The following is a 144,179-nucleotide window of genomic DNA, read 5'->3' as shown; positions in this document are numbered from 1 at the left end:
CACTTCTTTATCCTCCTTCATCCACTCTTCCTTACCTCCTTTGCTGGCAGCTCATCCTCCACACCTTTGTGTGTGGGAACGCTCCAGCCCTCAATCCTCACACCTCTTCTCTTTTCTGTCATTCACTCCCTCGAGGAGCTCATCATGTCTTGGCTTTAAACACCACTTGCAACCAGAAATCACCACATTTGCATTTCCAGCTCTGACCTGTTCTTCTAGCCGTAGCTCAACACGTCGCCTTCAAGGTCTAATGGGAATCTTTAACTAAATACAACCAAAACTGAACGCTTGAGTTCCACCCTCTTCTCTCAGAAAAACTGCATCTCCCTCAGTCTTCCCATTCCAGGTCAAATCTCTGGAGTTCTTCTTGAGTTCTCTTTTCCTCTCATGCCAACATCCAACCAGTCAGCAAAGCTTGTGTTATCTCCACCTGAAAACTAAGACCCTAATTTATCACTCTCACCTCCTCCATTGCTCTCACCTTGGTCTAAGCCACCAGCTTCTCCCTCTGAGACTCTTGTATCTGCCTCCTAATCAATCTCCTTGCTCCCCTAAAATCAGAACCATCCTTTAAAACGTAAGCCAGATCACGGCCGTCATGGCTCAAAACCTCAGTGGTTTCCTGTGTCACTCAGAAATAAAATCTAAACTTTCTCCCATCACCCAGAAAAACCTTGGTGTAATCTGGGCCTTGCCTCTCTGGCCCTGCTTCCTACCATTTCTCCACCAGCTCACTCAGCTCTGGCCATGGTGGCCTTATTACTGTTCCTTGAATGTGCCAAAAACCATTCTCCCGCCTGCCGCTAAGGTCTTCTCTCAATCTGGACCATCTTTCTTCCTCATTGCAATACCTGCCTGACTTTTTTTTTTGAGACAGGATCTCACTCTGTTGCCCAGGCTGGAGTGCAGTGGTGCAGTCTTGGCTCACTGAAACCTCCACCTCCTGGATTCAAGCGATTCTCCCACCTCAGCCTCCCCAGTAGCTGGGACTATAGGCATATGCCACCACACCTGGCTAATTTTTGTATTTTTTGGTAGCAAATAGCAATGGAGTTTCACCATGTTGGCCATGCTGGTCTCAAACTCCTGATCTCAGGTAATCCACCTGCCTTGGCCTCCCAAAGTGCTGGGATTACAGGTGTGAGCCACCATGCCCAGCACCAGCTTGACTTTCTCCCTCACTTCAAACATTATGTCCTCAGAGGAGGCCTCTGCAGCACAGGTCCTTTTGCCTATTATATTTGAGGGTCCTGGCAAGAAATGGCTGGAACATTCAGCTATGATCTTTGGAGAGATCTTTCCATGAAGGATCTACTCAAGGAGGAAAGCAAGAAGAGATTTTGAGGCCCCGCAAAACTGGCCACACTAGGAAGCCAATACCATTGTTAGTCCTGCAAGAGGAGAAACTGGTGTTACCCAAGCCCCTCTGAGAGTCAGAGCCGTGGAAGTGGGGATGCTTGATGGCACTGTGGCCCAAGGAAAACAACCACTGCAGAACTGTGGCCAAGCAGAGAGCAAAGGAGCAAACACTTGGCTCTCTTCCCACCCTTGAGTCTCCTGATGATGCCTCCTTTTGGCCAAATATAACTGGAAATCAGAGGGCATGGAGCCCTGGTGATACAATCCATGGAGTTCAGGCTCAAGAGCACAGAGCAGAGCAGAGCAGACCTACAAGAACAGATCCCGGGCAAGCGGAGATTACTCAGCACATCAATATCTCTGGTTCCCTCTCTTCCAACATGAGTCATCACATTCGTCCTTCTGCCTGCTGTAACGACTGGTGACAGTCCAGAGGATGAGGACTTAGTCAGCCTGGATTGCAGAGTGAGAAAGATGCGGACTAGAGTCCCCTGCCCACCCCACAATGAACATGGAGCACGAGCAAAAAAATCGGCCCCTGAGATTTGGGGGTTGTTTGTTACTGCAGTTTCATCTAGCTTATCCTGACTGATGCACTTCCTCTGTCACCTTAACATGCCTTGTTTTCTTCATCAAGCTTATCACCACCCGATGAACTTTCAGACTTGTTAACTATCTGTCTCCTTCCTCTAGAATGTAAACTACAAGGACAGGACTTTGTTTTACTACTAATTCTCTACATCTAGAATGGGACCTGGAAAATAGGCGATGCTGTTCTTTGTTGAACAAATGGATGAATAAAGGAGCTAATGACATATATTATTATGTCCTAGGCACATTCTCAAACTGAAGCAGTGGAAGATTAAGCAACTCACTTAAGCTCACCAGGCTTAAACAATAGAGTTAAGTTATGAAGGTATTTTGATCCCAGAGCCCAAGCACTTGACCACCGTGCTACACCTCTTCCCAGTATCAACAGAGCTTCATGGAGAACTTCAACAGAGACCATTCCAGGCACGAACCAGAGGCTGGAGAGGGCCGAGGCCTCCTACATACTGTGAAGTATTAGTTATGACTAGAACCGAGAGAGACAACCAATAAACTGTACAAGGTAACAGTGAAAATTAGAAACTTTAACCACGTAAAAGTAACGCTAACTAGTCTTTTGTGTGGACTGCTTCCCACTGCTGCCTAATTAGTAGGCAGCACAACAATTAGGCAGATCTTTAACTGATGTCAACCGAACTTTGCTGTAAGTTTTATTTGATTATAACTGTTGAAGTTCAAAACAAGAGCTTAGGCCAGTAATGAGTTGGCTGTTCATGGAGACTGGTTCTCTGCCCAGAATTTAAAATTAGAGAAGAATTACCTGGTCCTTACCAGATACTGCCTGTATTATTAGTGATCTTCGAGGTATAAGAGCTTCATCTAGATTAGGAGCTCCTTGAAGCTGGGACTGTGTAGTTTTTCCTGATACCATTATTCCCTCCTCACCCAGAGTCCAGCTCAGCCCTGAATAGAGCGGGCGCCCCTTCGCCAGGGTTTATCTGTTGGTGCTCACTCTGTACAAAGATGGTCCCGGCTCATGTGTCTCTGAGTCTCTTCTCACTGCCTGGAGGCGGGGAACGTGGAAAGCCCATGAGTGTTTTGAAAGCATTGGCTGGAAGGTGCCACATCTACACCAGCTTGAACAATTCCAAGAGCCTTCCTGGAGACTTGCAAATGGCCTTCAGAAGAGTTGGGATGGCAGAGTGGGGGACTGCTTGGTGACCTAGAAGCTGAGCAGAACCCTTGAAATGTTAGAGAGGGCCAGCTGTCCCCTAATATCCATTCTTTCCTTCTAGAGTTAGAAATGTTTTAGCCAGGCACGTGGTAGCCTTGATGAAGACTATATTTCCAAGCTGCTTTGCAGTTAGATGTGGCCATTAGGGTAAGAGAGCAGAAGCAATGTATGCAAGGTCAAGACCACGCATTTAAAAGGAAAGAAGGGACCCTCCCTCTCCTCTTTCCCCTTTCCTTGGGCTAGGGTGCAGGCAGGAGTTAGAGCCTAGACAAGCCTCCTTGGACCCGGGATGGAATAAGGTGTTGAGATGCCAGAGCAGCAGGACCAAAGGAGACTGGATGGTCAGAACCCTGAGCTGCAGCCTCACCACGTAACAGAGCATTGCCCGGTGCAGACATGATACGCATGAACGCAACAGCATTGAGAAGAGTACAATGTAATCAAGGAGTTAGGAGGGGGGAGCTGTGAATATTCATTATCTTGTAATAAACATTCAGTTTTAAGTTTATAACATTTGGTTGTTAATGATGGCTCTGTGTAACAATCAGCTCCTAAGACTTCTGAAAATGTGTGGCAGCTCCACTTCGGGTCTTTGTCAGAATAGCAGAACCTGCATCCTTACTAATACAAAGCTGCTACAGGACGTGGGAGCATGCTGGGAGCGTGTTCTTGGGGGTGCATGATAGATCACTCAGCCCAAGGATGAGCCGGGGTCCCCTGAAAGTGATGGTGCCCCAGGGATAACTTTGAGCAAAAAATTCTCAAGCTTCTATTATGTTTTTAAAAGCAGAATACTTCTTGCAGCCTAACTGCAACATGAACAGCGCCCTCTCTGTGGAGAACTGCTGTTCCAGATGATGGTGAGGGTTCCTGCTGCAATGCCCAGGGTCCTTCATGACCCAACTGAGCATTTCTGCCTCTTTCCCACAGTGAGTCTCTTGAGACCTTCTCTTACCAGGTTACAGACAAAAAAGACATCTCTCTGGTGCGAGGCACAACCCCTACCCCAACCTCTCACTTTCACAAAGCACCGGATGAAAGGCAAGTAGGCAATTCATCCAATAAATGTGCATAGATTAACGGGAAAAATACAAGACTCTAAGTAATCACTTTGTTAAGAATTGCAAATAAGAGGCAAGAGAGAGGAGAAAAGAAAAAGAAAGGAAGGGTGAAAGGAAGGAGGAGAGAGAAGGAGGAATGGAAGGAAGAGAGAGAGAAAAGGAGGGAAGGAGGAAGGAAGGAAAGAATTTATATAGGCTCCTCTCTCTTTATTTATATTTATATGTATTTATATATTTATAAACACACACACAATAGTATATAAGAATTTGCATGGAGGCTGGGTGTGGAAGTGTGAGCCTATAGTCCCAGCTACATGGGAGGCTGAGGCAGAAAATCACTTGAGCCTAGGAGTTACAGCTGCAGGGAGCCATGATCATATCACTGCCCTCCAGCCTGGGCAATGAAGCAAGACCCTGTCTCTTTAAGAAAATGCATGGGGATAATAAACCTAAATTCACATTAAGGGCTATTTCTAGAGAGGGAGGACAATGAGATCCAAAGGGGCATCCAGTATCTTTCAGCTGATCTGCAACGTGTGTGTGTGTGTGTGTGTGTGTGTGTGCGTGTGTGTGTGTGTTCATTTAAAGCAAGTTTGGCAAATGTTTGGCAAGATCTGATAAGTTTGGTAATAGATATTCATTATAAAATCCTTTATATTGTCTATATGCTATAAAATAAAAAAATAGAAATGACCTCAATTTTTAAATTTCAAAAACTGTATTCACTAAAATGAATTCAACCCTAAAAAAATAAAATGTTCACATTATACATACCTCTATTAAAGTAAGCGTCTCATTGCATTGTCATTATGTAGTTGTACGCCCCTATCCCCTTTAGACTGTGAGTCCTTGAGGGCTGGATCTAAATCCTTTAATCTGTGAATCCCCAGTGCCTGACCTAAGCCTGGTTCAACATCTCCTGAACCCCTGTTATGTACCAAGTGTTCTCCTGGACTCCAGAGATACAAAAGGTAATTTAGATTCAGCCCCTGTTTTTTAAGAGTCTTACACAGAGTAGGAGAGACAGATGAATAAATAACTCATTATAATTCACTAGGTTTGCTCTGTGATAGACTCGTGGCCCTGGCAGTGCCTCTTCTGCTGATGGAAACAGTGGCAAACAGGCGTGGAGAGGCATCACATCAGGGTGGGGGCAGGGAACAGACTTCTGCTCACCTCCCAGCTGTACCACTCACATACATGAGACATTGAGGAAACACACAACTTCACTAATACTACTCATCCATAAATTATTTGCAGGACTGTCAGTATTCAATGAGATAATCTAATTGAAAGTGCCTGGTACCTTGCTGGGATGGTGAGTGCTCAATAACTTTTAGAAGACATGGAAAAACTGAGGATCAAAAAAGCTGAATGATTCACCCAAGATCAAGCTATCATGGGTAACAAATCCAGGATTCCCAACCAGCCGTGGGCTCCCCAGGGTACCTTGAACACAGTAAAAATCTTGAGTTTTCTGGGTCCTCAATAAACACCTGTTGAACTGAAACTTAATTTTGAATTTGAAACCCCATCTCTACCAAAAAAAATATAAAAATTAGCTGGGCATGGTGGTGTACTCCTGTAATCCCAGCTACCCAGGAGGCTGAAGTGAGAGAATCATTTGAACCAAGAAGGCAGAGGTTGCAGTGAGCCAAGGTTGCACCACTGCACTCCAGCCTGGGCAACAAAAGTGAGACTCTGTTTCAAAAAAAAAAAAAAAATTCAAGTTCAAATTGTTTGAGGCCTATACTCTGTGATGTTGGGTCTGAAGTCTGTGACCATGTGCCCAACCCTTTCCTTCTCATTTTCACCTGAAAAGTAACCACTGCCTCCATATGGCTCCACCTGCTAGGGATGGTATTGAGATTTATACTTCTTCAGGGCATTTTCCTCTATAGTCTCAAATGCCCCATAAAGTCCATCCTGTGGAGCTGGAGGCCATCAACCTTAGCAAACCAACACAGGAACAGAAAATTAAATGCCACATGTTCTCACTCATAAGTAGGAGCTAAATGATGAGAACACATTGACACATAGAGGAGAACACCACACACTGGGACCTATGAGAGGGTGGAAGGTGGGAGGAGGGAGAGGGTCGGGAAAAATAACCAATGGATACTAGGCTTAATATCTGGATGACGAAATAATCTGTACAACAAACCCCCGTGACAAAAGTTTACCATATGACAAACCTGCCCATGTACCCTGGAACTTAATAAAAGTAAAATTAAAAATAATAATAAATAGAAAATAGGATCCAAGATGGCCAAATAGGAACAGCTCTGGAGTGCAGTTCCCAGACAGAATAATGCAGAGAATGAGTAATCACCGCATTTCCAAACGAGTTTTTACTGCCCACAGACCAGGAGATTCCTGGGCTGAAAAGCATGACAAGTTTCCAGCAAGGCTGTTTCAGCCGGGGCAGTGGGTCTCTGCACAAAAATTCACACAAATCTGGGCAGCTGTTTCAACTGGCATCTGGAATGTCTGGGAGACAGACTGCCCGTTCAACTGAAAAAAAAAGGGGGCTGAAACAGGGATCCAGGTGATCTGGCTCAGCAGGTCCCACTCCCACAAAGGCCAGCAATCTGAAATGCTCTGGATTGAGAGTTTCACAGCAAGTGCAGCTGGACCCAGGAAGGTCCAGCTCTGTGGGGGGAAGGGTGTCTGCCACTACCGAGGCAGTCCGCCATTACTATACCTCTGAAAACAAAACTGCAAGGAAGTTCACACAGCAGCAGCTGGGCAGAGTCCACGGCAGCTCACTAATGCCTCTGATGGCAGACTGTGACTAAGCTACCTCCTCACTGGGCAGGGTATCTCTGAAAAAAGGCAGCAGCATGTCAGGAACTTATAAATAAAGCCCCACCTTCCCAGGACAGAGCACCTGGGAATAAAAGGTGGTTATGAGTTCCGCTGTAGCAGACTTAAACGTACCTGCCCAGCAGCTCTGGACAGAACAATGGAGCTCACAGCTCAGCACTTGAGCTCCTATAAGGGACAGACTGTCTCCTCAAACAGCCCCCCAACCCCTGTATATCCAAAGAGACACCTCATAAGGGAGAGCTCAGGCTGACATCTGGTGGGTATCCTTCTAGGATGAAGATAACAGAAGAAGAAACAGGCAGCAAGTCTTACTGTTTTGCAGCCACTGCAGGTGATCCCCAGGCAAGCAGGGTCTGGAGTGGGCCTCCAGCAGTCCTGCAGCAGAGGGGCCTGACTGTTAGAAGGAAAACTGAAAAACAGAAAGAAATAACTTCAACATCAACTAAAAGGACATCCACTCAGAGACCCCATCCAAAGGTCACCAACTACAAAGACCACAGGTAGAAAATCTACAAAGATGGGAAGAAACCAGCAAAAAAAAAAAAAAAAAAAAAGATGAAAACTCACAAAACCAGAACGCCTCTCCTCCTCCAAGGGATCACAACTCCTCACCAGCAAGGAAACAAAACTGGACAGAGAATGAGTCTGATGGATTGACAGAAACGGGCTTCAGCAGGTGGGTAATAACAAACTTCTCTGAGCTAAAAGATCATGTTCTAACCCAATGCAAAGAAACTAAGAACCTTGAAAAAAGGTTTGACAAAATGCTAATGAGAATAAACAGCTCAGAAAAGAGTATAAATGACTTGATGGAGCTGAAAAACACAACACGAGAACTTCGAGAAGCATACACAAGTTTCAAAAGCCGAATCGACCAAGCAGAAGGATATCAGAGATTGAAGATTAACTCAACGACATAAAACGAGAAGGCAAGATCAGAGAAAAAAGAGTCAAAAGAAATGAACAAAGCCTCCAAGAAATATGGGATTATGTGAAAAGACCTAATCTGTGTTTGATAGGTGTACCTGAATGTGACAGAGAGAATGAATCCAAGCTGGAAAACACTCTTCAGGTAATTATCCAGGAGAACTTCCCCAACCTAGCAAGGCAGGCCAACATTCAAGTCCAGGAAATACAGAGAACACCACAAAGATATTCCTCAAAAAGAGCAACCCCAAGGCATATATTCATCAGATTTACCAGGGTTGAAATGAAGGAAAAAATGCTAAGGACAGCCATAGACAAAGGTCGGATTACTCACAAAGGGAAGCCCATTAGATTCAAAGCGGATCTCTCAGCAGAAACCCTACAAGCCAGAAGAGAGTGGGGGCCAATATTCAACATCCTTAAAGAAAAGAACTTTCAACCTAGAATTTCATATCCAGACAAACTAAGCTTCATAAGCAAAGGAGAAATAAAATCCTTATGAACAAGCAATTGCTCAGAGATTTCGTCACCACCAGGCCTGCCTTACAAGAGCTCCTGAAAGCAGCATTAAACTTAGAAAGGAACAATCAGCACCAGCCACTCCAAAAACATACCAAATGGTAAAGAGCATCAACACAAAGAAGAAACTATGTCAACTAATGGGCAAAACAACCAGCCAGCTTCAAAATGGCAGGATCAAATCCACACATAATAATATTAACCTTAAATGTAAATGGGCTAAATGCTCCAATCAAAAGACACAGACTGGCAAATTGGATGAAAATTCAAAACCATCCATGTGCTATATCTAGGAAACCCATCTCACGTGCAAGGACACACATAAGTTCAAAATAAAGGGATGAAGTCTATAAATGTAATTCACCACATAAACAGAACCAAAGACAAAAACCACATGATTATCTCAATAGATGCAGAGAAGGCCTTCAACAAAATTCAACAGCGCTTTATGCTAAAAACTCTCAGAAAACTAGATATCAATGGAACGTATCACAAAATAATAAAAGCTATTTACCACAAACCCACAGGCAACATCATACTGAATGGGCAAAAACTAGAAGCATTCCCTTTGAAATCTGGCACTAGACAAGAGAGCTCACCACTCCTATTCAATATAGTATTGGAAGTTCTAGCCAGAGCAATCAGGCAAGAAAAACAAATAAAGGGTAGTCAATTAGGAAAGGAGGAAGTCAAATTGTCTCTATTTGCAGATGACATGATTGCATATTTACAAGACCCCAAAATCTCCTGAAACTGATTAGCAACTTCAGCAAACTCTCAGGATACAAAATCAATGTGCAGAAATCACAAGCATTTCTATACACCAATAACAGAGTAAAAGAGAGCCAAATCAAGACTGAACTGCCATTCACAATTGCTACAGAGAATAAAATACCTAGGAATACAATAACAAAGGATGTAAAGGACCTCTTCAAGGAAAACTACAAACCACTGCTCAAGGAAATAAGAGAGGACACAAACAGATGGAAAAACATTCCATGCTCATGGTTAAGAAGAATCAATATTGTCAAAATGGCCATACTGCCCAAAGTGATTTATAGATTTGATGCTATCCCCATCAAGCTACTTATAACCCTTTTCATGGAACTGGAAAAAAACCACCTTAAACTTCATATGGAGCCAAAAGAGAGCCCACATAGCCAAGACAATTCTAAGCAAAAAGAACAAAGCTGGAGGCATCACAGTACCTGACTTCAAACTATACTACAAGGCTACAGTAATCAAAATAGCATGGTACTGGTACCAAAACAGAGATATAGACCAGTGGACCAGAACAGAGTCCTTGGAGGCAATGCCACACATCTACAACCATTCGATCTTTGACAAACCTGACAAAAACAAGCAATGGGGAAAGGATTCCCTGTTTAATAAATGGTGTTGGGAAAACTGGCTAGCCATGTGCAGAAAGCAGAAACTCGACCGCTTCCTGACACCTTACACTAAAATTAACTCCAGATGGATTAAAGACTTAAACAGAAGACCTAACACCATAAAAACCCTAGAAGAAAGCCTAGGCAAAGCCATTCAGGACACAGGCATAGGCAAGGACTTCATGACAAAACACCAAAAGCAATGGCAACAAAAGCCAAAATAGATAAATGGGATCTAATTAAACTCCAGATCTTCTGTACAGCAAAAGAAACAATCATTAGAGTGAACTGGCAACCAACAGCATGGAAGAAAATTCTTGCAATCTACCCATCTGACAAAGGGCTAATATCCAGAATCTACAAAGAACTAAAACAGATTTACAAGAAAAAAAAAAACCCATTCAAAAGTGGGCAAAGGACATGAACAGACACTTTTCAAAAGAAGACATATATGAGGCCAACAAACATATGAAAAATTGCTCATCATCACTGGCCATTAGAGAAATGCAAATCAAAACCACATTGAAATACCATCTCACACCAGTTAGAATGGCGATCATTAAAAACTCTGGAGACAACAGATGCTATAGAGGATGTGGAGAAATAGGAACACTTTTACACTGTTGGTGGGAGTGTAAATTAGTTCAACCATTGTGGAAGACAGTGTGGCGATTCCTCAAGGACCTAGAAATAGAAATTCCATTTGATCCAGCAATCCCATTACTAGGTATATATCCAAAGGATTATAAATCATTCTATTATAAGGACACATGCACACCTATGTTCATTTTGGTACTGTTTACCTGGAACCAACCCAAATGCCCATCGATGATAGACTGGACAAGGAAAATGTGGCACATATACACCATGGAATACTATGCAGCCATAAAAAATGATGAGTTCATGTCCTTTGTAGGGACATGGATGAATCTGGAAACTATCATTCTCAGCAAACTGACACAAGAATGGAAAATCAAACACTGCATGTTCTCACTTATAGGCAGATGTTGAACAATGAGAACTTATGGACACAAGGAGGGCAGCATCACACACTGGGGTCTGTTGCGGGGGAGTAGGGGAGGGACAGTGGGGGGTAGGGAGTTGGGAAGGGATAACATGGGGAGAAATGCCAGATATAAGTGACGGGGATGGAGGCAGCAAACCACATTGCCATGTATGTACCTATGCACCAATCCTGCATGTTCTGCACATGTACCCCAGAACCTAAAGTGCAATAATATATATATTTATTTATACATACATACATATATATATACACACACACACACACACACACACATATATATATATGTGAAATAAATAAAGTCCATCCTGAAGATGAGTTTGGCAAGTATTTAGGCTGAAACTCCACCCTTCCTGGGTTTCCACTCCATTCCTGCAAGCAACCCATCACTCTGGTGTGTCACCTCCACCAACCTTATACTTCTAAAACCCTCCTCAGAGCCAGTCACTCATAGCCCACAGCCTCTCCTCTCTTGCAAAGTCTCAACCTTCAACAGGAAGGAGAGATGAGAACTCATAAGTCCTCAAGTCCTTCTATTTCCCACTCAAAACGTCAAAGTCTATAGACACATTCAAGGTTTGCATATTTTTTTCACCCCTGACTAGATGATTTTTCCTGTGTGAATCAGCAGAAGTGGGCAGTCATGGGAGATTTGAACAGGCACGCTTATCCCTGTCCATGTCAAATTAAGAGATGATGGAAATGAGTGCTTTGTAGGGGGTAGAGCACTAGTCAGATGTTAGATGGTGACAGTTGTTTGAGAGGAGCCATCCAAGAGGACAGCAGCCTGTCTGTTTAGTCCTGCCTAATCAGACACATTTGACCTCACACCCCAAGGCAAAGAGTCACCAATCCCCTACAACCCTGCCTCCAGGCAGCCCACCAGGATATCTCGTAACTTCCAGATAGCACCTGCAGACATAGTTCTGCTGGGAGAGCCTCTGTTCAGCCAGAGAAACAAAACTGCTCTTAGATGCACCGATTTGCCACTTCAAGGACCTTGGGTACCTGCCATGTCACCAACATCCTCCCCCAACCCATGACTGGTTAAAAGGCCAAGACTTTCCCTTGTCTTGCCCAATGACTCTGCTCCATGTGTTTGCAAAATAAAACACGCAGCTACCATTATTAACCAATTTATACATCTTATCCCATTCCATCCTTTCAACTATGTTTTGATATTTCCAACACATAGTATTTTGGAAAATCGAGACTAAGAGAGGCAACTAACTTCATCAGAGCCCCAAGCTAATCAGCAGGAAAGCTGGGATTTGAATCCATGGCTACATAGTGCAAAAGCCTACTCTCTCAATCATTTGGATAGCCACCCTCATCCTCATAACCTAAAAATAAAGAACATAAGTGTTTATAAGTAACTAAAAACTGAGGCCTTGCCTTTCATTCTTGGAGGGCTAGGTAAGGGGGCAAGCTGCCCTGCTCATAAACACTTCCTTCAAAAATCCCCCAAACTGGAAAGACATTCAAACAACAAACCCCTCTCAGGTAACTCACACAACATCTGGTGCTTCTCAGATTTTCCAGTGCTGAGTGATGAAGGAGGTAAACTTTGCTGATTGTTCTCATTTGCGCCCCCAAGTTCCTTCTCTACCTCTGTCCTGCTCTCACCTCAGAAGGTTGGCACCTATAGGCTGCTACACGGGGGGGCTCTTGCCCTCCAGTTTCTAGTTTAGCCAGTGCAAGGCACCAGCAGGTCAAAGGGTCGAAGGGACAGGTGCTGGGTGTTGATTCCTCTGCTCCTGCCATGCTTTGCCACAGTCTGAGCAGTGGTTGCATCTCTCTATGACTATAGCCTCTTCCCCTCTTCCCCTCTTCCCCTCTTCCAAGCTCCAGCTCCCCAGGGCTCCAGCACCATAGTCCCTTCCGTTGGCCCTGAGGCCTCCAGGTGGCCACAGCTTCCCACTCTTGCTCTTCCCGGGGGCATCGCTATTGCGCATGGGCGTCCCAAACCCTGACCACAGATAAACAGACCCCTCATTAGATTTTCTTCAGCTGAATCATCTGTCTTCCATTGGGAACTGAACTGATAGAGATGGCATGGTGGAAGGACAGTGAGAGGAAGGAGGAGGAAGTGGAGGTGGCCCAAGGCTCTCTGACCATCAGCTGAGACAGAACACTGGAGAGCACACGTCTGCCATGTGTTTTCACACACATACCGTTGGCTATCGGCTTCTCATCCTCCTTCAAAAACCTCTTTCTTCTGAAGTCACTAAAGCAGGTCTGGGTTTTGTCTGGAAAAATCTTCTCAGAGGTGGTAGGGGGCTTCTGAAAGAAAGAATCAAAGCAGTGAAATGGAAGTACACAGAGTCATGTTTCTCTGCCCCGTGGAGATTATCACCAAGGGCTGCTGTGCCAGTCACAGGAGGTACCTGTGTGGACAAACATTGCATCCCCTTCCCCTCCCAAATGGCTGAGAGTGTCCACTGGCCAGTCCAGCTCCTGGTCCACCCATGCCTCAGCCCTAGGGACAGTGGCAATGATTGACATTGGAGACGATTTATTCAAAGACGTTCACTCTAGGCAGGCCATGCCCGTTCGCACTTCCATCTTTCCCTGCCCTTTCCTTGCTCTGTTCTGTTCCACAGAAGACTCCTTTCCCAAGCTCCTTCTCCATCCAGTAGGTTCAACCAAAGTGGGATCAGGGTAGACTGGAGGAAAGATTAAGGGAGATGCCAGGGTATTTCTCTTCACCTCTCTCTCCCCCAATGACATCTCTCTGCTCTGTCTTCCCCATGACTCCAGCTCCTCCCCAGCTCCACAGTCCCGGCTCACACTGGGTAGTCCCTCCCACTGTAGGGCCTGGCTTCCCACCTCCCTCCGAATCCCTCTGTGCTGGGCCTGTGCTCTTGGCCCGGTTGGGCCCCTGTTTGTCTGCTCAGCTCTTCCATTGCCTGTGTAATTAAACACCCTCTGTGGAAAGACCCGGGCCTGTTTCTCTTTTCCTGACTGACAGAGTGACTTGTGCAAGATCACATGGCTGGTAAGTGGCAGAGCAGAATCAAACCAGTTCTCTTGACCCCGGAGCCCCCGCTCTCCCCAGTCATGCCACACTAACTGCCTCAGAGGACTCCAGGTCTTGGGATCTTACCAGAGCTTCTGCTGCCCACTGGGCCCTATGCCTGGGACTCAGGGTTTTCATATTTGGATTTGAAGGCCATCACACTGGTTACCTGATTTGCCTGGATCAGAGCTCGCTCGGGCCCTAAAACGTAGCAGACACCAGGCCTCGAAAGGCCGCTCTTTGCTTTTGTTTATTTCCTTCTTTATTTGTGTGCAAGAAAATCCCAAGTCAATTTAGGAACTCTCTCCACCCCATATACAAATACACCTCAAAATCTTCTGGGTTGGAAGAGAACTTACTTACCCAAGACTTCCAAGCAAGGAGAGCACACTGCCTTGGCAGAATACCTCTGGGACGCCGAGGTCCGCTTCACTCCACTGTCTCCTGAAATATTATGTAACAGCCCAGAGGGCCTGACCATAATTGGTTTGGGTGTAGCTCTGTCTTTCCAGTTCTCTTGCTGGGTGAAAATGATGAGAAACAGCATGTTCCCAGCTCCTCTCAGGTAGATCAACGTGAACCAGACCCGATGCGCACAGCACAGTGAAATGAGATTTCATCTAACAGAGAGGAGGTTACATAACTGGAAATCAGCCCATTAGCAATAACAAAACAATCAGGAGGGTCAGAAAGACAGACAGCTCCATTCTCAGCTGTGGGTCTGAGTTCTGATCGGGGCTGGGCTGGCAATTAACAGCAGGGCACAGTAGAGATACGATTCTAAGTAATTCAACGGGATAGTTCCCCTAGCAGCGCCAGGAGGCTGGAGGGCTCTGAGGACCAGCTTCTTTTCCTCCAGAAACCAGCCAGCCTTGCCTTTCCGCTTCCTGTCTGACCTCCTAGAACAGCTATTGTCAGTCCCACTGGCCCTCAAACATTTCTACCTGACTCAGAAAGGAATGTGGGAAATGGTCAGACAGGGCACGCCATTGCCATAACTACATTGCCGCATACCTGCTGCATACAGAGATGTGGGGAGAGAATGGGAAAGCTCTCTACTTGACAGTGACAGGCAGGAACAAATGATTGTTATTCACCCACCTGACAATGGAAAGAGCTTTGATACAAAAGGACCACTTCCAAACCAGTCGTTACAATAACTCTGCCAGAGCAAGTGGGTGACAAAGGATTATCCCCCACACATACACACACGCACTCTCCACAGACAAAAAAAAGTCAGAAAAGGCAACTCAGCATCAGCAGTGAGTTCCATAGCTAGTTATACATCAAAATCTCCCGGAGACCTTTGGTTATTATCTGAGATGGGGTCACACTGTATTGCCCAAATTGGTGTGCTGTTACTGTTCACAGACAGGATCATAGCACACTGCAGCCTTGACCTCTTGGGCTCAAGGGATCCTCCCTCCCCAGCCTCCTGAGTAGCTGGGATGGCAGGCATGTGCCACCACCCCCGGCTCAATGAGGGCCTTTTAAAAACTCATTCACTGTTCCCATCCCCAGAAACCAGATTCTGTGGTCTGAGGTGGAGTTTGGAGGCCACACGCTGGCAGCCTAGCAGCCTGACTCGGGGCTGAGCCTGGGTAACCACTGATGAACCCCCACAGAAGGCTTGCCTGGACTTCCTCTCTCCTTCATTCACACAAAAGGTGCGACCTTCGGTCTTCAGCTGCTCAGCTTCATTTCACCCAATCCAGGGTGGCTGCAAGAATGGAAAAAAAAACTTCATAAGATGAGAAGACATTAAGATTTCAAGCTCCATGTTTTTATAGGTATCAAACACCTATACAGTGCACCTGCACACTCAGCACTGTTGTAAACACTTTACAAAGAGCGATTCATCCCTTTTCCCCTCTAGCTCGAGTTCTTCCTGACCATCATGTGACCAGCAAAGAGAAACCAAAAAGGTTGCCAACCCGTCAGCTGACTCGACCCCAGTCCTGACCATGTGCCACGTCACTGCCCATCCTGCTTGGTAGTTGCCATCGTATCCAGCATTGAGCTGGTCCCCTGGTTGACCAGTGGGCTGATGGACTGAATTCAGTAGGTTATGTTCTGGGCTAGGGAATGCAGGTAAATACCCCATAAAGGGCAACCCTGACTTAGCACTTCACACAGCCTCCCATGAAGGGCAGTGTATGAGACTCCTGTGGATGCTGTGACAAATAAACCACATGGCTTAAAACCAGCACGCATTCATCCCACAGTTCCAGAGCAGTGGTTCCAACGCTGGCTGCACATGAGAATCACCTGGGGAGTTATAAAAACATCCTGCCCACTCCCAAACCTTCTGATTCTATTGTCTGAGGCATGGGTATTTTTAAACCTCCCAGGCGATTCTCATATATATAGGCGAGCTGGAGAAGCACAGCATAAAGTGCCTTGGGGAACCAGGAGGAGCTGCAGCATTCCCTTCAGCTGCTTGTAGCTCAGCCTCTCTTTCCTGACTAGTCAACCAACCCAGGAATCCCAGAGGCCTTCTTCTGACACCTGGAAATAAGATGAAGAGTCCAGGCTGACAGGCGGGGGCTGAGGGGAAGGGATCAGGCAAAGCTTGTTCTTTTCCTGTCTAGCTGCCTGGAGCTCCACACTTGCTCCCTCTTCCCCTAACTGGGCTGTAATCTTGATCGTCCCAGCACAGATCTAATTCCTGCACTTCCAGGTAAGAAAGGAATGAAAAGGCAATGAGGCGAGCAGGGGCCCTGGGCAGAGGAATTATTGAAGAGCACGACCATAATCCATATAAATATGGAATTGTCCCACCCCAGTCTCATTACACACACACACACACACACACACTCTTATACTGTGAAACACATGCACATACACACACAAATGCACATGTAAAGTCACTCTAGCTGCCTGTCAGGAGTTGGCACCCTAGCCCACCTCTGGGAAAACAGACGTACAAGAAATGGAGCTGGAGCAAAGAAAGGCACAAGCCAGTCGCTCTCGCCTGTGGCCGGTATACAAAGAGATGTTTCTTAGGCTCCAAGGGCAGGGCAATGCCAGTGCCTGGAACATAATCTAACTGCCTAAATAGGCTCAAATCCATGTCACAGTTTTCTGGGAACAGGACCAGTTTGGCATTGCAGAGCTCAAAAGTGACCTCTGGGGTTTGGCAGCAACGGGCTGCCATTTGGAGCCAGGAAGACCCTCACTGAAAGGTGGAGGGGTCACGCCGAGTCCTCCTCCTTCAATAAAGCTGTTTATACAGCCTCAGACTCCTCAGCGATGTGTGGAGAAACACCAAGAGGCAGCAGACTACGGAGGTTAGGAGCATGGCTATGGAGCACACCTGCCCTTGACCTTCACCCACATGCTCGGGGTCCCCATCAGCTCAGTGCATCCCTCTGGACTGCAAAAGAAGGCAGGTTGGTTTACAGGCAGGGGCAGGAAAGAGCCCTGGACCGGGAAACTGGACACTCCTCAACACAGCTGTCTGGCCTGCAACAAGTCACTTCACCTCTCTGGGACTCAGCATCTTCATCTGCAAGGTAGAGGGGTGGGCTCAGGAAGCTAAATCCCTTCCTGAGCTAAGGTTAGGTCAACCAGCTTTCTTACTTTTTTTTTTTTTCCTGTTTCTACATAATATATTTGGTTAGTTCTTCAGATTTCTGGTACTTTCCTAACTCTTAAAGTACCTCTGTATCTGTCAGCTATTATCAGCAGACTGCTGCTTAACCGCCACAAACCCCCAGTGGCATACAAAATTAAATAACGACAGCTCACATGCCTGCATGGAGCAGCTGATGTGGGCTAAGCTCGCTGTGGCATCTGTAGACCCGCCGGGGCTCTCTCCGGGCTGCTGAGCTGGGCCACCTCTGCCCCATGTCACTCATCTTCCCCGTCTCTGCAGCCAGCAGGTCAGCCCAGGCGCATTCCTTCCAGGGAGACAGCAAGACAGCAAGCAGAAACACGGAGGCCTTCAAGGTCCAGGTTGGAAGCCTCAGGCTCACTTCCACCTTATTCTATTGGCCGAAGCAGGTCACATAACTAATCCCAGATTCAAAACATAAGGAAATCAAATCCGCAAAGTCACACGGCAAAGGGCATGGATACAGAGAAGGGGAAGAATAGAGGCCATTAGTGCACTCTACCACACCCTCTCTGAGACAAGGAGAAGCAGCACCACCCGAGTCAGGCCAATGGTCCATCCTCCTGGGCCCGAAGGAGATTTTGGGGGAATCAGCCGCCTCCTACAAACGTGCAGGTTCCTCTTCCCAGTGATGCAGCCTGAAGAGAACTCTGGGCTCCAGAGACTGCTGTCTTGCTCCACTCCAAATGCCATAGGCTCTGGGTCTCCTAGGGTCCTGTGTCCAGGGTGAAAAGTGTCACCTCATGGGGTGACGGAGCAAAGCAGCAGAACCTGCCAGGCTTGGGCCTCAAAGGCTCTTGGTACCTGGATTTGACTGGAACCGAGAAGGAGGAGGCTCCTGAGAGGGGGTCGGAGAACCAGGCGGTAGGAGGTAGGCACAGTCTCCAGGGACCTGCGATGCTGACCAAACACCTGACCAGGGCTCGATCTCAGCATCAGAAAACCTGATTCGAGTCTTGGTTCTGCCCTGACTACCCGGGGGCCTCAGATAACTCATTCGACTCCTCATGGCTTATCTTCATATCTAAGAAACAGAGATGTGCGATGTTCCTTACAGGCTGGGATTAGGCTGTTTACATGAAATGGACTTTACCAAGTGCCACTAAATGTCCTTTGAAGTTGTGTGCCACCCTGCAGCCCCAGGCGTCTTTGCCCATCCTGCTCTGGGAAGGTAGGGGAGTGACATTTTCCATCCCCCTCCACCTCCCCAGATACTGCCCCATCTCCGAGCACTGCCAGTTCTCAGGGTGGGTTGTGGTACCCTCCACCCCCTTCCCTGGCTACTGCCTGGCTGGCTTTCCCACTGTGGCGCCCACTGTTGGCACGCCTCCACAAAAGCCCTCCCCACTCACTCGGCTCCTTCCTAATGTTCAATTGCTGGCTTCTGGGTTTGTTTTTTTTTTTTAATTTCCTGTTCTCTGGCTGCCCTTTCTATAGGCTATGCCCCTGGCCACTCCACCGTTGACTGATTTAGATTTGCCATCAGCATCTCTTGGCTTGATTCCTTTGGTCTGTCCCAGCAGGCTGGCCTCACACGCCCACATTAAAGGTCAACTCTTGGATGGTATTATAGACGAGCAGCTGGAAAAAGTCTCAGAAGCTGATTTCCCTTTTTCTAGCTACAAGATCATTCTTTTATCCACCAACTCCCAGGTGAGTCCCTGGGCCTCAAAATGGGCTGTTCCCTGTTGCCTCAAACAATGGCTTCTTTTAAAACCTTATCTGGGCTCATCTCCCTGAGTGATCTCCACCTCCCTTGAGAACACAAACCGCCAAATCTATTCCTTGGGCCTTGCTCAGTGGCAAATGCTCACCACTGGAGGCCTCAGGAAAAGACGGGGTTATGAGGGACAGGAGGGGGCCTCCCAGACCTCATTTTCCCAGCCATACAGGCAGTGCCCAGTGCTCACCAGCTCCCTGCTGCCCTTGTCAAAGCTGATGGGCAGGAGCCAGAGGGAAGGGCAAAGGGAATGCTTCCTGACTTCATGAGTATCTCCACAGGGCCCAGAGCGGAGGGAGAGAAGACCCTGTCCTGCCAGCCATGCCAGCTGATGGACTTCATCCAGAGATGGTCCCGCCCAGGCCTCTCAGATTCAGGTAAGCCTCTGACCACCAAACTCTGAGAGGTAGGTCCCAGTCTCTCCTCTACTCCAAGATCAACAGATTAGATGTTTCTGTCCTCCAGTTGCCAAATACATATTAAAGCCCTGCCATGTGACAAGTAGGGGTGGGGTTGGGGTAATGCCACGCTCAATAAAACAGACGGGGTCCCTGCCCTCGTAGAGCTTACATCTCATGGGGTCCCAGAGATCATAAACAGCTGGAGCAACTGATGATTAAAATTATTTCAGGCTATGAAACATTCTCTCTAGAAAATACATACAGTGCTGTGATAGAGTCCAGCAGAGCAGGGTCCTACTCATAATGGGTCATCCAAAAGGCCTGTTAGAGGAGGTTAGTGATATTTAAGCAGAGACCCACAGGATAAGGAGCTGGAGGAATGGCAGGCAGAGATGCTGGCTGCACGCACAAAGGTCCTGAGGCAGAGAACACTTGGTGTGTCCTAGGAAGTGCAAGAGGAGCCCTGTGTCTAGAACAGTGAGAGAAGAGGAGGGCAGAGACTGCTGGGGAGGCAGGCAGGGCCCGCTCACCAGGATGGGGAGCCACAGAAGATGCCGGGTTTCTTTCAACTCAATGGGGAAGCAGTCACTGAGGGGTTTTAAGCTGAGCACCAACATGATTAGGGTTTTGAAAAGATCTCTCCAGTGGTGTGGAGAAAAGACAAATAAACCTTAAATCAGAACAGAGGAGCCAGGGTAGCCAGAAGAGAAGCCTTCCTGATAAACAGGACCAACTAGAAAGGGACTTGCTAGAAATTTCTACTTTCTTGAAAGAATTTAAATAAGATGGAATCATTTATGTAAAATGCTCTATAATTGTCTCACCTTGGAACAATGGTCTAATTCTGGTTTCTACATGAGCTGTGTCTCAGCTGCTTCTATAAAGCAGAGAAAATATCTACCTGCTCTGACTTTTTAAATTGAATAGATAGTAAATTTTTGAAACTTTAAAAACATTACAGGAATTATGTTTAAACAAGCCAACAGATAGATGTTGAGGCGTTTCCTGTGAGCCACGCTCTGTGGAAAATACGAAGGTCTTTTTGCAAAAGCAGCCACTGTCTTCAAGGAGCTTACGCTCTGATTTGGGGAGGGATGACAAAATATGTATACAAAACATTTAATCACAATCCGGTATGAAGTTCAGTTCAAGACAAACAACAGAAGAAACGTCATAAAGTTGTGCCTAAGAACTTGCTAAGTGGATTTTAAAGAAAATGCCCAGGACTGTTGGAAGGAGGGAAAGTCATGCCAGGCAAAGCTTAGCTGGCTTTGAGCCAGGCTGTGGCCCTACCATGAGAATCGGGAAGGACACCCCAGTGGGTGAATGGTTCAGTCAAAAGCACCAATGGCGTGAAGTGCAGGCTGTGTCTGAGGGACCGCTGGACATAGCCCTGTCTGGTCCCTGATTGCTGCAAATATTCTGACTCACACGTGTATTCGTGTGAGCAGGGGCATATCTGTAACCCCTGAAGCTTCTACAGTCTCTCTGCTCTCTAAGCACAAAGAAAGAAAGAAAACAACACAGAATTACTAAGATAAAATTAGGTGTGAAAGAGCCTTTACTTAGAATAAGATAAATAATGACAAATTATTATTGGAGCCTTGGAAATTCGGGACCTTTTCTACTAAGATTGCTTTAGGCAATTTGCCAGAAATGCTTACATAGAAATTCCCCTTTCACTTAGAACACTCTGTAACCCCCACCATCCCCCACCAGCCACAGTGCCTCCCAGAGCCTGGAGCTGAAGCCTCATGAATTCCAAATCTTTCCCTGAGCATGAGAAAACAAGCAATTGATTTGGATTAGATTTCCAGAGAACAGAAGTAGTGAGTCAGTCTATGGGACAGACCCTGGGGATGCCCCTCATACCCCGTTGAGGACGTGGAAAACACAGAGGATAGTGACCGACGTGATCTGGCACATAAAAACCACCTCTGATTCACGTATGCACTTGGGTTGCTGCTGTCGTGGGCATTTCCCTCATGTGAACCCCCATGCTGGGCCCCTCAGTGGGGCCAGTGGCTCTTCCGCTTTGGCTAGGACTGTGCCCTTGAAGAACACTGACAAAGTTGCAGAGTTTTGTGGCCCAACAGGTCAAACGTGAATTCCATAAATTTGCCGGACTGCTTCCAGTTATCAGTAGATGAGCGTTGGTTTGAGCAGGGCAGGACCCAGGGTCTCCAACGTTGCCGCCCGGAGTCTCACGTGTGCTCCGTGAACTACGTCCACATCGGTAGAGGCTCATTTTTGACTCCCCAGCCATGGATGAAACTATACTGTATTCACAAGTGTGCCCCCTGGTGCAGAGCAGTTCTGGGGAGGGGGATGCAAGAGGAATTCCCCTAGTTTGGGACATTACCACCCTCAAGCCACCATTAAAGCTACCATGTCATCAAGTATCTATCCCAGAAAAAAACCTCAGAGGCCACTCAGTACAGTGGGTTGCAAACACGTAGTCACCTTTCCTGCAAAAGAACTCTTACCTAAAAGGCCAAACCTGGCCCCAGCCTCTACCCACCATGGGAGCCAAGAGATCCAATAGCAACCATTTCTGGTCTCCAAAGCTGCCCTTTTCCCAGCTCACGCCTCGGTCACCAGGGAGGAGGCTCTGCGCTTAATGCCATCTGCCGCTGCTTCTCATACAGGGAGGACCACCTTCCTCAACCCTCACCCATCTTAGACCCTGCTACTCAGAAGACACAGAAATGCCCCTTCCGGTGATTCCTTTTGCCAGCCCATGCTCGATGACATTCCCACCCAGGCTATTCTCAAGGCCACAGCACTGGACTTCAAAATCACAGCAGCCAACCACCCACCAAACACCACCAGCTTGGCAGGCAAGGCATGGACCTCCAGCCCTCGTGGCCCCTGCCAGCCCCTCTCTCCCAGGAAGGAACACTCTTAGCCCCAGACTCCCTCTCCTCCGGAACTCCCCACCTCCAATCAAAACCAGGGACCATGGTCCCTGGGTATCGGTTTTTCATTCTAAAACTCAAAAGTTGTTCACAGACCCCTAAGGCAAGAAGGCCAGAATTCCAAATGGGAAAGTTTGGCTACTTTCTTAAGATGGAGAGAGAAAAAAACTCGCCTCAATCTTTGGAGTCTCTCATGGCAGTCAGAGCAGAGCATGAATTAATAGATGAGCTAAAACCTCAATGGATTATCCCACCACACAAATGAAAATAAATGAATGCAGGGCTTTTCAGGCAGAGGAGGCCAGGACCCTCCGCCCACATCACTCACCTTTACAATCCCTGAAGTCCAGTGGTTTGAAAACTATTGAGTGCTTCATCCTCCCACCTGGACCCCTGACTCACACACTTTGTTTTACAGGTGAGGCAAGCCAGAGGCCCCCTTCAGCTCTAACAGAATATGACATTTGACACCAGCTCTGGCACCTGAGCAGAAGCCCCTTAGTCCTTGGCAGGTACTCTGACACCTCCCCAGGAGCTCTCCAAGGACAAAGAGAAAGAAGAGACAGGACTTCCTCCTCTACCGCTATGGCAGAGAGGCGCGCCCTTTACCTATACAGGACTATTTGTCTGTGTAGGTTGGGGGTTTGTCTGCTCCAGATCTGAGCCTCTCAATTCGGAGCCTGCTGAATAATTGGAAGAGCTCAGGGCCTAGGAGGGACCTGCTCTCTGCCCCGAGATCACCTGAGAGAAGTCAGAAGCGTATGTGAGTCACTCCAGGAATCTGCCAAGCAGAACTCCTCTTCTAGAAGCTGTCAGAAATGTTACCAGGGGCTGGAAGACATTTACTTAATATGAAATATTGTTCCTGGAGGAGGGGAAGGAAACTGTATCAAGAGACCCATGCAACCAAATGTTGGCGGAAGAGGCGGTGTCTGAAAATCACTGGTGGGATGCATGGAATGCTTAATACAAATCCCAGAATGTCTGAAGCCATCTGGCTAGCAGGTATGAATTTAAGAGGAAATAAATATTTTGGTTTGGAGAAAAACTGAATTGTGAGGAATTCTAATATGGTGAAAGAGTATTAGTCAGGACGTGCTCCGGTAACAAATCTTGAAATCTTAATCAGATTAATTTTAAATCTGAAGGCTTAATATAACGAAGATTTCTTTCTCATTCACAAAGAGGCTGCTGCATGTCAGATGAGCCTCCTCCATCTTTATGCTCAGCAGAAAACATGGCCATCAGGGTAAGGAAAGAGATTTAAAAAGCGCACTGAGGCCAGGCGCAGTGGCTCATGCCTGTAATCCCAGCACTCTGGGAGGCTGAGGAGGGAGAAATATTTGAGCCCAGCAGTTTGAGAACAGACTTTACAACATGGCAAAACCCTGTCTCTCTAAAAAAAAAAAAAAAGAAACACAAAATATCAGCCAGGTACACCTGTAGTCCCCGCTACTCAGGAAGCTGAGGTGGGAGGATCACTTGAGCCTGGGAGGCAGAGGTTGCAGTGACTGGTGATTGTGCACTATACTCCAGCCTGGATGACAGAAAAAGACTCAGTCTCAAAAATAAAAGATAAAAATAAAAAGGTGTACTCCGTCTTAACTGTGTCTGCATGGAAATGACTCCATCACTTCCGTTCACAGCCAGCTGGAGAGAGTCAGGTGTGGCCCCGGTGTAATGCCCAGGGAAGATAGCGTATGGCATATGCAGGGAGCGTGTGGATATTTGATGAGCACCATCTCGGCCACGTTAGATTTAAACTCCCAACTGTTGGTTAAAATATCTCATCTTTTCCCCGGAGTACTGAGCTCCCGGCCTCCAAAGAGTCCACAGATTTCCCTTTTGTCCAGAGCTGCTGTCGGACATGACTAAAGCATATTGTCCTAATGGGTTCGACTCAGCTCAGGTCTCACAAAAGCACTGCCCAGAGAGATACCAAAGGAAAATATGACTTTTCCTCATTTGACACCCTTGATGGCAAATGAGACACCCAGAAAGGCTAGGCAATGGTGATGGGTGACAGCTTCTCATCCAACACGTCTGTGGAGCCCTCACCACATACCAGGCACTGTGCTCTGTGCCCAAGAAAGAACAGGAGCCAGGCGTGGTGGCTCACGCCTGTAATCCCAGCTACTAGGGAGGCTGAGGCACAAGAATTGCTTTAACCCAGAAGGCAGAGGTTGCAGTGAGCTGAGATTGCACGACTGCACTCCAGCCTGGCTACAGAGCAAGACAAGAAAGAAGAAAGAAAGAAAGAAAGGAAGAAAGGAAGAAAGAAAGAAGGAAGGAAGGAAGGAAGAAAGGAAGAAAGAAAGAAAGAAAAGAAAGGAAGGAAGGAGAGAAAGAGGGAGGGAGGAAGGGAGAGAGAGAGAGAAAGAAAGGAAAGGAAGGAAAGAAGGAAGGACGGAAAGAAGGAGAGAGAGAGGGAGGGAGGGAGGGAGAGAGAGAGAAAGAAAGGAAAGGAAGGAAGGGAAGGAAGGAGAAAGAAAGAAAAAAGAAAGAAAGAAGGAAGGAAAGAAAGAAAGAGAAAGAGAGGGAGGGAGGGAGGGAGGAAGGGAGAGAGAGAGAGAAATAAAGGAAAGGAAGGAAGGAAGGGAGAGAGAGAGAAAGGAAGGAAAGGAAAGAAAAGAAAAAAGAATAACAGGGACTCAAAACGACATGGCTCCTGCTCTCAAGGGACTTAGAGTCTAGTCAGCGGGCAGGCACTAATCAAATCTCTCCCCAAATATACAACTACTAGCAAAGGTAAGTGTCATGAATGAAGAGAATAGGGAGTGATGGCCGAATGCTAAAGTGGATCCGACCTTGCCTGGGTCAGTGAAGACTCCGCTGAAGAAGGGACGTGGAGCCGGGTAGGAAGCTTGAGTAAGGGGAAGCCAGGCAGAGCATGAGGCGAAGGGAAGACGGCTCCAGGGAGCAGGCCGTGCAGGTGCCAAGGCCCTGAGGAGGGAAGCACGTGGAGAGTGTGAGGAGCTGCAAGGTGGCCGATGTGGCTAAGCTCAGAGGTCAAGAGCGGTCCTGGGTGCCACAGCCTCGGGGCATGCAATGTGTACGGAAAACAAGGTGTTTTGTTGTTGTTTTATTCATTCATTCATTCATTCATTCATTCAGTGAGACAGAGTCTTGCTCTGTTGCCCAGACTGGAGTGCAGTGGAACAATCTTGGCTCACTACAGCGTCTACCTCCTGAGTTCCAGCGATTCTCCTGCCTCAGTCTCCCAGATAGCTGAGATTACAGGTGCACACACCAAGCCCAGCTAATTTTTGTATTTTTAATAGAGATGGGGTTTCACCACGTTGGTCAGGCTGGTCTCAAACTCCTGACCCCAGGTGATCTGCCCACCTCAGCCTCCCAAAGTGCTGGAATTACAGGCGTGAGCCACCGCGCCCAGCTGTGTTTTATTTTTAAATGAGAGCAGGCTCCTTTCAAGATTGCTGAAGTGCACAGTGGTTGCAGTTTGACACTGGCTGTTTAGTCAAGATGAGGCACATGTGTGTGGGTCTTTCCTGGTGCTGGCGTGAAATGGCTCCTGATCAGTCCCCCGACCCAGCTCCCACGTGTCTTTCCCTCCCAAAACGAGGGCTCCAGACAGACCCTCAGCCACACTTCCAAGGAAAACTCGCAGAAAAGACAGGCACAGGCTTACTAGAAAAAGAAACCCGTAAAGTTCCAAAAGGCCTCCATGCTGTCAAACACCTCTGATGCCTCCAAACCCACTGACATGAGAAAAAAATTGTTTAAAAAAAATAGAAATTAGGGATAAGTGTTTACGATGGAAGGCCAAATGCAAAAGTTATTCCAATGGCCCAGAAGGCACCAAGGGCCTGGGTGAGAACTGAGGGGAACTGGACTGGCTGAAGGAGGCCCCAAACTTGTGACTCTTCTCTGACTGGGGTCTGCCACCAGGGGCTTCCTGCTTCCTGAGGGGGCCTGGCAGTTGGTCTGACATCAGACTTGTAGCCCTACAAGCCTCTGACAAACTGTTTCCTGCCTTGATCTCCAGTCCCTGGCACCCCAGACCCCTCACTCTCCCAGCTCCAGCCACCTCAGACCTTTTCCAGTTCCTCAAACGTGTTAGCTCTTACCTCAAAGCTTCCCGGAGGTTCTTCCCCGGCTGCAAACGTGCTCACTCCCACTGTTCCTCACCCTTGTCCTCTCAGGGAGACGCTCCCTGACCCTCTCTGACTGCACTTTGATAACGATCCCTTATTGGTAGTCCTTCTTCCCTCTCAGACCACAGGCTTCCTAGAAGCAGAGCCCACTTCTTACATGGCCCACCACTGTCCCTCCAGTGCCCAGCACGGCGCCTGACGCATAGGAGGGAGGGGCTTAACCACCGTTTCCTGAATCAAGGAACAATCCGAACGCAGAACTAGGGCTTATGTGTCTCAAAGCCGGGAGTTAGCGTCTCATTTATTCGCAGCTACATCCCCAGCACCTGGAACAGATACTTGTTCTTCGACTGTATGAACCTCCAAGCCAGAATGGGCAACTCGGAGGTTAGTTTAATGCCCTCTTTTTCCAAGTGAGGAAACTGAGGCCCAGAGAAACCAAAGACCTGCCCATGGTTTCACAGTTCAAACAGCCGGACTGGGCTCGAGAGCCAATGAATAAAGTCATCTGTAACAAACCGCCTGTTCTCTTCCCTCCGTTCTCTGTCCCCACCCACCTTCACCAACCAGATTTATTTGGAGAAAAACACATTCAGGTACTGAGCCTTTCTGGAAGCATCTGCCCAAAGTATTTATGTATATATGAAAGTATTTATTTGCTTATTCCCCGCCCTGCTCTAAAAAAAAACTGGAAGCAGTTTGCCCACTGCAGCTGATGTCAATGCTGTATTTTCCAAACTGAATAACAAAACACAAAGTTACAAAACCTGTTTAGAAGGAGGGCTGATAGCGCCTCAAACAGAATCAGCTTCCTTGTTCAGAGCAGAACAGCTCCAACAGAGAGGGTTTTCTCTGTAATCAAATTACCAAAATTAGTGACGAAGAGGAACACAGCAGATGTGGCAGATTTCAATTTTGCTGAAGGATTTGGCACAACATCTCAAGGAACTGAATTTGCAAAATTCTTGTGTAAGGACAGTGTCACATGTAACAAAAATCTGTCTGCAGGATTACAGACGTGGGAAATGCCAACAGCCAAACCTACAAAGTGATGTGATCATCGGCATGAGGCTCAGTTGCCTCAGTTGTAAAAAGAGGGCATTAGACTAATCTCTAAGTTGCCCATTCAGGCTTAGAAGTTCATACATTCATTTAATGAGTATCTGTTCTAGGTGCTGGGATGTAGCCATGAGTAAATCAGACACAAGCTCCAGGCTTTGAGAAACCTAAGTCCTAGTTCTGTAGCTGGGTTGTTCATTCGTTCAGGAAACAGTGATTGAGCCCCTCCTATGTGTCAGACACTGCACTGGGCACTGGAGAGACAGTCGTTGCCTCTTATCTGAAAGGGACAGCAGACAGCTCCTTGGGGGACCTGCAGCCACAGTGACGACAATCAGCACCTTATATTTTTACATCACAGTCAACTTTCTAAAACCTTTCAGCCACACGGCCTTAGCCAATCCTTGCCATCAAAAGCAGAGATGCAAAAGTGATCCCCTAAGTCCCTGGGGCACGTGGGTGACTGAAGCACCTGCTCTGAGGTCCACTGCCTCCCGCCCACTCATGGAAACATCAGTTATCCCACTTGAGGGAGTGGCTCATGTGGAAAGGGCATTTAACTCTTTCAGGACAGAAGGGCATATTTTGTAATGACTGCATGGTACCATTACACTAATAGATAAATTAGTCCCCCAAATAAGTATTTTTAAGTGATCATTTCTCATGGAGGCATGAATGGACACTCAGTGAGGAGAAAAGAGACAGAGAAGCATCTCTGTCAGTGGCTTCAATCTCTGAATCCAGAGATGCTTCTCTAAAGAGCCCTAGGTTTTTCCTGGACAATGGCCTTCTCTATAGTCCCAGGAACGCTGTGGTCATAGCCAAAACTACACTCTTGAAGTTGTCCTGAAAACCTGCCTCCCATCCATTGTTCTTCACCATGATGAATGCCCCCAACCAATTTCATAAACCAGAAACCTCAGGCCATCCTTGACATCACCGTCTCTCTCACCTCCCAAATATACTCCATTGCCAAGTCCATTTTACCTCCTAGGTCCTATTCATATCTCACCCCCTCTACCTCCATCCGCGTGATCAGCAAGTTGCGCCCAAGTGATTCCAATAGCTACCTACTGGTATCCTTGTCTTCCCTCTTGCCCCCTCCAGTCTATCCTCCACACTGCAGCCACAGCGAGCACTTGAAAATGCAGATTTGGACATGTCACTCCTCTGCTTAAAATGCTTCCCTGGCTCCCACTGCACCAATCTTGAATGCAACCAGTGAGATCGGCATGGCCTAGCCTGGCATGTCTTTCCAAACTCTCCAGGGCTACCCTCACCCCTTCCATGTCCAAGCGCCAGCCACATGGGCCTTCCCTCTGCTCCTTGCTCATGCCACACTGTCTCCCACCTCGAAGTCTCCAAGTGTCTTCTTCCCTCTATTCTTTGTCCCCACCCACCTTTACCAACAAGGTTCTTAGTTATCCCTAGAGTGCAGCCCAAATGCCATGTTCCACAGAAGCCAGCCTTCCCTAGCCTTCTGTATTAGTCTGTTTTTGTGCTGCTGATAAAGACATACCCAAGACTGGGGAGAAGAGGTTTAATGGACTTACAGTTCCACGTGGCTGCGGGGGCCTCACAATCATGGCAGAAGGCAAGGAGGAGCATGTCATGTCTTACAGGGATGGTGGCAGGCAAAGAGAGAGTGTGCAGAGAATACCATCAGGACTCATGAGACCCATTCACTATCACAAGAACAGCAAGGGAAAGACCCACCCCCATGGTTTAAAAATCTCCCTTCCACAACATATAGGAATTATGGGAGTGGGAGCTACAAGGTGAGATTTGGATGGGATTTCCAGGCTGGGTCAGATCCTCCTGGCAGATGCTTCTCACCACCGTGTGCTTGGCTTCTATAGCACGTATCACAATTCACATCAGACAATACTCAATGACAGTGGCCCAGGTTCCCACATTTACTACTTTTTTTCTAGAACAGAAACATCACCTGGCACATGATCAGAGCTCAATAAATGTTTCTTGGGGGAAAAAAATGAATGAATGAAACACAGACATAGCCAGATGGGAAAACTGAGTCATCAGTGGGCTGAAGGGCCTTGATGAAGGATGTAAAGTATAGCCAGAATTAGGCAGACCCCGGGCAGCATCCGGCATCCGGAGATCTGGTGAATATGCCCTCCCTAAATTAGGAAATGTTGCTCTTCAGCAGGTTTGAAAGTTGGGAGAAGAAAACTGCAAAACACAAACGTCAGATCTAGCAGTGAGAAGGGCTGGGAAGAGAAGGCCCAGATCTCCATCTCCTCTCCCTGATCCACCCAATTAACACTGAGCAGCCCTTGGAAGAGTCAGAAGCTGCAGCATTCAAGAAAACAAAGGGTAACTTCGAGCCTATGATGTTGTGAAAGGGTGTGGGGGTGTAGGGGGTTGGTCCCGCCGTGATTAGAGAGTTAGTAGACTCCCTAAAGCATCATCCACGCTTTAAACATCTATTAAGGGCCTACCATGTTGCCACCTGAATGGCCGGAGGAAAAACAGTCTTTGGCCTTGTGAAGCTCAAGTCGAGAGAGGAAACAGGTCTGTAAATGGATCATTGCCATCTAGCAGATAAGTGCTAGAACACAGGTACATCCAACGTGCTGTGGGGTCCAGAGGAAAAACACCTGACCTCCAGAGTGAGATGGGGAAGGGGCTGCTCAAGACAGCGCCACTGAAGGCTGAACCTCACCAGGCAAGAAAACGACATCCTGTTCTCAGCTTGCTTCCACCGAAGTTTAGGAGAGCGTCTGTTGTCCTGCAGTGACACAGGGAAATGAGACACCCAGAAGAATGACTATCACCAAGGTGGCCCTTCAAGTGGCCAAGACCAGATCATGGTGCCTCCTCTTCATATCCAGACAGGCAAAGAAGTAAAAATGCCATTCAGAGAAAGAAAACTAAAGGCAGAGGTCAGCAGGACAACGAATCAGGGGACTTAAGAGTCAGAGGGACATCAAAACTCAGCTGAAGCCGGGCACAGTGGTGCATGCCTCTATTCCCAGCTACTCAGGAGACTGAGGCAGGAAGATTGCTTGAGCCCAGGAGTTCAAGACTGTGGTGAGCTATGGTTGTGCCATTGCACTCCAACCTAGGCAACAGAACAAGACCTGTCTTTTAAAAAAACAATGGAAGAGATCAGCTGGTCCAGAGGTTTTCGCCCACGTGCTACACTGGATCGACTAACGACCCTCCAAAATCCACGTCCACCAGGAACCTTAGAATATAACCTCATTTGCAAATGGGGTCTTTGCAGATGTAATCGGGTTTGGATGAGGTCATACTGGCTTGGGGTGGGCCCCAATCCAATGACTAGTGCCCTCATAAAGGGACATGGGCACCCAGGGAGAATATGGCCCTGTGATGATGGAGGTAGAGTTGGAGTGATGCATCTGCAAGCCAAGAAGCACCAAGGATGCCCCGACCACACAAAGCCAGGAAGAAGCAAGGAAGGACTTGTCTTCCCCTGAGCCATCAGGAGTGGGTATGGCCCTGCCAACACCTTGATCTCAGACTTCTGGCCTCCAGAACTGAGAGAGAATAAATGTCTATTGCTCTCAGCCACTCAGCTTGTTGGAATTTTTTATGGCAGCCCTAGGAAACTAATACACACGCCTAGAGGACCAAATAGGTAAAACTACTGAGTGGCCTGGCAGGTACCGGAAGTGGGCCTGAGCGCACAGGCCACGGCCCACAGCCAGGGCAACAGCTACTCAGGTCCAGCCAGCGGCCTCCAAGAGCACCTGATGCTGCCAGATATGTCAGTCTCCTTAGAGAAGGAAGAAATCCATACTTATTCCTATTCTTATTATTACAGAGACCGTACCTCACTATGTTGCCCAAGCTGATCATGAATTCCTGGCCTGAAATGATTTTCCCACTTCAGCCTCCTAAGTAGTGGGATTAGAGGTATGAACCACTGTACCTGGCCAAAAGCCACACTTTTATATGAAACTTTTCAACGTTAGCTCAAATGGGTTTTCGTTGTTGTTGTTGGTTTGGTTTTTGTTTGTTGGAATCAGTGTGGGCCAGAAAGCCAAAGCAAGCTTCTCATTTACAGATAAAGAAGCTGAGGCCAGGCATGGGAGTTCACGCCTGTAATCCCAGCACTTTGGGAGCCTGAGGTGGGAGGTTTGCTTGAGTTCAGAAGTTGGACACCAGCCTGGACAACATAGTGAGACCCTGTCTCTACAAAAAATTTAAACATTAGCTGGGTATGGTGGAGCATGCCTATGGTCCCAGCTACTCGGGGGGCTGAGGTGGGAGGATCGCTTGAGCCTGGGAGGTCAAGGCTGTAGTGAGCCATGATCCTGCCACTGCACCCCAGACTAGGCAACAGAGCAAGACCCTGCCTCAAAGAGAAAGGAAAAGAAAGAAGCAGAGACCCATGAGGCAAGGTGATTTATGTCTTACAAGTCTTAGTGACAGCCAGGACTGAAACCCCCACTGCCTTCTACCACGCTGCACCTGCCATCCACCACCCATTCCGTGTCTCCTGCCAGGCTGGTTTCCCAGGACGGATCTCCACTGGCTCACAGCAGAAAAGTCCTCAGCCACAGGGAGAGAAAAGGATAGGTCGAGGCTTGGAGAAGCATGGGGTACAGGGATGGGAAGGCCGTGTTACTAACAGGTGTGGCAGATCCAGAAAGTGGCAGAAGGCCTCACCTGGCAGCATCTGTGATTCCACAGCAGGTGTTTCGCAGCAGGTTGTGGGGCAGCCTGGCCAGATGGGGAGAGCCTGTTCTCAGCAGTGTCCATGGGGACATCCCTAGCAGCTCCACTGGTTATTGTAGGAGAAAGGACATGGAGGAAAAGCAGCACAGATGAGATGCCAGGACAGGCAGATCCAGAAGCCCTTCAGAAGCGTGATGCTCACTCTCCCCCGGAATGCCTTTCCAGTTAGGTTTTTGCTTTCCTGTACAGGTTCTAAAAGTTCCTGGCCATGAGGAGAGGGGTCTATTCAGTTCTGTGTCAACAGTGCCTGGTGTGGCACCAAAGGCCAACAGTCCTGCAAGGTACTCACTCCTCTGGAATAGCAAAGATGCTGACACCAATGCTGTAACCACACGCCCAGGGACCTTACACCATCCAAGTCCAAGCACCAACTTCTCTTGTTGTGATGGGGGAAGCTTCTTGGGAAAACCAGAGAGAAATGAAGACAGCTGTTTTAACATTTTGGCAAGATGCAACAGAACCTCTGCTAAAAGCTTTTCATGGAGACCAGAAATGACACGTACAGCACTGTTTGGATCTAGCGAGCACATTGCACTGTGCAGCTCAACCTTCCCCACCTTCCCCAGTCCTCAGAGCTCAGTGAGGCCAGACACAGGACAGAGCTGGGCAGAACCAGCAAAGGAGCAGTTGGCCTGCGACTCCCACCAGGACCTCTGGCTGGTGGAGACGTCCTCACACCAGTGTAGCTTGGCGAGACCCCCAAACATGCATATGCAGACACACAGCCCACACGGTGGCTGTTGAAGACGAATAACAGGGCAGGCTCCAGGGACAGCAGCTCCCATGTTAAAACATGAGCCATATGCGGAGGCACGCCTCTCTGCTAAGCCCTCATCCCCCTGGCATCTGTGCCCTGCTATTTGCATAAGTAAATGGCAGCTCATTAACAACACATTAGTGGTTCTGTAACCATGTAAGGAAGCCAACCTAGTGAACCCTAAGCCACTGGAGATTTCTCTGGTTCCGTTTTACAGCCTTGGAGGCATGAAGCTGTCATCTGCCGTCTGTCTGTCCAGCTAGAACAGAAAGAATAGACCCTTATGGAAACACAAAAGAGAATTAATAAATATTTGTTGAAGCAGTGATGGTAGGCCGGGGTTGCAAAGGGCAAATCTTGCTAAAAATAGGGAAATGTTTGGACTGGTTTGGGGAGACATTTCTCCTGGTGTCTAGCCATCCACTCAAGGCTTGGGGACAGTGGTTGCAAACCGAAGTCATGCATCAAATCACCTATTAGCTGTCTGGACACATCATAGAATGACTCTGATTCAGGAAGTCTCAGACAGGGCCCAGGAATCTGGAACTTTCAAACGCTTCCTGAGGATTTCTATTTGCTCCCCTGTTTGAGAACAAGCATTCCTTCTCACAGGTGTTGCTGCACAGAAATGAAACGAGCATCAAGCATCGCCTGGGAGCGCCTCGGGAATGCGGACACTTAGGTCCCACCAGGCCTGCAGAGTCAGAAACTGCACTGCAACAGGAACCCGCGGTGACTTTAAAGGTGCGAGGAGCCCCAACCTAAAGGCGGTCAGGGTCGCCTCTGTGTGAGCCTGGTGGGTCATCTGGCAGCCAGGCAGTCCCCTGCTCGAGCCTGGCAGGGAGGCAACCGGTCACCAGGCATGTGGCCCTTTAGTCACAGTCTGAGTCTCCACATGACCCTCCTACAGTGCTCTGAGGTTGTACTCAGTGGCCTCAGAGGTCCTTGTCAGTGGGAGTTTCCTAGATATCAGAATCCCAGAACACCTTCAAGCCCACAGCTCTTGGGGTCCGTCACCACCATGTGGACCTAAGCTCTTGCCACACGTAAACTCAGAATGAGGGCTGCCTTCCGAAGCACAGACTGGAAACCTGGAAACAGCAGAAGTTTGTCTTCTTGGCTCCAGTGCTCATCCCTGCGGCATGGAACAAAAGGAGTGGGAGCCACAGGCTGGCAAAGCTCAGACTGGCCCAGGCCCAGGCTCTGCAGTGACCCAGGAGGGACTCGTCAGCACTCTGTGGCCACCAGGGAGGGCGGGCAGGCATGAGACCCTTCTATCTGCTGTGTCTCAGTGCCCCCATGAGCTGCCAGTGGTTTTATGGGTTTAAGCAGGCTGCCCAGGAGTTACCAAGCTAATGACTTCCAGCAAAGTAAAACAAGGCAGGCCTGTGTCTGCCAGGAAAGTAGCTGGCCACCAAGGAAGTAGCTGCCCTCCTCTTCACACCGCCCTAACTCAGGCCTCCCTCTGCACGGCAGCCTGTAAGATCATCATCAGTTCTCCAACATGTCTGCCCTCCTCACCCTCAAGCAGTGCCAAGCCCTGCTCAGGGGGGATCAGAACACAGCCAGGGCACAGTTTCTGACACACTGAGACGCAAGGCAGAGGCCTCCGAAACCGTGCGGGTGCCAATTGTGGGGTATTTTTAGCCTGGATCCCTACGGAAAGACAGCTCTGAGATCCTGCTGTCAGCACGACCTTCCTCCTGTGTCCTGGGAGGAGCGGGGTTGCCTTGGTAACCCAGCAGCATGGATCCACTGCTTTGGGAGACACCTGCAACCCGCCCACAGGTACCAGGCACAGGCATCCAGGGGTATTCTCATCCTCAGGCACTGACCCCCTCTTTGGGGCACAGTTCCTGGGTAACGCAGCCCCAAGGGCTCAGGAGTCCAGGAAGTCCCCGCAGATGTCACAGTGGCCTCCATGGGAGACCTTGAGGCTTTGGGTTTTCAAAGATATTTAAGCCACTGTGAAAACAACATGCAGAGCCTGCTTTAACTCAGGTCTTTAAATTTTAATGAAATCTCTGCTTGCTGAAGGTCAGTTCTTCAGCCCGCGGGAGGGATGGGGTTGTGAATTATTCATATGATGTGATTCTGCAGAAAAGGGAGGTGGGACCGTTGAGACGGACCCCGCCAGCCTCCTCCTCCACCGCGAAACGGGCCTGCCAGCCTCGTCCTCCACCGCAAAACGGGCCCCACCAGCCTCCTCTTCCACCACGCCCTGCTCTGCAAAGCCCTTTCTACTTTTTCCTCAAAAGGGGTTGGTACAAGGGGCGACTCGTCGCTCTGTGGCCCAGGATTTCTAGGTGGTGGCGCCACTCCTTCCTTTCTCACTTCTTCACTCCCATCAGGTGCCCGGTAAGGTTCAGCCCTAAATCTGCTGTTCACCCCCTCACAGTGTCCACCTCTTGACAGTGATGAGCTTGGAGTGAGGCAGACAGGCTGCTAGTGAACTTCCAGCACGGAGGGGAAATGCTCTGGATGGAGCAAACGGGAATGAACCACGTGGAAGCTAAACCACCGCAGCCTCCAGTGTGAATTCAGCTCTTCGACCCACTGGAGAAGAAAGCGCCCCCATCCCCATCCAACTATTCCATCCTGTTTTTGAGTTGGTTACTTAAGGGCCTGAGAAGAAATGCATCAGCAGAACAAAACACAAATTCTTCAGTAATCACACTGAATCTCTTTGATTCTTCCAGCATGAAAGTGGCTCTGCTGGCTGGGCGTGGTGGCTCACTCCTGTAATCCCAACACTTTGGGAGGCCGAGGTGGGTGGATCACCTGAGGTCAGGAGTTCGAGACCAGCCTGACCAACATGGTGAAACCCCGTCTCTATGAAAAATACAAAAATTAGCTGGGTGTAGTGACACATGCCTGTAATCCAGCTACTCAGGAGACCGAGACAGCACAATCACTTGAACCCAGGAGGCAGAGGCTGAAGTGAGCCGAGATCGTGCCACTGCACTCCAGCCTGGGAGACAGAGTGAGACTCTGTCTCAGCGAAAAAAAAAAAAAAAAAAAGAAAGTGGCTCTACTGAATTTTTTTTCTGGCTATATAAATAATACCTGCTTCTGGTAAGAATTTAAAAATAAGTAAACAATACAGAAATATATTTGGAAAAAAGGATCATCTGAAACCTGCCACCCAGAAATAACCACTGCCTGCCTTTAATGACCAGTTTCCACGCACCACGAGTACTTCTTACATACTTGCATGTGCATTTTACATAAATGGAATTGTACTGTGCACACTGCAGTTTTCATAGCCACTTGTCTCTCTCTTTTTGTCAAGAGTGTTTTCAAGTTTATTTCAAAGCCTCCCCCAACCTCCCTCCCCTGCTACCTGATGATTCCATCCACATGTTTCTCCACGCTCAGACCCAAGTTGAAGTATCCTCTGGTACCCCTGGGCCTTCCCTCGAGGAACCATCTCACCACGCCCCCAGAGCTGGAGGCCAAACAGTGTTTCAGTCTCTCTTTGGCATCCTGCAAAACCATCCTGTAAAACCGGAAGTCACTTCTCTGCTAGCAACTGTCCAGCAAAGGCTTTGAGGCAGCCCACACAGTGCTGCACGACCCACCCCTCTTCCTGTACCATCTCCCACCTGTTTCTCTTTTATCACCTGGCCTCCCCTACCACAGGGCCTTTGCACCTGCCATTGCTTCTCCTGTTCTGCTCTTTCTCTAGATATCCACAAGGCTCACTCCCTCCCCACCTTCAGTGGTCATGTAAATGACACTTCAGTGAGGCTGTTATTGGCCACCCCATGTAAAGCTGTACAACTTTTCCCCCAGCACTCCTTTCCTATCCCTTGTTTTTCTCCAGACGCTTCTCTCCAGCTAGTATGCTGTGTATTTCACTTGTCCATTGTCCAGCTAGTATGCTGTGTATTTCACTTGTCCATTGTCCAGCTAGTATGCTGTGTATTTCACTTGTCCATTGTCCAGCTAGTATGCTGTGTATTTCACTTGTCCATTGTCCAGCTAGTATGCTGTGTATTTCACTTGTCCATTGTCCAGCTAGTATGCCGTGTATTTCACTTGTCCATTGTCCAGCTAGTATGCTGTATATTTCACTTGTCCATTGTCCAGCTAGTATGCTGTATATTTCACTTGTCCATTGTCCAGCTAGTATGCTGTGTATTTCACTTGTCCATTGTCCAGCTAGTATGCTGTGTATTTCACTTGTCCATTGTCCAGCACCACTAGAAGGCAAGCTCGATGACAACAGCGTTACTGATTCTGTCCCGCCTGCTACTGTGACTCCGGCTCCCAGAGCAGCGCCTGTTGCAGGTAAGTGCTCACCAAATGATTGTTGAAGGAGTGAACCTTGGGATCTTCAGGGCTCAGCAGGGTGCCAGGGTAACCAACCAATGTGTGTTCAGTCATTGCAAGTTCCTTCTACAGTCACACCTTCAAGGTCAAACAGTGTCACAAGCCTTACTGTTCATAAGAACAGCCACCTGATTTTTCACCCATAGGACAAACTCTCTGCTCCCTAAACCCCAGCAGCAATGGCTCACTCCTCCCCAGCTGCATTAACAGTCCAGATAGATGCTCCAACACAGTCTCCGCATGGGATCTGGGGGCACTCCTGCCTCTGAGTTCTTGGGAAGAGAACCCTTCCATGAGGACAAGCTAGCCAAACTCAGCTTTCAGCCTCGGCTGGGGGCTGCTGGCAGCCTGGACTCCTGAGCAACACTGCAGCTCACCGTGTGCCCTCCTGCTCCCACACTGCAGAGAGAGATCCAGAAATGTCAGCATCCGTCCTGGGGCACTGGGGAAGGGACTGCAGCAGAGAGCTTGAGCCTTTGTTTATCTGTCTTAAGTGTTGCCTGTTTCTTCCTTTTGCCGTTGAAGAGAATTATGTAATAGGGACTGTATTCTTAAAATGTATTACCAGGTATCATAGATACAAGGCAATAAATGTATGAAAATTCAACTTCTTTTGAACTATAATCTAGTTCTACATTAACAGGTGGAAGAAGGCGTGATTGGAGGTGTGGCTGGGGAGACAGTTTATCAGAAACTCCCCTGCACCTGATTTGAGATCTTCTGACATCTGTCTGGAGAGTCTGCCTATGTACAGACATACACACAGGGACACACACATACACACACAGCACTCACAACCCAGATGGCAGGAGCCTGAGTGCCGAGCTCTCTCTGGCTAAAGGTTGTCTGCCTCCCCCCACTGCCCCATGTCCAGGATCAGAAGCACAGAGAACTAGAAGTTTCTAAATACTGCCCTTGGCCTCGCTGTTGGAACACTCCCTGGAAGCCAATACATACTGCAGCTGACCCCAGGGCCAGTCCAACCTGGCTTCTCCCGAAGCTCTCCCTGCTGCCGCCTCCCTGTAAAAGGAAGGGACAGCCACATCTGAAGCCTCCTACCTGCTTCTTCCAGGAAGCAGCAGCCCAGTATTATCCACAGCAAGTTCAGGAAGGGACGGAGACTAAGCCAGTCCATGGGACCCAAATCCCTGCCGTCCGACAGGCGGATGGCTCCCTTGAACATGGGGAGGCGGTGGTGGCCAAGGTGGACATCAGCTCCTTCGTCAGTTCAGCACGTGGAGGATTCGCTTGTCCCAGGGTACAGCCAGATGAAGTTTTCAAAAATGAAAACATGACTGATTTGGGATAAATGTGAACGTGGGAACACTAGTGAAATCAGAATTTTGAAAAACATAATGATGTCTATTTTAACTACATAGAGCAATATGAACTCAAGGCTAGGCATCGTACGTAAAACAGCTCATTAAATACTCACAAGCAGTCTGTAAGGCAAATATTAGGCATGCTGCCTTATACGGGTGAGTGACTTGATGTTCAGAGAGGAGAGCAGCTAACAGCTGGTAAGTGGCATCCCTGTCACTGCTTACATTGTATTGATCTTGCCCAAGGATAGAGGGACAGGTAAATGGACGGGCAGATGAAGAGCAGAAGAAAGGGCAACTGACCCTCACAGCCCCTCAGTTAGCTAAAGAAGGAGTGGAGCTATTTAAAAGAATAAATGAGAGGCCGGGCCCAGTGGCTCAAGCCTGTAATCCCAGCACTTTGGGAGGCCAAGGTGGGAGGATCACGAGGTCAAGACATCGAGACCATCCTGGCCAACATGGTGAAACCCAGTCTCTACTAAAAATACAAATATTAGCCAGGCGTGGTGGTGCATGCCTGTAGTCCCAGCTACTTGGGAGGCTGAGGCAGGAGAATCGCTTGAACCTGGGAGGTGGAGGTTGCAGTGAGCTGAGATCGCGCCACTGCACTCCGGCCTGGGCAACAGAGCGAGACTCTGCCTAAAGAAAAAAAAAAAAGAGAGAGAGAGAGTGAATGGTAATTGGCTTTTCCTGGTAACTGCTTTTTAGAAGTTACCAGGAAAAGGAAAAGGGAAGAGAAGGAACTACTATTATTAAGGAACTACTATTATTAGAACTTATATTCTGAAGCCAAACTGCCTAGGTTCAAAGCTCAGATCCACACTTACTAGCTGGATGACCTTGGTGCCACAGTTACCTCGTCTGCAAAGTGGGAATATTATAACCTGCAAGGTTGTTGTGAAAATTAAATGAGCTACATAAAATAATATGTGACGGATTTAGAACTTTGCCTAGTGGCTAGCAAGTGCTTGGTGAGTATTGGCTATCATTATTCACATTTTGTATGAGGACACTGAGGCTCAGAGAGGAAGATAATTGCTTATTCATTCTCTCTCTCTCTCTCTCTCTCTGAGACAAAGTCTCATTCTGTCACCCAGGCTGGAGTGCAGTGGCAACCGCCACCTCCTGGGTTCAAGGAATTCTCCTGCCTCAGTCACCTGAGTAGCTGGAATTACAGGCACACAGCACCATGCCTGGCTAATTTTTGTATTTTTAGCAAACACAGGGTTTCACCATGTCGGCCAGGCTGGTCTTGAACTCCTGACCTCGTGATCCACCCGCCTTGGCCTCCCAAAGTGCTGGGATTACAGGTGTGAGCCACTGTGCCCAACCTGATCTGCATTATTTTTAAACTGCCATAAATATTTGTTGGATGAATCAATCTTACAATTATATTACTCAAGTCACCTTCTTCAAAGACCATGATGAATCCCTCTTAAAACTCAAGGAATTCCTAGAGATTACTGTTTGAAAAAAAATAATAATAATAATTTTAAAAGAACAAACAAAAAACTCAGAGACTTTATCTGACAAACTTGCTAAAGCAGGTCTGAAATCCCGTATCAGAAACCCTTGGATCCAGATGCATTTCAGAACTTGGAATTTTCCAATCTGAGAGAGAACTGGAGTGCGTGTACTCCACGCTCTGTAATCCCCGATAGGGGTCTGGGCTAGCATCTCATGATTAAACAGCCTAATAGTTCTGCAGAGAACTGCATGAATATTCACACCAATAAAGACTATAAACAGGCCAGCATCATCTCAGGTCAGAATTTGTGACCAAAAAAGTTCCTTGCAAACAAATAGAAAACTTCAGAATCTGGAGATCTGGGGACTTCAGAATGGCAGATAGGGGACTGTGACCTGTGATGGCCCCTCCTCCAGGCTGCTCTGAGGAGTCTGGATTTGTGTCTCACCAACGTTGACCAAGCGCTCACCATACAGGCCCTGTTCTAAGCTTGTTACATGAGTTTTCTCCTTTAGTTCTCAGAAGTAGATCAAAATAAAGCCTAGAGAGAAGTAACCTAAAATATGGAGCTGGAATTTAGCCTTCAGTGTGTGCGATTGGCTGATAAAGTGTTACCAGTGTTCTTCTCCCTTCGTCCCTGACTTTTTATTTTTTGGTTACTTTTTTTTTTAAGAGATAGGGTCTCTGTCACCCAGGTGGAGTGCAGTGGTACAATCATAGCTCACTACAGCCTTGAACTCCTGGGCTCAAGTGATCCTCCCTCCTCAGCTTCCCAAGTAGCTGAAACCACAGGCATACCACCATGCCCAGCTAATTTTTGGTTGAGATGGGGTCTCACTATGTCGTGCAGGCTCTCAAACTCCTGGGCTCAAGCAATCCTTCTGCCTTGGCCTCCCGAAGTGCTGAGATTATAGGCATGAGCCATCATGCCCAGCCACAATCATACTTTCATGACGAGGTGTATTAGTCTGTTTTCATGCTGCTGATAAAGACATACCTGAGCCTGGGAAATTTACAAAAGGAAGAGGTTTATTGGACTTACAGTTCCACATGGCTGGGTAAGCCTCATAATTATGGTAGAAGGCAAGGAGGAGCAGGTCACATCTTATGTGGATAGCAGCAGGCAAAAAAGAGGGCTTATGCAGAGAAACTCCCCTTTTTAAAACCATCAGAACCTGTGAGAACCATTCACTATCATGAAAACAGCACAGGAGAGACCCTCCCCATGATTTAATTATCTCCCACTGGGTCCCTCCCACAACACGTGGAAATTACGGGAGCTACAAGATAAGATTTGGGTGGTGACACAGAGCCTAGCCATACCGTTCCGCCCCTGGCCCCTCCCAAATCTCATATCTTCACATTTCAAAACCAATCATGCCTTCCCAACAGTCCCCCAAAGTCTCAATTCATTTCGGCATTAACTCAAAAGTCCACAGTCTCATCTGAGACAAGGCAAGTCGCTTCTACCTATGAGCCTGTAAAATCAAAAGCAAGTTAGTCACTCCCTAGATACAGTGGAGGTGCAGGCACTGGGTAAATACAGCCATCCCAAATGGGAGAAACTGGCCAGAAAGGAGCTACAGGCCCCATGCAAGTCCAAAATCCAGCGGGGCAGCCAAGTCTTAAAGCTCCAAAATGATCTCCCACCTGGCCCCTCCCACAACACACGGGGATTATGGGAGCTACAAGATGAGATTTGGGTGGGGACACAGAGCCAACCACATCACAAGGACTTTAAGTTCTTCAAGAAGTTTTACGGATATAGCAGAGTCGGCTTCTAACAACAGTAACAGTAACTCGCCAAGACAATTTCACCAAGACAATTTCTAGGCAGGCAAACAGAATCCTACTTTGATTAAAGCTTGGATAAAGGCAATGAAGAGGCAGCCCCAGGACCGCAGGTGGTTAGATCCAGGGATTTTAGCTCAGTTTTGCAAACAGAGGGCCTCCTTTGGCTCTCCCAGTCCATCGGTCCCATTTGAGTCAAGCATGTTAGGGAGCACCAGCCATGTGCGAGGCACCGTGCAGGATGTGTTGGAGCTGGAAGCCGGGGAGTGGATGGAGAAGGCAAAGAAGGGCACTCCACACCTAAGACATTGCATCGTGTGTTTAGAGAAGGCAGAGTAGTCAGCAAGGCCAGAGCTGAGCTCATAGGCAGGTGATGGAAAACAGGGGCTGCAAAGAGTCTAGGGCTGAAACTGACATGCTCTGAATACCAACTGAGGGATGTGTGCCTTAGCCCCATGGTTCTGGAAACCCCAGAAGGTGGTGGGACAGAGGTGCCCCAACGACACGTGAGATCTTGTCTGTCTTCCTCACAGCCATCTCTCCCATGCCTGGGACAGTACCTGGCACCTTTGTTGATGGAAGGAAAGAATAAACAAATTATTTACATTGGAGAACATCCTCAAATGTAGAGGATGGGGAAGGACTGAGACAGGAGGCCCCCATTAAGAATTCATAGCAATATGGAACCCAGGAGGCGGAGGTTGCAGTGAACTGAGATTGCGCTACCACACTCCAGCCTGTGCAACACAGCGAGACTCCGTCTCAAAACCAAAAACAAAAACTCACAGCAGTAATCTGGGTGAGAACTGCCCAGAGAGACAGTGGTAGTGGGTACGGAGAGGAGAGCACACAGGCAATCAACAGCGAGGGTGGGCTCGGCAGGACTTACAGATTAATGGAACACAGTGTCCAAAGGGCAAGAGGCGTCTAAGACACCTGGCCGGTATCCTGGTGGAGGAGGGAGAAGGGGAATGGGCTGCTGGGGGGAAGAAACCTATAGGGCTTGGAGATGCAAGATGCCCCAGGCCCATCCTGGAGAACAGCATTTTCATCCTCCACTGAGAAAATATTGTGGGGAGGAGCTAGTGCGGGTGGTGAGAAGCAAACAGCGTGGAAAGCGAGAAAGAGCAAGGCTACTGCAGCCTCCTGCAGAGGGCAGACAGCCTCCCTGCGGCTCTTTTCTCTGCTCACCAGGCCATGCAGCCCCTTATTCAGAGACACAGCCCTGGAGACAGAGGAATGGCTAGATAACAGGAAGGGAAGCAGGGGTGCGAGGGCGTGCGACCCATGGGGGCAGGGAGTGGTACCAAGCGGGGACCTCTGGCAGCAGCTGAGGTGTCAGAGAACACAGAAGACATGGGGAGGGTCCATCTCAGCAGTGGGAGCTCACAGGGAGGTTTTCAAGCCGCATCTGAGCTAAGGCTGGCAGGACTGATGATGGATTCGATGCTTCATGGGGAGAGGGCCAGGGTGGCTCCTTTTCCCACGTATAGGCATAAGTTTTAGGTTTGGGTGATGATGTCATCACCTTGGAGTTCCCTGCACAGTGTTCCAGAAACTTTGGGAAGCTAGAAGAAGCCAGGGAGCTGCTCATGTCTGTGACACAGCCCCCACCCCCTCATCATCCTCTATACAGTCTACAGGCCAGTGCAGGGGGCTCCAGGTGCCCAGGGCACGTGCTCAGCGTGATTCTCCGACAGCCGGCCCTCAGACGGCACGTGGCTCCCAGGAGGGACTTTGAAACGCTGAAATCTCATCCAGCCATGTAGGCTCCTTGGGAAGAATCCATGCAAGGGTCTGCAGGTCCACCCTCCCCTCCAGGCTCACAGAGAAAGCTCAGGCTGAGAGGTGGACCACAAGTTCAACGCGCACAGGACCATAGCTTTGGGTTTGAAAGGTTCACATTTATTGAGTGCCTACTATGTGCCAAGCTTTGTACTAGACACTGGGGATACAAAGATAAATGTGACATGGTCCCTGACTTCAAGGACTTCACAGTTCATTGGAAAAACTGACATAAAACTAATTAGAATGCGTAAGGCCATTCTAAGAATTGAATAAGCTGGGCATAGTAAGCGGGGGAAAGACTCACTTAATCCTCATGCCAACAGCCTGGGAGAGGTGGTGTTAGCCCGTTTTACAGGTGAAGAAAGTGAGGTTACAATGGTGAAATCACTTGCCTCAGGTCACACTAGGAAGAGACACTGCTGGCACGAGTGTGCCACACAACCTCGTGAGAGTCACTTCTGTGCTTCTCCCCCGAACTCTTTGCTCTGTCGTAGCTCACTGGTAGCTTGAAATCTACCAACAGATGGGTCACAGAAATCAGCAAGCACTACCACGCAGGTGATAGCCTGGATTCAGATCCCAGTTTGAAACCAAAGACTCCCTCCAGTCTCCCCCAGAACATTCTCTGAATTGAACCACCCACTCCTTCTAAAGAGCCTGCCTCCCCAAGAGACTCACAGAAGCTTGTCCTGGACAATACCAAAAAGACAATGGATGTGGCCCACCTTGGGAGTCCCCAAGGGCTGTGCAACTCCGTCGAGTCACCGTCCACCCTTCAACCCTGAGCTGGCATCTCAGCAGACACATCTGGGCCAGATAAGCCAGTGGGCCTGGGACGGGAGGGACAGAGCAGACCGGGAGGAAGAGGAGGCTGGGAGAGCGCGTTCCTGGTTAGTGTGATTCGCTGATGAATCTCCGTCTCCCCCACCAGCTCCACAAGGACAAAGACTGTGGCTGGCTTCACTAACCGTGGTAGACCAGGTGCAAGCACCACACCCGGGCAGCAGGAAGCCCCACGCCAACACGTGTTGAGTGAATGAATGAGCTAGTGAAGGAAGCAGGAGGCCATAAACGCTGAGGGTGTACACCTGCCTCCCCCAGCATCGTCTACGCGCCCTGTGGGGAGGGAGGGGAGGCCGCAGGAGAGCTGGGCTGCCCGGGGTGAAGTCCAGGTTCTGCTACTTACTAGGTAACCTGTGCCTCAGCGTCCTTCGCTGTAAAACGGGGTCTGTGGCTTGTCCTGAGAATTAAATGAGTTAACGTTTGTAAAGCACCTGGCACGCAGTCAGTGCTGTGTGTTAAATTCATAAGGCAGACACCCGCCCCCCGGATCACTCCGTCTGCGGGCAGAGACCATTTTCCCCTCTGCTCTTCCGGGGTGCCCGTTCAACCCGTTCCACCCCGCGAGCGTTTCCCTCCTGGAGAGAACCCCTGCCTTGCCAGAGCTCTGAGCGTCCTCCCCTTCCCCCCGCCCGTCCCACCTCCAGCGTCCCCACCCACCCACCTCTGTCTCTCTGTAAGTGACCCTGAGCCTCGTCTAGCTCCGCCCGGCCCCCAGGCTCGCGGAAGGCGCCCCAGCAGCCCCGCTGAGGGCTGGGGGTCCGGGAGGCCGCAGGCTGGACGCACCGCCCCAGCCAGAGCCAAGGCCCGGCCCGCACGCCGCGGGCGCCACCCTGTGGCCAACTGCGGAATCGGCGGCGGAGGCGGCCTGCAGAGCCCGGAGGCCCAGAGGGTGCCCGGGCTGACAAAAGGGAGAGAAGGTGGAAGGAAGGGCGCATCACCAAAGGGACTGCTAGGCTGTCGGTCACAGAGCAATTCACTCAGTCCAGGAGGCAGTGATCCGTGGGCAGGGCTGCATGGGCGCTGGCGCGCAGAGCCTGCAGGGGCCCTTTCTCTCTGTGGGTTAGACACCCTCTCCCCAGAAGTGACCCCTCCCATAGGATAATCTTTGGCAGGAGTCTGAAGTTCCTGCTCCTGGAATCCCTGGCTTCCCTGTGCCAAGCGCATTACACTCACAGCTCCACAGCTATGGGCTGATGAGAAGACAAACACGGGACTCTACACCCTGACGCTGGAGCATATATATCCTCATTCCGTGGCTGGGGTCTCTGGGGAATAGCATTTGGAGGAGAGTCCAGGTTCTAATCCCAGCTCTGCCCTGACTCTACGTGTGCCCTAGCCCATCTGTGCCTCGATGTTCCCATCTGTAGAAAAAAGGATGATAAAAATAAAAATCCACCCAACTTCTCTCCCGGAGGTGGGGAGGTGAGGCTTACATGAAATAATGCTGATGAAAGCATTTTGAAGATCAAAACCCACGGCATTCAAAGTTTCCGATCCACGATAACTTTAGTAACCAGGTGAATACAAGGACATACAAACACACTTACTCAAAGAGCCCCTCAAGTTCTGCCATTAAAAACTCCTAAACAAGAGACTTTTATTTGGAGGGGAAAGAAAGGAGCATGCAGTTGAGATCCAAAAATACAGAGTTCCATATGGGAAATTTAAATGATCTTAGGATTTTACTATATAAAATTTAAAGGCAGCTCGCTCTTCAGGAAAATAGTAGAATAGACATTACAATCCCCAAAGGCGTCTGGAGGACAAAGGAGGAGCCCAAAGTTAACCAGGATCCGACTTGATCTGCTTCAAACACAGAATCACAGAACCTCACGGTGACCGAGACATCCCAGCAGCCACCAGCCTCTATGCAGAGTGCACATGAACACTTCCACCCGGCCACCTGTGCGGGCTATTCCTTGTACAAGAATAAATCCACCTACAGACTGTATTCTGATAGCCACAGGTGGAACCCAGGCCCCTGGCTATTGGCCCAGGATCATGAGAACAAAGCTTTCCTCCGCTTCAGAGTTCAAACCTGGAATCTCAAGGCAGGATGAGAATTGACCCCAGAGTGAGGGAGATAGGCAGCCCTGGCCCAACCTCTACCCCACAAAAAATGCAGCGAGCCAAAATTCATTCCCTCACCGCCTGTATGCCATGGGCGGCAGCTGCAGGGGAGCGAGACCACCTGCTTCAGGAGAGAGGGTTGGGACAGCTCTGGCAGGGCAGACCCGAATAAGGGATTTCAGCTCCTCTGATCAGCACCTCTTAAAAGTCATTTTTGACATGCAGGGTCCTATGCCGATCCTAGCAGCCGCCGCCTCCTCCCTTCCCCCCCTCTTACTGTCTTCCTTCTGAAGTAGAGGGTCGCATACACCATCACAGCCTATGTATCTCTGCTTCACAATGTTTTTGTCCCAATTTGTTCTGTTTCTCAGGCTTTTCTTCCCCCTTGCATCACATGTTGCCCTGCAATATCTATTTCCTCTGTGGCCTTCCAGAGTGCCAGAATCTCTGGGGGTGAACCTTGACAGGCACCTCCTCTGAATCCCGCAAGCCCCGTGGGTCGTCCGTTTTCACCGAGCTCCGCTAAGCGCACTCGCACAGAGGCAGGCAGAGGGATGAGACACGTAGCAGCCAAGTGGACAGCAGCGCGCTGGTTCAATTCTCACCCTGTTTAGAAGTTCCAGGTCCTGGATTCCGAAGTGAGGGGCAGACCCAGCCTCACAGTAGCAGTATGGGTTTCAAATTAACTCAACAATTCCCTGTTGCTCTTACTCTGGCTTCAGGACTGCGCTGGGTATTGAGGAACTTCAAAGGCAGGATGAGAAGATCTCAAGACTCCCTCACCTCCCCTTTCATTCTGACCCAGGGAAGAAGAGCATTCATCTGATTGGTCAGATTTCAGGACACTGACTGACATATTTGGAAGTGGGTGTGGTCACTATGCATAAAAGATGAGCTGAGGATGTGGCTGCAGAGGGTCTCTGTTCACTCAGCAGAGGAGATGAGCTTCACTGGCCCAGGCTGAGGCAGTTCTTTGTCCGTCCACGTGGCTGGCCAGAGCACAAGAAGAACAGAGATCTGGGGAGAACAAGGTCCCCATGCTCAGCCCAGCCAACCCCAGTTCTCTGCATGGGTTTATGGTCCAAGCCCAGCTACCAGCAAAGGTGACTCCACTTCCTCCTCTGTTCTTCCTCTAGGGCTCCCTCTGGGACTTTGCGGGTAGTGGTTGCCAGGGTCTAGGTCTGCCTAAATGCCGTAGCCCTTACACACGGATTAGCACCTCAGTACTGCCAGTAGCTTTGATAAGGAGCCATCACCCTCCAGCTCAGCAGGGAGGCTGGCACAGTGCTGCAGGAGGAGGGAAGGGCTAGAATATGGTTTCATCAGGGACTTGGGAAAAGCTTCACAGACACGGCGGAGTCTCACACTGACCTTGAAAGACACATAGGATTCCATAGAAATTTGGAGGCATGGCAAAATTGGCAAATGGGATCTAATTAAACTAAAGAGCTTCTGCACAGCAAAAGAAACTGTCATCAGAGTGAACATCAGAGCATTGCCTCCTCCTGGAAGCAGACGCTGAGTCCCACAGACAGAAGTAGTCAAACACCCTTCTTCCCCAGTATAGCTTCCCACTGGCCTCCATCCTAACGCTTGTGCCGGGTGAGCTGCAGTTACTGCTTCACTGCTCTGCTTCCCCAATCTTCCCAAAGCCTTTTGAAGACAGGTGTTTCGTTTATCCAACATGTATGCGACAATATTTATTAAGCACCTACTATGTTCTAACTCCCCAGTGCTGAGAACTCGCTGTGGAGCAAGGAATGCTTGGTCCAGTGGAGACGGGAGGTGGCCGTTTGATCCGACACGGGGCTAGCTCTTCTCGACTCTTTATTCCTCATCACTAGCAAGGCCTGGCACAGAGAAGACCCTAAACAAATGATGGTGGAGGAAAAAGAGGACGTGATGGTTGAGACGTGTTGCAGCAACTAGGAACAGAGGGCTGGAGCTCAGGAGAGCTGACCGCGTAGAAGGGATAGCTTTGGAATTCCGCCCTGCTCATCTATAAGTTCATGTGAATTGCATTAAACCTGATGTGGAGAGTGCGTGGGGGTCTTGGAGCTAAAAGGAAACGTGAAGAAAACGAGCAAGTTCTCGTCCGCATTGCCCCTGCACTCCCAGCACTGCTTGCATGAACAGGAGACAGACACGCCCCTGGCACAGGGAGGCTGCTCCCACTCAGAGCACGTCTGTTGAAGGGACGAGGACACGAGTCTGCCTGTACCCTAAGGCCAAACATCAGCTGAGCATCCAATGCTTACACTACAGAGAGCTGCTGTCCAAGGAAGCGTGAGAGACAGTGGGGAGGAGCGCAGCTGCCTCCATGCAGTGTCCCAGCAGCAAATCACGCCTGCAGGCTGTAGACCCACCAATGACTTTCTTCTCTTCCTAATTCAATGCAAGGTTTCAGCTCCATCTGAGTGCCTGTGGCATGGAGAAAATTAAATGTAGATTCCAAAGTGACACTGAAAATGGAACGAGCCTATTCTGAGCATCATTTCTGCTGGTCCTAAAAAAGAATTATCCAAATTCTCACTGAAGAGCTCCCCTTCTGGCTCCCTGGGGGAAGCCAGCCCAGGTGAGGGCTCCTTCACTCTAGCGTAGCTCTAAAATGCACTGCGTAAGTTCTTGTGGACAAATTGCCACTAGGAACAGCTTCTAGTTGTCTGAAAACACTTTCAAGTAAACAAGCCCATCCCAGTCAAATTGTATGGCTTAGCTTTGGAGGTTTCTGAACTTCTGAGCCCTTTTGCCAGCCCCACCCCTATAGTGCCTACAACCTTCAGCTCCTCCTCCAATGAGGATTCTAGACAGAAAGCTCCAAGCGGCAGGAGCCATGCCATGGTTCACTACCACAGCATCTAGTACGTCTCCTGGAATATAGCAGGCCCTTGCTAAGCACTAGCTATGTGGATTCAACACCTCTCTTGTATAAGATATAAAGAGGTATAGGAGGCTGGGCATGCTGGCTCACACCTGTAATCCTGGCACTTTGAGAGGCCGAGGTGGATCACCTGAAGTCAGGAATTTGAGACCAGCCTGGCCACATGGTGAAACCCCATTTCTACTAAAAATACAAAAATTAGCTGGGGGTGGTGGTGTGCACCTGTAATCCCAGCTATTCAGGAGGCTGAGGCAGAAGAATCACTTGAACCCGGGAGGCGGATGTTGCAGTGAGCTGAGATCGTGCCATTGCACTCCAGCCTGGACAAGAAGAGTGAAACTCCACCTCAAAAAAAAAAAAAGATGTACAGGATACGTTTCCCACCTTTAGAGCCATCCTCCTTCTTGGGACACAATCCGGACAGGGTGGCCCAGGTCTCTTCCCACCAACAGTGCTTTCTGCAGATGTGCCAGGGCTGGACAGCCCCAGCAGTGAGACGCAGTCCTGGGTGGCGCTAGGGTCAGAAGAGCACATGTGTAACCACTGGGGCCCCTTCAGTCCTCCAGCCAGGACCCTTCCTCTGAGCCTACAAAGAATGCAAGCTGGCCTCCCCGCTTCTTGACACTCATCTTTCCCCCTTAGCCCAGCACCCCCTGGCCCCTCTAGGATGCTTCTAGGAATACACAGCACCGTTTAGAGAGGATCGAATGGCATGGCTTCTTTAGCAAGCTGGAACACTCAAGCCAGCCCGATTCCTTCTGCTTTATTTCAGACAACCAGGTATAACAGCAGAATTCCTCATCCTCATTAGAGAGGTATGGTGCACAGTCCACAGAGAGACATCGTGGTGAAGAGGCAGTTGTAAGAGCCTGGACGCCTCAACTCCATCCTGACCCCGCCACTTACTTTCTGGTTGTGTTGGGTAAAGTGCTTCATCGCTGTCAGGGTCAGTTTTCTCACCTCTAAAATGAGGCTGATACGAATAGTTCCTACCTCACTGGGATGTTATGAGGGTTAAATGAGACAATCCATCTAAAGCACTTAGAAAAGTGAGTATGCAATACAAACTAACTTCGTTACTATCTGTATTTACACTTCAGAGAGGGCCCCTCCAGAGGTGTTAACTCTAATTTACAAATACATGAGGGTGCACACACACTGGCCCCCTTTTCTCAATTTAGGGTAGCCCGTGACATTTCACCCTTCTATCCCCAGGAGGCTCCTCTCTGCCTCCTCATGGCAACACCTCTGCCAAATCCCACTGCCTCTCCCCCAGCCCACAAAACTGCTCATCTCCCATGCCTCGTGCCCGCTCTGTATTAACCAGCACAGCCTATTTCAGATACCCCCAAAGCTTAGTGGCTCAACACAACGAAGGGGAGTTTTGCGTTCAGAGTCCAGTACGAGTGGAGTGCAGGGGATATTCCGGTCCATTAAGGCACTCAGGGACCTGGGCTCCTCCAAGTAGCTCCACTGTCTTTCAGGGCCTTGGAGTCCCACCCTGGGTCCCCTGCATCCAGCCAGCAGACAGGAGGAGAACACAGAGAGGATGGTATGACGGGTTTTAGGACCATGCCAGGCAGGGCTGCTCATCCCTTCAGCCCACCTTCCACAGGCCAGAAAACCAGTCCCGTTGTTAGCAGCGGTGAATCTGCAGGGGTGTGCAGCGACTCGATTCTTGCCTTCTCAGAGGAAAGAATTCGGCTGAGAGACAGAAGCAGTTTTAAGGCAGAGGGAGAGATAGAGGCAAGTTTTAGAGCATGAGTGAAAGTTTATTAAAAAGTTTTAGGGCCAGGCACAGTGGCTCACGCCTGTAATCCCAGCACTTTGGGAGGCTGAGGTGGGCGGATCACGAGGTCAAGACATCGAGACCATCCTGGCCAACACAGTGAAACCCCGTCTCTACTAAAGATACAAAGAAATTAGCCGGGCGTGGTGGCACGCGCCTGTGGTCCCAGCTACTCTGGAGGCTGAGGCAGAAGAATCGCCTGAACCCAGGAGGTGGAGGTTGCAGTGAGCCGAGATTGCGCCCTGCACTCCAGCCTGGCGACAGAGCAAGACTCCGTCTCAAAAAAAAAAAAAGTTTTAGAGCAGGAACAAATGGAAGTAAAGTACACTTGGAAGGGGCCAAGCAGGCCACTTGAGAGACCCAAGTGTGCCATTCAGCCCTTGACTTGGGGTTTACTCTACCGGCACGGTTCCGGGGTTTCTGTTTCTCCTCCCTTGATTCTTCCCTAGGGGCGGGCTGTCCACTTGCGTGGTGGCCTGCCAGCACTCAGGAGGGGCCACAGGCACAGCATGTTTACCAAAGTTGTGCACATGCTGATCTGGGGCATTTCTTCCCTTACCAGTCGAGAGTTCCCAGAGGAAGGGCACGTAGAGTTAAACTCGGTCACTTTGCCTCTTAGTGCGCATGCTTGAGCCCACTGGCCGGCTCCTGAGATCTTATCAGGAAGCTGCTGCTCACCAGCTGCAGGTGTTTGCTGTTGGGAGGCTGCCTTTCCTTGGTGCCGCCTATGCCCAGTCATTATTTTAGAGTGACAGTTAACAACTGCCTGACCATCACCTGATGGTTGCCTGACATTCCCGGCAGGGGGGCGGGGTCTCTCCTGCCTGCTCCTGTCTACTTAGCTACCTACCCTAACACTGTGACCCCACCTTACAGTAGTGGAAACTCAGAAAGATAGCCTTTCTGGCTGGGTGCAGTGGCTCACGCCTGTAATCCTGGCACTTTGGGAGGCAGAAGCGGGTGGATCACCTGATCAACACCAGCCTGGCCAACATGGTGAAACCCTGTCTCTACTAAAGTACAAACTTAGCAGGGCATGGTGGCATGTGCCTGTAATCCCAGCTACTCGGGAGGCTGAGATGGGAAAATCGCTTGAACCCAGGAGACGGTGGTTGCAGTGAGCGGAGATCATGCCACTGCCCTCCAGCCTGGATGGCTGAGCAAGACTCTGTCTCAAAAAAAAAAAAAAAAGATAGCCTTTCCATGTGTCCAGGAGGGGAATCAAACCTGTTTGGTGAATGTATCCTATTTTTTCTGCTACCTGCTCCTGTAGCAGAGGCTTCTCTGGGAGGAAACTTGAATCTGTTTTCTTCAGGGCATTCTCTCAGAAAATAGGCCCAAAGTGAGACTCCATGTTTCCCCGCAAATCCTATAGCAGATGATGTCTCATCATCAAATCCTGCAGGCAGACATGGGAGAAAGAAGGTGGTCTTCCGGAGAGCTGCGGCCACTCTCAGCTCTGCCGCTCCTCGGCAGCTCAGCTTCCTCCTTTGCAGGATGAAAGGGGTGGCATGGGGGGAGGGGCTCTGAGCATTGGTGACAACACATATGAAGAGTGGCCAGGAATATTATTGTCCTTGGCCCTGCTCCCCTGTTCTCCCATGCCCCAACCACCCCGCACCACCTGTCCAGAGTCAGAGTTGGGGCTGCCAGACAGGCACGAATTCATCTGGCTGCCGGGGCGGTCTGGTTTGCTTTCAGGTGGTCAACCCCACTGACAGGGCAGAAATGATGGGGATGGGCAGTGAGAGTCAGGACAGCCTGCGAATGTAATTAAGTGGAAGCAAAATCTGAAAACCCAAATCCCACTCCCACCCCAACCGATGCCAGCTTGATCTTTTTTGTCTCTGGACCCCACCCCCAACGCACGCCCGCACACTTCAGGCTCAGCTGATCCAGATGGTCTGTGGATGCTGAGAGCCAAACAGTGTGGGGAGTTGCTTGTTTCATAAGCTCCTACAGACTCTGTCACTAATTGTAAACCCATTTGGGACACCTTCTGAAATAAGAGACTTTTCACTAACCTCTAGTTCCTAAACAAACAAACACAGATCAGGGTTCATGATTTCTCTCTTATTCTACCGCTCGTCCTCGCCTTGCTCTAAAACAGTTACTTGGGAAATGAAGGGCAACACCCACCTGTGCCTGGTAATACCCCAGTCACCTATGAGCTCTGGGAGCAGAAGCCATTGTTCTCCCAGCAACATGAACTGCCCCAGCTGCACGTGTGTGGTGCTTGGATTACACCAGCCAGCAGCGGGGGTGTGCATGTTGCTAGGAGAACTTGAACTTGAGTTTTAACTGGTAACCCCGCCTCACTGCCACAGCTTCCTTTCAGTCACAAACAGACACACACTCTACAGCAGAATCCACAATGCTGGGCCCAACTGGGAAATCCCCAGCCTCAGATAAGATCAGTGTGCTTTTATCCTGTTCTTTTCTCATTTCCAGCATATGTGTGTATGTGTGTGTGTGTGTGTGTGTGTGTGTGAGAGAGAGAGAGAGAGAGAGAGAGACAGAGAGAGAGAGAGAAAGAGAGATGGCGTTTCGCTCTTGTTACCCAGGCTGGAGTGCAATGGTGTGATCTCAGCTCACTGCAACCTCCACCTCCCAGGTTCAAGCGATTCTCCTGCTTCAGCCTCCCGAGTAGCTGGGACAATAGGCGCTTGCCACCACACCCAGCTAATTTTTTGTATTTTTAGTAGAGACGAGTTTTCACCATGTTAGCCAAGATGGTCTTGATCTCCTGACCTCGTGATCCACCTGCCTCAGTCTCCCAGAGTGCTGGGATTACAGGCATGAGCCACCGTGCCCGGCCATCCTTCTTTCTTGAATTTCAGATGGAGTCAACAACCACACAAATAAGCAAGAATTATGGGGATCGGCTGGACAATATCAATTGAGCGCCTCCCGTTGCCGGGTGCTGTCCTGGGCACTTCAGACACAGCGTGAAAAAAACAAAGACCTTGTCCTTAGGGGGCCTGCATCTGGGGTCGGGAGGATGACAAGCAAATAAACACATCAGTATCAGTCAGTGTTCTCCAGACAGAGCCAGGAGGAGCCAGCTTAGCTCTAAATCTAGATGACATAGATGTGTGCATGTGTACATATTACATATATGTATAAAGGAATTTATTTCAGGAATTGGCTTATACAGTTATGGAGGCTGGCAAGTCTGAAATCTGTGGAGCAGGCTAGCAGGTTGGAAACTCATGCAGGAATGGACGCTGCAGGCTTGGGGCACAATTTCTTCTTCCATAGGGAATCTTCAGTTTTGCTCTTCAAACCTCTTCACTGATTAGGTGAAACCCACCAAGCTACCAAGGGTAATCTCCTTGACCTAAAGACAACTGATCATAGGTGTACACCACGTCTATAAAATACCTTCACGGCAACACTAGGTTGGCGTTTGCTTGAATAACTGGGTCTTACAGCTTAGCCAAGTTTGACACATAAAACCAAGCATGACACATGGGTAGTGATAGGTAAGTGCAATGGGGAAAAAGAAAGCAGGTGAAGGGGTCTGGGGCCCCAGGCAGCGGGGCACAGGAGACCTACCACATCATTCAATACAAACTTAATGAAAAATAAATGGACATACCTAGTCACTGCATTAGAAAAGCACAACAAAATCCTCACGTGGTGACAGATCTGCTAATCGTGACTCTCCAGCACTGGAATTGAGGACAGGAGAGAGAATGTTAATTGTAGCACTCTAATTAATATGAGTTAGCACAGCCAAAGCAAAAAGCAAGCATTTAGTCTCCTGCCTTGATGGATCTTCGGAAACAGATCCCTGTCTGCAACAGCCTCCTGGCTGAATTCCCGCTTCCACGCTCGCCCCTCCCTCCGCTCCTTGCTCCCACCCCCGACAGTGGTCCCCATGCCTGGCCTCTTCTCCCTACGCCCCGTCCCTGTGCTGCCCCTCCCACTGCAGCTGCAGTCCCAGTGGCCTCTTGCTGGCTCCCCAGCACTCCCGGCTGCTGCTCGCTTCTGCCCCAGGCCTTTGCTGCTCCCCCTCCACATCCTGAAAGGGTCTCCTCCCAGCCATGTGCCTGGTTCTCCCCACACATCCTCCTCAGAAAGGCCAGCCTTGACCACCCCATAAAACAGCACCCTCCCATCTCTCTCTGCCTCCGTGGCCCATTTCCTTAACATGTATTTCTGTCGATTGTCTGTCTTCTCTCGCTCTGTTGCTTTTTTTCAAATTATAGTAAAATAACATAAAATTTACCATTTTCAATTGCACAATTCAGGGACATTTAGCACATTCCCAGTGTTATACAACCATCACCACTACCTAGCTCCAGAACATCTTCACCACCCTAAGAGGAAACCCATACCCATTAAGCAGTCACGCCCCCTTTCTCCCTCCTCCAAGCCCTGACGATCACCACTCTGCCTTCTGTCTCTGCACTTTGCCTGCTCGGGGCGTATTACATGAAAGTGATCACACAGTATGCGGCCTTTCCTGGCTGACTTCCCCCACGCAGCATGACATCTTTGAGGTTGGTCCGCGCTGTGGCATTTGGCTGTACTTCTTTCCATCCATGGCTGAAGAGCGCTGCACCTTGTGGGTGTGCCAAGTTGCATTTCTCCATTCATCCACGGACAGACATTTGGGCTGTCTGCACCTTTGCTATTATGAATGATGCCACAGTGACCATACATGTGTGGCATGTGTTTGACAGGGACTCTGTCTTGATCACTTCGTGTCCCTGGCCTGTGAATGGACCTGCAGATTAACCTGTGGACAGCTTAATCTTCAGGCAAATAAATAAAGGGCAAAGTCTGGCATCGAATTTAATTTCCCCCAGGCCCCTTTATCAGCCCTCTCTGCCACAGCAAGGCCCGAGCCTTTGTGTCCACATCCATCCAGATCCATCCAGCAGTGGGACAGGTGTCTAGCTGGGCTCCTCCCAGCTCCCGACTTCCCAAAGGTAAGACATCCAGGCCATTGAGGCAAATATGCCCTTCGGAATTCCCATACAGCCCCAGGATTCCCCCAAAACAAAGCACTTTTGTCCACAGGTAAAGGCCGACTAGCAGGCTAATAAGACTGGCTATTACTTTGAATGGGATAAAATCTCAAATTTTACAATTAGAAATCAGACCCTAAGAAACATCATCTCCCTGGGACTCGTTTCCTGGACTGCTGTAACCAAGTACCACAAACCGGGTGACTTAAAGCAGCAGAAATTCATTTTCTCATAATTCTGGAGGCCGGAAGCCTGAAACCCCGGAGTCCGCAGGGCCACGCCCCATCCGGAGGCTCAGGGAAGTCCTTCCTTGCCTCTTCGGCTCACGGTGGTTTCCAGGAATCCAAGGCCTTGTTCTTGACAGGCAGCTGCCTGATCCCATCTCCAGCTCCATCTTTACATGGTGCTTTTTTTTGAGACAGAGTCTCACTCTGTCACCCAAACTGGAGTGCAGTGATGCCATCTCAGCTCACTACAACCTCTGCCTCCTGGGTTCAAGCGATTCTCTTGCCTCAGCCTCCCAAGTAGCTGAGATTATAGGTGCCCATCACCACACCTGGCTAATTTTTGTGTTTTTAGTAGAGACTGGGTTTCACCATGTTGGCCAGGCTGGTCTTGAACTCCTGACCTCAGGTGATCCTCCCGCCTCGGCCTCCCAAAGTGCTGGGATTACAGGCACGAGCCACCACGCGCAGCCCACATCATCTTCTTAAAAACATCAGTCATTGGGAGCAGTTGTCGGGGGAGTAGGGGAGAAACAGCGGAGGTGGGGAGGGAGGGGCACGTGGGGAGGGATAACATGGGGAGAAATGCCAGATATAGTATGCACCTAAAGTAAAATAAGTAAATTTTTAAAAAAAATAAAATAAATAAAAGGACAGAAAAAAAAGAATTGGAAAATATAATATCTAAACTTCGAAACTTATTGCGTGAATTTAACATAAAAAAAAATCACTCATATGGGATTAAGGGGCCACCCTACTCCAGCATGACCTCGTCTTAACCAATCATCTGCAATGATGGATATATATTTGCGAATAAGGCCACATTCTGCAGTAAATGGGGGTTAGGACTTCAGCATATCTTTTTAGGAGACACAATTCATCACTTTGGAAAGGGGTCATGGGATGCATGGCCTCGATTTTACTAAGTGTAAATGATTGGTAAGGTTTGGGGAGGGCAGGGACTGCATGCAAATAAAGGAGAAGACCACGCACAAGCAGGAGTTCACTGATGAGGAGACACAGGGCAAGAAACGGGAGAACGGGGCCTTCCTCTCTCTTCCTGTCTTCCCTGCAACGTGGCCGAGGGCCGAATCTATATATTGCAGCCTGCGCGGCTGCAGAACAGCGCAAGGAGGTATCTCAGGTCTCCTAGACGCACTTTGAAATGTGCAGAACAGCTCACTCCTTTGCTCAGAATCCTCCAAGAGCTCCCTTGGGAGCGTGGCTAATGTCCCCAGGGCCCCAGGCCACCTGTGCTCCACACTCCCACACCTATCCCTTCCCCACCTCTCACCCCACGCCAGCCACACTGGCTTCCATCCTGTCCTTGGAAGTGCCCAGCATGCTCCTATCCCGGTGCCTGTGTCCTCCTGGTCCCTGTGCCTGGAATGCTCTTCCTTCAGAGATCTTCCTGGCTCAAACCATTCCATCCGGCCCTCCCTGCCCACCCTCTCTCCCCTCCATCCTACCGCTTTCTATGCCCCTCTCTTGCTGATTTTTTCCATAGCCCTTCCCACCACCCGCTGTACATATATTTACCTACTTTCTGCCAGGCTTCCTCCACTAGAATATGCACACGTGGCGAAGGGAACACCGTGCTGTGCTCTTCACGGCCATATTCCCGGCCTCCCAGCCACCCTGGCCTGTATTAGGCAGTCTGTGAACTATCATCGGATACAGGAAGCTGCTGTGCCAGCAGGTGCAAGAGGAGGCTCGCAGCTGCTGGAGAGGCCCCGGCACTGGGGCTAGTGTCCTGAAGGTCAGGGGAGGGGTGGCTGGGCTTCAGCTCCCTTCCTGCCTCGGGCACACGCACGCCCCCAACCAAGCGCTGCTGTCTTCAGCAGGCCCCACTTGGCCCCACGCCTCCCAGAACGGCTTGCCTCACGCTGGGGAGGGCGTGGCCTTGGGCTCACCTGTTTCCTTGCTCTTCCTGGCAGCCTGTGCCACTCCAGCATGGGTGGTGAGGAGCCAGAGGGTCCACCTAGGCAGCGCATTTTCTGTTCCTGCAGCTGCTGCAAACAGTCACCACAATCTCAGAGGTTTAAAACAACACAGCATTATTCTCTTACTGTCCCAGAGGTCAGAAGTCCAAAATAAGGCTAACGGGGCTAAAATCAAGGTATCCACGGGGTTGGTTCCTTCCAAAGCTTGGAGAAGACAATCCATGGCCTCCCTTGGCCCCTTGTCCATCTCCAAAGTGCAGCCCTCCAGTGTCTGCCAGGGCATCACTCATCTGCGCTTCCGGGATTTTCCCGCCTTCTCCTCTGACCCTGACTCCTGGGTCCCTCCGATGAGAACCTTTGTGATTACCTGGGGCCCACCTAGATAAGCCAGGCTCATCTCAAGATCCTTAATCGCATGGGCAAATTCCCTCTTGACATATGCTAACATCCCTAGTGCCAGGGATTAGGGCATAAACATATTTGGGGGCTGTTATTTAGCCTCCCGCAGGCAGGAATGGGGCAGGCCTGCTCCTCAACCACCGTCAGATGTTACCGGGAAGGAGTCCTGATCCAGACCCTAAGAGAGGGTTCTTGGAGCTCACACAAGAAAGAATTTGGGGCAAGGTCACAGAGGAAAGTGAAAGCAGGTTTATTTAAAAAGTAAAGGAATAGGCCAGGTGCTGTGGCTCACACCTATAATCCCAGCACTTTGAGAGGATGAGGCAGGAGGATCATCTGAGGTCAGGAATTCGAGACCAGGCTGGCCAACATGGTGAAACCAGGTCTCTACTAAAAATGCAAATATCAGGCAGGTGTGGTGGCTCACACCTGTAATCCCAGCTACTCAGGAGGCTGAGGCAGGAGAATCACTTGAACCCAGAAGGCAGAGGTTGCAGTGAGCCGAGATCATGCCACTGCACTCCAGCCTGGGCAACAGAGTGAGACTGTCTCAAAAAAAAAAAAAAGTCAAGGAATAAAAGGGTGGCACCCCATAGGCAGGGCAGCCCCGAGGGCTGTTACTGGCTCTTTTTATTTCTTGATCATATGCTAAACAAGGGGTGGATTATTCATGAGTTTCCTGGGAAATGGGGCAGAGATTTCCCCAGGAACTGAAGGTTCCTCCCCTTTCAGACCATACATGGTAACTTCCGGGCATTGCCATGGCATATGTAAACTGTCTTGCCCCGGAGGGAGTGTCTTTAGCATGCTAATGCATTCTAATCAGCATATAATCAGCAGTGAGGAAAACGGAGCTCACTTTCATCACCATCTTGGTTCTGGCAAGTTTTGGCCAGCTTCTTCACTGCATCCTGTTTTATCAGGGGGCTCTTTGAGACCTGCATCTTGTGACCTCCTGTCTCGTCCTGTGACTGAGAATGCCCAGCCTCCTGGGGATGCAGCCTAACAGCTCTCAGCCTCATTTCATCCAGCCCCTATTCAAGATGGAGTCACTCTGGTTCCAATGCCTTTGACAATGACGTGCCAGGGTGGGACCCTGTCTCCCAGAGTCCTTCCATCAGCCCCTCCTCAACCCCAGCTTCAGATCCCCCAACACCCAACCCCAGGCTTTCCCACAGTTCCAGGGCAGCTGCAGCCCCTGGTTATACCTTCTTCTTGCTAAGAAGGGCTGGGCAGTCTCAGGAACTGGAGTCTCTGAGACCAGGACAATGGCACCTCCTTCAACTTTGCGGGGAGGGGTATAGAGACAAGGCAGGGATGAGAGCGGGATAAGTTCATGTCCCAAGTTCAGTTTCACACATTTTTCTTCTGTTCTTTTGCCTCCTGCTTCTTCTCTTTCCCAGAAAACACTCTGGCTTTTCGCCCTCTAGTTCTCCGTCCTCCCCTGTGACACTCAATGCATCCAGCACTTTCCATAGCCAGTGCCTGGAGGAGGGCATTCACAGAGTCTGTGCTGGAGCTGTTGCTCCCCAACCCCACCCCACTCACAGGAATCACATTCTGAATGATGTTCAATGGGAAAAGAGGCCAAGCACATGGACACTGCCCCACCTCAGCCCGGTGTGACCACAAGAGCTGCAGAGCCAGGCGGGCCACTCCCAGTGCCACCATCGTCCCTGATGGCTGTGAGACCCACCCCCACAGAGACTCAGTTTTCTCTTCTTTAAAATGGAGATCATCCCTATTGGGATGACTGTCCCTACCTGTGGTCCCCAAACTCCTGTCATAACTGACAAACTATCCATAATATGGGAGAATCGTTATAACAGCTGAACAAGGAAGAAACAGAGAGCATGGCTGCAGGAATCTCAGACTAGTGGGTACCTGGAGCCAGAGGTCAGGGGAACCCACAGCATCCAAGATCAAGCCTTAACCAGGGCAAGTGCCAGCTTTCACAATGGAGTTACATGCTAGAACAGCCCCTAGGCCCGTCCTATTGTCCCTCCTCAGTCCCTAGCACACCCCACAGGGCCACAGAAGAGGTCTTATAACCACCCAAGGGGTTCACCTTGCTGACTGCCTGAACAGAGCCAATTTATCAAGACAGGGGAATTGTAATAGAGAAAGAGTAATCCATACAGAACCAACCGTGCAGGAGACCAGAGTTTTATTATTACTCAAATCACTCTCCTGGAAAACTCAAGGATCAGAGTTTTCAAGGATAATTTGGTGAGTAGGGGACCAGTGAATCAGGAGTACTGATCAGTTGGCCCAGGTATGAAATCACAGGGAGTCAAAGCTGTTCTCTTCTGCTGAGTCAGTTCCTGGGTGGAGGCCGCAGAACTGGTTGGCAGGCCCAGGTGGGGCCATCCAGTTGCTAAAAACGCAAAAACCTGAAAAGATATTTCAAAAGGCAGATCTTAGGTTCACAATAGTGATGTTACCTTCAAGAGTAGTTGGGGAAGTTGCAAATCTTATGACTTCCGGAATAACGGCTGGTAATACTTAGAATTCCTTCCCCTCTCATCTTGACTTGGTGCCTGGTGGCCCTTCATTCATTTTACAAAAACAGTTTAGCCTTTAGGGAAGGGCTATCATATCAACTACACACTAAATTCCTTCCCAAAACTAGTTTGGCCTATACCCAGGAATGATCAAGGACAGTTTAGAGGTTAGAAGCCAGATGGGGTCAGCAAGGTCTGATACCTTTCACTGTCATGATTTTCTCAGTTATGATTTTTGCAAAGGCAGTTTCTAGAGCAATCCTATCTCTTATTACCACACACTGGTGAGGCGAGTATTGCCCTTGGAAGAAACAGCTTCCCTAGACGTTCCACATCCGTGCAGGCTGATTCCAACAGTGACACTCCTGCAGGTGGCAGAGAAGCCCGCAGAGACAGGGAAGTGAGGCAGGAGAGAAAGCACGCTTTTTCCAGTCATAACTGCCTGATTCTCCTACAATTCCTCACCTGGCTGTGGGGGCCGCAAAGTGGTGTGAGGAAAGCACAGAGGGGCCCTCCAGAAATGCGGGTTCTCTCCCCACTGCTGCCCTGCGAGGGGCCCCTGCGTGAGGCCCTGAAAGCCTCTGAGCCTCCGTCACCCATCAAACGAGTTGACGACTGGCCCTGCTAAAACTGCCTTTGCAAAAATTATGACAGAAAATTGTGACAGCAAAAGAGATCTGATCTAACCAACCCCCATTTTGTCTTTAACCTCCAAACTGCCCTCCATCATTCTTGGGCATGGGCCAAGCTACCTTTGGGAGACATTTAGTTCATAATTTAAATGGTAACAGCCCTTCCCCAAAACTGCCTTTGAAATGAAAGGCAGTGTACTAATGAAAGCCTTCTAATGAAAGACGACCAGGTTAAGAGGATGAGAGGAGCCTAAATGCTGCTGAGGTGTAGACATAACGATGATCAGCCGTTATTCCAGAGGTCAGAAAATTTGAACTTCCCCAGTGACTCCTGCAGATCACAGCACTATTGTAGAACCTAAGATTGGTCTTTTGAGACATCTTCCAGACTTACCCCACCTGGACGAGTGACTCGAGACTCAGCCAGTCCTGCGGCTCCTCCATCCAGAGGTGGACTCAACACATGAGCACTGTTTTCCGCGGCCCTAGCATTCCATCCCCAACCAATCAGCAGCACCCATTCCCCTGCTCCCAAAATAACCTTGAAAAACTCTAGCCTCCAAAATTTGGGGGAGGCTGATTTGAGTTATAATGTAGCTCCAGTCTCCCATTTAGCCATCTCTACATGAATTAAGCTCTTTCTCTATTGCAATTCCCCTGTCTTCAGCTCTTTCTGGGCAGCGGGCAGAATGAACACACGGGGCAGGGACGTCATTACCTCGTGTGTGTGTGAGGGCCACCTTGAAGTCATTTGGCCCAACATACAAATGTGTTACATAAAAGACCAATGAGGAATAAAGAAATGAATTGGTTAGGCAGTGCATTCATTCCCTAGGGCTGCCATAACAAAGCGTCACACACAGGTGACTTAAAACAACAGAAATCTATTGTCTCACAGTTCTGGAGGCCTAAAATCTAAGACCAAGTTGCCCTCAGAAAGGAGCTGTGCCAGGCCTCCCTACAGGCTTCTGGTAGACTCGGGCACGGATGCCTCACTCCAGTCCTGCCTCTTCACAAGGGTGACGTCTTCACAACATCCTCCCTGTGTGTGTGTGTCTGTCTCTATGACTAAATTTCCCCTTTTCATCAGGACACTAGTCACATTGATAAGGGCCCACCCTAAAGACCTTATTTTAACTTGATTACCTTTGTAAAGACCCTGTTTCCAAAGAAGGTCACATTCTGAGGTGCTGGAGGTTAGGACTTCGAACTTCTTTCCGTAAGGACACAGTTCAACCCATAACAGGCAAGGATTGGTCAACATTTTCTGGAAAGAGCCAGGGAATAAATATTTTAGACTTGTGAGCCACTGTCTCTGTCACAACTACTCACCTCTGCTGTGACAGCCTGAAAGTAGTCATACACAATACATAAATGAATGAGCCTGGCTTGTTCTGATAAAACTTTATTTATAACAATAAGTTGTGGGCCAGATTTGCTTGGCAGGCCATAGTCAGCCAACCCCTAGGTTAGAACACCAATTTCAAAACAAGGAAAAAGAGTTTCTGCAGCCCTTCTGAAAGAGGGGACTTAATGAGAGAACCAGAGTTTGGGAGCAAAATCCGAGTCCCCAGAAGTGCTAAGGAGGGGGTGGGGGTCAAGGAAAGTCCTGGGGTTCAAGAACGTGGACTCAAAATGGGGGGGGAGACAGGGCACCCTGGAGGAGTTCCGCACAAGGCCCTTGGCTTGCCCACAGGCACTAAGGGCTGATCTTACAGCTGAGGAAACTGAGCCCCTAAAAGACCAAGTGACCCTTGCCAAAAGACACAGCTGGTAGAGGAAGGATTCCAGCCCAGGCAATGTGATTCCAGGGGCTAAGCTTGTAACCACTAGCAATCACTCTAGAGGACAAAGAACCAGCAGAGGACCAGCCACTGGAAGCTGGGTGTCTCATGCCAAGTTCTTCAGGGGTCGGGGCCACAGGGATGACACCAGAGGGCCAGGGAGTTGGAAAGAGCCAGTGGAAAGCAGCGGTGTGTCTGTCATTAGAATCCACAGGCATCGGGCTTGCCATGTGAACATCATCAGGACAGGCTTTACCAACACCTGCCACTGAACAAAGCTATGACACCTCTCCTGCAGAAGCAGTGGAGACAGGCACCCTTACTCTGAGCTAACAAAGGTCTTCTGAGTTGTGTTCAATATAAACTAATAAATACTCAGGGAATCAGTTCACCAGGATTGTGAAGAAATGAAAATAGAAACAAGGTCAGGTAGTAATGGCAAGACGCTAACTGTGCTCTGTCACGGAACCTCACCCTTCTTGGCCTGTCATCTTCCCACTTCATTGAAAATCCATTAAAACAATTGCTGGGCCATTAACACTGACTTTCAGGCAGAAGCTTCCCTTGGGCACAGTTGTGTGACTAGGGTTCTTTCATTAATATTTAGTGTAACTGCTTAAGAGTTGGATAATTGTGATTACAAACCACCATTTAAATACGGAGGGGGAGACTGAAGATGGGATCTTTTCTTTGCATCTTTTTTATTTTTAATATGTGTGGAATCATCTCCCTCAGGCGAGATAACATACTAAAACTTGAATTTTTAAAATAAAGAGAGGGCTGATTACCCAGTCTACAAAAGAATTCACCATAGGATTTCTTAAACTGTGAGCTCCCAGAGAAATCAAAATTATTTGATTAACAAAATTGCAATCTGCTGGCATCTTTTCCATATTATCACTCTACCATAAAGGTTACAGTTGAACAAAGAAACACAACTACTAGTGAGTTCCCTAGAGGCTGCCTCTAGGTGTAGACATCGTTATGTCTACACCTCAGCAGCATTTAGGCTCCTCTCATTCTCTTAACCTGGTGGTCTTTCATTAGAAGGCTTTCATTAGTACACTGCCTTTCATTTCAAAGAAATGCAACTACTAGTGAGTTCCCTAGTGGAGAGTTGAGGCCTGCATTTATAAACAGGGTAGACCAGAAGACATATCTTAAGGCCACCTTGAAATTCAGCCTCAGTGCCTGGAATAGAACTGTGACTTGCTAGGACATGCAGTCAGACAGATGAACCAAGGGGCATGGCAATTAGACATGAGAGGACCCTGAGACCAGTCTGCAACGTGGAGCAACTGCTAGGAGATGCTCCTTCCAGAGTGCAGAGGGGAAAACTCCTGCTCCCAAAAAAAGAGTCTTCTTCCTCTGTCCTCATCCCCATGAAATGGGACCAACCGATCCAGTACCACTTCAGATTTAAGCCTGTTAGAAAGCCTGGGAGGATATTAACAACCTTCCCCATAAAACAGTGGCTTTCTCCTGCATTTTGTCAGCTTCCATTGCTCTGCATTTAAAAGGGGGCACACAAAATTGCAATGCCATCCTCCCAAGTGTGTAGCAACAGCCTGTGAGTGGAACAAACGTGAACAGTGTTACCTCTGCTCTCGTGCCAACAACAACATCAATACAGAAGACTTTTGGCCGGGCACAGCGGCTCGAGCTTGTAATCCCAGCACTTTGGGAGGCCCAGCCAAGCAGATCGCTTGAGGCCAGGGGTTCGAGACCAACCTGGCCAACACAGTGAGACCTCTTTCCTACTAAAAATACAAAAATTAGCCAGGTGTGGTGACACACATCTGTAATCCCAGCTTCTTGGGTGGCTGCAGCATGAGAATTGCTTGAACCCAGGAGGCGGAGGTTGCAGTGAGCCAAGATTGCACCACTGTACTCCAGCCCAGGCAACAGAGCAAGACTCTGTCTCAAAAAAAAAAAAGATTTCTGTGACCAAATACTTGGGGGATTTTCCCCACCAACATGCAAGCAATCAATTCCAGAGCAGACATGAGTTGCGGGGGTATCGTCCAATTCAATTCTGACACTATCTACCTGCAGATAGCATCAGATCCCACAGGTTGACGGCTCAGTCCCAAGAGACTGCCTCCCTCATCCTCCAGACACCAGCCATAGATCCTCAAGCTGGGCTTTCCACAACCCTCCTTTAGGTTTGATTAATTTGCCAGAGTGACTTACAGAACTCAGGGAAACATGTTTACCAGATTATGAAAGATATTACAAAGAATACAGACAAAGAGAGGCGTAGGGCAAGGTACGGGGGAAGAAGCACGGAGCCTCCATACCTTCCCTGAGCACACCACCCTCCAAGAACCTCCATGTGTTCACCTATCTGGAAGTTCTCCAAACACTGTCTCTTTGGGGTTTTATGGAAGCTTCATTATGAGGTATGATTGATAAAGCCATTGGCCATTGGTGATCAGCTTAAACTTCAGCTCCTCTCCCCTCCCCAAGGTTGAAATAGCAAGGACAGAGTTTGGAAACCACTGCCGTTAACCTTTGCTGTCCAAAGCAGTAGCCACTAGTCCCATGTGGCTACCCGCATTTGCAGTGTGGCTGGTCTGAACTGAGATGGGCTGTAAATACAAAATTCATACCAGATTTCCAAAACTTATCAAGAAAAAAAAGAATATATAGTGTCTCGTGAGTAATCTTTACATTGACTACATGTTAAAACGGTAATATTTTGGATATATTAGGTTAAATAAATTATATCATTAAAATGAATTTAACACTTTTTTTTATTTTTTAATGTGGCTAGTAGAAAATTTTAAGTTACTATGTGGCTCATGTTATATTTCTTTTTTTTTTTTTTGGAGACAAAGTCTCGTCACCCAGACTGGAGTACAGTGGCACAATTACAGCTCGCTGCAGCCCAATGATCCTCCTGCCTCAGTCTCCTGAGTAGCTGTGACTACAAGTGTGCACCACTGCCCGGGCTAATTTTTTTATTTTTTGTAGAGACAGGGTCTTGCTATGTTGCCCAGGCTGGTCTTAAGCTCCTGGACTCAAGCAATTCCCCTCCCTTACCCTTCCAAAGTGTTAGGATTACAGGCGTGAGCCACCGTGCCTTGCCTCAGCCCTATGTGACATTTCTATGGGACAGTGCTGCTTAAATAATCAACTTCAATCGGAGAATGTGTGTACGTCTGCATAGAGAGGTAGATTCTAGTTTCGGATTATATAAATAAATATCTTATATATTTGGCTTTGAAAGACCAAATAAACAGGACTTGAAATTTTGCTTTCATAAATGGTAAGGAAGTTATGACTATGAGAACCTTAATGCTAGCTACGAAGAGCTTGGGGTGGCTTTACTCAGTTCCAGACTACACGGTTGATGCCTGGGTTGGCCACTAGAGGGCAGTGGTGTATATAAAATGTGAGCACTCACACAGCCATTAACTGTGAAGACACCCCGCCCAGCCCACCTGCAGAGCCTCTACAGGGTCCGCACTAAGTAATGATTAAAGTCCATGCTCTTTCCCTCCCTTTTTGGTACCAGATGCCTGGGGAAGAAGAAGAGACTACAGAAAACTGGGTAGAACTACAGCTGACCCTTAAACTGAGGCTCAGACAGCAGCAAAGAAGGAAGGCCATTCTGCGTGAAAGACATCAGATGTTCAAAGGCAAGTGTTCAAAGACCCAGGAACGGAGTCACGTTTACCTTCCTGGCTCTGCTGCTAACAAAATACGGGGCCCGAAGCATGCCATGAGGTGGAGCGAGATGAGCTTTAACATGTCCTCCAGTGTCACCACTGCAGCCTTTCCAGAGTGAACCCGCAGGCCTGCTGTTCCCAAAGGTTTAATGGGGGGCACAAACGCCTTCCAGGCACGATGGTACCGTAAGTCCATGCTTTAAGAGCTCCCCTCACTCCAAACACTTAACAATAACACATAAAATACAAAAATTTTTAAAATGGAAGTCCAATCCTTGCTCCAAAAGATCAGCATGTTGGCAGGGTGCAGTGGCTCATGCCTGTAATCTCAGCACTTTGAGAGGCTGCCGCTGGTGGATCACCTGAGGTCAGGGGTTCGAGACCAGCCTGGGCAATATGGCGAAACCCCATCTCTACTAAAAATATAAAAATTACCCTGGAATGGTGACACGTTAATGTACCGCCAGCTGCTTGGGAGGCTGAAGCATGAGAAGCACTTGAGCCCAGAGGTTGCAGTGAGCCGAGATCAGCCACTGCACTCCAGCAAAAAAAAAAAAAAAAAAAAAAAAAAAACGATCAGTATCTCCAAGGATCAGAGAAACACAGAAACACAACTGTACAGCAGAAATGGCGCTGTAGGTTCACTCAGGCAGAGGTAGCCACGAAATTTTCTCTTGTGGTGAAAGGAGAACTATACGTGACCAGGTGTTCCCAGTCCAGAAACTGGGCAGGGCTTTCACACCCAAGAACCAGGGATATAAAATGCTGGGGCTGAAACTTATACAAAGCTTCTTATCCCAGCTGAGGCAGAACTTTGCCAAAGAGGTCCCCTGGCTCAGTGATGGGATCAGCAATGTCCCAGAATCATGACAGTATGGATACCTGAGCTGACAATTGAAAATCTGATTCTGAACTGGGGGCTGTGAGGGCCAATATGCAAAGCCATTAGGCTGAAAGCGAGTGAGCACAGAGACAGACTAAAATTACTAATAAAAACTCCCATAAGAGAAAGACTAAGAAAGGCAGTTTAAAAATGCAATTTAAAAATGCAATGATAGGAACTGAATTCACTTCAGAAGAAGTGAAAATCGTAGGGCAATGTGATGCTGACTTTTTAAAGAACTATTTATTTAGTAAATATTCTACACACCTACCATGTCCTAGACACAGTTTTAGGTGCTGATGATACAATGATCAACAAAACAAGACCGCTGATACGATCTGGTTCTGTGTCCTCATCCAAATCTCATTTGAATTGTAATCCCTTATAATCCCATGTGTCGAGGGAGGGACAAGATGAGAGGTGATTGGATCATGGGGGTGATTTTCCCACGCTGTTCTCGTGATAATGAGTTCTCGTGAGATCTGATGGTTTTATAAGGCAGTTCTCCCTGCTCTTGCAAGCTCTCTCTTCCCTGTCACCATGTAAGATGTGCCTCCTCCCCTTCCACCATGACTGTAAATTTGCCGAAGCCTCCCCATCCATGCAGAACTGTGAGTGAATTAAACTTCTTTTTTTTATAAATCACCCAGTCTCAGGCAGTTCTTTATACCAGTGTGAAAAGAGACTAATACAACTGCCTTCTTGACACTTATATTGTAGTGGAAGAGACAGAAAATCTTTTAAATTACATAATATGTCAAGTATTGACAAGTGCTATGAAGAAATGTTTAGGATCCTCAAAGATATAAAGGAATGACTAACAACCATTTAGAAAAACAAAAATTATAAAATAGGCAAAATAAACAAAAGCAAGTTATAAAAAATATAGGTATTAAAATACATAAACTCAGGCTGGGCACAGTGGCTCATTCCTATAATTCCAATACTTTGGGAAGCTGAGGCAGGAGGATAGCCTGAGCCCAGGAGTTTGAGACCAGCCTGGGCAACATAGCAAGATCCCACCTTTACAAATAATTTAAAAATTAGCCAGGCATAGTGGCATGCACCTGTGGTCCCAGCTACTTGGGAGGCTGAGTTGAGAATTGCTGGAGCCTAGGCAGTCAAGGCTGCAGTGAACTATGATCACACCATTGCATTTCAGCCTGGGTGACAGAGTGATACCCAGTCTCCACAAAAAAGCAAAACAAAACAAAAAACATAAACTCAGTAGTATTGGATAAACTCTGTGATGTCATGGTGAAAGAGAGATCCATTAATTAGGAGGCAGTACTATAGAAATCACCCATAATGCAACACAGAGGGAAAATGTATTTTTTTTTAATATGAAAGGGCAGCTAAGAGATGTAGAAGGTACACTGGCAGGCATCAACATACAGCTAATAAAAATTTCAGAAACAAAGAATAAAAGGAATGAGAGTGAAATGATGTTTAAAGAGATAATATCTGAAGTTTTCCAGTATTAAAGTTAAAATTCACTAGATATGGATACATAGAAACTTGTATTTTCACTGGGATATATCTAAGTGTCTATATATCATAGTAAAACTATGAGACATCTCAGGATAAAGAAAAAACTCATCAGAGAAAATAGACAGATTATCTAAAAAAAAAAAAAAAAGAATACTGATGGGAGGAACATCATCAGAAACGGATGCCAGAAAACGTAGGAGGAACTCACAAAATGCCAAAAGAAAGCTACTATCAGTATAGAATTTTATACCTAGCTGAACTGTTACTCATTCAAGAGTGAGAGGAAAATACGTATACTTTTTTGGACATATAGTAATTAAAAGAAATTATAGCCCATGTTCCAGGTAAAAGATTTACTAAGGAATGACAACATCACAGTGAAAAATTGCAAAAGTTTAGAACTGAACCACAAATGCAGTAAGTGACTAAGCAATAATGGCTATGGCTACAATGTGTTGCTTCCAGCTGTGAGCCAGGAGTTTTATCTATATCTATATTAGACATTTCCCAACTAGTATATATCTTAGCCCTCAAAGTCAGGTTATTAACTCAATAGTGTTAACTCCTTTGTAAGGATGACGAAACTTTTGGGAGAACAAGGTTACTGGACTCTTATGAACTAAATGTTTGTGTCACTCAAAATTCATACGTTAAAACTCTAACTCCCAACGTGATGGTATTAGGCGGTAGAGCCTTTGGGAGGTAATTAGGCTTAAACGAGGTCATGAATGTGGGTGTTTCATAATGGGGTTAGTGCCCTTATAAGATGACAAAGAGACTCTACAGTTTCCTCTCTCTCTCTCTCTGTCATTTGAGGATACAGCAAGAAGGTGGCTGTCTGCAAGCCAGGAAGAGAGCCCTTACCAGACCCAACCATGCTGGTACCCTGATCCCAGACTTCCAGCCTGCAAAATTGTGAGAAACAAGTACAAGTGTGTGGCTTTACCTGCCCAGTTTAGTATTCTTTTATAGCAGTCTGAGCTAAGATGCATGCATGAAAATCTGGGTCTATATGAAGCTAAGGAACCAATGAAGGTGCAGGTGGAATTTTATTGACACAAGGGAACAGTAATAGGGGGCCTGAGCCAGGTACAAACAGCTGTTTGACAGGGAGGAAGTGGGCAGCATTCTAATTCAGAAGTATTTCATGCTGACGATTACTTTTCTCCTGCTTACCTTTCTCTAAGTCTAGCCTGAGCTTTCCTCATTTGAAATACAGTTGACCTTTAAACAACATGGGGTTGAACTGCTTGGGCCCGCTTATATGTAGATTTTCTTCTGCCTCTGTCACCCCAAGACAAGACCAACCCCTCCTCTTCCTCCTCCTCGGCCTACTCAATGTAAAGGCAATGAGGGTGAAGCCCTTTATGATGATCCACTTCCACCTAATGAACCGTAAACGTATTCTCTCATTATGACTTTCATCATAATATTTTCCTTTCTCTAGATTACTTTATTGTATGAATACAGTTATAATATATATACAAATTATGGCCAGGCATGGTGGCTTATGCCCATAATCCCAGCACTCTGGGAGGCCAAGGCGAGTAGATTGCTTGAGCTCAGGGGTTTGAGACCAGCCTGGGCAACATAGTGAAACCCCATCTCCACAAAAAAATTAACTAGGCATGGTAGCTTATACCTGTGAGGCTAAGACAAGATCACCTGAGCCTAGGAGGTCAAGGTTGCAGTGAGCCAAGATCATGCCACCGTACTCCAGCCTGGGCAGCAGAGCAAAACCCTGTCTCTAAATAAATAAATAGCCAGGTACGGTGGCTCAAGCCTGTAATCCCAGCACTTTGGGAGGCCAAGGCAGGAGAACCACCTGAGGTCGGGAGTTCAAGACCAGCCTCACCAACATGGTGAAACCCTGTCTCTACTGAAAATACAAAAATAGCTGGGCATGATGGCGCATGCCTGTAATCTCAGCTACTCGGGAGGCTGAGGCAGAAGAATCACTTGAACACAGGAGGCGGAGGTTGCAGTGAGCGCAGATCGTGCCATTGCACTCCAGCCTGGGCAACAAGAGTGAAACTCCATCTCTAAATAAATAAATAAATAAATAAATAAATAAATAAATAAAACAAATTATGTGTCAATTGACTGTTTAGGTTACTAGGGCCTCTGAACAGCCAGGCAAGCACTTTAGCAAATGTCAGGGGCTGATGTTCTGATAGGTCTCACAACTAGTTTCCTTTCCTTGGAGGAAAATGCACCTCTTGTCTGAAATCAAAAAAGGAAGCACGGGGTGCTTTTCAGCAAAACTAACAACCCCCAGGACCGGAAGAGGGTTTCTCTCTTCCTAACACTGACAGAATTCAGGGTAACGAGGAGACGCTTCATTTCTCACTTGCATAGCCTCACGGGGAAATGACCTGGACAAAGGACGTTTGCTGTTAAATCTGCTCTCTCGGGTCTAGAATGCATTTCTACCCATCCCCTCTCCCTCTCCCCTCTCCTGCCCCCACTTCTCCACCCGCAGTGTCCTCTAAATCCTGGGCATACCTTCCCCACTCCCAACCTGCGCCCCCAGAAATCTGGCCAGTGATGTACCACAGCCTCACCCTTCCCAGCCCAGCTCGTCCAGTGTCCCAGCTGCTCATTTTCTCAGCCACTACCCAGGCTAGCACCTGAGTTTGCAGCAGCCCCTGCGTAGGCCGCCCTGCCCGGGCGACAGCTCTCCCCAGACCTCCTCACAGAAGATGCAGCTGTCTTTCTGAGCAGCCACGTGTGGACTGCATCATCTTCCAGTGCTCACGACTCCCGGTTGCTTATTACATAAAACCCAGCCTCCTTAGCAGAAGCTTGCGTCTTCTTTTAGCCTCACCTCACCCTTCCCTCCCCCATCACCGTTGTTCCTGGGCTGTGCTATCCACCCCACATACAATGCAAGGCCGCCAGTGCCCGCCCTCCTGTCATAGCTGGCTTCAAACTCTGACCACAACCCATTCCCCACTCCTCCTTTGACCCCCGAGTGGCTCCCCTGACGTCCCCTCCAGCGCCCCATGCACCTACCATCTAGGTCCTCAGAGCTCTCCAGAAGCATGGACCGTCTGCCTCACTCCTGTCCGTGCTCCTTAATTCCATTATTGGTCCCTAATAGGAAAGAACCATGAGTGACTGTGCCCAGCTTGTCACTGGCCTTACCCCACTGTGCCCAATACCTCACTGGTGCCCAGGAGAGAAAGCTAGCAGATTCTGGCTAGCAGAAACTGGCTGTCCAATGGGGCCTGGAGCCTGGGTCCTGCTTCCTGATGACAGTCTGCTGCTCAAATGTCCCCCTGGAACTACACATGACAGCAAGGCACAAAGATCTGGGGACCCCGCCCACCTTCCAGGGAAGTCTTTCCTTCATTGCCAGAGCACCTGCTAAATGCCAGGCCCTGCACAGAGCACAGAGGCGCAAAGCTGGAAAGACAGAGCTGGCCTTCCCGGGGCCCCCAGGGCAGGAGGGTGGACAGGCAGGTACACAGCTGTGACTGCATGGCAGGAGGAAGGTGGCCTCTGGGAAAGTGGCTTTCAGAAGGCCAGAGGCCTGCTCCCTGGTGTGAGGTGCCACAGCAAAGGAGACAGAGGAAAACAAGCCTGTTGCTCCCAACCCCTTTACACAGAGAGGTCCATGTATGCTCTTAGGTCAGAGCAGAGCATCAGGACACACCCGCTGGAAAAGGAAACTAGAAAGAATTTCCATCCTCGAGGGCTTAGAGCCAAATTGACATGGAAGTCCTCAAGGGACCACAGCTTCCCTCCAAGGAGCAAGGTCCCTGAGCCAAAGACCAGCCCCACACATTCCTGCCGGAAGCTCTCGGAGGTCACCCAGCCTCCTCGGCCTCGCTGATCTACAGCAGGAGGCTGTGGGACCGCATCTCAGGGTCTTAAGCGACAGCACAGTACGCATTTGGTAAACGGCAGCTAAGGGTCGCTGTGGATGTGCGGCTGTGCGGGGGTTGTGGTCGCTGTGGATGTGCGGCTGTGCGGGGGTTGTGGTCGCTGTGGATGTGCGGCTGTGAGGGGGTTCTGGTTGCTGTGGATGTGCGGCTGTGCGGGGGTTGTGGTTGCTGCTGTTGCGGCTTGTGTGGTTACTGCAGTTGTGGTGTGTGGTCAAATGGCTGTGGTTGTTGCAGCTATGCTTGCGGTGTGTTTTGTGGCCGTTCTGGTTGTGAGGTTGCATGGTTGTTGCAGGTTTTCTGGCTCCTTCATCACAGATGGAGGAGGAGGCCAGCCACTGGGGACCGATGGCCTCTGAACACCTGACACCAACTCATCACACAGCAGCGCCAGGCTGTGCCCAGACAAGCAAAGAAAGGGGAGGGCAGAGAAAGGAAATTCTCTCCGGACGAGTGTATGTCAGAAAGGAAGCCCCACAGCCCTCTCTCTGGCCATGAGTGACTCCCTCGCACAGATGTGCAGGCCTCTTATTTGGAGCTGAAGCGAAGTCCACGTGCTTGAAAAGCTGAAGGTGCTCCTGCTTGCAGCACCTCTGTTCCCAGAAACACTCTCCTCTGCAGGAACTCAGTATAGACCCTCCCCATCCCATCTCCTCCCCCCACCTGCCCTGAGACGCCCATGCAAGGCCGGGCAGGCACACTAATAGCCTCGGGGTGTGGGGACGATGGCCTCGGATCACACCAAAGGCCCAGGTGGAGGGTCCAGCCTGCTGGCCACCTCCTTGACCTGGGGCCCCAGAGTTAAGACAGGGTGGGTTGGCACAGCCCTCCAGTAGGCAAAGCCTGGCATGCCCAGGCTCACCTTCAGCCACCATTCATGCAAGAGCCCCATGAATAGATCAGAGCCAAGGTGAGGTCCACAGTGTAGCCAGCGCAGCAGGCAGAGACCCTCAGGCCCTGGTACCTGGGTTGCAATTTTACAACTGCCTTAGGGAACCCAGGTCCTAAGCAGCATATCCCCCTCTGCTGTACCCTGCTCCTAATCATACATTTATTGAATTTTTAAAATATATATATAGATAATATTTCATGTGACCCAATAGTCAAAATGCACGAAAGGAAATACGGTGAGATATCTCCTTCCCATAGTTTTCTCTTAATCACCCAGAGATAGTTTATGAAAATACAAACAAATATGCCCACGTATACGTACAAAGGAACATGATGTCGTGATGAGAGTATAAAGTTCAAAGCCAGACTGCCTGAGTTCACAAAGTAGCACTGCCCTTCATCAGTTAGTGCGCGACCTTGGACAACTTCTCTGTGCCCCGGTTACCCCCATCCGCAGAACAGGATGTAATCGTACCATCTACCTCGCAGGGGGAAGTTCGACACTGTATATCCGCTCTCACTGCCACGTATGCTCTTTCCCATTTATCTATCAGAAATGATAGCACTTTTCCACACGCTGTTCTGTACCTTATTTGTTCACTGTAAAGTGTATCTGGGAGGTTATTCCCATATCAGTACATAAAGAACTTCCTTCGTTTTTTTCTTACTTGCATTAAGGATGAACTGATCTTAATTTTTTTTTTTTTTTTTTTGAATTATGAGTCCTTTATTTTAGCCGGTGACGGAGAGGTGGCTAACTCCCAAAATTCTCTCGGCCCCTGAAGAAAGAGTTAGGGGTTTTTTGTTTTTTGTTTTTTTTAATATTTCTGACCTTTTTAAATAATTTTTAAAGCAGAATGTATAATGACAATACTATAATGAAATGAAACTCAATTTGTGAAAATTTCTTGAGTATTTTGAAAGGTAATAATATACATCAAACTCAAATGGAAATGGACCGATCTTAATTTTTTTAGAGCTGTAGAGTATTACATTGCCTCAGTGTGTGGGAATTGATTTAGTCGCTCCTTTTCGGATTGCCACTTTAAAAGGTATCCAGTCTTCTACTCTTTCAAACAATGTTGCAGTGAATGACTTGGTACATACTTCATTTTGTCCAAAAGTGACTAGGATAAATTGCTAGAAGTAGAAAGCTGGCCAACAGGTGTGTGCATTTGTCATTTTTGTCACCTATAAAGGCCGTATAGATTTAGTGTCCCATCAGCAACACATAAGAGTTTCACCAACAGAGTGAAATTTTTAATCTTTTGTCAATTCGTTAAGTAAAAAGTGATTAATTCTATTTCTGTTGTTTTTACTATTTCTCTTATCATGAGTAACGTGAAACAGCTTTGCGTGTGTTTGTAAAACACTTGTGCTCCTTTTTCTACGAACTCTCTGTTCATACCAGTTGCAAATCTTCTTATCGTATAGTATGTCATTTTTCTTGCTGATGAAGAGAAGGTCATTATGCATTAGGAATATTGGCATAATTTTTCTGGTTTGACTTTACCCTTCTGAACGGACTTTTGTTCTTTTTCCCGTACCTAATTTTAATGCAATAGAAGGTATCGCTGGTTTTTTTCTCTGTGGCTTGTTTTTAGTGTCATACTTTAAAAGTTCTTCCCTGTTCCAACCTGGTCATTCGATCCTTTTTTACTCTCCCAAACTACTTTCTAGCATTTTTAAAAATTTAATCACTGACTTCTCCTGGTATATACCCTGATATAAGAAGTGAGGTCTGAATCCAACTTGATTTTTTCCAGATGGCTACCCAGTTGTCTCAACACCATTTATTGAATAATTCATCTCTTTTCCCTGAATGATTTGAAATGCCATCGTTATCATAAGCTAAACTCCCAATAAGTTTTGGTCTATTTCTGGACTTCCTATCTTGTTCCAACTCCAAGATGTCCTACACTATTTTAATTACTGTAGGTTTATAATATGCATTACAGTGTATCTTGTACGACTAATTTCCCATTCATTTTCATTGCTTCTTTTTTCATATGAACTGTTCGTTTTCTTGGGATTTCTTTTAATTTATAGGTTAACTAAGGCAACACTGATATTGACTATGATGTTGAATCAATTTTTGGCAAATTATGTTTTCCCAGAAAATTATCCAATATGTCAGGCTTTACAAAGTTGGGGGGTTCCCAAGACCACCCTCAGTTTCAATAATTTGCCAGGACTCACATAACTCACTAAAAGCTGTTTGCCTGTGGTTAATGGTTTATTAGAGAAAGGATAAAGATTAATATCAGGCAAGAGAAGAGGCACACAGGGCAGAGTCCGGGAAAGGTCCAAGCATGATGCTTCCAGTTGTCCTCTCCCTGTGAAGCCATGGCAAATGTGACTTTCCCCAGCAGCAACATGTGACAATACACACAGAAGACTGCCAAACAGAGAAGCTCGCCTGAGCCTTTGTGTCCAGAGCATTTACTGGGCCTCAAGAACACAGACGTAATTGACTGCCCATGGGGCTGACATTTTCTCTCCAGATACACAGGAGGTAGAACAGATACGGTGTGTCCCCAGCTCCCATCATAAATCACATGGAATTTGGCAGTCCTGTGGCCTAAGGCAGGACATTCCAAGGGTCTAGAGTTTACCTTCCAGGAGCCAGGACAAAAGCCAAACCTCTCTCTGGGTAAGGTTAATTCTCAACTATGTAAGTTTTTTAATTTTTTTACATGTAGTTGAGCAAAACAGTCTTTAAGTACTCTTTTAATTTCCTCTATCTATGGTTATTATCTCTTTTTCTTTTTTTGTCTTGTTTTTTAAGAGCAGGGTCTTTCCCTGTCAATCAGGCTGGAGTGCAAGAGCATGATCATAGCTCACCGCAGCCTTGAACTCCTGGCCTCGTGATCCTTCTGCCTCTGCCTCCTAAGTAGCTGGGACCACAGGCACACACCACCATGCCTGGCTAATTTTTTTTTAGAGACAGCATCTCATTATTTTGTTCAGACTGGTCTTGAACTCCTGGGCTCAAGTGATCCTCCCACCTCAGCCTCTCAAGTACCCCTTAGCTTTTTTATTTGTGCTTCCTCCTTTCTTTTCTTTTTTTTTTTTTTTTGAAAAAAAAAATATATATATTATTGTACTTTAGGTTCTGGGGTACATGTAAAGAACATGCAGGATTGTTGCATAGGTACATACATGGCAATGTGGTTTGCTGCCTTCATCCCCATCACCTATATCTGGCATTTCTCCCCATGTTATCCCTCCCCAACTCCCTACCCCTCACTGTCCCTCCCCTAGTCCCCCCACCACAGACCTCAGTGTGTGATGCTCCCCTCCCTGTGTCCATGTGTTCTCATTGTTCAATACCCGCCTATGAGTGAGAACATTTGGTGTTTGATTTTCTGTTCTTGTGTCAGTTTGCTGAGAATGATGGTTTCCAGGTTCATCCATGTCCCTACAAAGGACATGAATTCATCGTTTTTTAATGGCTGCATAGTATTCCATGGTGTATATGTGCCACATTTTCCCTGTCCAGTCTATCATCAATGGGTATTTGGGTTGGTTCCAAGTCTTTGCTATTGTAAATAGTGCTGCAATGAACATACATGTGCATATGTCCTTATAATAGAATGATTTCTAATCCTTTGGATATATACCCAGTAATGGGAGTGCTGGGTCAAATGGAATTTCTATTTCTAGGTCCTTGAGGAATCACCGCACTGTCTTCCACAATGGATAAACTAATTTACACCTCCCACCAACAGTGTAAAAGTGTTCCTATTTCTCCACATCCTCTCTAGCATCTGTTGTCTCCAGATTTTTTTAATGATCGCCATTCTAACTGGCATGAGATGGTATCTCAATGTAGTTTTGATTTGCATTTCTCTAATGACCAGTGATAATGAGCATTATTTCATATGTTTGTTGGCCTCATATAAGTCTTCTTTTGAAAAGTGTCTGTTCATATCCTTTGCCCACTTTTGAATGGGTTTTTTTGTTTTTTTCTTGTAAATCTCTTTTAGTTCTTCATAGATTTTTGGATATAAGTCCTTTGTCAGATAGGTAGATTGCAAAAATTTTTTCACATTCTGTTGGTTGCCAGTTCACTCTAATGATTGTTTCTTTTGCTGTACAGAAGCTCTGGAGTTTAATTAGATCCCATTTGTCTATTTTGGCTTTTGTTGCCAATACTTTTGGTGTTTTAGTCATGAAATCCTTGCCTATGCCTATGTCCTGAATGGTTTTGCCTAGGTTATCTTCTAAGGTTTTTATGGTGTTAGGTCTTATATTTAAGTCTTTAATCCATCTGGAGTTAATTTTAGTGTAAGGTGTCAGGAAGGGGTCCAGTTTCTGCTTTCTGCACATGGCTAGCCAGTTTTCCCAACACCATTTATTAAACAGGGAATCCTTTCCCCATTGCTTGTTTTTGTCAGGTTTGTCAAAGATCAGATGGTTGTAGATGTGTGTCATTGCCTCAGAGGCCTCTTCTGTTACCTTTGTCTATATATCTGTTTTGGTGCCAGTACCATGCTATTTTGATTACTGTAGCCTTGTAGTATAGTTTGAAGTCCGGTAGTGTGATGCCTCCCGTTTTGTTCTTTTTGCTTAGAATTGACTTGGCTATGCGGGATCTCTTTTGGTTCCATATGAAGTTTAAGGTGTTTTTTTCCAGTTCTGTGAAGAAGGTCATTGGTAGCTTGATGGGGATAGCGTTGAATCTGTAAATTACTTTGGGCATTATGGCCATTTTCACGATATTGATTCTTCCTAACCATGAACATGGAATGTTTCTCCATCTGTTTGTGTCCTCTCTTATTACCTCAAGCAGTGGTTTGTAGTTCTCCTTGAAGAGGTCCTTTACATCCTTTGTTAGTTGTATTCCTAGGTATTTTATCCTCTTTGTAGCAATTGTGAATGGCAGTTCGTTCTTGATTCAGCTCTCTTGTAGTCTGTTATTGGTGTTTAGAATACTTGTGATTTTTTGCACGTTGATTTTTGTATCCTGAGACTTTGCTGAAGTTGCTTATCAGTGTCAGGAGATTTTGGGCTGAGACGATAGGGTCTTCTAAATATACAATCATGTTGTCTGCAAATAGAGACAATTTGGCTTCCTCCTTTCCTAATTGAATACCCTTTATTTCTTTTTCTTGCCTGATTGCTCTGGCTAGAACTTCCAATACTATATTGAAGAGGAGTGGTGAGAGAGGGCATCCTTGTCTAGTGCCAGATTTCAAAGGGAATGCTTCCAGTTTTTGCCCATTCAGTATGATATTGGCTATAGGTTTGTCATAAATAGCTTTTATTATTTTGAGAAACATCCTGTTGATCCCTAGTTTATAGAGAGTTTTTAGCATAAAGGGCTGTTGAATTTTGTCAAAGGCCTTCTCTGCATCTGTTGAGATAATCATGTGGTTTTTGTCTTTGGTTCTGTTTATGTGGTGAATTACATTTATAGACTTGCATATGTTTAACCAGCCTTGCATCCCCGGGATGAAGCCTACTTGATCATGATGGATAAGCTTTTTGATGTGCTGTTGCAATCGGCTTGCCAGTATTTTATTGAAGATTTTTGCATCTATGTTCATCATGGATATTGGCCTGACGTTTTCTTTTCTTGTTGAGTCTCTACTGAGTTTTGGTATCAGGATGATGTTGGCCTCATAAAATTATTTGGGGAGGATTCCTTCTTTTTGGATTGTTTGGAATCGTTTCAGAAGGAGTGGTACCAGCTCCTCTTTGTATGTCTGGTAGAATTTGCCTGTAAACCCATCTGGACCTGGGCTTTTTTTGGTTGGTAGGCTATTAATTGCTGCCTCAACTTCACCCTTTGTTATTGGTCTATTCAGTGTTTCAACTTCTGCCCGGTTTAGGCTTGGGAGGGTGTAAGTGTCCAGGAATTTATCCATTTCTTCCAGGTTTACTGGTTTATGTGCATAGAGTTGTTTGTAGTAATCGCTGATGGTGATTTGTATTTCTGTGGAATCTGTGGTGATATCCTCTTTATCTTTTTTATGGCATCTATTTGATTATTCTCTGTTTTCTTTTTTATTAATCTGGCTAGTGGTCTGTCTATTTTGTTGATCTTTTCAAAAAAACAGCTCCTGGATTTATAGATTTTTTTAAGGGTTTTTTGTGTCTCTGTCTCCTTCAGTTCTGCTCTGATCTGTTATTTGTTGTCTTCTGCTAGCTTTTGAGTTTTTTTGATCTTGCTCCTCTAGCTCTTTCAATTTTGACAATAGGGTGTCAATTTTAGATCTTTCCTTTCTTCTCAAGTGGGCATTTATTGCTATAAATTTTCCTCTAGACACTACTTTAGATGTGTCCCAGAGATTCTGGTACATTGTGTCTTCATTCTCATTGGTTTCAAAGAACATCTTTATTTCTGCCTTCATTTCATTGTTTATCCAGTCAACATTCAAGAGCCAGTTGTTCAGTTTCCATGAAATTGTGTGGTTCTGAGATCGTTTCTGAATTCTGAGTTCTAATTTGATTTCACTGTGGTCTGTGAGACTGTTTGTTATGATTTCTGTTCTTTTGCATTTGCTGAGCAGTGATTTACTTCCAATTATGTGGTCAATTTTAGAGTAGGTGTGATGTGGTGCTGAGAAGAATGTATATTCTGTGGATTTGGGGCAGAGAGTTCTGTAAATGTCTATCAGGTTTCCTTGGTCCAGGTCTGAGTTCAAGTCCTGGATATCCTTGTTAATTTTCTGTCTCGTTGATCTTTCTAATATTGACAGTGGAGTGTTAAAGTCTCCCACTATTATTGTGTGGGAGTCTAAGTCTCTTTGTAGGTCATTAAGAACTTGCTTTATGTATCTGGGTGCTCCTGTATTGGGCGCATATATATTTAGGATTGCTAGCTCTTCTTGTTGCATTGATTCTTTTACCATTATGTAATGCCCTTCTTTGTCTCTTTTCATCTTTGTTGGTTTAAAGTCTATTTTATCAGAGACTAGGATTGCAACTCGTGCTTTGTTTTTGCTCTTCATTTGCTTGGTAGATCTTCTTCCATCCCTTTATTTTGAGCCTATGTGTATCCTTGCATGTGAGATAGGTTTCCTGGATACAGCACACAGATGGGTTTGGACTTTTATCCAATTTGCCAGTCTGTGTCTTTTTATTGGGGCTTTTAGCCCATTTACATTTAAGGTTAATATTGTTGTGTGTGAATTTGATCCTGCCATTTTGATGCTAGCTGGCTGTTTTGCCCATTAGTTGCAGTTTCTTCATTGTGTCGATGCTCTTTACCATTTGGTACGTTTTTGGAGTTGCTGGTACTGGTTGTTCCTTTCTATGTTTAGTGCTTCTTTCAGGAGCTCTTGTAAAGCAGGCCTGGTGGTGATGGAATCTCTGAGCAATTGCTTGTTCGTAAAGGATTTTATTTCTCCTTCGCTTATGAAGTTTAGTTTGTCTGGATATGAAATTCCAGGTTGAAAGTTCTTTTCTTTAAGGATGTTGAATATTGGTCCCTACTCTCTTCTGGCTTGTAGGGTTTCTGCTGAGAAATCCGCTGTGAGTCTCATGGGCTTCCCTTTATGGGTAACCCGACCTTTCTCCCTGGCTGCCCTTAGCATTTTTTCCGTTTCAATCCTGCTGAATCTGATGATTATGTGCCTTGGGGTTGCTCTTCTTGAGGAGTATCTCTATGATGTTCTCTATATTTCCTGGACTTGAATGTTGGCCTGCTTTGCTAGGTTGGAGAAGTTCTCCTGGTTAATATCCTGAAGAGTGTTTTCCAGCTTGGATTCATTCTCTCCATCACATTCAGGTACACCTATCAAACATAGATTAGGTCTTTTCACATAATCCCATATTTCTTGGAGGCTTTGTTCATTTCTTTTTACTCTTTTTTCTCTTATCTTGCCTTCTTATTTTATTTCATTGAGTTAATCTTCAATCTCTGATATCCTTTCTTCTGTTTGGTTGATTCAGCTGTTGAAACTTGTGTATGCTTTGCAAAGTTCTCCTGTTGTCTTTTTCAGCTCCAATTCAATTATATTCCTCTATAAGCTGTTTATTCTCATTAGCATTTCATCAGACCTTTTTTCAAGGTTCTTAGTTTCTTTGCATTGGGTTAGAATGTGATCTTTTAGCTCAGAGAAGTTTGTCATTACCCACCTTCTGAAGCCTGTTTCTGTCAATTCTTCAGACTCATTCTCCATCCAGCCTTGTTCCCTTGCTGGTGAGGAGTTGTGATCCCTTGGAGGAGGAAAGCATTCTGGTTTTCGGTGTTTTCATCCTTTTTGCACTGGTTTCTTCCAATCTTTGTGGATTTATCTACCTGTGGTCTTTGTGGTTGGTGACTTTCAGATGGGGTCTCTGAGTGGATGTTCTTTTTGTTGATGATGAAGTTATTTCTTTCTGTTTCTTAGTTTTCCTTCTAACAGTCAGGCCTCCCTGATGTAGGACTGCTGGAGGTTCACTCCAGACCCTGCTTGCCTGGGGATCACCTGCAGCAGCTGCAGAACAGTAAGGGTTGCTGCCAGTTTCTTCTTCTATTATCTTTGTCCCAGAAGGATACCCGCCGGATGTCAGCCTGAGCTCTCCTTTATGAGGTGTCTCTTTGGTTATACAGGGGCTGAGGAGCTGCTTGAGGAGATTGTCCCCTATAGGAGCTCAAGAGCTGAGCTGTGAGCTCTGTTGTTCTGTTCAGAGCTGCTGGGCAGGTTCATTTAAGTATGCTGCAGTGGAACTCATAATCACCTTTTTTTCCCAGGTGCTCTGTTCTGGGAAGGTGGAGCTTTATTTATAAGTTCCTGTCATTCTGCTGCCTTTTTTCAGAGATCCCCTGCCCAGCAAGGAGGTAGCCTAGTTACAGTCTGCCAGCAGGGGCATTGCTGAGCAGCCACGGGCTCTGCCCAGCTGCTGTGTGAACTTCCTTGCAGTTTTGTTTATAGGGGTATAGTTAGAACTGCCTCAGTAATGTTAGTCTACCTCAGTAACAGCAGACTGTCTCTGTAATGGCGGACTGCCTTGGTAATGGCGGATTGCCTCAGTAATGGCAGACTGCCTCAGTAATGGCGGACTGCCTCAGTAATGGTGGACTGCCTTGGTAATGGTGGACTGCCTCGGTAATGGTGGACTGCCACCGTAATGGTGGACAGCCTTCACCCTACAGAGCTGGACTGTCCCAGGTCCATCTGTGCTTGCTGTGAAACTCTCAATCCAGAGCATTTCAGATTGCTGGTCTTTGTCGGGGTGGGACCATCCGAGCCAGATCACCTGGCTCTCTGCTTCAGCCCTCTTTTTTTCAGCTGAATGGGTGACTCTTTCTCCCAGGCATTCCAGTCACCAGTTGAAATGGCACCCAGATTTGTGTGAGGTTTTGTGCAGAGACCCACTGCGCCAGCTTTCAGCCACACTGTAGTCTTGTGGCAATTTTCCACCCGGGAATCTCCTGGTCTGTGGACAGTAAAAGTTCATTTGGAAATGCGGTGAGCACTCACCCTCTGCGTTTTCGCTGGGAACTGCAATCCAGAGCTGTTCCTATTTGGCCATCTTGGATCCTCCTCCTCCTTTCTTTTCTCTTGAGAGGGTTAGCTGACAATTTAGAAATCTTGCTGTTTTTTCAAAGAATTTTATTTTGAATTTATTCATTAGGTATCAGTTTATTGATTATGCATTTTTTTGTTTTTTAATTAATTGATTTCTGTTTTAACATTTATTAATTCCTTACTGCTTTCTTGAGGTTTATTGTCTTTTTTCTAACTGCTTCCATTGGAGGCTTATTTCATTTTCTCATTCCTGTTTAATTTTTTATTAATTCATTAAAAGATGATGCATATTAATTAGAGTTCTCCAGAGAAACAGAACTAATTGGATATCTATATAGATATGTATTAATTTGTTATGAGGAATTGTTCACACAATTATGGAGGATGAGCAGTTGTAAGATCTGCAGTCAGCAAGCTGGAGACCCAGGAGAACTGATAGAATTGTGCCAGTCCAAGTCTGAGGGCCTGAGAACCAGGAGAGCCTATGATATAAGTTCCAGTCTGAGTCTGAGTCTGAAGGCAGGAGAAGATTGATGTTCCAGCTCAAAGATGGGCAGAGAGATAGAAGAGTCTCTTACCCTGCCTTTTGGTTCTCTTCAGGCCTTCAAAGAATTGGAAGAGGCTCACTCACATCGGGAAGGGCAGTCTGCTTTACACAGTCTACCACTTCAAACCCTAATCTCACATAGAAACACCCTCGGCCAGCATGGGGCTCCCACCTATCATCTCAACACTTTGGGAGGCTGAGGCAGGCAGACCGCTTGAGCCCAAGAGTTCGAGACCAGCCTGGCCAATGTGGCAAAAAACCTCATCTGTACTAAAAAATAGAAAAATTAGCTGGGTGTAGTGGTGCATGCCTGTAATCCCAGCTACATGGGAGGCTGAGGCATAAGAATTGCTTGAACTCCAGAGAGAGAGGTTGCAGTGAGCCAAGATCGTGCCACTGCACTCCAGCCTAGGTGACAGAGCAAGACTCTGTCTCAAAACTTAATACAAAAATTACCTGGGTATGGTGGTATGCCTGTGATGTCAGCTACTCAGGAGGCTGAGGTGGGAGGACCACTTGAGCCCAAAGGGTGGAGATTGCAATGAGCCAAGATCATGCCACTGCACTCCAACCTGGGTGACAGAGAAAGACCTTATCTTAAAAACTAATAATAACAATTTTAACAAGAAACACCTTCACAGACACACCCAGAATAATGTTTGACCAAATATCTGGGCACCCTGTGTCCCAGTCAAGGTGACACACAAAACGGACCATCACACTATGTCCTCTGGACACTGCTTTAATTGTACCTCCTAAGTTCTAGTAAGTGATGTTTTCATTACTGCTGCTTTATCATCACTCCTTCTGGAAAGTGTCTTGTGGCTTACAACAGGAATATTTTGCTACTAAGTTTTGACCAAGCAGTAGGTACAACAACTTGCCTTTTCATATGAGGTTGATCTGATTCTTATGAGGCCTATATGAAGGTGAACCAGAACTTTCTCAGGGCCCAGAAATTGCTTCGAAAAGGTTCTCTCAGAACTTGAAAAACTCATTTAAATATTAATGGAAACACACACCTATCAGCCCAGATGGGTTTCTCAACAACCAGGGTCAAAAGTTTCCCTGTTGGATCTTGAATCTAAGAGGGAAAAAAGAAACCAGCAACTCTTACCCGTTCAAATGGTCATAAATAATAATAGTATTAACAATAATTTTAATAGCTACCATAAGGCTGGGTGTGTTGGCTCATGCCTATAATCCCAGCACTCCTGTAATCCCAGTATTTTGGGAGGCCAAGGCAGATGGATCACCTGATGTCAGGAGTTCAAAACCAGCCTGGTCAACATGGTGAAACCCCATCTCCACTAAAAATACAAAAATTAGCTAGGCATGGAAGTGGGTGCCTGTAATCCCATCTACTTGAGAAGCTGAGGCAGGAGAATCACTTGAACCCAGGAGGCAGAGGTTGTAGTAAGCCGAGATTGCACCACTGCACTCCAGCCTGGGCGACAGAGTGAGACTCCATCTCAAAAAAAAAACGAGACTATCAAAAAAATAGCTATCATAATGCTATCTGATGTATGTTTCCAGGCTTTATATTTGTCATCTTATTTACATTTTACAACGGTTCTAAGATGGAAATATCACTCTACGTTTTAAATATGAGAAAACCAGGCTTCAAAGGGGTTACGTAACTTACTTAGGATCACACTTCTTTCTAAGTGGAGAAGCTAGGATGTCATACCAGCTCTGATTTAAAACCTGTGTATTTTTCCAGGATGCTACCTTGCCTCTTTCATACACTCCTCTGCCCTGACTTGCAGTAATAAGATGGTTCTGCCTCCCGTGGCAAAACTTATTTTCCAGGGCAAAGCAGGTACATCTGCTGTAGTCCACTCACAATTAGGTAGAAGTCCAGCCTGGAATTCTGGAACTGCAATGCAGCAGGCCACCCAGCCATGGAAGGCCTTTGCCTGTAGAAGCCATATGGATGAAGAAGACTCTGAGCCAAGCACTAATGCAGAGAAATGGGAAGGAAATGGGGGTGGGGACTTGGGGAGGAGGGAGCTGGCACAGTTGCTTCAGAAGGGGACATCATGATGGGACATCAGTACTGACCACAGAGCCTGCATGTGCTGGACACACTAGGCACCCATGCCAAGCCCATTAACTTCATCTCAGCTGTCTGGCAACTGCCCTCTAATGAAACAAGCAAACAACTTCCTATATTTGAGGTTTCAGTTAGTGTTGTTGGCCAGGTTTCAGTGGGAACAGAGAAGACGACCACACGGGGACTGCAGGCCCTGATAGCAGCAGCCCGAACCGACCTCAGCGCCTGCCAGCTGGGCAGATTATCAGCGTCCTGCCGCAGAGAGATAAGGAACGTTCTGATCCAGCCCCGAGAAGCACAGAGCTTTATATAGCAACTTGAGTAGGCTGCAAGGGAATGTCCTGGCCGAAGCCTTCTCCGTAGCCAGGAGAGAGGGGAGTGGGTGGAGAGGAAGGCGGGAGCTTTATAAATAACCCGATGTGTGCTGATCTGCTCAGCGGCCTTGTCTTAGCAAAGCCTGAGGCCTGCGGGAGGACAGGGACATTTACAGATGACTCTTATTTTCCTTATACTTTTCTTATTTTCCAAGTTTTCTACAATGAACTTGAACTCCTTTTATAATTAGCAAATATAAACACAATTTTAAGAAGGCAAAAAAGAGAGGCATGCCCTTTGGGTGGGGATTTTAGTGACCATCTTTATCCACTCAGAGGTCCCCAAATAAGTCCCAGTGGTCGCCTCCCTTCTCTGGTCTCTCCCAGAGGGCCCCCTGGGATGCCTGTACTTGCCTATGATGCAGGATCTGACCAGTTTTCTCAGTTCCTCCCAGGTTCCTGCATCCCCCATCCTCTCCCCGTGCTCCCTAATTCAAATGTGGCTGTCCTTGGCCATGTTGTCTTTAAACAAGCTGCCTGGGCCCCTCATCTCTGCCAGGGTATATAAGGGTTACTCGGGTACGTCCACCCTGCCTGCTTTCTGGCCCCCTAACCCCAACTTAGTAATAGGTAAAAAGCCATGGAGTCTCGTACAGAGTGTGCTTTATACTCTCCGGGCCTCAGGGTCCCTTTTCTATAAAATGGTAATACAGCACCTACCTCATAGAGGTCACATTAAGATTAAAATAAGACAGTGGATGTAAAGGACCTGACACATTGGAGATGCCCAGTTAAATATTCACGGATGATCACTCCACTGACCATCCTTCCTCACTCTCAGGCCCTGAATGACCACACCTACCAAACTTGATCAAGACAGATTTTCAGTTTCCAAAAATAACTCCTTCCAGGAGGTGTGAAGATTCACCACTGCAACTCCGCCACTGATTCGAAGCAGGAGTTCCAAAAATGTTTTGCGAGGTGACGGGCTCCTGGAATCAGAGTCAGCCCTCACGGTGCCCCTTATACGGCTGCAAGCCTCCTTTGGATGTGTGAGTCATGGTAGGGCTGCCGCATAAACAGATAAATGAATAAACATGCTGTGACTTTGTAGTAACGACCTCATGTAGGCTAAGTTCAGCTCATGACTCTGGGGCAATTTTTAGGACACAAAAGTAGGTGAAATATCAACAGATCCTGATTTTTTGAGCAAGTACTATGTGCAAAAAGGCACGGTGCTAAGAGGCAAAAATGGAAAATTTTAAAAAGATGAAAGCTTCTGCTCGGAAACAGATTACAGACTAATTGAGGAAGTAAAATGCAGATACAGGAATAGAAAGCACACTCAGCAAAGCAAGATGCGATCCAGGCAGGTGATAAGGTGGAGAGTTCAGAAGAGCATGCCTGCTGGGTGCTGGAGGTCAAAGCAGCCTCTTGGGGGTAATTAACAGCATTGGTAAGTGGATGCCAGGCCTTGTAGAATTCTGTTGCAATCAGGATGGAGTCTGAGAGAGAGGGCCTCACATGTCAATGTCAACAAGCATGCTGCTAAGTACGCATATAAGTGCATCATCTTCTTTGATCTTGACAAGAATCTAGTGTGATGTTACCATTCCCATTTTACAGATAAGAAGACAGTGGCTCAGAGAAGCTCAGAGGTCAAGTTTTATGCCCAAGGTCATTCACAGCAGAGCCAGGATTCCAACCAGGTTCTGCCTAGCTCCACAGTCCGTATTCTGGCTTCTACCATCTGGAACTGCTATGGCCTCCCTTAAATCTGGCTCCCAGAACAGACCTGGGCTGTCTGTGACCAGGAGTAGGGCTCTCATTCCATGAGAGGACATTGCCTAGGGTGGCTGGCAAATTATTTGGTGATATATCGATTTTACATTGCCTGCCAATATCATGGGATAAGGTGTAACAACTTCTAAGCCTGGATCAAAGTCATAATTTTGATTACATGTTATAATTTTGCATATTTAAGCCCCTCCTTCTGCTTTGTAGTATTTTTCTCAGTTTAACAACTCACCTCTTTTATCACGACAATGATCTATAATAAGCACATGGACTTTTCAGGAATGACAAAGGAATCAGATAGAAATAAGCTTTCAGAGGTGACCTTTGCCCCCAATTTTAAGTCAGGTGGACTTCGAGGATTTTTGTGATATAACAAATAACGCCTGCTGGTTACGTTGGAAAAGTCCCCAGATGCATCTGGGTGCAGCCAACATCAGCACCAAGATATCGCCCACAGCCACTGGTGTCTTGCCCAAAGCCCACCCAACGCCAATACTACACAAGCCTAAGCCTCATATTCCCCAAGGCAGCAACTAGTATTTATTGAGCACCAGTTCTGCAAATGAGTTGGAAATCACAATCCAGTAGCCCTAACTCAGTCCCAGCTCAGACTGTATAACCATATTCTAATCATGAAAGAAATCTGGGAGGCTCTCTAAAAGAACAGTGCTTGTCCCCTCTGAACCCCAAGTTGAAACTTAATCCCCAATGTAACAGTATTAACAGGAGGGGCCTTGAAGAGGTGATTGGGTCAGGAGGGCTCTGATTAATAATTAATGGTAAATGTGAGTAATGGGTCGATGGGTCAGTGGATTAATGGGATATCAGGGGAGTGGTGGCTGCCTGTGATGCAGGATCTGACCAGTTTTCTCAGCTCTTCCTGGGTTCCTTATTGTCATAAGAGAGAGTCTGTTATTAAAAGCCAGTTCGGGACCGGGCACGGTGGCTCACACTTGTAATCCCAGCACTTTGGGAGACCAAGGCGGGTGGATCACCTGAGGTCAGGAGATCAAGACCATCCTATGGTGAAAGCCCATCTCTACTAAAAATACAAAAGTTAGCTGGGCTTGGTGGTGCACACCTGTAGTCCCAGCTACTCGGGAGGCTGAGGCAAAAAGAATCTCTTGAACTCGGGAGGCGTAGGTTGCAGTGAGCCGAGATCGAGCCACTGCACTCCAGCCTGGCGACAGAGCAAGACTCCATCCCAAAAAAAAAAACAAACAAAGCCAGTTCGGGTCTGTCACGAGCCCTCCACGGTGTGACATCCTGCACCACCTTGAGACTCCGTGGAGAGTTCCCGCCAGCAAGAAGGCCCTCCCGCAATGTGGTTTCTTGACCTTGGACTTTCCAGCCTGCAGAAGTATAGTAATCCCATACATTTCCTTTCTTTATAAATTACCTAATCTGAGATATCTGGTTATAGCAACAGAAAATGGACTAAGACAAATGGGAACTCGAGCTGGGGAGGGAGCCATAAAACCACTCCCCAGGGAACCAGTGCGGGGTCATTCCAGCCATGAAAATCCCACTGCAGACATCTTTCCTTCAGCTGGGAGCCCGGTGTTGGGGAGAGATTAAAAAAGATACATCCCTTTTTCGTGAACATATTAATAACAAAACTGCTTCAGGAAGTGTGACTCAGGGACACAGTAACCATGGGCTTTCTAACACTGCATCCCAGGACCAGGCAGACTGGCCCTCCCAGGCACTTGCACAGCTGCATCCCCCAGGCCTCCCACTGTGGCGCCTCCCTCACTAAGCACCTGCCTGAAAGCCGTGATCACACTCTGCAGGCAGGCAGATCCCAAGAGAGGGCCAGGAAGGGGCTGAGCCACATACCCTCAATTTCCTTTGCAGGCTCACTACGCAGTTCAACTACTGAAGAAAAGAGAATAAGAGACAGAGAGAAGCCAGGAATGTTACTGTAATCAACCTCCCTCTATGGAAACATGAAAAGAGGAGAAAGTAAGTTCCTCCTCAACACTCATCCCAATTCCATTCTAAGCACACATAAGCCCCTTTTCAAGCCTCCCCAGAATAGTATTATATGAGTCTGGCTTTCAAATGATCAATAAAATTCACACCTTGCATAGAGCCACCCCTCATTACACACATACACACACATATACCCATAAACACACATACTCTTTAAAAAAAATTATTTATTATACTTCAAGTTCTGGGGTACATGTGCAGACCGTGCAGGTCTGTTACATAGGCATACACATGCCATGGTGGTGGTTTGCTGCGTCTGTCCCATCATCTACACTAGGTATTTCTCCTAATGCTATCCCTCCCCAATCCTCCCACCCCCTGCTTTTCCTCCCCTAGCCTCCCATCCCCCAGGCCCCAGTTGTGATGTTCCCCTCCCTTTGTCTGTGTGTTCTCATCGTTCAACACCCACTTATGAGTGAGAACATGCGGACACACACATACTTAAACAGGCCTGGAAATTCTCCTACACGGAAGACTTTGGAACTGTAGGTGAAAATGTCAGATTGGAACCGAGGTGAAAATGTCCACTTGCTGAAGACAGGTGAGTTCCTCTGTGGCCCTGTCTCAGAAGTGGACAGTAAACATTTCTGAGCCTGGTCTGCTCTCTTGAAGCAGTCTATGTCTAGTCACTGTCTACATTCATTCATTCTTCATTCAGTCGATATTTATGGAATCCTTACTATGTGCCAAGCACTCTGCAAGGCTGATTGTTCAGAAAACTGAAAAGCCAAAGACGTTTGCCAACAAGCCAAACCATTTGCCAGCAAACCAAACCAAACTCATCGTCCTCGACTCCTCCCCATCCTTCAACCCCCTATCCCATAGTCAACCACCACGTCCTGACATTCTAGGATTCATGCATTTGGAAACCTTCCACTTCTTTCCATCCCTTCTGCTGTTCTTCGATCCAGACCACCATGTTCTCTTCCTTAGATTGCTGCAGCAACTGGCCATTGATCTCCCTGCTTCTAGACTTGCTTTCATCCAGTCTAATTGCCACACCACGGTGCACAATAAGAAATCTGGCCTCACCTAAGGAGAGGTCTGGCCTTTGTCCCAGTTTCTGGGAGGTAACCTCTAAACCCTTGCAATTCCCCAGGTGATAGCAGTATCTTTGTTATTCGTGGCAGGTCCCTTATTTATCATGAGAGGACTCACCCTACGTGTTGACCATGCCAGGAGGACCAATCATGTGGGTAGGGGGTTGGGGCTGTGGGCCTCATGATATCAGCCTGACCTCTGGGAAGGGGAGGAGGCCTGGAGATCGAGTCCACCCACAGGGGCAATAATTCAATCAATCACACCTAACTAATGAAGGCTCTGGACTTCATTATAGCCCAGTAAAAACTCTGGACTCCAAAGCTTGAGTGAATTCCTTCATGCATATCACCACACATCAACGCTGACAGGGCACCGTGTCCTGAGGACACAGAAGCTTCGTGTTTGAAACCCTCTCAGATTCTGCTCTATGTGTCTCTTCCTTTGACAGGTTCCAATTTGTATCTTTGTATTATAATAAAACTGTAATCATAAGTATAGCCCTTTCCAGATTGCTGTGAGTTGTTCTAGTGAATTATGAAACCTGAGGGTAGTTTTGGGAACCCCTGAATTTGTAGGCAGCTTGTCTGAAGAGAAAGGTGACCCTGGGGACTCCCAGACTTAGGGCTGATGTCTGAAGTGAGGGCAGTCTTGTGGAGACTGTGCCCTTAACCAGGAGTTTGGCTAACTTGTACACAGTCAGGGAGCTTTTCTAAAATGGGATTATGATCATATCACATGTCTGTGGATCACACTTGAGGGACGTCTCGCTCTCCCTAGGGCAAAGTCCAAATGCCTAAATACAGCTTCCAAGACCTCTGATGATCCAGACCTGCTTAGCTCTCCAGTCTCACCCCCGCCCCATTTCTCCCCCTCAGAGTTGACATCCCACTTGCCACTGGCCAGGCGCTCCATGCTCTGCCACTTTTCCAGACCTTGAGACATGTGGCCACTCATCCTGTAACACTCCCTCTACTCCCTTCCTTGGCTGATTCCCATGAGTCCTTCAGGTCTCCACTTATCGGTCACCTCCCCTGGCACACCTTTCGGCACACCTTCACCCAGTTGGAGCTGGAAGCTCACGCCTCTCAATGCACATAGCTCACATACTGAAGTGCCCTGGTCACCGTCTCCCGCTCCAGACCATGAACTTTCTGACTATAAGGAATGTGTTTTCTTCCCTGTTATATCCTCCAGTGCTCAGCCAACTGACACATAATTCCAAAGAGATAAATAGCAATGTTACAAGGGAAAACACAGCAGATGTCAATGTGAATAGTGCAGAATGAATGAACTACTGCAGAGGAAGATTTTGGAAGGCTCTTCATTCTTCATGGAGATGCAAAAGGAACCTGGAGTCAATTATAAGTCATCTTCCAAGACGGTTCTGCCCACGGGTGGTTAATCTCATTTATTTGGGGCTGATTTTTGTTGGCTTCAACTTCAGAGGGTAAACAGGTTTGTTTTTGTTTTTGTTTTTGTTTTTGAGACAGGGTCTCACTCTGTTGCCCAGGCTGGAGTGCAGTGGTGCAATCTCAGCTCACTGCAGCCTCTGCTTCCTGGGCTCAGGAGGTTCTCCGGTCTCAGCCTTCTGAGTAGCTGGGACTGTAGGCACAAACCAGCAACACCCAGCTAATTTTTTTGTATTGTTGTAGAGACAGGGTCTTGCCATGTTGGCCAGGCTGGTCTCAAACTCCTGAGCTCCAAGTGATCCGCCCACCTCGGCCTCCCCAATCTCAATCTCAGTGCACATAGCTCACATACTGAAGTGCCCTGGTCACCGTCTCCCGCTCCAGACCATGAACTTTCTGACTATAAGGAATGTGTTTTCTTCCGTTATATCCTCCGGTGCTCAGCCAACTGACATATAATTCCAGAGAGATAAATAGCAATGTATTACAGGCGTGAGCCACCATGCCCAGAAAGGAGAAACTATTTTTAACTTTGTCCCCCACATTTTGAGAAGTGTCCTGTTCTGAGGCCTGAATGCAACTCTGAATTGCCCTTCGGGCACTTCTTTGACCCCTGCTCACATCGCTGCTATTTTATATTTCCCACTCCACCCCATCTACAAGGTTTTATGGTATTTGTGAAGACAAGGGTATCAACAATGCACTGTTTTTAAATATAAATAACTAGATGATTTACCAAAGTAATATTCATTACTGATTCATACATGCATAAGCATCTATCTATACTTTCTCACTGATTGACAAAGCGCTTGCTGGCATAGGCAAAATGGCATCTCCTTCTTCCTTTCAGCATTCAGTTAAAACAATCCACACAGGCTTCATCTTCCTTTCTTCTCTTTTTCCTTCCCCTCCCTTCCTGGCATGCAAGAGTAGCATTAGGCCCTTGTAAGGTACTGACAGGGAGGAGGTGGCTATGTGGGGTTCACTGATGATATGCTGGCTGGCATCTAAGGATACAGGCACTGGTGATGGGACAGGGAGTAAAGGTGAAAGGCACAGCTGCTGTCATTGGGAAATTGATTACATTACACAAATAAGTAAACTTATTGAGCAAATAAGCACGTATCTTGAGAATAATGACAGCCAGGTTTCTTATTGTTGGAGAAGAGAGTTGCAAATATAAAGAAGAAGAAAACTATAAAGGACACTGAGGTGGACTGGAACTGGAGGTATAGCATCAATTTATTGTTTTCTAATATGTAAGCAGGTAGATATGGAAGTAGCTCTAGATGTGTGTGTATACATGTGAGTTACATACGCACACATGTTTCCTGGATCTCTCCATTTAACAGACCTGGAAGCAATGACACCCCAGCAAGAAGCAGCACACTAAGAGCTCGGATCTTGGTTTCTAAACACCATCCTCCACTGCAAGGAAGCAGGGCTCCTTGGAGAAAGAGCTAATTCCAGACTGGAGCAGGAAAAGCACCAAGATGAGCCTTGGTCATGTTGTAGTGCCAGAAAGTAAGACAGTGCTGAGAATGGCGGAGATGTGTCAGACGGATGCCGGAGCCAAGCTGAAGGGACTCCACCGGCCATATCTGGAGCCATGTGAAAATCAAAATAAACAAGGATAGTAACAGAATATAATCCATTGAGTAAAACAAGATTCCTTACTGAAAAAAATACGCAAACCAATAGAGAAAACGGGAAAGCTTTGTATTACAGTAGCCCTATCATAGTGGTGGTTGATTCTGGCAGGAGACATTAACGAAGGCTAAGATTGGAAGATGGAAGTTTGATAAAGAACAGGACCATCTCCCCACAAAATGCCATCAGTTTAAAGGGGATAAATGATGCCTTTATAGAAGAGAAACCTGGCCGACTCCAACGTGACAGGTGATCAAAATACACAGCACCAGTTGTGGAATGGGCTGGCATCCTATGTCTCCGCTGAGATGAGAACAGCGTCTTTTCTGTGTGTTCTTATCAAGGAAGCATGACCGAAGTCCAGACATTACGACATTTGACAGACCCAGGGATGTCTTACCGAATGAAAGGTTTGTACTCTTTAAAACAGTCAATGACATGAAAGACAGGGAAAGAAGAAGAAACTGTTTCAAATTGAAGAAAAGTAAAGAGGCACAAGAACGATGCAACTCGTATTCCTGGATAGGATCTTGGACCAGAAAGGAAAAAGAGACAGTGTTGGGACAGCTTGAACATTTTCAATAGGGTCTGTGGATTGCATGGCAGATGTGTCCAAGGGCAACCCCTGACTCGGAAGGTTCTATGGTGGCTACATAGGAGATTATATAGTTCTATAAAAATTATTTAACACTGCCAGGCACGGTGGCTTATGCCTATAATCCCAGCACTTTAGGAGACCGAAGCCAACAGATCACTTGAGGTCAGGAGTTCAAGACCAACCTGGCCAACATCATGAAACCCCATCTCTACTAAAAATACAAAAATGAGCCTGGCGTGGTGGCGGGTGCCTGTAATTCCAGCCACTCGGGAGGCTGAGGCAGGAGAATCACTTGAACCCAGGAGGCGGAGGTTGCAGTGAGTCAAAATTGTGCCATTGCACTCCAGCCTGGGCAACAGAGGGAGACTCTATCATAAACAAACAAACAAACAAACAAACAAATGATTTAACACTGTGCCAAGGATCACGGGACCAGTTTCCTCACTTCACACAACAGAACATATAAAGATTCATTTGAAATATCTTCATCCTTTGTTTATTTTCTAATATAATATGCTGAACTGTATGTATTTCAGGGTTCCAACATCCTCATTGCCATTTGTCTTTTGGTCTATCGCTAAGAATTTATCTTCTCTCTGACCCGCTAATTCCTGGTTTTCTAACTTCAGGAGCCTTTTGTTCATTGGGGGTGCAAGCTTTTATTCTGCCTTGAAGCACTCTCCCCATTAGCTGGGAGATTTTCTGATAAGAAAGGTGTATCTAAGCCCATTTTCTGTAAAATCTGTCACTGCCTAAGTGGTACCCTGCTGCTGAGTCCTCCTTCGTCTCCATGGCAATGTTCTGAAACTAGTCTGCTTGTCTGAGTAAGTTCAAGGCCCATCAAATTATTTACCCTATTGGAGTCTCTGTATCCTGCCAATGCACACACATACACATTCGGTGCATCATAGCAACCTTCAAAAATGCAGCCACAGTTCAGTTTGTATTCATTTCAGAAACAACGCATCTTTTGAACTGGGTAGTCCCACTCATCAGCTGAGCTTCATTTGCTCATCCATTCATTCATGTGTCCAGGCTTAGTGGCGGGGTGGGGAGGATGACATAAAAACTTACCTCTTCCTTGGGGGCTGGAGTAGGAATCAGAGATGGCTTCCTGGAGGAGTAGTTAGCTGACCACCAAAGGGGAAGGGCTTTCCTGACAAAAGCAAAGCACAAGACAGGGAGCTGTGAATGAGATGACCAGGCTGGGGAATGGGGTGAAGGAGGGTGGTGATGAGAGGTACAGAGGAGAGGCAAGAGAGAAGGATGGGAGAACGCTCCTAGGTATAAAATACTGAGGAGCTGGCACTTTTCTTTAAGACATTGAGGAAGATTTTAGGAGGAAATGCAGCACCCTCTGACTCATGTCTTTGAAAGCTCTCGTTTGCTGCCGCACTGAGGTTTGATTAAAGGATTAAGTCCCAGGGGCAGGAACACACTGGTGAGGGTGCACGGCAAAATTCCAGGCGCCACTTCAGAGGCAGGCTGGGGAGGACCCAGTGAGCATCAGACGGAGGAGAGATGGACAACTCAGGGATTTATGAGCCTGTTTAACGTCCAAGAATGGACAGCGTGGGAGAGAAGGTGGAGAGTTTCGTTTGGTACAGTTTGAGGAGTCTCTGAGACATTAAGTAACAAAATTAAGTTTTGACACACCACCTATCCTCCAATTTCCCAACATCCTTTATTCTTCATCACAGGGATGAAGCAACCTGGCCAACCAGTCTCCACTGAGGTCAAATTAAGATTTAAAGGTTTAACATGTGACTCCCCCATCCTCTCCCCAACTCGCCCCCACAGAAATTGCATTTTTATTTAACAGGAGTACCACTTAGTACTCCACAATCTTAATTAAAGGAAGGGCTCCCTTATAGTGCAATTCCAGGCAATGTGATGAGCAAGTTGCGAAGATGTTTTCAGGCAGGGAGATCTGCCCAACACCCCGCAAATCATATCACAGAGGTTATAGCTACAAACTCTCTTAGTGAAGAGAATTCCCTGTTGAAGTTTCCCCTTCATTCCGAAGAACCCAGTTCATCCCATAGACAAAGGGAGCTTCCTCCAGGCAGGATAATGGTCTCTTATGGAGGGGTGGCAGGACAGCAGATGTCGCAGGGGTCTGGGGTCACCAAGTGCAAGTCCTGGTTCCGCCATTTGTTGCTGTATAATCTTGGGCAGTTATTTAACTTTTCTCTAAGACTTGAGTTCACTATCCATTAAACGAGAGTTCAGACCATTTGCCTCTGAGGCGGTTGTGAGCCCAGATTTAAATCACATGGTCATTGTAAACACCGATTCTTCTTCTCCCACACTCACCTTCCTAACTTACTTCACACTTGAAACTCCATCAGTCATTCTCACTGCCTCCACCATTTATCTCAGTGTCTTTCAACACCCAATTCACTTAGAGAAGCCTAATTTTCTTCCTGTTCATGCGCTATTAGCTGCTCTGACAACTCTAGGTGATGAAAAGCCACTATTTGGGTGGCACGGGCTGAGCCTCCATACCCAGCGGAGCGGGCTGTGTCTGCAAGCCGCCTGCAGGGGGCAGCATCGGGCAGTGTAAGGCAACGCCAAGGCCACCTTGTAAAACGCTGGGGTCGGTCTGGGAAGGGCCACAGAGGAGGCGTTTGAATTCAGACTCCAGCTGACAAAGGATCCATTTTACTCCAGGCGGGTCTGACGCAGTCTGTCAGGGAGTCAGGTCTTTGGTAAACAAGAGAGCAGGGAGTGGCTATCCGAAAGCAACCCCTAGCCGCGCAAGTCCAGCAGGCAGGGTTTTTTCCCAAACCCACACCTGGACTAGGTTACCTTTTAATCACCATGGGTGGGAGAAGCAAAAGACAGCTCCTTACGGGACTCAGGAGGCTGGCTGCAGATGCGCCCTTCACCTCCAGTGAAGTAGTGGGAGAGAGCCCTTGACAAGGATAAGATGGGGAGCTTAACCTCCCCCTCCCCATAAGCATTTTTAGATTTTCCCACACCCTCAGCCCCTTCGGGGAGTCCTGGAGAAGACAAAAGAAACAGACACAGATGCTGATTGTAAAGAAGCTATTAATATTGTTGAAAAGGCATGCAGATGTGAAGCTGGGACGCAGGGCACTCATGATCATGCTGTTTCTGAGACAGCTTGGTGGCTCCATGTCCCCAAAGCCCCAGGATGCGCAGGCGGGCCTGGGATGATTTTCTATGATTTGTGAATTTGTTGACATGGAAAAACAAAGGCGCAGAATGTTTAAGATCAATCAAGACTGCCCTGGAAGTCCAGAATATGGGATCACCAAGGGACAGATGATCAGAGCTGTAGGAATTCGCGGAAGGGAGCTATCAACGAAAGTGGCGTTAAGTGGCCTGGACAAGGCAGTGGACTTGGTCACTCCTGAGAGCTTTAGGCCTCTGTGTCAATGAGAGACACTCATCACCCACTCTCCTATTAACTTTGTCTGGGGAGGGAAACTGCTATGTCACCATGACATCACTACCTTCCAGGAATCACTGAGTCAGCCTCAGCCCTCCAGGTCCCGGAGGTGGAGGCCCCAAGGCAGGACCCACTCACTTCCTCCTAGCCCAAGGCTGGGGGGAGGGGGATGCTCTGGTAGAGCTTTGAGCTCTGTTTTTCACCACCCTCTGCCAGAACTCAAGGCGGCCAGGACCTGACCCAGGGTAGGTCAACTTTGCAAAGAGACAGACCTCAGTGTGGTGCCAGCTGCACCCACGCCCACCCATGCGCTCACACCATAGGGGAGAGGCCTCCAGTGGAGAATGGCAGTGGCTGAGAGTTGAAATGCAAGCATCCCTGGGAGAGGTCGGGCTTGTAGCTTTGCCAGTCCTTCATACCGTCCGTGAGCTTCTAGGGGAAAAAGTGTGGTGGAGGAATTAGGGATGAAGTAGGAGGGAGTGGGGACCAGCAGGAACAAGTGCAGAAAGCCGAGGTGGGGAGGGCTAAAAGAAAACCTGTGCCCACTTCACAGCTGAAGGTCGCTGCAGATCTGGTGTCACCTGCAGACAGTCATGGGGGGAGGCAGATCCATCCAGCCCACTCCTTTCCCAAAAGACAGCACCACACAGCTCAACGCATCCCGTGGCCAGAGCCCAGGTACAGGGCCAGAGGGTGTCCGCCTGTGGCCCTGAGGGGGTGACTTCCTCCTGCTCCTTCCCCCAGCATAGTCATAGGCGCCTCCCCGCTCTTCCCCACATCAGAACTTTCCGTTCTCTGCTAAGAGGATTCAAACCAGTATCTGTCCACACCACATCAGCCTCTGTTTCATCTTTTCATTAAATGCAATGTTCCCTTGCTCTGTAAGCTGGTCTTAGGAAGAAGAAAATTAACCAGTGGGCAATAATATAATTTTCTAGCACAGCAAAATTCTATACTCCCCCTACCCCCGCTCACACACACACACACACACACACACACACACACACGATCAGCCATGTTTATTACATTGATTCACTTAATGCCAACAACACCCTGCCAGGTAAATATCTCCATCTTTCATATGAGAATACTGCAATTCAGAAAGGGAAAGCAAGTTCTCCAGGGCAACAGCTAGTGAGTGACAGACCCTGTCTCAGAAGCCAGGTCTGTCTGCCTCCAGGGAGCTGCCATCTTTCCATTCGGGTACTCTGACTCAAAATAGGAGCCTCCTCTGCCTCTGAGTCAGAAACTTCAAAATCAGAATTTCATTCAGCGATTCACAAAATCTTAAGGTTGGAAGAAGTGTTGAAGGTCGGCCAGGGCCATGACGCGGCAGACATCTGCCTCTCCTGCATAGCAGTGTTCTGGCTTCTGCTTGGATGCTCCAAATCCAGGAAGTGTCCTGGTTCGTTCAGCCCATGCCAGTTTAGAGTTATTAGATAGTTCTGGCGGTTTTGGAGCTGAACTCCCTCCCTATAACATCTGTGCATTGGGTCTGCTCTTGGGAAGATACAGAACCTAAGAGGTGTCACCCTGAATTCTCTTTCTCCAGACTGCGTGTTCTCGAGTCCTTGCAAGCTGCTCTTATGTGGAGGTTTCTCCCGACTCTCCTCTGTATGGGGGTCTGCTTTGTCTGTTCAGTCTCGAAGGGAGACCCAGCATGACTGTAATTCTCCAGAAGGGAGCTGACCAGCCCCGAGATGAATGGGACCAGGTTCCACTGAGGAAATTGCAACTTGTTCATTTATTTACAGATCTTAATACACTGGGGACTCATTTTGACCTTATTATGAATGAAAAGCCTTAAATGCCTTTCCCATGTGCGTTCTTAAGCCACACCCTTTCCTGCCCTGTGCGGCTGGGTTTGAGATGCTTATAACCTGTTCTCTAGGGTCAGGCAATGGCCAGCACATGCTCTTGCACAGTCTGACCAGCCCCTGCTGCCTGGGCCTCTCAGTGCTCCCTGCCACTGCTGACCCTCTAAGGCCCAGCCACATCCCCACTCTGGCCCTGAGCTGGTTGTCCACTCTGACACTCAGCCTTGAGGTCTCCTGGGCCCACCTCTGCAGCACGCTGGCTCTTAATTCCCAGCCTCCTTATGCCCCACAGGGGGCACCTGGGAAGTTTTGGACACACCTTCATGCAGGTCGTGGAGAAGCAAGGGCCACTGTCTCAGGCCCTTCCTCTGCCAGGACACAATTTGCCAGCATTTCCACCCAGCCGGGGCTGCCCTACAGACACCTGCAAGGGACTCCCTACCCAGATATCCAAATGGGAAGTGGGGGACAGTCCCCTCTACTTTCTACCTCCTGTCTACCTATGTAGGCTGTTTCTGCCACCTCGCCCCCACCCTTAGTCCGTGGGTGGTGGGTGGGGCACACAGCATGGTACCCTGCCCCTCATTGCGTCAATCTCCCTCCAAGCCCCTCCCAGCACCAGCTGGGTTTTTCTTCCTTCCTGTGGGGCAGGCACTTCCTTTGTGTGGAATCCTGTGTTCTCTCTGCTGTGGCTTCATACATCAAGCCATACTCAGATCCCCCAGCTCTGCTCTGGATTTACAGAAAGGATCTTCTTGGAAAGTAGGAAAAATATATCCCTCTTATTAACCAGGCTCTCAAAATGATTGATTATTAGCTTGCTATGGACTTTTAAAAAATCTAGTTTGAAATATAAAACTGAAGAAGGCTTCTTTGTTCTAGGATGTTTGGGGCTTCCCGAAAGCCACTGAACCCATCGATTCAGTGAATAGGAATATCTTGATTACTGAGAGTGAAAAGCCATTGTTTTAATATCTCAAAAATAATACTTGATTTCTTTCTCATGATCCAAGACAAACATCTAAAATAACTTGTTTCTTTTGCCTTTTTTTTTTTTTTTTTTTTTTGAGATAGAGTCTCACTCTGTCCCCCAGGCTGGAGTACAGTGGCACGATCTTGGCTCACTGCAACCTCCAACTCCCTGGTTCAAGCGATTCTCCTGCCTCAGCCTCCTGAGTAGCTGGGACTACAGGTGTGCGCCACCTTACCGGCTAATTTTTGTATTTTTAGTAGAGACAGGGTTTCACCATGTTGGCCAGGCTGGTCTTGATCTCCTGACCTTGTGATCTGCCTGCCTCGGCCTCCCACAGTGCTGGGATTACAGGCGTGAGCCACCGCGCCTGGCCTCTTCTGCCTCTTATACTCATACATTCTTCTCCCATTACCACCAAATCCTTCATGTGTTCTGAATCCGTTTCTCCCAGAACTCTACTTGACTCTCCACAAATATACCCCTAACTTGTTTTGGGGGGTTCTCTTTCACTCATTAGTCATCCCACCATGTGGCACCGAGGTCATACCCCAGAGGTGTGGTGGCATCTGCTCACATCACTGTGTCTTCAGCACAGGCATCAGCATATTTAAAATCAATTAAACTGCAATTACTTTCACCGCAGCCACATTACTGTCAATCCACTTAAGGTGAGTGGGAAAGTGGGGTTTGTTGTTTGTGTTTAAACCACAGAGCCCAATTTACTAGAAGCACAGATGCAGACCTGGTGACATAGTGAGACCCCGTCTCCACAAAAAAATTAAAACTTAGCTGGCACGGTGGTGCACGTACCTGTAGTGCCAGCTACTGGGGAGGCTGAGGAAGGAGGATCGCTTGAGCACAGGAGTTTGAGGCTACAGTGAGCTATAATCACACCACTGTACTCCGGCCTGGGCATCGAAGTGAGACACTGTCTTAAAAAAATAACAATAAAGGAAAAATAAAATAAGTGTAGATGCAACAAGGTCTCCACCAACGGCTCTACCTCCCCATGACCCTCCTAGAAGCGTCAGCCCCAATGCCATGTCCATCCTGGACAGTGACCCCAGGGCCTGTGCTTCTAAAGCTCATCCCCACCAAACCCAGCAGCGTCCTCCAACCACTCAGGCCCTCAAGCAACTCTGCTTGTCCTGCATTTAGTCAGGCACCCATCAGCAGGACTTGGCTTCTGTAACGTCCGCCTCCCAAAATCCCTTCACGCCATAACATTTCCTGGCAGTGGGAGCATTTTTTCATTTGATCTCTTTTTTGCTTTTTTTTTTAGACAGTCTCACTCTGTCAGCCCGGCTGGAGTACAGTGGCACCATCTTGGCTCACTACAACCTCCACCTCCCGGGCTCAAGGGATTCTCCTGCCTCAGCCTCCCGAGTAGCTGGGACTACAGGCGTGTGCCACCAGGCCCACCTAATTTTTGCATTTTTTAGTAGAAATGGGATTTCACAATATTGGACAGGCTGGTCTTGAACTCCGGACCTCGTGATCCACCCACCTTGGCCTCCCTAAGTGCTGGGATTACAAGCGTGAGCCACTGAGCCCAACCCGTTCAATCTCTTTAATGTGCTTCATTCACAAACATTTATGAACAGCTTCACGGTCAAGCACTGTCCTGGACTCTGCAGCTAGAACTACTGACAGGCTTCCAAAACTACATTCTGGTGGAGGAGACACACGACGTAAAAGGACACATGAGCAAAAACAGAGCACTGCGGGTTGTGATTTTGTTCTCTGAGGGAACAGATGGGATCAGGCAAGGGAGTAGAGGGAGGCCACTTTAGGAAGGGGCATCGAGGCAGAGTCTCCGACGGGGAGCCAAGATTTAAACCACACATGACAGGTGCCTCCTACAGCCTGGGGACAGCCAGAGCGGGAGCCCAGAGCCAGGCACAGGCTGGGTGTCTCAGGCAGCCGGGGGCCAATGTGGTGACAGAGAAAAGAGAAAGCAGGCAAGAAGCAGGAGGAGTGGAGGGCCAGGGCCTGGCTCAGAGCTGGGCTTCCCTCTCAGGGCTGGGAAGCAGCGTGGCCCGACGGCCGGGGTCAGGGCCGGGGTGCGGGTAGGAATCTGGATTCCCATAGGCAATCGCTCTGTGTGGGTGAGAAGCGAGGACTCAGGCTTGGCCATGGAGACGGAAGGCCTGAAAAGCTGGAGAGACAGTCTGAAGGGAGGTGGGCTCTGGAGGCAGGACTAACCATTGGTATATTGTTGTCAGACGGGTGAGCGAAGGGGTCAGGCATCCAGAGGCGGAGCTGCTCAAGGCGGGCCCTGCTGTCTGTGTGTGTGGTATGTCTGTGTGGTGTGTCTGTGTGGTGTGTCTGTGTGTGTGGTGTGTCTGTGTGTGTGTGGTGCGTCTGTGTGTGTGGTGTGTTGTGTGGTGTGTCTATGTGTGTGTGGTGTGTGTGTGGTGTGTCTGTGTGTGTGTGGTGTGTCTGTGTGTGTGGTGTGTCTGTGTGTGTGGTTTGTCTGTGTGGTGTGTCTGTGTGTGTGGTGTGTCTGTGTGGTGTGTCTATGTGTGTGTGGTGTGTGTGTGTGGTGTGTCTGTGTGTGTGGTGGGTCTGTGTGTTTGTGTTGTGTCTGTGTGTGGTGTGTGTGGTTTGTGTGTGTGTGATGTGTCTGTGTGGTGTGTCTGTGTGTGTAGTGTGTGTGTGGTGTGTCTGTGTGTGGTGTGTGTTTGTGTCTGTGGTGTGTCTGTGTGTGTAGTGTTTCTGTGTGTGTGGTGTGTCTATGTGTGTGTGGTGTGTCTGTGTGTGGTGCATGTGGTTTGTGTCTGTGTCTGTGGTGTGTCTGTGTGGTGTGTCTGTGTGTGTGGTGTGTCTGTGTGGTGTGTGTGGTTTGTGTCTGTGTCTGTGGTGTGTGTGTGGTGTGTCTATGTGTGTGTGGTGTGTCTATGTGTGTGTGGTGTGTCTATGTGTGTGTGGTTTGTCTGTGTGTGGTGTGTGTGGTTTGTGTCTGTGTCTGTGTGTGGTGTGTGTGGTTTGTGTGTGTGTGATGTGTCTGTGTGGTGTGTCTGTGTGTGTAGTGTGTGTGTGGTGTGTCTGTGTGTGTAGTGTGTCTGTGTGTTTGTGGTGTGTCTGTGTGTGGTGTGTGTGGTTTGTGTGTGTGTGATGTGTCTGTGTGGTGTGTCTGTGTGTGTAGTGTGTCTGTGTGTTTGTGGTGTGTCTGTGTGTGGTGTGTGTGGTTTGTGTGTGTGTGGTGTGTCTGTGTGTGTGATGTGTCTGTGTGTGTGGCATGTCTGTGTGTGTAGTGTATGTGTGGTGTGTCTGTGGCGTGTGTGGTGTGTGTGTGTGGTGTGTCTGTGTGTGTGGTGTTTCTGTGTGTGTGGTGTGTCTATGTGTGTGTGGTGTGTCTGTGTGTGGTGCATGTGGTTTGTGTCTGTGTCTGTAGTGTGTCTGTGTGGTGTGTCTGTGTGTGTGGTGTGTCTGTGTGGTGTGTGTGGTTTGTGTCTGTGTCTGTGGTGTGTGTGTGGTGTGTCTATGTGTGTGTGGTGTGTCTGTGTGTGGTGTGTGTGGTTTGTGTCTGTGTCTGTGGTGTGTCTGTGTGTGGTGTGTCTGTGTGTGTGATGTGTCTGTGTGTGTAGTGTGTGTGGTGTGTCTGTGTGTGGTGTGTGTGGTGTGTGTGTCTGTGGTGTGTCTGTGTGTGTGGTGTTTCTGTGTGTGTGGTGTGTCTATGTGTGTGTGATGTGTCTGTGTGTGGTGCATGTGGTTTGTGTCTGTGGTGTGTCTGTGTCTGTGGTGTGTGTGTGGTGTGTCTATGTGTGTGTGGTGTGTCTGTGTGTGGTGTGTGTGGTTTGTGTCTGTGTCTGTGGTGTGTCTGTGTATGTGGTGTGTCTATGTGTGTGTGGTGTGTCTCTGTGTGGTGTGTGTGGTTTGTGTGTCTGTGGTGTGTGTCTGTGTGTGGTGTGTCTGTGTGTATGGTATGTCTGTGTATGTGGTGTGTCTGTGTGTGGTGGGTTTGTGTGTGTGTTGTGTCTATGCATGTCTCTCTCTGTGTGTGGTGTGTGTCTCTGTGTGTGTGGTATGTGTGTGTCTCTGTGGGGGTATGTCTATGTGTGTGTCTGTGTGTGTGTGTGCGTGTGTGTGTGTGTGCGTGCGTGCACATGTGCGCACGATGGCAGGAAGAGCTAAAAGCCTTCCAGAAAAATCCAGTAGGGGTGGGGGGTGGAAAGAGGCAGGCTTCGCCAAACACTAACAACCTGAAAATTAAAAGAAGCTGCGCCTCTGGCCGTGACATCATCGCTCCCTTCACAAAGGGTCCAATGGGGCATTTCCTGGTCATAACAAAGGAATGGTGAAAATTAGTTGCACTCACAGCTGAATTGCTTTCTCCTATTGCTCTATCCTAAGTGTGAGGTTTTGAGCTATATAGGTGGACATTTCCAGGCTAGCTTCAGAACTGTGCCTCCATTCCTATAGTCATTCTGCAAGGCAAGGGGTTCTGCATTCCTAACAAGTGGCCTATAAAGAAAGCCTTGGGACCAACTCAGAGTAAGTCACTCGGCCTTACACAACTGGGGGAGGAAGACAGTTCCCTCTTTCGCAGCTCACACTGTCACAAATCAGCTTTTTCTTACAAATCAGCATCTCTGCTGCTTACTCATGTTCAGCTTGTGGCCAACTATGCCACTCCAGGCTTTGTTTTCTTCCGTAGTTTGGCCCAGGAGGGTCTGAGCTGCTCGTTTTTGTGCCAATGCATAGTAGTATGGCCCAGAGGAGCCATCACAGGCAGCATTTTGAAGGACTCTTTTAGAGAAAGCCTCACCTCCTTATGAACAAAGGCTAAAGGAAGTTTATTATCTTGGAGTCCAAGGTGAAAACAGTTAAGCTTTTAAAAGATCTATAGAAGTTACCCAAGGCTTCCTAGACCATGCCGGTCTGAGACACAAAAACAATGGAAACCCATATTTGCCTGGCTGTGAGCCACATCGCTCTAGCTCCGCCACCCCCAAAACCCCACCCACCAGTTCCAGATGTCCCCACAAGGGCTCTTGAGGTCTCCAGAGAGGACAGTAGGCAGAGGCTCAGACAGGCAGGGACTCCAATGATGACTGGTGGCGTGAGCCTCAGTTTTCTTATCCGTAAACTGCAAAATGTAAAATCTGAAAAGTGGAGATAAATCTCACTTCATGGGATTGTTCTCAGGATGAAATGATCCAGTATACGTAAGGAACCTGAGCCCAGTGCCAGGCATCTGGCAAGTAATCAATAAATGCTACCCACCACTACTACCAGCCACCACCATTACAGACTCCTCATCAATACCTGGCCCGTCCCTGGCTGGGCATGGCGGCTCACGCCTGTAATCCCAGCACTTTGGGAGGCCAAGTTGGGCAGATCACCTGAGGTCAGGAGTTCGACACCAGCCTGACCAATATGGTAAAACCCTGTCTCTACTAAAAATACAAAAAAGAAAAAAATTAGCCAGGTGTGGTGGTGCACACCTGCAGTCCCAGCTACTTGGAAGGTTGACAGGAGAATTGCTTGAATCTGGGAGATGGAAGTTGCAGTAAGCCGAGATCACGCCACTGACTACACTCCAGCCTGAGCGACAGAGCAAGACTCTGTCTCAAAAAAAAAAAAAAAAAACTACCCATCCCTGCTCCGGCTCTCCCCACCGGCCCTGACTTGGGTATTCTCCCATGCCTCAGGATCCGGTCACCTTTCCCAGGGATCTCCTCGGTCTTCTAAGGAGCCTGGCCAGCCTGCCCAGCAGACATGCCCAGGCATGTCTCCCTTACCCTCAGCCTCACTCTAGGCTGCTGTCAGGCAGATGCAGACACCCAGGGACACACAGGCAGAAACATCCCACCAGCAGTCTCGCGGCTCTCTGTCCCTGGCTGCCCCTCACGTGGGGCACACCCATCCCCAGGCTCCCAAGCTAGGGGACCAAGGCTCTGAAGAAGCCAGCTTCTGGCAGGGATGGCGCTGTAAAAGCACAGGGCTGCTTAAGAGTCACTGCCACTGTCCAGGGCCCGCAGGAGAAGCCAGTGGTGAAAGCCAAACACAAAACACCCAGGACGAAGTCAGGCAAACTGGAGAAAGTAGCTGGGGGCACAAGGACACTTGGGGTGGAAGACAGAGGAAAGATACTGGTCACAGAGCAACTTCCCCTAATTCCTACGCTCCTCCACCCCACCATGAAAGTCTGGCATTGTCAACACCAAGCCAGAAAATCCCTTGAGGCAGCAGTCTCAAACCTGAGACTTCATAAATGTCAACTCTGACATTTACAGAATGACCTTTGACAAGTCTCTCTTCTTCTAAGGGAACCACAATTTCCTCATTTCAAAACAAGGAGAGCAGCCCAAATGCCACATCCCTCTGCAACCAGGCCCTGGCCCCTGCCCTCGCCTCTGCCACACTCCTGAATTCACCTTCCCTGAGCGCCTGCTCTGTGCTGGGGGCCGCTAGGCCTGAGGAGCAAAGGCCGAAGGCTGCTGGAGAAATCTGCTCTCACCATTCCCACGCAGGCATGTGGGCAAGCGCTGTGGGCTGGGTGCACAGGGAATGCACTGAATTCACCTCCAGGAGCTGCCGCCTGAGCCTCTTGAAGGAACACAGGGAATTCAGGTGGAGAAGGCAGAGAGAACCGAGCGCAGTGGCTCATGCCTGTAATCCCAGCACTTTGGGAGGCCAAGGTGGGTGGATCACCTGGAGTCAGGAGTTCGAGACCAGCCTGGCCAACATGGTGAAACCCTGTCTTTACTAAAAATACAAAATTAGACGGGTGTGGTGGTGGGCGCCTGTAGTCCTAGCTACTTGGGAGGCTGAGGCAGGAGAATCAATTGAACCTGGGAGGCGGAGATTGCAGTGAGACAAGATCGTGCCACTGAACTCCAGCCTGAAGGACAGAGCAAGACTCTCTCTCAAAAAAAAAAAAAAGAAGAAGAAGAAGGCAGAGAGGACATTCCAAGAAGGGAAACAAAGGTGGGAGGGAATGACAAGTGTGGGGTTTCTCAGGGTGGAAGAAGGTGTGAAGTGAGGGGTAGCAGCTGTGCGCTGGAGGACTGTAGCCACGTGCTGTCTCAGGAGCCTGTGGGAGGTGGGCGTACCCCATCCAGGCCAGGAGCCGCAGGAACCTGTCTGTGCCTTGGGCCAAGGTCACACAGACTGCCTGAGCAGCAGAGGCTTGGTTGGGCGATCTCTGGAGAGGCACGGGGGCCAGCACAAGGTGGTGGCAGTGGGAATAGAGGGATGGAGAGGAGGGGCAAGGGGGAGAAGCTGGCTCCCCAAAGAGCGTGCCGCTGGCTCTGCCGGCTCAGGGATGCAAAGCAGGCTAATTTTGAAGACCTGCTGTTCACCTTCTTCCCACTACACTGAGTGGCTTCAAACCCTCACTCCCTTGAATAAGACCAGCATGTAATTAGCAAAATCAGCAAACAAACCAGTGGTGAGTGTCATCAGCCCAGGCTGCAGGTTAGACTCACATGTGGAACTTGGGAACTTTTTAAATACCAGTGTCCACAACCTTCTCCAGACCCAGGGAATCAGAATCTCTAGGGATGGGAGACCAGACCGCTGCATTTTTTTTCAAGCTTCCAGGTCATCCTAATGCACGGTCTGGGTTGAGAGCTCCTGGGCAGGCACCTTTGGAATACCTGGTTTCTGAAGCTGATGATCTTCTTCCAGTGCCTTAGAGAGCCGGGGGCGCTCTCTCTCTCATTCAGGCCCTTTCTCCTACCCTTCCCAGTGCAGAGATCACTGCTGCCCCTTTCCCCCTGCCTGGGGCAGTTTCCTGCCCACCTCAGCTCTCAGCTGAAGCAACATCTCCTCTGCAGAGGCACCCCCAAGCTCCCCAAATCCAGGTCATGGGCCACTCCTATACTGTTCTTGCTCGTTTACATGTCTGTACCTGCCAGCTCTTAGCTCTTCAGGGGTGGGTGATTTTAGCTTAGCTATCATTTATCTGACACGGAGTAGACACAATATACACACTTCTTAGGTGAGAAAATGAATGAATGAATCTTATTTACACTATAATTTGCTTCTTCCTAGAATTGGAATTAACTCAAGTCCAAAATTTGAATTCAAACAGTTTTTTCGCTGTGCCAGTAGAGTGTCTGAAAAGAGGAGGCGAGGCCGTGGTGGCTCACACCTGTAATCCCAGCACTTTGAGAGGCCAGGGTTGGGTGGATCACCTGAGTCAGGAGTTCGAGACCAGCCTGGCCAACATGGTGAAACCCAGTCTCTACTAAAAATAGAAAAATTAGCCTGGCATGGTGGCATACGCCTGTAGTCCTAGCTACTCGGGAGGCTGAGACAGGAGAATTGCTTGAACCCGGGAGGCAGAGGTTGCAGTGAGTTGAGATCACGCCATTGCACTCCAGCCTGAGCACACTGTCACACCCGCAACAAGGCCTAGAGCTTCGGAAGGATGGGAGAGGTTTTTCCTGGGAAACATAGAAAAGGCCTTGCTGGGTCTGGGTGGGGTTCTCAACCCATCTAAGGAAATTCTTTATCTGCAACTTCCCTGAAGATCTGAGGGACCCCCTATCTGGAGGCCTTGCACAGTGGAGCACCTGGCAGACATGGCAGCACGGAATGTAAGGCCAAGAGTCACAGCACCTGGCAGGGTAGGAGGGGGCGGGCAAGGAAGAAGCTGAGCGTGCTCAGACAAGGTTTAGGGTTCAGTGTCAGGGAGCACCTGCTCTTCACTATCGGCCCCCCAATGGCCAGCAAACAACTGACAACCACCAGGTTCAAAATGAAAATCCACTCCCTCCTTCTTCCCGTCCTCTCCCCAACTCAAAGGCACCTCCTCTCTGTGACTTCCCCATTTCTATAAATAACCCCACCATCAGCATTTCAGTCACTTTTGAATCCTCCCAGGCCCTGACTCTCACCCACTCATCCCCTGTCTCCCTCAAGTGTCCGTGTAGATACGGCCTCCTCACCACCCATCCATTTTTGTGCCCCCACAGTGGCCTTCTGCCTTAGCACTGTCAATCTCTCGTCCCCTGCATTCCTCCCTCAGGCCACCGCCAGGACAGGCCCACCCATGGGACTCCCCTCATCAAAACCTTCATCGGACCCCTGAGTCTCCCGTGAGCGCATTTGGATGCTACACAATGAACCAGGTGCGGTGGCACATGCCTGTAATCCTCGCTACTAGGGAGACTGAGGTAGGAGGTTCACAGCATCCTAGGAGTTCAAGGCCAGCCTGGGCAACATAGCAAGACCCCATCTCTAATTAATTAATTAATGAGAATGGGAAAAATAAGACTCCACAAAATGCACCCAACATCCCCCCTTGGCCTGGCCTGACTCTCTTCCAAACAGACTCTACAGTCTGCCCTTTGCTCAAACCCCAAAATAGGCCCCATGCTTTGGTGGCTGCTCATCTCCATTTGGAAGAAATGTCACCATCCCTAGGGTCAACAGCCTGCTCATTCTTCAGGGCCTCCTCCATGCAGCCCTCCCTGACACCCCCACCAACTACAGGGGATGGAGCACCCCCACCACTATGGGGGATGGAGCACCCCCACACCAGCACTGGAGCTGCAAAGTGCTTCCTAGAGCTGCCAACCTGTGATCTTCAAGTGAAGCGACAGCTGTGCCCTCCTCCACTGCACTCCTTCAGACCCAGCCTTTGTCAGCCCCTGGCTGCAGTTTGGAAAGCAGCCGGGAGCAGTGGCTCACGCCTGTAATCCCAGCACTTTGGGAGGCCAAGGCTGGTGGATCACGAGGTCAAGAAATCAAGACCATCGTGGCCAAGATGGTGAAACCCCGTCTCTACTAAAAATACAAACATTAGCTGGGTCTGTTGGAGCACACCTGTAGTCCCAGCTACTCGGGAGGCTGAGGCAGGAGAATCACTTGAGCCTGGGAGGCGGAGGTTGCAGTGAGCCGAGATCATGCCACTGCACTCCAGCCTGGCAACAGAGCAAGACTGTTTCAAAAAAAAAAAAACAAGGAGAACAGCTTCGCCCCTCACTAGCTGTGTGATGGTGGGTGAGTCCCTTAGCCTCTCTGGGCCACAGTTTCTGCATCCTTCCCTGGGTGCTGCGAGGACTAATTGGGGCCACTGCAGTGCAATGCGCTGAACGTAGTAAGTGTTCCATAAACAGCTGCTGCTTCAGGTGGCTCAGCTGTGAGCCTGTCTGTAGACGCACGTGACCGGACATCTCCAGAGATCCCCGCTCACTGTCAGCTGTCCTCTGGCTGCATCTGGTGACCTTGCTCAGGATTTTCTGAGCAGCCTGCCCTTCCTCAAGGTGAGCGTGCCCCTCTGGCAGCAACTGCTTCCCTCACGGCCGGCCCTGCTCCCCGTGGCTCCTCAGGGAGCATGTCTGAGGCACATTCTCCTCCAGAGCCCGGCAGGTCAGCACCACTGCAGGGACATTTGCAGGCAGGATGGAGCACCCCCACACTAGCACTGGAGCTGCAGCGTCTCCTAGAGCTGCCAACCTGTGATCTTCAAGTGAACTTAATGGTGGAAGAAAAACATCTCGGCACTTGGTTGAGGCTAAATGGACCTATATGCCCTAATTCAGTCACACTCAGCTTTCTCACGCCTAACGTGCTCTCCCAGTGCCTCGGTCATGTGTTCATTTGCGAAGATTTCCCGCTTCAAGGACAGTACTTTCCAGATAGGACCGGAAGGCAGACCCTGATAAGGCCTTTTGCAGATGACTGGGCAGATTCTAGGCTAACTACACCTCAGGGCCGAGTGTAGAGGGAGGGGGCCGCTGCCTGGAAGAACTCAGCAGGGAGAGGAGCTCAATTCTGAGCGGGCTACAGGAACAGAGCCAGGGAGAGGCATGCGTCCAACCCACGGCCAGTCTGTATTGTCCTCAGCAGAGAAAATAGCCCATTCTCTGTGTCCTCCGTGACTTCACCAAATGCAGACCATGAGCCCAAATGAACATGGCACCAGAGAAGCACAAAGCCACAAGCTCTTGTTATTCCTGTGTCTGCATCATTCATGCCACGCCACTGGGACCTGATGGAGGACGCGGGACGTTCTGCCATCCGGCAGGGGACAGCTGCTTCAAAGCCCGTAAAATCCCAAACGTGACATTCTTTATAGTCATCCTCTAATGCCCTCAGGAATGCACTTTTACTCCCCAGGTGAACCCCATTAAAGGGGTATTTGTCAATAGGAGACGTTTTCTTCCCACCCCTAGAGTCCGCAGTCGGGGACTGCCGTGACTGGGAACCGACCTGCATGGCCACTGGGCAGCGCCAGGCTGGACTCTATGCTGCTCTGCGAAAATGCAGCCCGCGGGTCTCAGCCACCCCAGCCTTTCACCTACAGCCTGGCCAGGGAAGGGCGGCTGACCCAACCCACACGCTCTCACTTCCTCTTTCCAAGAACAGAAATAAGGCAACAACTTAACACTTGGAGAGGTTCTTGTACCCTTTCTACTCCTGGACTTCGTTCTGTCTTGAGTACTTTTCTTCCCTCTTTCGCAGCGCTCCCTCTGTGCTCCCCACGCAGCTCTCTGTTTCTGGTTTGCTCTCTGCTCTCTTCCCGCTTTGCGCTCTCGTGCCCAGGCTCCTGGAGCATCCCTTCTTTCTGGGCTTTCTTTCTCCCCCCACCTCTCATGTCTCCCTCCTCCCTTTCTTTCTAAGTCCTGAGCCTAGAGTCCCCTCCACCTCTTTCCCAGGCCCTACTCCCCTCTGTCTCAAACTCCTCCTTCTCCTCAATTCAGAAGAAAGCTGGCCAGAGAGATCTCCTGTCTCCTCCCCCTTCACCTCCCTCCTCTCCCCGCAGGCACACAAAAGGGGACAGAGGCACCAGATGGCCCGGTGCTAAAAGAGGGGCTCAGGGAGGCTGCCACCCACAGAGGCCCCTGCTGGGCCTTCGAACTAGTCCAAGCTGCTGCCCGGCCCAGCCGCCCAGCTGGCAGAGGCGCAGGGCAAAGGGCCAGCCTCCCCAGCACGAGGCCAGCTCCCCCTGCCCGGCCTGCCCTGGGGCCAGCCCGGAGAGGGGCACGCTTGCCAGCTGAAAAGCAGAGGGTGTCACCATGTGTCCAAGCCTCAAGCGCCAGGGGCAAGCGTCCGAAGGTCTATGGGGACACTGGGCTTGCCCAGGAGGAAGGAGAGGAGGGGCTGGCAGTCTGCTCTTTCTATGGAACAGGCTGTACCAAGGAGGGGGCCTCCGCGATGGGTGAGCAGGCCACAGGGGAGCCAACAATCCTCCAAGTCCCCTCACAAAAAAGAAGATTTCATGATGCAGTGTCTAATGTTAACAGCTACCATTCATTCAGTGGGTAGCTCAGCCAGGCATTATGCTAAGTCATTTCCTATATATCCCTAATCCTTCAAGAGTCCTGCAGGGTAAACATTTGATCCCTATTGTACAGACAAGAAAACTGAGGCTAAGAGGGGTTAAATGACTTCTCCAGGCATCATAGCTGGAAAGCCAGTTAACACGGTTTAGTCCAGGGCTCAGGCGATCCTCCCACCTCAGAAGTAGCTAGGCCTACGGGCATGCACCACCCTGCCCACAGCGAGATGGGTTCTCACTATATTGCCCAGGCTGAGCTCAAATGATCCCCACACCACCTTGGCCTCCCAAACTGCTGGGATTACAGATATGAGTCACTGTGCCTAACCTAGTTAACGCAGCTTAAAGTTCCTTTTCCAGTTAAAATTCTGTAAGTCCTGACACGCGTGGTGGCGCACATCTATAATCCCAGCACTTTGGGAGGCCGAGGCAGGTGGATCACCTGAGGTCAGGAGTTCGAGACCAGCCTGACCAACACGGTGAAATCTCGTCTCTACTAAAAATACAAAAATTAGCTAGGCATGGTGGGGGTCGCCTGTAATCCCAGCTACTCGGGAGGCTGAGGCAGGAAAATCACTTGAACCCAGGAGGTGGAAGTTGCCAAGATCGCGACACTGCACTCCAGGTTGGGTGACAAAACGAGACTCAGTCTCGAAAAAATAAAAAAAAAAGATTCTGTAAGTCCTGCTAAGATGGCATTGCAAAGGCAGGCAGCTAACAATGCCCCTACTAAGCCCTTCAATAAAGCCACAGGCAGGCCAGGCGCGGTGGCTCACACCTGTAATCCCAGCACTTTGGGAGGCCAAGGCAAGCGAATCACTTGAGGTCAGGCGTTTGAGACCAGCCTGGCCAACATGGTGAAACCCTGTCTCAACTAAAAATACAAAAAAAAAAAAAAATAGCTGGGCGTGGTGGCGCGTGCCTGTAATCCCAGCTACATGGGGGGCTGAGGCAGGAGAATTGCTTGAACCCAGGAGGTGGAGGTTGCAGTGAGCCAAGATTGCATCACTACGTTCCAGCCTGGGCAACAGAGCAAAACTCTGTCTCAGAAAAAATAAAAAAGAAAGGCCACAGGCAGAAGTTTCCAATTCAGTTCTGCATTGCACATGCCTGTGTGGCTTTTTTAAACATCGAGCTCCCAAGTCCCCTCCTCTGGAGGTTCTGATGTCCCCCAGCCTCTCCAGAAACGCTTGTGCAGGAACAGGAGCATGAGGTGGGGGGACTTGAGTTCCCAGTACCAGTCACGTGACATGGGAAAAGATACTTTCATCCCTTGGAGCCTCAGTTTCCTACTATAAAAAAATGGAGATAATAATGTTTGCTTTACCCACATGTCATGAGGAGTGTAGAGTGCTTGGCACGGTGCCAGGCACTCCACAGGTGCTATTCTGACGTCAGCTCCCCTTTACCGCCCTTCAGAAACCTGACGCTGCAACATCCACTCTCTAGAGAGTAAAGAGAAAAGGGTGTAGCCCGTGAATACTACTCCAGTTATTCTGACCTTTGATTCTGGCCTTCATCGAAGTCCATGCACCCCGCCCCAGGGTCAGGCAGCTCCCACAGGGCTGCAGCACAGACAACAAGCCAGCGTAGGACAGGGGATTTACAGAGGTGGGACCTCTGCTCTCAGAATTTTCATGGAAAGGTTTCGAAACTGATGGGCTCCACCTACAAAAGGTCACCATCCAGGCTGGCTGAGAGTTTCTGGAAACCTATCAGTCCATCAAACTGTACCCCAGCCATCCTTCCATTATCTGCCAGAGCCCGTGTTTCCAGAGCCACCTCTACCAGCTGCCCCTCTGGACGCTACAGCCCCGCTCCCAGGTTCAGGCCCTTCTGCCTCATCCAGCTGCCATGAGCCCCTCAGGATATTCTCTCCTGCCAGCCCCAGGCATTTCCCAGCCCTCACCCAAATCCCATGTCCCCAATTTAAAAGGCAATGAGTAGCTTCCAAATACACCCTTCACTGTTTACTAAGAGTTGACTTTGAGTCACCTGGAGGATGGGCCCACTCCCAGTAGCCCGGGTGAGAATCCTTCCTTTCCACCTTTTTAACAGAGAACAAGTGCGTTCCAGGAAATGGCTGGAGTGCCTGCTACAGCTCTCCAGAGTAAACTCAAACCTCCACTCCTTCTCGAAAAGCAACCTGGCTGGAGGCCCTGTTTCACAGGCACCCTGCTGGGCACATTCACCTTCTTCAGCTCCCCTTCTTGAGAAACGGGGAGGTAGGTGCTGTTATCTTTATTTTATAGATAAGGGGACTGAAGTATTAGGCCATTTGTATCAGCTCCTACATCTGATTAGTGGTGAACTCAGGATTTAATCCCAGGACTTCTGGTCCCAGACAAGAACATTTTCTACTCCACTGTGTCTGCCTCTAAAATCTATCTCAGGCCGGGCATGGGCTCATGCCTGTAATCCCAGCACTTTGGGAGGCTGAGGTGGGCAGATCATCTGAGGTCAGGAGTTCAAGACCAGCCTGACCAAGAAGGCAAAACTGTGTCTCTACTAAACATACAAAAATTAGCCGGTGTGGTGGCACTGCCTGTAGTCCCAGCTACTCAGGAGGCTGAGGAAGGAGAATGGCTTAAACCCAGGAGGCGGAGGTTGCCGTGAGCCGAGATCGTACCATTGCACTCCAGCCTGGGTGAGAGAGTGAGACTCCGTCTCAAAAAAATTAAATAAATCTACCTCGAATCTATTTCTTGTCCTCTTTGTTGCCCCCATCCAAGCCACCATAGCCGAGACCTGGGTCACTATAACAGGTTCCTATCTGGTCTGCTTGTTCTCACTCTTGGTCCCAAGCATCTATTTTCCACAACAGCCAGGATGGACTTTTTCATGAAGTGATCATGTGTCTCCCCTGCTGCACATAAAATAAAATCAAACTCCTCACCATGGCATACAAGGCCTGTGTGACCTGTCCCTTCCCTCTCCCTGCTGCACCTGATACCTCATTTCCCCTCAGCCACCACACTCTGGGCACACTGGCCTCCCTACCATTTTTTTTTTTTTTTGAGATGGGAGTCTCGATCTTGTTGCCCAGGCTGGAGTGCAATGGAGAGATCGCGGCTCACCGCAACCTCCACCTCCCAGGTTCAAATGATTCTCCTGCCTCAGCCTCCTGAGTAGCTGGGATTACAGGCACCCCTCACCATGCCCAGCTAATTTTCTATTTTTAGTAGAGACGGGGTTTCTCTATGTGGGTCAGGCTGGTCTCAAACTCCCGACCTCAGGTGATCCGCCTGTCTCAGCCTCCTAAAGTGCTGGGATTACAGGCGTGAGCCACCGTGCTAGCCCATTCTTGAAGTCTTTTCCTACCCTGGGATCTTGACACTTGATGTTTCTTCTCCTTTCTTCTTGTCGCTCCATATATTACTTTATTTTCTTCATAGCATTTATAACTATTTAAAATTTTTGAATTTATTTCATCTTGAGTGTCTGTCTCCATTGACCAATGTAAGCTTCACAAGATAATTTTATCATGCTCTCCACGGCACGCCTGTGCCTGGAACAGCACCTGGCCAATAGTAAGTGTTCAATAATTATCCACCGGATGAATGAATGAAGGCTAAGGAGACCTCAGAGATGATGGGGCGGAAAGGCATCAGAGGAGAAGAAAGCTGGAGCAGTTTCACCTGCAATATGTTCAGCAGAAATGGCCCCGGTGAGCCTCACAGTCAGCCATGCGACAGTGCACCTCAGGTCTGGGACAGAGGAAGGACGGTCAATGCGTGCCCCCAGAGAGGGAACTATTTGGAAATTGGGAGAGTAAAGAAAGAAGAATAAAAATGGTGGGTTTTGTAGTGGTGGCTGCTATTTTTTAAGCCCACTCAGTGAGGGTTTTCTGCAGTGGCTCAACATAAGCAAACACTAGAACTAAAAAAAAATAGAGGAACTAGAAAACTGGAAAGAACTAAATGCTGCGCTGAAGTGAAATAGGTTCCCCAGAGTCTGATCTCGTGCGTGTGGGCTCACATGACCCTTAGGGAGGCCTCCTCCAGAAGAAAACAGAAGGAAGAGGAGAAGGAGGAGGAGGAGGGAGGAGAAGGAGAAGGAGGAGGAGGAGGGAGGGGAAGGAGAAGGAGGAGGAGGAGGGAGGGGAAGGAGAAGGAGGAGGAGGAGGGAGGGGAAGGAGAAGGAGGAGGAGGAGGGAGGGGAAGGAGAAGGAGGAGGAGGGAGGCGGGAGAAGGAGGGAGAGGAGGAGGAGGGAGGGGGAGAAGGAGGAGGGAGAGGAGGAGGGAGGGGGAGAAGAAGGAGGAGGGGGAGGAGGAGGGAGGGGGAGGAAAAAGGAGGAGGGGGAGGAGGAGGGCAGGGAAGGAGGAGGGGCAAGGAAGGAGGAGGAGGGGGAAGAGGAGGGGGAGGAGTAGAAGGGGTGAGGGGGAGGAGGAGGGACAAGGAAGGAGGAGGAGAACAAGGAAAGAGGAGGAGGGGAGGAGGAGGAGGGAGAAGAGGAGTGGGAGAAGAAAAGGAGGAGGAGGAGATGGGAGAGGAAGGAAAGGGGAAGGGAAGGGGAAGAGGAGAAACAGCAGCCACCAACAAGGCAGCCCAGTGACCATAAGGTAGGAGTGGCCCATTGACAGAAGTCCTTGACACTGACAGTCACATAGGGAAGTCTCTGCCTGGGTTCCTAGCATGCACTCTGGCTTGAGAGAGACACTAGTATGGACATGGTGAGAGGATGCAGGGTGGAAAGCAATCCAGCACCCCTGTGAAAACTCAAGTCCCTCCTTCCCAACTCCTCCAGCCTGGTCTGAGCCCCTCCTGTTCTGTGAGCTATGCTGGGCTGGGCTCCGTCTGCTGCAGACTGTGTCCCTGAGGATACTCAACGCCTCAGAAGACATGGGCCACGTCTCTCTGGAGCACCCATTCTACTTGATAATTTGCTAGGAGGTATTGTTTTGATTAAACAAGGATTTTGTTTTGCCATAGATGCAAAATGTACATGACTTTTTTATTTATTTATTTTTTTTGAGAGAGGGTCTTACTCTGTCACCCTGTACAGTGGCACCATCACAGCTCACTGCAGCCTCAACTTCCGGGCTCAGGTGATCCTCCAACATCAGTCTACCAAGTAGCTGGGATTACAGGTGCCCACCACCATGCCCAGCTATTTTCCTTTTTTTTTTTTTTGACGGAGTTTCACTCTGTTGCCCAGGCTGGAGTGCAATGGCACTATCTTGTCTCACCACAACCTCTGCCTCCCTGGTCCAAGTGATTCTCCTGTCTCAGCCTCCCAAGTAGCTGGAATTACAGGCGTGTGCCAACACACCCGGCTAATTTTTTTGTATTTTTAGTAGAGACAGGGTTTCTCCATGTAAATTTTTATATTTTTCTTTAGAGATGGGGTTTTGCCATGTTGCCCAGGCTGGTCTTGAATCCCTGGGCTCAAATGATCTTCCTGCCTCGGCCTCCCAAAGGTGTGAGCCACTGTGCCCAGTCAAAATGTACATGAATTTGTAAAGTAAGATGTGAGTTTTTCATAAATTTCACACCAGTAGTAGTTACTACAAATAGCCCGAGGGGCATTTATGCTCTCCTGTTTTTCAGCAGTATTAAGAAAAGCAGTGTAGTGGTTAGGTCCACGGGCTCTGGGACCGCACTGCCCAAGTTTGAATCCAGGCTCTGCTTGTTACTCCACCATTCTGTGCCTCAGTTTCTGCGTCTGTAAACTCAGGGTGATGGTAATAGAACTAGCTGAGTTCATGCACGTAAGATGTTCGCTCAGAACGGTGCCTGGCACATGGTGAGCACTAAGTGTCAGCTATTTTATGACTCTGGTAGACAGGCTGAGAAGCCATCAGAGCCCACAACAGCCAGTCTCATGCCACCTTGAGCTACCTTCTCTCCCCAACGAGAGTACTGTAGCACGGTGGGCGGGGATGATGGTCTGGCTCTTGGGTGTGACTGATGAGGAACGGGCACTAACCAGCAGCTGTCCCACAGACACGGCACCCCCTCCAGAGAGGTGGATGTGACGGAACCACGTGGCTCTCACCTCAGGCCTCTGCCACAAGCTGCTTCCCTTACCTGGAAGGCACTTCCCAGCTGTTCACCATCACTGTCTTCCCCTTTGCCACCAACTCCCATCCAGCCTCAGGACCAGAGCTGGGACTAAGGACACAAAATGTAAGGGGGCCCTCACTCCCAGGGTCTTGCAGTGATCAGGACTCAGTTCAGCTGTCACTTTCTCCAGGATGCCTTCCCTGAATCCCATCCAAGTCTTCCTGGTGTCCCTCACTACACTCACTTCCAATCAAATGCCATTGTAACCCATCGCCTTGTCTGGCTGCCCTCCGTCCATGAGCTCCTGGGGGTCGGGCACATTTCCTCATTCTTTTTCTACCCGTAGAGCCTCACACTTGCCAAGACAGAGAAGGCACCCGATAAGTGTTAGGTGAATAAATGTGGAATGGATCATTCTCCAGGGGATCCCAAAGCCTGGCAAAAGTAAAATAATATGTTCATCTCCCAGGTAGGGTAAGAGACTAGAAAAGGGGTAAAGGAAGGGAGAAGAGAAGGAGGGCAGCATGGAGGAGCGCTAGGAATCGGCTGATGGTAGAAATGCCCCTGACCTTAGAAAAATACCCAAGAATGGGGGAGAGCACACCCTTCTCTCCCTTCCTGAGAAGACGGCATTCGGGAACTCACCCAATCATTCCTCCATTCATGCAACAGTCCTGTGCTGGGCACCAGCTGGCACCAGGATGCTGCTGAGCAAGGAGACAGGGAAGGGAGCCCCTGCTCCAGGCTCCCAGGAGAACTGGGGGCCCAGCTCTGTTTCTGCTTCTCTCCACGCTGAAATGGGCCACAGGGGCTTAGGCCTCATGTGCCTGGGCATGGAGTAACAATGCTGCCAGCCTTCAGGCCACTGTGTGACAATCCTACTGTAGGAATTGTGCTTCTGGAAAGACGCAGTGAGGTGTGATGAAAACGCACCACAAGACCAGGCACGGTAGCTCCAGTCTGTAATCCCAGCACTTTGGGAGGCCGAGGTGGGAGGATCACATGAGGCCAGGAGTTCAAGATCAGCCTGGTCAATGGGATGAAACCCTGTCTCTACTAAAAATACAAAAATTAACCGGGCATGGTAGCATGCTCCTGTAATCCCAGCTACTTGGGAGGCTGAGGCAAGAAAATCACTTGAACCCAGGAAACAGAGATTGAAGTGAGCCAAGACTGCACCACCGCACTCCAGCCTGGGCAGCAAAGCGACATTCTGTCTCCAAAAAACACATCAAGTTGTGGGGTTTTGGACATCACTGATCCTCTTGTCCCTGGTCCCCTATCCCTTGTCCCTCCCTGTGGCAGTCCTGATAGGCCCCCAAATGGCAAAAAAAAAAAAAAAAAAAAAAAAAAAAATCCCTACACTGGAGAGCCTGCCTGTAAATAGGAGAGGCCAGAGGAGGCAGGGAAGGAGCAAAGAATTTGCCTGAACTTGATCCCTAGGTGTGGCCCATAACTGCTGAGTGGCTGTGGGTCTGCCATCTAGGCTGTCTGTGCCTCAGTCCCAGTATTGCTGATTGAATGACACGACACATGTAAAGGCCTGGCACAGCCTGTAGTAGGCTTCAACAAATGCTAACTGTCTTCCTTTGAATAATGAACTACACAAGATATACGTAGTTTTATAAAACTTATTTTACGCTGTAGTGTCTCTTCCACTTAAAACACTATTTTCTAAGGCTGATCATTTGTCAGATAATGACTACAGTTGCCAAGTATCCAAAACTCCACTTCTAGTCAGCAGAGCCCCACGCAGTGTTCTGGGGACAGGGAGCATAAGCGAGGGGCAATACCTCCACCTGGGGCATCTAGAAATGCTAACGAAAGGGGTGAAACTGGGGCTAGGTCGGAAGACACAAATAGGAGATGGGGAGGTGAGCAGAGATGGGTGAGAACAAGGGAGGCCAGAGAAAAAGAGCAGCTTGAGCAGGCATGTGGCAGAGGAGAGGTGCAGCACACTTGGGAACCACTAACAGGTCACCTGCCTGGGGGACGGCAATGTGTGCGAAGACTGGATAGGAGATGTGGCACTGCAGACAATCAGGGTCCAGTCCAAGGGCCTTTCAGCGAACATAACGGGTTTGTACTTATCTTGACAGAGAGGCACCTGCAGCAGCAGTGTGGACGGGAGAGGGTGGGGAGGCTCTAGGCAGGGAGCCCAGTCTACAGGCCACTGTGGTGACCAGGCTGATACATGATTCAAGCCTGGACTGGGACAGTGGCCCAAGACAGGAAGAGATGTTCGAGTGGGGGGAAGAAAAAAAAAAAAAAAAAAACAGACCTAGAGGCCAGGCATGGTGGCTCAGGCTTCTAATCCCAGCATTTTGGGAGGCCAAGGTGGGTGGATCATGAAGTCAGGAACTCAAGACCAATCTGTCCAACGTGGTGAAACCCTGTTTCTACTGAAAAATCCAAAAATTAGCCAGGCATGATGGCGCATGCCTGTAATCCCAGCTACTCGGGAGGCTGAGGCAGGAGAATCACTTGAACCTGGGAGGCGGAGGTTGCAGTGAGCCGAGATCACGCCACTGCACTCCAGCCTGGGCCACAGAGTGAGACTCCATCTCAAAAAAAGAAAAAAAAGAAAAGAAAAACAGACCTAGAGAGTAGGAGTGAGAGAAAGGGAAGTGACTAGGAAAACATCCACATTCCAGGCAGCTGCACTGATGACTATTCACTGAGACAAGGGAACCCTGGAGGAGTCAAGAGTAGGGAACTTGGTTTTAGATTAAATGAATTTGAAATACTTAAAGGACACCTAGGTGGTGTCCCATAGAACTTGCCAGCAGGATGAGTTCAAACTTGAATCTGTGAGTATTCACTGTGTACCCTTAGGCCTCCACAGTTCTGTCTTCTTATCTGTAAAATGAGGCTGCTACTTACTTCATAGAATTACTATTATTTTTGAGCAAGAGTCTGGCTCTGTCACCTAGACTGGAATGCAGTGGCGCAATCTCAGATCACTGCAACCTCTGCCTCTCAGGTTCAAGCGATTCTTGTGCCTCAGCCTCCTGAGTAGCTGGAATTCCAGGCACGTGCCACCACACCCGGCTAATTTTTATATTTTTGGTAGAGGTGGTGTTTCACCACGTTGGCCAGGCTGGTCTCGAACTCCTGATCTCAAGTGATCTGCCTGCCTTGGCCTCCCAAAGTGCTGAGATTACAGGAGTGAGCCACCAACTTCAATAGAATTATTGAGAGAATGTGGGCTAAAGAAGACAGCCATGAAAAAACACCAAGCCTCTTAGCTGGCACATGGCGGGAATTCCATGAATATCAGTTGAATCTGAAGGTGACTGTGATCATGGATATTTCTGTGTTAAAGTGCCATCATCACCAGGGTGTGGGCAGCTTGGTGCTTTTCGTCATGGGCTCCTGGGGCAGTTCCAGTTAGGTGGAGAGGACTGTGGTCAGAGCTGCTGCGTGGCCAGCTGCTGAGAAGGGAGTTCTTCATGTCCACCTCCTCAGCTCACACCCCAGTGAGAGGCCTTACCTCTTCCAGACCCCCTGCAGCTGCCCTGCCTAACAGGATTCCAAAGACTAGGAGAACCTCCCCAGCCTGACTCAGGCAAACTGAATGCCCTGCCTTGGACAAGCAGGGGCCCTGAGGCAAGTCTTGCTCTGGGAAGATAAACAGGTTTTTATTACCTCCACCTTAAGACAAAGCCTCAACCTCTGGCTGCTGTGAGACACTCATTCCCAGGAAGAAAAATGATCTCTAATTGCAGTAGTACATGTGACACCTCCCTAGTAGACTGCAAGCTCCCTGAGGGCAGGAACTGGGTCCCACAGGCTCTCATCTTCCTCCTGGCCCCTGGCACCTGCCTATCTGAGTATATGGTCAGGGAAGTTTTGTTGAGTTTTAATGCATGTGTGTTTGTTTTCTGCTTCTGAGCTAGGGTCTCTTGCCAGGTAAGCAGAGTTAGATGCACTCCTCGAACTCAATAGAAAATGTCATGCTGGGTCAAGGTTAACAGGATTCAGGACCAACAGTCTCTGCTGCTTCCTTCTCCTCCTTCCCGCCTCCACACCTGGCCGAACCTAGGACACAGAGACTGAGTGTCTCGGGACTAGATTCCCAAGTCATGCCTAAAACAAGGCATTAAGTCCTTTAATAGATACGATTTGGTTCACTAACCCCCAAGTCACATTCCTTTCATCAACAAATCAAGGCAACTCCAAGTGCTTTCTCCTCCCCTGTGGGCTCACACACTGGTCCATGGAGCCCTGGAGTGGAGCAGAAGACACTAGGGCCTCTTCCCTAACACACGCACAGGCACTTGCCACTAAAAACAAGCCAACTCGGCCAGGTGCGGTGGCTCACACCTGTAATCCCAGCACTTTAGGCCAAGGTGGGCAGATCACCTGAGGTCAGGAGTTCAAGACCAGCCTGACCAACATGGTGAAACCTCGTCTCTACTAAAAATACAAAATTAGTCAGGCATGGTAGCACATGCCTGTAATCCCAGTTACTTGGGAGGTTGAGGCAGGAGAACTGCTTGAACCCAGGAGGCGGAGGTTGCAGTGAGCCAAGAGTGAAACACTGCACTCCAGCCTGGGCAACAATAGCGAAACTCCGTCTCAAAAAAAAAAAAACACAACTAACACAAGCCCACCTTTCTGCCCTCTGCGTCTTCTCTCCTTCTGGGTCACCTCTTAGGCTTCTCTGGCCAGCACAAGGTGGACACCTGTAAGCTGCTTCTCATCCCAGCCAGCTAAGCAACAGCACACAGTAACCAGCCCTATGCCCTGAAAAACAGTCAGGGCATTCAGCAAAAGGCTTGCTCCGGGACCAGCCTCTCCTCCCCACGTTCCCCGGGGCCGGCTGGGTCCCTCGCTCAGTTGCCAGACAAGACTGCCTTTTGCATGTGGACCAGCCTCTGACGCTCCCAGGTAAGTGGTCAGTCATCCAAGGCTTCCACTTAGAGAACAATCAATTTAGACTTCAGAGATTTGGGAGACCTAGAGAGATTTTCCTAAATGAGATCCCCCTCTTCCAGCACAGACTCCCAGTTGCCTAGCAACTGTAGGAAGAGCTCTGGGAAATCCGGAGCTTACTCCAAAGCCCCCTGTGCTGTGATGAGCTTGGTGCGGCCCACCTAGGGAGGAAGGCACTGCAGCTGATAATTATCAGGAGTAACAGCCATAATCCCAGACCTGCTATTACTGTGTTTACGGAGGAGCAATTACTGCAGAAGCTCACACCACTGGCCTTTCCCAGGCCCTCACCCTTCCCGCCCTGTGCTGACTAAGGGAGCAGAAATAGCCTCCAGCCTTTCCCAGGACTAGAAGCTACAGCCTCACAGAGCCCTGGGGTGCTCTGATACCGGTTCTGCCACTTAAGCGGCTCTCCAAAGCTGTGAGTGGCCCTTAAGGAGGAAGGACGCGAGTGAGGCTCAGGGAATACACCCTTGGCCTGGCTAAGGGCAGGGGCATCCAGTGGCAGGAGAACCAGAGATGGTGCTTGGGGAGGCAGGGGCGCTGTTCTTCTAAGGGCATGCTGGGTTTTTTCTCTTTCCTTCCTGAAGCCAGTGGCCTGCTCACTGCCCTTCTTTCTGAGTGGCTCTCTCAAGGGCAGACTAAGGACGAGGCACAGATGTAGAGTTGAAAGGTTAAGCCCCCTAGCCTCCACGCCTTCTAATCTCCAGAAGGGGACAGCTGGAATTCAAATATCCAAGGAGGGAGTTGGGATAGGAGTCTATGAAGCCAGCCCACTGGTTTCTGTCTCCTGGGAACTCCCTGGTTTATGAGCTGCCAAACCGAGCTTCATGGGTGAAAAAAAGCACTCAGACTTTCAACAAATTTTCTGTCTGAGAATGACATGTCCCTTTCCAGCCTTCCAGCTCTGCCTTCTGTCTCCATCCCCCAGGTCCTGCATCCTGATCTAGCAACAATATTCTGATGCACATCATCTCTTTGCTTTCCCTCCCTCCATGACGCAAAGGCCAGAGTATGATAGCCTGCCTAGAAATCAAGACCACGAGGACTAATTTAAGTCATAGACTTCCAGGCTGTTAAATCTTAGCGTGATATTAGACATGATCTAATCCAACATCCCCATTTTACAGATGAGGAAACTAAGGCCCAAAGAGAAAAGGCAGTTGATGTGCAGTCACACTGCTGATTAGTGGCAAAACTGAAATCAGAGCTCAAACATCCTGACCCTGCTCAGCTGTTCTTTCTAACACATGAACCTGCCCCTTGATTCTGCTTGCCCTTTGGGTTCAGAACACAGAAGCAGATTTAAAAACAATCGGTGAGGCATGGTGGCTCACACCTATAATCCCAGCAGTTTGGGAGGCTGAGGTGGGCGTATCTCTTAAGCCCAGGAGTTCAAGACCAGCCTAGCCAACATGTCAAAACCCCATCTCTATACCAAAAAAATTAGCTGGGTGTGGTGGCATGCACCTGTAGTCCCAGCTACACGTGCTGAGGTGGGAGGATCACTTGAGCCCAGGAGGTAAAGCTAAGTGCAGTAAGCCTGGGCAACATGGAGAAACCCTGTCTCTACAAAAAATACAAAAATGTCAGTGAGAAGTGCCCAGCTCAGCATTTCTGGATGCCTCTGTTGTAGCTGTTAGTGGGTGGGACCCTCTAGCACCTGTTGCAAGCTGTAGGGTGTTCACCAGGAAGCTGGCTTGTTAGAGCAGTTACGCACTGCTGGCCTTGGCCTCTCTGCCCTGGACAAAGTATTCTTTGCTCAGATTCTTCCAAACATTATGAGAAAGCAGTGGTTCTCACACTTAGAGCATCAGAATCACCTGGAGGGCTTGATGGGCATATATTGCTGAGCCCTATTCTGAAAGTTTCTGACTCAGCAGGTCTGGGATGGGCCTGTAATTTGTATTTCAAGTCCCCAAGAGATACTGATGCTGCTGGTTCAGGAACCACACTTTGAGAACCACAGTGATAAAGGACACAATTCATACACTCTGTGGATCGTGGGCCTGGAGGATGGGAGGATCAGACAGCTGGAAAGGAGGGTTGGGGCTGGGGATGAATGTGACCAAATTTGGCCAGCTAGCTACAGCAGCTCCTCCTGGCTTTCTCCGTGTACTCTGGTGTCCTCTCATATCCCAAAGACGCACACGCTGGGTGAACTGGCATGTCTCCATGATCCAAGTCTGACCGAGTGGGGATGTGAGTGTGCCCTGCAATGGAATGGCAGCCTCTCCAGGGTCAGTTCCCACATTGTGCCCTGAGCTGCTGGCACAGGCTTCAACCCTGAAGTGGAAAGCAGGTTCATAATCATCTTATTTATTTTTATTAATCTTTCTTAAATGTATGTATAGCTCACATTTATTTCAGTGTTTAATATTAGAAATGTCATGAGTCTTTATTAAGAAGTTTGATGATAGCCAGGCACAGTGGCTCATGCCTGTAATCCTAGCACTTTGGGAGGCCAACGCAGGTGGATCCCTTGAGGCCAGAAGTTCCAGACCAGCCTGGGCAACATGGTGAAATTCATCTACAAAACATACCCCAAAATTCAGCTAGTCAGGGTGGCATGCACCTGTGGTCCATGCTGTGGTCCCAGCTACTTGGGAGGCTGAGGTAGGAAGATCACCTGAGCCCAGGAGATAGAGGCTGCAGTGAGGAATGATCATGCCACTGCACTCCAGCCTGGAAGACAGAATGAGACCCTGTCTCGAAAAAAGAAAAAAGAAAAAAAAATTTGGTGATATTTTTGTGACCAGAAATATTCCATAGGAACTTAACTCTTGTTTATATCAATTAGTCTGTGGTAAAACTGATTTCAATACGTCATTTCGCTTAAAGTTGCAATTTCCAAGAACCCATCGACCATGTTAGCTAAGGACTTCCTGCACACTGAATGTCTGCATGTGCAAGCGATATACACGTGTGACTATTTCGATGCTCATCCCTGGATGAACGTAGCAACTTGGGAACTGGGCGCCTAGAGATGATTGCTTCTGGCAATTTAGGCCACGATTCTCTCACTGCCTGCCTCCCCTTCAGTTTTCACTCTCTCCCCACCCATCTCAGCCGCTTCCCTCCAGAGAAAGTTCCCAGCTCTTTGGCTTGCTCTGCTTGTGCCTGCACAGGTAGTAGCCGGCTAGGCGGGAGGGGAGGGAGATGGGGGTGGGGGACTACTGCCAGGAAAGAAGCCTTAGGTCTCTAAGTGCAACTAACCACAAGGCGCAGAGACCTGAGGGTGGGCACATAAGGAGCTTAGGGACTCCCTAGCCAGGTGGGAGCAGGCCTCAGGCTACCACCAAAAGGAAGGAGCAGGGCAGGGACAGGGAGGTGGAGGGGCTGTGGACACAAAGGCACAGCCCAGCTGTGGCTGTCATCTGCTGACAATTGCCTCTCTCCCTCCTGGGCTCCTTCAGAGGGCCCAGCCAAAGCCAGATGTCTGCCAGATTTCCAAGAGGGCAGGAATTCAGTCCCTCGGGAGGTGCAGGAGGGTGGCTCTGGAAGATGGGCACCACTGTGGAGGGGGAGGCACCCAACCTTTCACCACCAACCTCCCCTTCCTGTGGTCATCTTAGGGTGGTAGAAGCTGCAGAGAGAAAGAGAATCCCTCTGCAAATCAGCAAGCATGACTGTCCCCAGCTGGCTGCTGAGGCTGCCAGCGAGGGTGGGAAGCAGAGGTCTCACTGCTCAAAGTTAAATGCCAAGAAAGCTGACCCAGCCCTTCTGAGTCATTTCCCAAGGAGCTTCCCAGGGGCCGATGGGCTTAATGTGCCTAGAACCAGCCTTACCTGTAGGCTTAAGAGGCATATCACATATAAATAAAGGGGGAGCCACGCAGCTCCCCTGCCCGCAAATCCCCCTCTCATCTCCCATAGGAAGGCCAGAAATTGTACTCCCACTTTTCATGGCTATGGGCTGTAAGCTACTTTGGAGATGGAGTACATAAAGACTTTTCTCTGCAGCAAAAAGATGCCATCTGGGAAAGGCCATGAGGTTGACAGGAAAGAAGCAGGGGACAGAAAGAGAACTTGAGTAGTCACCACCCTCTCCCCTCCCCCATTGAAAACATTTCCTACCAGCACGCTGGAGGAGCATCTGAAACATGCCATCCTCAGCCAGGAGCAACATGTTTGGCCTCCTCTCTGCCTCCACATCCTCCACACCCTTGCTCCTTCCCGCCTCCCACCTGTCAGGCATGTTGCAAGACTGCATTGACCAATGTTTACAGAATGCTCCGAAGAGAATGATCCAGTTGCCAAACCCCTGAGTCATCTGGCCCAGTCACCCTTTGCTCCTCTGGCTTGGCTTTCCCACCAGAGCAGAGATCGTGCTCAGCAGCATTGTTCACAAGGCCTCACCAGCCAGGAGGCCAAGCAGGCTTCCCAGACCTGCCTTTTTATAGCAACGGGCGGGAAGAGAAGAAAGAAACCTTTAGTGAGTGCCTGCTACGTGCAGGGACTGAATCAGACACTCTCACATATATTGAATTATCAAATAATACAGAAAAGCTTGTGTGGTAGGCAATATGATATTCATTTTTCAGTTCAGGAAACAGAAGCAGAGAGGTTAAATGGTTTCACCCAAAAATAGAACTAGTTAGTAGCAGAGCCAGGAGTGGAACCTGATTGTCTTCACCCAAGATCCCCCCAAAAACAGAGCCTGAGACAAAGGCCTCTGTGCAAGCAGTGCGTTTGGGAATACAATCCCAGGACACAGAAACAGGGAAGGAGAGAGAGTCAATACAGATTAACTACGACGAAGCTGTCTATGGCTAAGGGTCAACTGGTAACCAGCCCTGCAAGACCATCTGAGGAAACTTTGAAATGCATCTTAAGATGATCCACCAGGGGAAGAATGAGGGGAAACATTCAGCCATTGGCTCTGGCTGCCCATTGGTCAAGATTTGCCCACAAGGTATGAACTCCTCCGTACTTCTGAGACGTACAGGCACAAAGCTGGGAATCCTACACAGAACTGGCCACGGAGCAGAGGCTGGAAGATTTCAGACAGAAGACTTAAGTGGTGCAGAAGGGCTGTGCACTAGACACAGGTCCCACCACAACTCCCCTCCCCACATCATCCAACGTATGCTAAGGAACTTACACCAGGTCACTGCAGCACTCAGGGGAGGAGCCAAATGTGAACACAGCTCATGACTTCATGCATTCATTCAACAAATATTTATTGCTGGCCCGCTATGTGCTAGACATTGGCGTTTGGCAGTGAATGAAGCAGGCAAGATCTTTGCTCTCGTGGAGCTTAAATTTTAGTGGGGGTGGGGAGGACATGGACAATTGGACAACTGGCAACTAAACAAATAAACAAGTATGATTCTGAATCAGAAACAGTGCTAAGCACTGGGAAGAAATTTCCAGAAGAAACTGTTTGTTCCTTAGGAAGACAAAGGAACTTGGCAGGGCACAGTAGCTCACACCTGTTATTCCAACACTCTGGGAGGCCAAAGCGGGTGGACGCCATGAGGTTCAAGACTAGCTTGACCAACATGGTGAAATCCCGTCTCTACCAAAAATATAAAAATCAGCTGGGCATGGTGGCACATGCCTGTAATCCCAGCTGCTTGGGAGGCTGAGGCAGGAGAATCGCTTCAGGACGCAGAGGTTGGAGTGAACTGAGATTGCACCACTGCACTCTAGCCCGGGCAACAAGAGCAAAACTCCATCAAAAAAAAAGGAAGACAAAGGAGCAAATGATCATAATCAAATATAGTAACCGCTGTGACTGGGTTGACTGAGAGGACAGAGAAGAGACCTCTTACCCCAGACTGGGGAGACACGGAGCATCAGGAAAGGAACTCTAGAAAAGATGAGCCACAAGCTCTTTCAAAGGCCTCCCGGGAAGAGCCAGGCGTCTCTGGATTGGGAGGAGGGAAGGCTATGCTCCAGGGAGAGGGAACAACATGGGCAAAGACAGAGGAATGACAGTAGCCCATCCTCGGGAAACTACAGACACTTCTGTGTGTTTGGACTAGAAGGTGCCATGCATGTGGGATGGTGTCAAAAGATGAGGCAGGAAAAGCAGGTAGGAAATGGACCACAAAGACTAGACTGTGGTCTAGTCACTAGCTGGAGGATTTGAATTTAATCCTGAAAGTGAAGGTGAGCCTCTTTTCACCCTCTAAGCTCAATTAGCTCTTGAACATGTCAGCTAAGGATGAAGATAAAACCAAACAGTCCAACCCAGAGGTTGGCAGGTGGAGACGGGAAACGCAGGGAGCCTCATGGGAAAGGCCCAGTGGCTTGGAGTATCTGAAAATGGCCGGCTCTGAGTTTCTGGGGTTACACATTCATCACTCAGCTCTCAGAACTTGATGACGCACAGCGGCATGAGGGCTCTCTCTTGGTCACTCTGACTTAAAACAGTTTCTCTGGGGCTGGAGTCCATCCTATGCCCCTTCTCTTTCAGCTTCCAGCTCAGCCCCTCCCCTCCACAGCCTTGCCCTTTGCAGGGAAAACTCCCAGGTGCCTGGCATTGAGGATCCCGGGTTCAGGCCAGGTGCCTCTGGCCCTCGTTTGGCTCGCATATAATACCTGCCAGGGCTTTCTAGCTGAACCCCATCAGTGAGAGCTAACACCAGAAAAGCAACCAGCATCTGGCTGCCTCCCTCGCAGAGGGCTGTCACATCCATCATCTGGGCAGCAGAAGGGCTCCCTGCAGCTCACAACCACATCCCACAATTCCCCTGCAGAGCCCTTGTCAAATGAAGCCCCCAGCTTCTGTTCATTCTTCAAAGCAAAGAACCCTGAGGAGATCTGAATGCAGACAGGAGCAAAACTCCCAGAAGCAGCCTTTCTATTCTCATATTCAAAGTAGAATAAAATCTCACTCCAGCGCCAATCTACCTCACAGAGGTTCTCAGATGTCCCAGGCCACAGTGTCAGGTCCACCGGCCCTATGGTTTAAAAATGGCTGAGCACCTCTATCCTGCAGCCAGGACCCGCAGGCAGCTCCGGAGTCCTTCGGCTCACCAGGGAGGAAGGGCAGACAGCAAACAAGGCTTCTAATCCTAACCCACGTGTTCTTTATCTTTTCTCCCTGGACCTGTCCCCATCCCCATCATTCCCTGGTCTCAGATCCCATTCCTTCAGGCTGTTGGGCCTTTTCTGTGCCTGCTGCTCTGTTCCTTACAGCACACAGTCATTTAGGGTGCAGCAGCAGCATTTGCATTTCAATGGATACCCAAGATCATGCGTCAAAACTAGACCAATGTCCAAGAAGCTACAGGCTAGCAGGAGACATGGTTACGGGCATGTGAGTGCCTGCCCCTCCTCCTGAGACCCTTCATATCACACCCACATCCTTCCCAAGTTACAAAAAATGATCCCCTGAAGGATATTCTGGGCATAAGATTCTGACAATGTCCACAGCTGTGGTAGAGGAGGTTATTCCAGGACACACACAGACATAAACTAGCAAAGCAGAGGTTTCTATCCGTGAAGATGCTAAGGGGCCTAATTAAACCGATTCCTGAGTTGCTCCCCTGAACAACTGAGCCAATCAGAATCCTTGAGAGGGTCACATTCATTTCCCCAGACATTCACCATCCTGCAGTGGTCACCTCTACCTCCTCCTCACAGCTGTCTCTGGCTTACAAATACTGAGAGTCCCTACAGATACCTGGACTCTTCCCAGGGGGCTGCTGATGGGGATGGGGGTGCTGAGCACTGGCCAGGGAAGGAGTTCTTGGGGTTCAGCAGGATTCCTCTCCTACTCCAAAGATGGTAAAAGAGAGATGGCCCCCAGGACCAATTCCAGGCTGCCCAAGTGTGGGGATCTTACCATGTCGTACAGCAGCTATGACAAGCTCCCACCCGCTCCACCCCTAGGCGCCTAATAGATCTGTCTTCATGAGTCCAAGCTCTCAAACTGACACGTCTCATCTTTAAAAGGACCAAGAGAGATTAAACCTCCCAGTCTCTTCCTGGATCTCAGTGACAGATTTTTCTGATTCACCCCATTACCTCCTCCTACAGGGGCCCATTCATTTCCACCTCGTTTCCCTCCCGGTTCTCATGCCTGCCCCATCCTGGCACATCCTGACAAGAGGGGCTCTATCCTCACTCAGCATTCACCCTTGCAGACACGACCCCACACACTCTGCCTTTCTCTCTGGATTAACAGGGTTTCTCTTTTCTGCCCCTGTCCTACAGATCAAAGTCCCTGGAAATCTTTGAAACCAGCATCTCAAGAAGACACAAGTCACAGGGCACTGGTGTAAGAGAATGCTGTCTGGTTTTGATTGGGTGGTAATGTGGGGCAGGGCCACTCATTGCTGCCTGGAACCCTTCCTGCCTCGCTGTATTGCAAAGATCTTAAATCCCATTGTTCATACATCTGAATCTCCTCAGGTGTCTGGCAAAGCTGCAGTACAAAGTACACACTCAATAAATATTTGATGACTGGAATCCCTAGTAAAGCTCAAGCTATCCATCGTACGCTGCCTAGGACCATTAGTATATTTCAAAATTGCAGAATCTTCAAGTCAGAAGGGACCATGTGGGCCATCAGTTCACCCCTACCCAGCACAAGAACACATGCTACAGAATTTCTGACAGGCAGCTTCCAGCCTAGGCTCCTCAACCATCTCCATAACTAGGAATGCCTAAGGAGGCCCAGCTCCCCCTCATAATAGAGACCTCTGTTTATGAGAAACTCCTGTCTTCTATTTACAAGAAATCTGCTCTTCCCACCTCTGCATCCCCCACCCACTCCACACAATGACCACAGAACTGTTCAGGGCTTGTGTTTTCTGGGAGTGTATAAGCTCCCTGAGGTACCCCAAACTCAGTGCCCTGAGTAAGTGCCCAGGCAAACTGGCTTGCAGGTTGGTTTGCTGACTGAAGAAGCTAGCAAATTCCCTCTAGAGCAGTATCTTCCCTCCCTGGGGAAGTGAGCCGGCAGGAAAGGAAACCAGGCCCCACAGCCCTGCTCATACTTGTCTCAACTCCAACAGCCAGGTGTCCACCCTTTCACATCTTCCTCCGCCACCAAGACAGCAACTTAAAACAGAAAACAAAAGAAAGGCTCCTAGAGTTGCTGGGCCCTCTTCCTGACCCCCACCCCATCCCACGCCATGGCAGTGTTGATAACACTCTCCCCAGAGCACACGCTCGCAGAGCACAAGGATGAGCTTCCCCAGGCTGAGAGAAACAAAACCCTACTCTCTCTGGCCTCTGCTTAGTGTTCAGGACACAGTTAACTAATCCAGAAGGTTGGATGACCTTGTGTGAAACCTAATGTGGGTTTCAGGCAAGGTCTTCCAAGCACAGATCATTTATTTTTTCCTTCTAGGGCTTTCAAGGAACAAGATACTGCCAATGGAGCTGAAACCTGGCTGGCAGTTTTCTAGGCATTCGGGTATTAAGTGAATGGAGATGCAAAAATACACTATGCAAAAGAACAGCCACACCGCAAACTTCTTTTCGTCTGTAACTAGGCACCTCTGGTACTGGCTCACAGGCCTAGAATGGACAAAAGCACTTCCTTGCCTGTGTTCCTGGGGTCTGCATTTGGTGCTGGGCCTAGGCTAGAAAAAAGGTGGGGAAATATTGGAGAGCAGTACTGATGAGTATTGACAGCTTTAAAGAGCTCCCACTGCATCTCAACCCTCATCATCACCCCTACTTGGTTCCTTTCACCCAGTAACTTTAAAACTCAGCCTTTAAGGGAATAAAGCCCAATGTAAATGTGAAGTATTACAGAATATAAGAGCAGATTCACATGTAGAAGATCCTCAGGAAATGCTAGATACATTTTCCTTTTCCTTACCTGAGGCATGATTCTACCCTGGAGCTTTTTTTTTTCCCCCTGGAGAAAAGGGAAGATAAAAGCTGACTGTTGGACAGAAAAGAAACAGAAGGAGATGGATACATTAAAAATGTACGTGCTTACAATTTGCAGCATACATTAAACTCCTGCGCACCTCCTTTGCATATGTCCACCAAAACCTCAGCCCCTCCAGGCTCTGGCAGGGAGTCCCAGCTGGGGTTCTAGAGATGGCAGCAGAACCTTGGTGAGACAGCCTTGGGCTTGACTTTGCAGAGCTAAAAAGGAAAGAAGTTCAAACAATGAAAAGCCCTCCCACCGGATTCCACCTTCTGTTGGCCACTTCCTTCCTTCCCTCCTTTTTCCTTCCCTTCCTGCGGGAGCTACTCTGCCCCACCTTCCTTCCTGGAGAGGAGGACCTACCCTTTCCTCTCTAGAGCTGGTGCCAAAGGGATGAACAATGTGATTGTTGGGGGGCGGGTAGGGGTGAAGGGAGTCAAGAAGTGGGAAGAAGCAGAGGGTGTCTGAGACAAACCAAAGAGTAACCAAGCAGAGATAGAGTGAGGGAGACGTTTAGTCCTCAAGGTGCATCTCAGGGGTCTTTGGCCAGTTTCCAGAAGCTTCCTTCATTTAAGTTTCCAAGCAAAGAGACTGCTAATGGCGGCAACAGCAGCAGAACCCCCGAGCCTCATCCAGGGGCCCACATAATTCGACCTCAACGTGACAGAAAAAAGGGTGGCGTCAGTGAGGTACAAGGAGGACTCAATCTAGGTAACCATTTGCAATCTCCCTTCTGCTGTCCCACAGCCCAGAGAGAAAAGAAAAAGTGCAAAGGAGACGGGAAAGAGGCAGAGACATCAAGAGAGTTTCTGGAAGAGTCCTGAAAAGGGTGAGATCAGAAGGAAGGTGCTGATAGGAAGGGGAGAGGACAATACAAAGGGTAACGAGGAGCTGAAAATAGGAGAGGGGAGAGTCACCTTTCCATCAGATGTATTGTAAAGCTACCAAGGGAGACCAGAGAGGGGGGGAAGGGGAAGGTCAAATGGAGGCGTTCGTGAAGGCAGAGCTTTGGAGAGGGCCAAACGTGAGACAGCGAGCACAAAAAAAGGCGCTCCAGGAGGCAGGAGAGGGGGCTGGAACGAAGTGAGAAATAGAGAAAAGGAAAGAAATCAAAGGGTTCATCGAGGGAAGGAGGGCGCCTAGGAAACGCGCCCGGGAGGGCCCCGCTTTGTCTGGCGTGGGCGGCGGCGGGGACAGCACGTGCAGCCGGGAGCGCCCTGGGCCGCCAGGTTCCCCGCCGAGGAGCGCCGAGAGGAGGCACGATGCGCAGGGGCGGCCCGGCCCCTCAGACCAGCGGGACCTCTCGCCTGCGGGCCCCGCGTCGCAGAAGGGGCGCATTGTTACGTCCCAGGCCGCAGCAGATTGCCGCTGTCCTGCAATACCCTCGCACCCTGGCACCGCGCCACTGGCACGGCCCAGGGGCTGGAAATAACTGCTCCGTTCCCATGGCGATGAGGCAGCGCCTCCCGCCCCCGGCCCTCCCCGTCCCGCCCCGTCCCGCCCGCTGCGCTCCGCCCGCCGGCCCCCGCCGCGGCCGCCTTCACCCGACGGAGCTCCCCCGGTCACCCTGGCAACGGCGGCCGCGGCGCGCAGGAGGTGACTCGGAAAGCGGCGGGCCCCGCCCTCCCGCCCGCAGCGCCGCGCGCCCAGCCCCCGCCCCAGCCTGCTTTCGGGCAGGACCGCACTGGGGCTGCCGCGGGCGCCGGCGCAGGAAGCCTCCCCTCCCCCTCGGCCCGCCAGGCCCGGAAAGGCGGGAGCTGGGAGGAAACTTCGCGGCGGCCGAGGCTGCAGGAGCGGACGCGCGCGCCCCATTTTCTCCGCGGAGCCGCCCCCAGCCCGCCTGACCTCCGCGCCCTTTTAAATCCTCCGCGGGTTTCCCCGCCCTTCCTCCTGGGATGGGAGGAGACCTTGGCTGACGGCGCCCAGCCTGCGCGGCCAGATGAAAGGGGGACCGGGAAAATGAAGCCCGCTCCTGCTGGTGGGTTGGGGAGCGGGAGGAATCCAGAGCTCTGGGCGCTGGCGGCGCTGGGCTGGAGGGAAGTGACTAGCTAGGCATCCCGTGAACAAAGAGGCCTGCTTCACCCTCCTGGGGCGATCGCCCCCCGGAGGGAAGGGTTTCCACCTTGCACGGCACTCGCGCGTGTTGTCTGTTGGTTGTGGTGAGGAGGGTTTATTGCAGATCCCAAAAAGAGCCTTTCGGTCTCCCAGGGTGTCTGGGTCAGAATTGAGACGTTCTGGGCGGGGCGGTTTGGGGACGGGAATGGGAAGTCGGAAGGAGAGGGGCCGACCAGAGTTAGCTCGGTTCACACCGTCCCTCTTCAAGGAGGGGAGCCTACACCTGACTTGTTTGGAATGTGAGCGTCTGCAGGGCAGAGGCACTGGCACGTAGGAAGTTCTAAAACTGATGCAAGTAAAACCACAGAGTGCCTCCTTCCGTTGTCCTGGGTGGGCAGAGCATCCCAAAGAAACACTAAGAAAGTATGTAGGGTCCCTGCCGGGCGCGGTGGCTCATGCCTGTAATCCCAGTACTTTGGGAGGCCAAGGCGGGCAGATCACCTGAGGTCGAGAGTTCGAGACCAGTCTGACCAACATAGCGAAACCTTGTCTCTACTAGAAATACAGAATGAGCGGGGCATGGTGGCGCATGCCTGTAGTCCCAGCTATTCGGGAGGCTGAGGCAGGAGAATCGCTTGAACCGGGGAGGCGGAGGTTGCAGAGAGTCGAGATCGCACCATTGCACTCCAGCCTGGGCAACAAGAGCGAAACTCTTGTCTCAGAAAGAGAGAAGGGAAGTAGGGAGGAAGGAAGGAAGGGGAAAAGAAAGAAAGCAGGATCCTTTGAAAATGAGGCCCAAGTCAAACAAATGAAATATTAATATTTTGCATTTGTAAGTCCTTTCCTCTAAGAATGTTGTCTCATTTCATATATATTTTGTACTCCATAAAATTCTAGAGCACAAAGAAAGGATTCATTTGGAAGCAAATAGAACAAGTAAAGACGGTCAGCTGTGGTCACAGCGGAGGAACTAGAGTTTAGACTTCACCAGCTCTTAGAGCCCTGTTTTCTTTGAAGTGGTTACAGCCGAGTACTTTGGTGTGGCCAAGAGTTTGGAGGTATACGGCTAGAGGACCGGGAAATAAATAAGACTTGAGCTGGGCCACTGGGGCCTTGCTTTTCTCATCTGTGAGATGATAGTTGTAAAAGTGAGGTTAGACAACGTATGAAATATTCTTCGTAAGCCATAGATGTGTCATACAAATGCTTTAGTTATTGAAACATCTATAAATTGGTATATAAGTCATGATTAATATACTGTAGTTGCAATATGGAGTGGGGGGGTACTCCAGATCTGCAAGCTGTGGGAGGTGGGGACAGGACTCAAGGGCTCTGTGCCAATGAATCTCCTTCAGTATTGCTGTGGAATGAATCTGCTTCCCCAAAATTCATATGTGCAGAAGCTCTAACCCCTAATGTGGCTATATCTGGAAATAGGGTCGTTAGGAGCTCTCTGTCTCCTCGGCCATGTGAGGGCACAGCAAGAAGGTGGCCATCTGCAAGCCAGAAACAAAGCCCTCAACAGAACCTGACCATGCTGGCACCCTGATCTCAGACTTCCATGCTCCGGATCTGTGAGAAATACATTTTTGTTGCCTAAGCTACTCTGTGGTATCATGTTATGGCAGCCAGAGCAGACTAAGGCAAATATGTCTTCGCTTGGAGCTAAGCGCCCCTCCTACCACCTCCACCACCTGGCGTTTTGTTCAGCACTTCCACAGTTGTCTCATTTTTAATTTGTAACCGTGTAAGTTGGAATTGGCAAGATTTATTTTAAAATGAAGAAGCTAAGACACAAAAAGATGAAAAGGCCCGCTGAAAGTCACACAGATCGTGAATGACTGAACCAGGACTTGAGTCTCCCCAGACATCTAGTCCCTAGCACCTGCCAGGTTCTGGGCTAGATAAGAAGGATAGGAAGATGAATGTGATTTAGAGGTGGGGAGGGCACCGTCTGGTCGAGAAAGGAAATGCGAACAAATCATTACATCAAGGAGAAAAGTCTGCCAGGATTCATTGGCCCAACAGGTAGGTGGGGAGGGTGGTCTGGGCAGGGGACATCGACTGGGAAAACATGGCTTTGGGGCAGCCACACGTGCTGCTGAGGGTAGGCTACAGTACAGGGAAGGAAGGGGCAGAGATGTCCCAGATGCCACCGGAAACTCAGCTCTGCTGAGGATAGGCTACAGTACAGGGAAGGAAGGGGCAGAGATGTCCCAGATGCCACCGGAGACTCAGCTCTGCTGAGGATAGGCTACAGTACAGGGAAGGAAGGGGCAGAGATGTCCCAGATGCCACCGGAGACTCAGCTCTGCTGAGGATAGGCTACAGTACAGGGAAGGAAGGGGCAGAGATGTCCCAGATGCCACCGGAGACTCAGCTCTGCTGAGGATAGGCTACAGTACAGGGAAGGAAGGGGCAGAGATGTCCCAGATGCCACCGGAGACTCAGCTCTGCTGAGGATAGGCTACAGTACAGGGAAGGAAGGGGCAGAGATGTCCCAGATGCCACCGGAGACTCAGCTCTGCTGAGGATAGGCTACAGTACAGGGAAGGAAGGGGCAGAGATGTCCCAGATGCCACCGGAGACTCAGCTCTGCTGAGGATAGGCTACAGTACAGGGAAGGAAGGGGCAGAGATGTCCCAGATGCCACCGGAGACTCAACTCTGCTTCCACTTGCTCAAGGACTCTGATGGCCTCCCTAGGGGCCTGGCCAAAGGGGAGACCTGAACTTAGAGATCAAGGCTAAGAGTCCTGAAGGACCTAATGTCCCTAAGGAAAAGCAACAGTAAACTCTTCCATTAGTTTTGTATTGACCCTTCTTTAGAAAATTATCTGTTTTTTGACCTAGGGTCTCCTAAGGGTTAGTTTATTACAGCCCTAACCATTTGTAAGTAAGTGATAATGTGCTTTAATTAGAAGATACGAATTGCACACCTATAGCTTTTTCTAGCAAGGTCCTACCCCTAATAAATGTTTTCACAGAATCTCTGTCTCCAGAGGCGCAGAGTCATACTTAAATGAATACGTGATCATCCCTCACCATAGAAATGCAGATAAGGACCTTAACTAATGAAGAGGCTTTATCTGTCTCCTTTTGGGAACATTTCTACAAGCTCTTACCAGTTACAGTCAGATAAGAGGATTTACTTGTCTATTGTTTTATTTATGGGTACAATATGCATATTTGTGTTTGTCATACGTTTTTATTCTGACTTTTATTATTTATTAAATCACAGCACTCAAATTCGCTCTCTGGGGGAAGGGCTGTAGGTTAGGGACAAAAAAGGCCCAGGAGGGCTCTTGCATTTAGAGCCCCTCTCCCAGAAACCAGTTTCCAGAAGCTTGCCCACCTCCCAGGGATACTCATTCTGAGCACCGGGCCAACGGCCAATTTAAGGGCAGGTTCTGGGATTTCACCATCTCTCTGCCTGGTACCAAATGAAGACTCTCACCTCTGCCTCACTGGAGACCTCATTAGGACTTGAACTCTGGTCTTTGTTTCTTCCCAGTAGGTTCTACACAGTGGAGAAGGTGTGGAGAGGAGGGGGGTCAGGTAAGCCCACAGCTCCCAGAGCAGCCGGAGTCCAACAGCCTCTGAGAACCGAGAAGTGAATAAACAAGCAATTACCAGAAAGACAGCCAAGAGCCCAGTAACCAGAGAAGTGGTTCAAATGATTTGATTCCACTCCCTGCCTTCCTTCAAGCTCTCTTCTCCACACCTCCCACCCAGCTTCTCGAGGTTAATTTCACCACTCTCCAAGTGAAATTCCATCCCAGTGGAGGCCAGGCCCCAGGGGTGAGAGGTAGACGTTATATTCTGGTTAGGGTCTTCTGTGCTTGGCCATGGTCAGCATCACTGCCCTTTGTCTATGTGGAAGAAGGGGAAAGAATCAGATAGTGCTGCCTGCTGTCCTTCCTCCTCGGACCCCACCGGCCTTCAGATCCCTTTGAGGAAGAGGGGATTTTAGGAAGAAAGAGGTGACTCAGACCTTGCTTCTCAGAAACTAGAGCGGGAACCCGGCTGGGCTGCAGGCAGTGTGGGGTCGGAGTGAAAAGAAACCTCACATTCCTTTCTCTCTCTTGGTTTGGGAGCTCCCTCTTGCCTACTGCTTCTAGGCTAGTCCTCATTTTTTCAACTGTCTGGTTCTGCTGATATCAGAGCAGATCCTGGCAGAAAAGGCTTTGACATAGAAAAGATTAAGGTCCGGCACTTGTCTTCAAAGAGTTTACAATTTGGTGAGAAAAGAGAGGTAAGAAATTTCAGGAAGTTTGAAAATATGTACACAAATAGCAATACAAGGCAATGTATGATAGATGCCCCAGGAGAGGAGCCACTGTTGCCATTGGCCCCAGTTGTTTCTCACCTGCAGTACTGAACAGCCCTCTAACTAGACCCTGCTTTCTTGCCCCACTTAAAAGATTTCCTTGGCTCCCTCACATCTTTTAAGGTGAGACCAAACCCCCTACCATGGCATGCCCAGGCTTTTGCAGTCTGACCCCTCTTAATCCTCAGGGCCATTCTTCACTCCACACCCATGCTCCAACAGAAGGAAGGAAGCATTTTGACGTCCAGCTGCTACCAGCTCTTGAGGCCGCAGGGCCTTTGCACGTGCAGGTCAATCTGCCTGGAATGATTTTCCCCTTATGCCCTACTTGGCTAAGTCCAATTTGCCTTTTGCACCTCAGCACAGAAATAACCTCCTTTTCACAGGAACCCTTCCCTGACACTCTAGGTTAAGTATTCCTCATCAATATTCCTATATCACAGTAGTATTAACTCTGGATTGTAATGATCCGTTTTTCATCCCTCTTCCCTCTAGATATCAACTTCCTTACACATCTTTGTACCCAGTGCCTGGCACAGAGTAGACAATAAATAATGGTTGAATGCAAGGCTGACTGGCAGGCAGAGGAGTTCATAGAGAATACGGGAAGTCATTAAAGGCTTTTGAGTCAGAGACTGATAATGCCACCAAAACTATACTGTCAGATGAGTAATCTATTAGTTACAAGGTAGGGCTGGGGCAGGGGTGAGAGTGGGGCTATTGAGGCAAAGTGGAGAACAGACTGAAGAAGTGTTTGAAAAAGGAAGATGGTACCAGTGGGAACTAGAAAGCAGGAATAGAAGTGAAGTACATTGTAAAGGTAATGCTGTGAGCTTAACGAGTGTTTAGATGTGTTGGTAAGAGGGATGGGGGTGGGGAGGTGAGGCCAAGATTTGCAACCCCGGTACCTGAGAAGGAATGTGAGTGGAAGGATCAGACAAAAGTCAAGAGAAGGCACTAAATGCAGATAGCAGTGGGGCAAGGGAATCTGTGAGAGGAGATGATCTGTTTGTTTTTAGAAATAGCTTCAGCTAATTAGGACAGAGAGCAAACAGAAGGGAGGAATTTTGAGCTGTGGGTTGCGTTTTGTCTCTGGGTGGTCTAGGCATGCAAACACTCACAAGTTAGAGCCTCACCCTATCTTTTCAGCAAACTGTGACAAAGGTCCAGTAATGATGCTGGTTTGTAAATCACTTTCACAGCTTTAGCATGAAAGGATCCCACTACTGTGTGGAGCTATTAATTCTTTTACATTCCCCCAGCCCCTGCTCCCACGTTCCAGAGGAGTTCGCTGGGGAATAGAGCTGTTTCTCCATCTGGACGGGGCTATGTTGTATTGAATACGCTGCAGTTCTCAGTCCGTTACCTTTTCCTACTTCTCACATTCTTCCTGTTTTCTGACTCTGAATTTATTTTAGCCTCGTGTTTCTCTTTAAATCATCACGGACATCTGTCTCTCTTGCCTTCCCCATCCGTCCACGCCACTCTCCTCTCTTACTCCTACTTTCTTCTCCTGATCCTCTCTTGTCAGTTGCCTTAAGAGACCTCAAACTGCTTGGCTTCCCTCCCTCCTTCCTCAGTATCCGCAGCCTCTTTGTTGGACATGTCTCAACCTGTTTTCAGTCTCAGGCTAATCCTCCATAACACTGAAAATGACAGATGAGGTCAGACTTGGTGGGGAGGGAAGGAAGAGAAAATTTTTTACCCAGGAAACGATGCTCATTCATAACTGGCTTTCCAAATGAGAACAGACTACAAGTGTGCGTGTGCATGTGTGTGCATGTGTTTTCTGCTGGCAAGAATGACAAATCCTGCTTTCCTCATAGCACATGTTTGCATTCCAACATGTTTTAAACTCCTAATCTATAAAGGGGATGAAGCATCAGAAATCTCTATCTTTAGATTAGTTGCTGGCGGCACTAGGGTTTCAGGAGTGATCCTTTTATTCTCCAGGATCCTTTAGCAGTTTGTTACCTTGCCAACTGGTATGCTGGAGTTTCAGCTGCAAGGGTCTTCGTGAGCTGGGAGTGAGGAGGGGATTGCAGACTGCTGATACTAACAAGGTCCCTGGAGTGATTTATTAGTGTCTCTTGTCTCCTTTTATTTGACAGGAGAAGGAAAAGAAAGTGTTTATTCCTCCTGATAAGAGACTCATATTTAGGAGTTTATATATTCAAATGCCATTCACCCTCACTCTAGCTGTTTCTGCACCCAGTGGTTCTGCCTTAAGACGTCTACAGGCCCTTTCAATTGATCCCAGATTCTTTTCTAGCTGTCACCTGGTTCTTTTTTGCCTTTTATGCCAAATTTCTTGGGGAAGGAGCTACAGCCAGGGCCCCCACATCTTTCCACTCATGTATAATCTAGTTTTCTCTCCCATCTTCTACAAACCTCTGTCAAAATTCACCAATGAAAACTTAGCTGAGCATAGAGGTGTGTGCATGTATTGCCAGCTAGTCCGGAGGCTCAAGCAGGAGGATCACTTCGGCCAAGGAGCTCAAGGCCTCAATAAGCTATGATTGCGCTCCAGCCTGGGTAACAAAGGCCCTGTCTCTAATCAAAAGAAAAAAAAAATGTGGCTGGGTACGGTGCCTCACACCTATAATCCCAGTAGTTTGAGAGGCTGAGGGCAGGAAGATCCAGGCCAGGAGTTCAAGACCGACCTGGGCAGCATGGCGAAACCTTATATCTGCAAAAAATATCAACATTAGTTGGTGTGGTGGTGTCCTCCTGTAGTCCCAACTACTTTGGGAGGCTGAGGCTGCAGTGAGCAGTGATCGTGCCACTGCACTGCAGCCTGGGAGACACAGCAAGACCCCGTCTCAAAAAATAGTAATTCATTAATGACAGTCTTTAGTTCAATGACATTTGCTTTGTTTGCCCCA

The sequence above is a fragment of the Aotus nancymaae genome, unplaced genomic scaffold (assembly GCF_030222135.1).
Source record: "Aotus nancymaae isolate 86718 unplaced genomic scaffold, 86718_ANA_hifiasm-v0.15.2.pri h1tg000108l, whole genome shotgun sequence".
In the NCBI taxonomy this organism is placed as follows: Eukaryota; Metazoa; Chordata; class Mammalia; order Primates; family Aotidae; genus Aotus; species Aotus nancymaae.
This window is presented reverse-complemented; position numbering follows the sequence as displayed.